Below are 112,897 nucleotides of genomic sequence, written 5' to 3' on the forward strand. Positions count from 1 at the left end.
AAGCACCAAGTGGCACCAAATGAAAATTGCATGCAGTTCAATCCTCGATGACATTTATATGCATGTCTACCAACGTGAGATTATTGAGATACAATTACAATGATATTGGCTATAGTGTCTTTGTGATAACAATCTATATATAGGCGTGACTGCGTGAGTGGTAGTTTATGTAATTGAACTAATCATAAGCACATCATCTTTCAAATGTATGTAATTTTTAATATGTGAGATATTGAAAGTAACTAAATATTCCTGAAACAAACAATTTTCAGTGTTTTTTTTTTTTGTTTGCTTTAATATCAAAAGAAATGTAGTTGCTAACTTGGTCTGACTAATTTGAAGTACAAGAGAGGTGAAGATTCAGTCGTCTTCAATCTTTAGGTATGTGTTATCGATCCAGTTACTTTTGAGACCGCATACAATGAGTTCAGTGGTAATTAAAAATGTTGATGTTAAGGAGGTCTTGGACAATTTAGTAAATAAGAAGATAGATTAAAGTTTTTTTTTTTTTGAGAAGAAAAGGAAACTACAACAAGAAACCCCTTGGACACCCAAGGCTAGCAGAATCCAGAAGCAACGTGGACGAGGTCACAGTCGGAATGGAATTGAACCAAATCTTGGGATTGGAAAGATCATGACCCATTGAGGTGATATATAACATCCGCAACGAAATTGGCCTCACGAAAAACATGAGAGAAGGAAACAGCCTCAAATTTCGCAGCAAGGCAGGTAATGTCGGCGATCAAGGATCTGATTCTCCAAGGAGTGGCACAAACTTTATTAATGCAGTTGATAATAAGAAGCGAGTCACGAAGATAGATTAAAGTTATACATAATCATTTTCATGAAAGTTATAATTTTTGTCTCTATTTTTAATAACTTTTTGTCTTTGTAGGTCTGACACCCCAAACAAGAGCGTCGACAAGACTTTTTGTCTCTCTTTTTCCTTCTGCAGAAAACTATAAACAAGTGGATCGATATAGTGGCATGCTAGCTTATTTGGATTTTGTATACGTCATTGCGTCTCTCGTCACAAGCTGAGCTGATTATTACGTGTAACGCGTACCCCTACCGATATCGGGCCGCCTCTTCTTTTTCAGTAGTTTCTGAACTATTTCTTAGTGATCGATGCGGCAGGCGTCCTGGTCTCCTGGAAGAATGTGTTAGATTGAGTTCACACGTTTGTCACACGGCAAACAGAGTTTATAAATTTTATCCCAATTCAGAAGCTCTATTATTCTCCCCTTTTCTTTCCCTTTTGAACATTGCTTCGATAATCAAAGTTTCTAACCGGAATATTAATTCAGTTATTTCTTAATTTTGAGCAAATCCCCACAGTATGTCTGATTCTGAAAGCATGCATGATCCCAGCAGTTGGCTTATTAGCAAAGAGAAAAGCAAATGGCGTTCTGCTTTTTTCACCATCTACTGCTCTAGAGCCTTCCTCTTTTTATTAAAACCTTCCTTGCTCAAAATCACAGAAACCAAATCCCTGTCTGGTTCTCTCTCTCCTGTCAATACCACTGCCAATTCAGATCCAAACCTAGATGACTTCGGTGTTGACCAAACAGCTCTTACTCAACTTGTGAAGAACAAAAATCTCTACCAGCTGCAAGAGTTGGGAGGAGTTGAGGGAGTAATATCACTCCTCAAATCTGATGCAGTGAGTGGAATTCCTAGTGTTGATGCTGAGGACATTCTCAAAAGAATCAAAACATTTGGTTCCAACGTTTATCAAAAAGCAACAACAAAAAGGTTTTTCCATTTTGTGTTGGAAGCCTTCAAAGACCTAACAATTCTCATTCTATTAGGCTGTGCAGCGCTCTCTCTTGGTTTTGGCATAAAAAAGCATGGATTCCGACAAGGTTGGATTGATGGTGGGAGCATTGAGGTGTTCGTCTTTTCTTCATATATTTTAATCAAGTACATATAAACATAACAATTTGATTGCCATGTTTCATATACGTCAACTTTTTTTTTTTTTTTTTTTTTTTTTTTTTTTTTTTTGTATTTCCAAATTCTGTCTCTTTCATTTTTCTTTCTCACTCGTAGCTAATTTTGTTAAGAATCAAAAGTATATATTGATTGTATGGTACTCACAATGCAAAGTTAATTGATATTGTAAATAGCCCAAAAAAAATAGCAGCAAACTATTTACATGCCTGACTTGGAACAGCCAAGCCTAAAATGGGTCAAGAGAACCACAAATGAAGGTGGAAACTCACAACCAAGTGGTATGAAAAAAGAAAGTGGTTTGTGAAAATTGATTTTGATTGCAAAAAATAAAATTGATAATTGAAAATTAAAATTACAACTAAAAATTGAGATACTAGAAACTAATCAAGAAATGAAAATTAGGATTACTAGAATATCCTCCTAATCAAATTTAATGCACTAATATGTTTTGACAATGGTCATTCAATACATAATAACATCAAGAACCTTACCCAAGATTTTTCAAGGCTCATGGGTCATTAAATTCCTTAAATGGTATTCATACTCCGGATCAAGGGCCGTAAAAACTCAATTGGGACAATCTAGAGCCTTGTTAGGGCTTCTAGTCGCACTAAAAGGTGAAAGAGTTCTAGAATTAAGGTTCCCAAGCTAACCAATACGGTAATCGAAATTGGTATTGTAACTAACCATGTTGTAAACTAGTGTCCTAGCCATAAATTAGAAAGGTGATTAGGCTCCCTAATTTATTCTAGATATGCTCAACCACACATTTAAGAGTTAACAAGCTTCTAATCATGCATCTAAGCAAAATATTATAAATTAGAACATATGTCATGTATGAAATTGAAAACCATTATTAAAACATAGTTATTACATCAAATCCATGCTAGGGCTCATACCCTGGATTCCTAAATAGACTACTCACTACCCATCAACAAATTAACAGCAATATACATCAAATTAAAGAGAAAAGTGTGAAAATAAGTGAGAAGTCACAAGAACACGTCACAATTGCTATGGAGCAAATGTGACAAGTCTGATTTATAGCTTCCCACTTTTACTCAAACTCAAATCTTGATGCTTCTTAAAATTCCTTGAGAAATTGATGTGAGGAAGTGAGTGAAAAGAAAAATAAAAAATAGAAATGGGAGTGGGAGTGGTGGCTGCTGCCGAGAGGAGAGAAGTACAAAGTTGATTAATATTGTGAATAGCTAAATATACCACACTACCTTTTCAAAAAAAAATATATATATACCACACTACTACTTGGAGAATTAGATAAATCTATAATCAAGAGATAAAATTAAGGGAGAGATTGATAACATTGAGTTCAATACGTAAGAAAAAGAAGGAAAAAACAGTAATTAATTGGAATCAACGTAGGAGGAAACGACCGAGTTTAAACAAGAGAAAAGTTCAATCACCGTCCCCAAACTATGCTGCCAATGCCAATTTGATACCCGAACTCTCAAAAGTATCAATGTGATACCCAAAGACATATTTTGATATCAACGTGATACTTCCGTCAAAAATTCCTAACGGCTCCGTTATTTGATGACGTGGCAAGCACGTGGAGACAAAAAAAGAAGTTAAATGACCAACTTACCCTTTTGTTTTTGTTAATTCATTTTTATTTTTATATTTCTTTTCATTTCTTCTTCTTCTTCTTCTTCTTCTTCTTCTTCTTCTTCTGTTCTAACTAAACTGCCGCAACCTCCGAAGCAAGCTCCGCCACCAGCCACCAACCACTCACCCCAAAATGAATTCCGATTTCGGTCTCGAACGTGAGCTCAGCCCCGACCACAGTTACCGCCCCCAACATCAAGAATCTCACATTACATACAAATGCAGCAATTTGACAACTTCTAATCCAATTCAAATTGAGAAAACAAGAACAAACAATTCAACTTCTAATCCAAAATTTCAATCTCCCATCTCCACTCCCAAAATTGGAATCCCACCTGAAAACTTTCACGGTCAATCTCCTCATCACCACTTCCATTACCTATCTGCTCTGCACCACTTATCTCACCTTCTTCAAGTTCACAAGCCTCCTCATTGCCCTCCTTCTCCGCCTCCGCCTTCACATTCCCTTCTCCATCCTTCTCCTCATCCATATCATCACTCTCTCTCTCATCCTCCTCCTCCTCATCACTAGAGCTACTACTCAAAGAAGATGATGCTGCTGATGAACTCTCACTCTCACTCTCACTCTCCGACTCCGAACTTTCGCTCTCAATCCCACTCTCCATTTTGCTCTTCACACCCTCCACACCTTCGATTTTGGTCTCCAAATCCTCACTCACTTCATTCCCACTATCAAGAACCAAACTTTCTTCATTCCCTCCAACCAAACTAACCTTCCCCAACTCTTCTTCAATAGAACTCCTCAAATTTTCTGAAACTTCAGACTTCACGTTCACCACACTACCAAGCCCACAATCAATTGGGTCGGACCCATTAACGATTTGGCCTCCACCACCTACCTCAGACTTCACCTCCACCACAGAACCACGCTCACAGTCAATTGGCTCGTCGTCGCCCTCAAATTCGTCGTCGCCCTCTCGGTTATCGCCAAATTAGAATCCTCCCCAATCAAACCAGACGAGAGCTTCGTCCTTATCTCATCAATCCTCCCCACATACACATTCACCAAGTCGCCTCCCTTTGTAATCGTCTGCAAATCCGACGTCGTACCGGCGCCAGAGCTTGAAGTCTGAGGTGAGCTGCGCGATGGGTTCGACTCCGGCGTTGAGGGCGAATTTGTCGGGGGTTTTGATGGTGACGTCGATGTTGCCGTAGAGGCCGTGGGCGGTGAAGATGGTGATCATGAGATGAGGACCAGATAAAGTAGTTGGTGGATTCGAGGCGGATGGGTATGAGATATGATGTGTGAGGACCAGATTTGGGGTTTTTGGGTAGGAGGAAGCGGCCATGGTGGAGAGAGAGAAAGGAGAGAGGATCAGATTGCGAAAGGGGGAGAGAGAGAGAGAGATCTGTTTTGTTTTTTTTTTTTGTTTTTTTGTTTTTTTAATTAATTAATTAGTAGAGAAAGACAATTTTACCCCTGATAAAAATATCACATTGGACCCACGTGCTTGCCACGTCAGCAAACAGACGACCCCGTTAGGAATTTTTGACGGAAGTATCACGTTGATATCAAAATATGTCTTTGGGTATCACATTGATACTTTTGAGAGTTCGGGTATCAAATTGGCCTTGGCAGCATAGTTTGGGGACGGTGACTGAATTTTTCTCTTTAAACAATACCAATTAATGGGACGACGTCGTTTTGGCAGAAAGAAGGGGGAAAAAGGGTCGGGACTTCATCTTCTACCTCTCGCTCCCGCCGCTTCGATGCTTTGCCTTCGACAAAAAAATCCACCCCGACGCCTGGGCTTCTGCTTTTCTAGCAGCATGTCTTTGTTTGGACCCGCAAGATCAGATTCATCTCAGATCACAAAAATCTCATGACCGGTGCTGTGTGTAAAAGTCATCAAACGTGTTTCCTTCGTTGTTCTGGATGTCAGTATTTAAGATTTTTTGTTCCTTATATCTAGGGTTTTATTAATTATGTTTGACTAGTTTAGGACTTACCTTACGCTTTTCATTCATAACTCATTTCTGTCGTAGCCCTGTATTCGAGTGCGTTATATTTGTAATGTTTCCCATTTTACTATTAATGGACGAGAAATTTTATATACACATCCCTAAACACTTAATACACACCCTTTTTTAAAAAAAACAAAATTGGGTCATGGCCGAGAAGATCCAACTGTGATGGATCTGGTGGTAGTCGTCTTCCCTTTGGCTAGAGAAGGATCTTGGGATCTTTCTTGAACTATTGCTGGCCAGGAGCACTTCTCTTTGTTCAATTGTTGGGACGTTGGTAGCTTCCAATCATAGAATAGCCAAGACTAAGACTTAATTAGGGTTTCAAAACAATCTTGATCTCGCTCCACGTTGTTACAATTTTTGGGGTCTCATGATAGGGAAGTGGTTTCTTCAGATTGTATTGCAACTTGCAACGTTCTTTACCATAATAAGTTAATAACCCCAGATCTCAACCACAATGAGTGACATCTTTCTTTGTTCTTGGGTGTGTGTTCAATGTCTCGGTAGTCGGTAGATATTTTTTTCTTTTTCTTTTTCTTTTTCTTTTTCTTTTTCTTTTTCTTCCTTTAATAAAACTACGGGGGCATTAATGGAAGTCTAAAGTAAAAATTGGATAGACTGACACCCAGTATTCAAAAAGAAAAATAAAGTGTTTTTTTCTTTTTTCTTTTCTGTATTTTCCCTTCTGCACGAAGCTATAAACAAGTGGATCGATATAGGTATCAGGTTACATGGAACATGACCAGAGCTAGCGATCTTGGTGTTTGGATTTTGTGAATGTCATTACGTTTCTTGTTACAAGCTGAGCTGATTAGTACGTACCGTACCAACACAAGCATGTCTGATTCTGCAGCAAGCATGCATGATCCCAGAATTGGGCTTCTTAGCAAAGAGAAAAGCAAATGGCATTCTTCTATTTTCACTATCTACTGCTATAGAGTCTTCCTCTCCTTGCTCAAAATCAAAGAAACTGTTGTAAAACGAACATAAAACTGTTTCAGAAAATGGAGAGAGCTTTGTCTCAAAGAACTTGAGAGAGAGAGAGAGTAATGTTGTAGAGAGAATGGAGATTCAAGTGTAGTCTCTCTATATTCATATTACATTGAAGTATAAATAGGATTACAAAGGTAGAGCATACAGCTCACTAAATCATTAGCCCTAGTTGTAGATTGGTTGTTAGTAGACATAATCATTCCGATCTAGATCTAGATCTGCATACAACTCATTACAACAACCTATTAACATGATATAGCCAACATAATAATTACAACACTCCCCCTTGGATATTTCATGTCAATAGTGTTGCCTAGGCTGTGCGCTTTTAAGTTGCCTCGTTAAAAACTTTGCCAAGTAATAAAAACCCTGTGGGAAAAACAGCCTTGGTCGAAGGAGAAAAAGAGCACAACGCGCATGAGTGTGGAGTAGCAATATTATAGCTTCGGAGATAAGTGGAGTCTTCTTATCAGCATCATAAGTAGGTAGCATGTCTAGGAGAGGGATGCATTTAGATTTGCTACACCAAAACCTTGCCCGGTAAACCCAGTGGGAAAAACCCGTGGTGGAAGGGAAAAGATGAGCAAATGCATATATGTTGAATCAAAACATCTTCAGGATGGAGCGACCATGCTAAAGATGTGGCTCGTTAAAACCTTGCCAGGTAATAAAACCCAGTGGGATAAAATAACCCTGGACGAAGGACAAAAGAGTACACGATGGTCGAGTGGGTATGCTTCTGGATACTCCCCCTGATTTCAACTCCCCCTGAAAATTACATGTTAGGTAATTCAGATAATTTACGTAGACCAATACCTTGTACATGCTTCTGGAATGTAGACTTTGGTAGTGACTTAGTGAAGAGGTCTGCACGATTGTCTTCAGATCGAATCTGCTTGACCTCAATCTTCTGATGCTCTTGTTGTTGCTGATTGAAGAAAAACTTTGGTGCAATATGTTTGGTGTTGTCTCCTTTGATGAAACCTGTCTTCATTTGCTCGATGCAAGCAGCATTATCCTCGTGGATAGTGGTTGGCTCATCAGTGGTGGAATGCAGGCCACATGTGCTTTGAACATGCTTTGTGATGGCTCTCAACCATATACATTCACATACTGCTTCGTGAAGAGCCAGAATCTCAGCATGATTCGAAGAGGTAGCAACAAGGGTCTGTTTTGTAGACCTCCAAGAAATTGCGGTATTCCCAATGGCAAAGACATAACCAGTTGAGGAACGCGCCTTGTGCGGGTCTGATAGATAGTCTGTATCAGCATATACAACAAGGCGAGCATCATTCTGAGGATCAAGTGGGTTTGATCCATTCCTTGATGCATAGGGATAGAATAAGCCCATGTCCGCCGTACCTCTACGGTAGCGAAAAATGTCTTTTATGCCATTCCAGTGGCTACGTGTTGGCGCAGAGCTATTTCTAGCTAACAAGTTCACATCGAAAGAGATGTCCTGTCTAGGGCATTGAGCCAAGTACAATAATGCGCCTATTGCACTTAGATATGGGACTTCTGGCACCAATATCTCTTTGTTATCACCAGCAGAACGATACGGTTCTCTATAGACTTCGAACGACCATGGGTGTGCTTGCTTTTATCCTTATTAAAGCATATTAACATCTTCTGGATGTAATTTGGTTGATGGACCAAAATTTCATCTGCACTTTGCTCGGGCTCCAGGTCGAGACAATAATTTGTTCTCCCAAGGCCTTTCATCTCAAATTCCCACTTCAGGTGCTTTGCAGTTTCCTTGGTCTCTTCAGGAATATCAATCAAATTCATGTCTTTGACATTGACCGTCATAATTGCAAACCCGGAATTTGTTTCCTTAATAAACACGCATGGGCGTAGTTTATTATTCACATATTCCATCCCGATCAAATATTCACTTAGACGGTTATACCACTTCCGTCTAGATTGTTTTAATCCATAAAGTGAACACCTCAAAACTAATGGAGAACACGTTCTGTGGTCTAGAACTATTTGCATTGGGTACCTTAAGTCCCTTCAGGAACTTTCAGGTATATCTCTGTATTATGATCCCCCTAGAGATAAGTTATGACCACATTTATAAGCTGCATATTCAGTTTTTCGGAAACTACCAAACTGATAAGGTAGTGGAACGTTATGACGTTCATTACGGGAGAATACGCCTCCTCGTAATCAATCACAGGGCGTTGAGAAAATTCTTGCGCCACTAGACGAGCTTTGTGTATCACAATCTCATTTTTCTCATTACGCTTCCTTATAAATACCCATTTAAATTCTACAGGTTTAACATGGGGAGGTGTAGGAACAACAGGTCCAAAACACCTTTCTCTTTGTCAAGGAATCTAATTTGACCTGGATTGCTTATTTCCTTTTTGGCCAGTCGTTTCTTCGTTGACATTCATCAACGGAGCAAGGTTCGATTTCATCTCTTGTTTTAGTTTCGGTGGCCACCGCAAATACAAACACATCATCGATGATAATCTCATTCCAATTCCAAATCTCACAAAATTTACCGAGATTTCTCTATTCTCGGGAGTGGGTTCAAATGTTGGAGCGTCCCCCAACGTCGTCTCTTCTAGGACGGACCCATAATCCGGATTTATCTCTTGAGATGAATCAGTTTGAGATTGCGATGTCAAGAAGATTCATTTGTGCCGAGTTTACCCTCTTCCGGGGATAAGAATCTTTCGAACCTAATGGTCTACCTCGCTTCTGGGCAGGGACATATGACTGGTTAGCCGCCATGGTCGTACCTCGTCCATCTGGGACGACATGTCATACAGGGACGTCTATCCTTACAGGCATATTTGCAGCAGGTATATGTGATCTGGTCACTTTAGCTAGATCAGAGAAAGCGTCTGGCACATTTTGGGCTATACTCTGTAGATCTAGAATTCTCCGCACTTCATTATCGCATTGTGCGGTTCGGGGATCGAGATGAGACATAGTGGGGACATTCCACGTCAATTCACGTCGTTCATCAGGAACGGTAACGTTCTTATCTCCCCTTAACGGCGGGAAGACTGTCTCATCAAAGTGACAATCTGCAAATCTAGCATAAAAGAGATCGCCTGTCAAGGGCTCTAAAGAGCACATAATGAATGGGATTCATGATCGACATACATACCCATCCTTTGTTGAGGACCCAATTTTGTACGTTGTGTCGGCACCATTGGCACGAGGACTGCATACCCAAATGCGCGTAAGTGCGAAACGTCAGGTTCGTGCCCAGTCACCAGCTGTAACGCGGAGTAAGTTTGGGTAGCAGTGGGCCTCAACAGGACCAACATGGCTGCACGCAAGATTGCATAGCCCCACGCAAAAACTAGAAGCTTGGTGTTCATTACCAAGATTCTATTTACGAGACCATCTTGGGTGTGAACATAGGAAACTGTATGTTCAACATCAATCCCAAGGGATATGCAATAATCATCGAAAGACTTCGATGTAAACTCTCCGGCATTATCAAGTCTTATGGACTTTATGGGATAATCCGAGTGGTGAGCCACAATTTCATGATCTGGGCGAGAGTTTAGCAAAAGCAGCATTTTCTTGTGGATAATAGTGTAACATGTGATCACTTTGTCGATACATCAACCAAAACCATGAAATATTTAAATGGTCCGCATGGTGGTTGGATAGGTCCACAAATTTTCCTTGCATTCTGTGCAGAAAAATGGTGTGTATATATACTAGTCTTTGCACATGATGGTCTAGAGTTTAACATTCCTAACGATCGAGCAAGTTTGGCATAATGTGTTACTAAACACAAGACCCTTATTCAGAAGGGGATGCCCGTGTGATAAGTTGAGGATACGGTGCATCATACTTTGATCTGGGTGTCCCAAATGGTCATGTCATAGCAAGTAGTTGCTCGAATAAGTTAGCTTCTAGCTAACAGATTTCAATTTCTCCAATATACGCTTCTGGCTGCATATTCAAAGGTTATGCAAAGATATTACACTCAATTTTCTCAGTGGTTTCAACATGATAACCGTTGGCTCGAATATCCTTAAAACTCATAACGTTCTTCTGGAACGTGGAGAATATAAGGCCTTATTAATGGTAAATTCAATACCATTGGACAACATAAAGTGGAATATGCCATAGCCCTCTATCAGGTTGGATCATCCTGATGCAGTTGTCACAGAGGTATGAATAAGCAATAAGTTTGAAAATATCTCCGATCTGGGAGTATGGTGTGCATAATAGCATTGTTAGCCAGACAACAAACTTCTCCATAGAATATGCCTATTCATTTATTTAACTCAATGGATCACATGTATAAATAAATTTATTGAATTAAATATATTCGAACATAACCACATTTCTATAATCCAAAATAATTGAAAACATAAATCACCAAAATCCGAAGATGTATCATTATCACAAAGTCCAAACAAGTATATATAGATATTTGTCACAATATACATGAATTGATAGCTAAATTAAAAGCTATTGATTTTCCTTTTTACTCATTCAATTATGCCAATTATAGTACAAGAGAAATAAGTGTCTCTCATAGAGGATTAAGTTAAACTAGATGCTTCAACAAAAGTCATAAATCGTGACTGCAGTTCCTACTGAACAACAGTCGAAAGACGAACTGAAACACTAAGCAAAACTGCCCAGAAAAATATGAAAATTTACAGAGATGCAGTAAACACACAGAGGCTCCAGCATACAAAATTTGGTGAGTTTTGGAGTTGATTTACTATTTCAAATAAATACTGGAACACAGAGAACAGAAGGTAAAATGAAACAGCAAAATCGGTTTTTGTTTGGAAAAACCTACTTGGTTGTAGAGCTGGTAAAGTGAAGTTGATTGAATGATGAACTGCCTCTTCTCTGCAACCCAAGAGTTATTCACCTCTCCTCTTGTCAATCTGCAATCCGAATCGTAGAGCTAGTCGTGCTGATAACGTGTTGTAAAACGAACATAAAACTGTTTCAGAAAATGGAGAGAGCTTTGTCTCAAAGAACTTGAGAGAGAGAGAGTAATGTTGTAGAGAGAATGGAGATTCAAGTGTAGTCTCTCTATATTCATATTACATTGAAGTATAAATAGGATTACAAAGGTAGAGCATACAGCTCACTAAATCATTAGCCCTAGTTGTAGATTGGTTGTTAGTAGACATAATCATTCCGATCTAGATCTAGATCTGCATACAACTCATTACAACAACCTATTAACATGATATAGCCAACATAATAATTACAACAGAAACCAAATTCCTGCCTGGCTCTCTCTCTTCTGTCAATACCATATCAGATTCAAACCTCGATGACTTCGCTGTTGACCAAACAGCTCTCACGCTTGTGAAGAACACAAATCTCTACCAGCTGCAAGAGTTGGGAAGAGTTGAAGGAGTAATATCACTCCTCAAATCTGATGCAGTGCGTGGAATTCCTAGCGATGATGCTGAGGACATTCCCAAAAGAATCAGAGCATTTGGTTCCAACGTTTATCAAAAGGCCCCAGCAAGAAGGTTTTTCCATTTTGTGTGGGAAGCCTTCAAAGACCTAACAATTCTCATTCTATTAGGCTGTGCAGCGCTCTCTCTTGGTTTTGGCATCAAAAAGCATGGATTCCGACAAGGTTGGATTGATGGTGGGAGCATATTGCTTGCAGTCATTTTGGCCATTTCTGTGTCAGCAACCAGCCCTTACTTGCAGAGCAGACAACTGGTCCACAAGAATATCCAAATTGAGGCTGTGAGAGGTGGCAAGAAGCAAAAGATTTCTCTTTCAGAAGCTGTTGTTGGTGATGTAATTTTCTTGAACTGCGGAGATCAGGTGCCGGCTGATGGGTTACTTGTAGAAGGCTATTCACTGCAAGTAGACCAATCAAGCATGTCAGGACAAAGTGATGATATTGTTGAAATTAGCGATGACCAGAATCCATTCCTGTTTTCTGGGACAAAGATAACACATGGGTCTGCTCGAATGATTGTCATATCCGTCGGAATGAACACAAAACGGGGTGAAATGACTAGCCAAATCAGCCAAGACACTAGTGAAAAGACACTACTGCAAGCACGTCTGGAGAAGCTAACTTCGCTGATAGGTAAAGTCGCAGCGGTGGTTGCTTTCCTTGTTCTTGCAGTGTTGTTAGTTCGATACTTCACAGGGCATACGGAAGATGAGAATGGAAACAAAGAGTTCAATTCCAGCAGCATTAAAGTTGATGACCTGATAAGTGCTGTAACTGGGATTATAGCGGCTGCCATTTCAATTGTCGTGGTGGCAATTCCAGAAGGTCTGCCAATAGCACTAACTCTTACTGTTTCCTATTCTATGAAGAAAATGATGGCTGACAAAGCAACGGTTCTGAGGCTCTCTGCTGCTGAGACTATGGCATTTACCACCACAATCTGTACTGACAAAACGGGTACTCTCACAATGAACCAGATGACTGTGACAAAGTTTTGGATAGGTGACAATAGTTTGGAACAAGAAGCTTATTCATCAAAAATTTCTCATTTTGTTCTTAATTTGATCCAAGAAGGGGTTGCTTTGAATACAAGTGGTAGTGTGTACAAGCCTAGCCTGGATTCAGAAATTGAGATCTCAGGCAGTCCAACTGAAAAGGCTATTCTATGGTGGGCAGTATATGGGTCACAGATGGATGCAGAGAAAGTAACGAGGAGTTGTAGCGTTCTCCAATTTGAGGCCTTCAACTCACAGAACAAGCGAAGTGGGGTTTTGCTAAAGAGGAAGGAAGACAGCACTATTCATGTACATTGGAAAGGAGCTGCAGAGATCATACTAGGAATGTGCTCTAGTTACTACAAACCCTCTGGAGTCGTCAAACATATGGATGATAATGAAAAAGGGAAATTTCAGCACATTATTCAAGGCATGGCAGCTAGCAGACTCCGATGCATTGCATTTGCACATAAAGAAATTCCAGCAGATCAATATCGACTGGACCTAAAACAAAAAATTATGCTGCAAGAAGATGGATTTACCCTGTTGGGACTCATAGGTCTTAAAGATCCGTGCCGTCCTGGAGTGTGGAAAGCAGTTAAAGATTGTCAAAACGCCGGGGTGAACATCAAAATGATCACAGGGGACAATGTTTTCACTGCACAAGCCATTGCCACAGAATGTGGGATACTCAAGCCTGGTCAGGACATCTTCAGTGGAGCAGTGATAGAAGGTGCGGTTTTTCAAAGTTACTCTGACGAGGATAAAATGTTGAATGTGGACAATATCTGTGTAATGGCAAGGTCCTCTGCTCTTGATAAGCTTACAATGGTGCAATGCTTGAAGAAGAAACGGCATGTAGTTGCAGTGACCGGTGATGGCGCTAGTGATGCACCTGCATTAAAAGAAGCTGATATAGGACTATCTTTGGGAATTCAAGGGACACAAGTTGCCAAAGAAAGCTCAGATATTATAATCATCGATGATAACTTTGCTTCGGTGGTGAATGTTTTGGCATGCGGAAGATGTGTTTATCACAATACTCAGAAGCTCATTCAATTCCAGCTCACAGCAAATGTTACTGGTCTTGTAATCAACTCTGCAGCAGCAGCTTCATCAAGAGCAGTCCCATTTACAGTTGTTCGTTCAATTTGGTTGAACTTGATTATGGACACACTGCTAGCTCTGGCTCTTTCCAAGGATAAACCCACAAAAGAGCTCATGGAGAAGCCGCCGGTGGGCAGAACTAATCCCCTCATCACCAACATCATGTGGAGGAACCTCTCAGCTCATGCCCTGTACCAGACGATAGTCCTTTTGGTATTACAATTCAAGGGCAAAGCAATCCTTGGTGTGGATGATAAGGTACTGGGCACCTTGGTATTTAACACCTATCTTCTTTGCCAGGTGTTCAATGAGTTTAATGCAAGGAAGCTTGAGAAGAAGGATATCTTTAGGGGTTTACACACAGACAAATTGTTCGTGGGGGTCATTACGGTGGCAATTGTTCTACAGGTGGTGACGCTGGAACTTTTGAGCAAATATTTGGATACAGGGAGGTTGAACTGCGGACAATGGGGACTATGTCTTGGAATTGCAGCCATGTCTTGGCCGATCGGATGGGTTGTTAAGTGTATACCCGTGCCACAGAAACCCATTCTCCGCTACCTGCTCGAGTTGAAGTTGGAAAGCAAACAAGAATGAGGCAATTGGATAAGATAGAATCAAGCAGAGGGATAAACTATAGATATTGACCCCTATTGACTAATGTATATTCTTTTGTTCATTTAAAATACTCAGCACTCAGCACTCAGCACTAGATATAACATCTACTATGGGTTTATTTATTTTTATTTTTGTCTCTCTCGAATTTTTATATTATATAGTCACACTCAGCACTAGATATAACATCTACTGTGGGTTTATTTATTTTTATTTTTGTCTCTCTCGAATTTTAATATTATATAGTCACAATTATAAGCGAAGAAACTTTAACTGAAATTGTTATCAGTTCACTTCATACTAACCAGCAGCAGAAGCTGTAGCAAATCCAGGACACGGCTAGGCTGCTGCTTGATGAAAGAGGCTGATCTGGGTGGTTCCTCTCATATTGAGAGATTCTGTCTAGTGGCATTCGATCACGTCTCGACAAAGAACTTCCTGAAAGGATTTTTCTTCGCTTTCTATTCGAAATCGACCTAATCTGTCATTTGGACAATTGGATCTCTCTATCAATGGAAAAGGGGGTGCTTCGGTCTCTGATGCAATGTGCTTTTCTAGTCGCGTGCAATACAATAGATATGCATTCACAAAAATCACATAGGAGTTTTTTTCCTAGAAACATCTGGTTTTGATGCCCATGAGTTTAGAATGCAGGATTTCCCTAGTGATTAGCTGGAAGGTGGAGAAACACGCCATTTATATATGCAAATGGATTGTAAAAAGTCTACAAGAAAGTACCAAAAATGACTCCCGGCCAGATAGATAAAAATGAAACATCTGCATGACAACAAATCTGGATATTGCGGCAGGTATCAGTACATATAAGATTCTCAAACGATTCTAGCTGTAAACAAAAGAAATAGAGGCTCATGGTCCATGAGAAGAAAAAAGGAAAAGTTCTAATCCCCATATCAAATAAGGATGTCACAGATTTAACATAAAGGAAACTCAGTTCTGATGCATGTCAACTACGTCTTATTAGCTTTTAAACCACACTAAGCGAGTAAGGAACATCGAAGACAAACACGTGAAGTCCAACTCTTTTTCCACCCATCAACTGATGATACTTCGTCATTGGAACAATAAATGAGAGTAAAAATGTCAAATCAAAGGCAGTGATTGGGCTTTATTCTCATGCAATATAAATTATGTGGAGTAGTACACTGCCATACCCAAGTTCGTAAACACAGGCTCAATCCCAGCACAATCTAAGAGGATATTGACAACTTCATCTCCGCTCATACACAACTGCAGACACCTTTCAATTAAATTCTGGACCTACAATGTTCATTATTGTACCAAAACAGAAAGATGCATGTAAGTATCATCCTTTCAATAAGCGAAACTCAAACATATATGCAATGAAAAGATCTGTCTTACAACTTGAATATCTTTGAAGTGTGGCTTTGCTGCTCTTGTTCTTTGCAATGACAATCTTTATTCTTGGCTTTCTTCAGAAGAAGAATGATAATGCTCCTTCTTCCATTTTGAAGGGCAACCTTTGTTTTGTTCTATTTCCTGTACACTTATGCTTCCAATTTAGAACATTCGTAAAATTAAATGTCAATCAAGATTCATGGGAAATACGATTGATACCTTTCTCTGGTTGTTGATTATTGTGGCTGGTTTTTTGAGCTCCTCAATGGACTTGACCAGAGGAGTTAGGTTAATGTTCTTATCTAAGATTTCAACTTCCAAATCCTTTATGTATTTCTGTCAATCAAGGATTCAATATCATAGATCTCTATTCAGGTTGACTGAATGTAACTAACGACATTTAATTATTTCAAAAGTGCATGCAGTGGTTAACTGAAGGATAGTGTTACCTTACCTGTAGCTCCAGCGCATAGGATGTATAATCAAAAGGCAAAAACTCTGCATTTGCTAGCCAAAGAGCTATCAAACCCCATAAGTTAGCCACTGTTATTCAACACAAACACAATCAGTTGGGACACTTGAATTTTCATCGTCATTGTAAGTGTGTAACTTTATAGTGTTTGGATGTTTTTATTTAGTGGAGTATAAGAATTTCATTGGAGGTTGAAGAAGGAGAAAAGAATAAAGCAGACCTGCAACATGCCTATGAAAGAAAGAATCACCAAATTTTCCAACCATACAAAGTCATCATACATGGAATGGCATGGTATACTGGATATCCTGTAATTCAAAAATGATTTGTAAGTAATTTAAATCACAATGCTATATAGCTAGGTTATGTATGCCATTCTTCCTATTTTTTCAGTTGCAATCATGGTTGAGACTTGAGAGCTTTAGGAACATCAAATATGTTGTTACCTTTACAGAAAGTCATGTCGGCTGACGGAATTCCATTATTTTGAACAAAAGCTGCAAAATCAGATTCTCCGCTTCCCAACCTGCTAAACTCTGTATGAAAAATACAGTTTAAAATATCCATTTCATGAAAAAAATCTTCCAACATTTATAATGTGTAGATAATGCAAGACTTGAATAGCTGATCGGTTGAACACAAATAACATGAATTGCAATTTTTCTAAAACGTAGCAACAAAGTTTTATATTATGGGGAGTTATGTGAAGTAGTTGCGTACTCTAGGCGAACTGCTGGAACCAACCCACGCTTGGTAGAGAGTTTGTGATGAGTTATTGAGATCTTTGACCTTCAAATTCAAATTTCAAATGACTGAGCTGGGGTGTCATATCAGTGTTAGAATATCTAACTATACTTTTTTGTAATACCTGTTGAGTAGCTTGCTTAAGAAGTTCATCAAGCTGTGGAGTGGCAGAGGCCCAGAATCCTGGCGCATATACTGCACTGTCGACATTCAAGCAAGCAATAGCCCTCGAAGCTAGCATGTCTCTGTTTTTTTCTACCCATCCAGTTGATCCTATCTCAATCAACAATTAGATGATTTATAGAGATAAGTACTAGGCAACTGAGTCAACTTTACAAACACATTGTAGTCTATTGTTATGTCCAACTTACTGTATTTGCTCATGCCCTTACATGAAATGTGTTATATATACTTCAAAGACTGAGAGGTAGACAGAGGAGAAACAGCAAATCCTCTCTCAAAGACAAGGATACAGTCTGTGTTTGCGATGATATTACCAATTTACCAATAAAAAGGCATCATATACATCGTTCATTATTATCCAGTTCTTTTCTCTTTATATACATTACGTCACAATTCCATTTTCATCAAATTACTCGAATTCACTACAAGGGAATTTGAACCGCTAAGAACATGATGACGGAACCTTTTCCATCATCATTAGACAGCACATCACAATCAGAACTCCCCTACATTTGAATCTACTACGTATACATGGCATAAGTATTACCAAGCAGCACATTGCATAGTTGTTGTCTACGAGAAAGCATTTTGATACTTACACACTCAAGAACACATACACTAAGTAGAAGAAGATCCATACCCATATAATGGTTTAATGCTCCATGGGAAGAAAGGTATCGAAAACACAAACTGGGAAGTCGAAGGCGACAACTTGAGCCTATCAACTGTAGTCCAAACAAAGGATCTAAAACCCTACAATACATCAAACACAAACAGTCATATGTCATTTACCATATAAATTCTTTTCACACCCCCTAATAAAATCACCCAAAAAAATCAAAAAATAAACACAACCCAGAATTCCACAACACAAAAAACCTCAACACACAGAAACCCAGAAGCTGAAAATCATAAAGTGGATTCATATAGTTTGACAGAGAGAGAGAATGAAAACCTGGGTGAAGTAAATGAGGCAAACGAGCCAGAGAAACGAGGCTCCAAATGCAGCTCTTAGGCTCCAAATGCAGCTCCAAATGAGGCAACCTCCACCCCTACCGAAGAGACGCCTCTTCTCTTCCTCGACTCTCTGTCTTCTCCGTCAACTCTCTCTCTCTCTCAGTGCTCTTAAGACGTCGTTCCTCCGTCTTCGCTCTCCCCGGTGGTCACATCGAGTTCGGTAACAGGTTTTGTTCGTGATTTTGATTTCATTTCTCTCTGTCCCGAAAACCTGAAATTTTGGGTGGATTGGATTCGATAAAATTTTGGGTTTTGTTTTGTGATGAGAATAGATGAACAAGTTTTTATATTTATTGGAGAATTGGAAATAGATGAACAAGTTTTGTTTTCAGAATTGAGAATTGGGTTAAATTTTGTTTTTTAAATTTAGAAGATCTATGCACTTGCACTTGAGTTTCTTTATCATAGAATCTCATTCTCAATTTATACAAGCATGCACAAATTTTTATGCCTTTCAAATTCTGTCTCAAGAGGAGAAATGATGAGAGATCAAAATGTCAAAGAAACTTGGAGATCATGCAATTACATACTGTAACTGTGGCCAAAGAACCAGTTGAAAAGCAATCACATCAGTGAAATCCTCCTCTGCTGCTGGTTTAACTGCAACTGTGGCCAAAGAACCAGAAACTGGGGAATTTTGTATTGAGGTATCATTTAAATACATTATGCATCTTAACCATGATAGATGGCTCCTACATTAGATTATTACTACTGAAAATTCTAGTTTTTCTTTCCTTATCTTGTTGCTATATGGAGTTGATATGTTGAGATCAAGAAAGAGGTCTTAGATATGACCTGAAGTGAATTATTAAGTTTATGCATAAACCTCCATAGTTTATTTCATTGTCATGTGATATGCTAATTTAGAAGTCAGGATATGCCTAAGAGGACTGACATTATAATTTAATGCATAAAAGTGGAAGCACAAGTTACAGATTTGCTTGTGTATACTAGTTTTGCTGATATATATATATCACATTTGATCTTATTTCAGGCTGGTGCATTAATGCTCGCCGACAATGGCATTTGTTGCATTGATGAATATACAGGGCTGTGTGTGCACCAAAGACATCAACAAAGCAATGTTGATTAGTGATGCAATGGAGACCCACCAAAGTAGGCTCTTCAGAATTACACCCACCAATATACAGAGCTATCTCTTCAGAATTACACCCACCAAAGTAGTCTAGTTTGCTTGCATTGCATCATATTAACACAGAGTTTTGTGATGAATGACAGGGTACATAAAGATAGTGGAATTGGGTTTAATTGGGGTTAATGGCATTCTTATAACCTATCATATAATAACTTGTTCAAGTTGATAGTTTTTCACTTTATCATGGGTTTAATTGGGGTCGTCTTATGTTGTGTGGTTCTGTGAACAATATTGCAGGGGTGACATCTCTTAGATATGATAGTCAGCTATGGTAGACATGATAATCATTACTGATGGCAATTGTATTCTTGGCCTAGGTGGCTAGGTGACCTTGGAGCTCTTCGAACTGGAATACCCATAGGAAAATGTGATATATATGTTGCTGCAGCTGAAATTGATTCACACTCTGTGCTGCAAGGTTAGGATTTGCTCTTAATGATATGGCATGGCATGCATGATTTATCGATGAACAAATTTATATCCTTAGTGTAAAATCTGAAAAGTAAATTTGTAGACTGTGCTAGGAATTTAGATACTTCCAGTCGCATGGACAAAACCTGCTTGTTGCCATCCCCTGCTTTTATTTTTCATCATTATCCTTCATTTTCCTGTGTTTTATACTGAATGTCTCTTGGTTTCTTTTCCTACTGGCCTAGGTGACCTTGGAGTTCTTGGAACTGGAATACCAATAGGAAAACTTGATATGTATGTTGTTGCAGCTGGTATTAATTCAGAGTCATTGGGAGATCAAGCAGAATACCAAGCAACGCACCAAGTTATATCATCTTTCATGATGTAAAACTTAGCTAGGAAACTTGAAAATTGAAATGTATGAATGCGATAACAATGTTACTTAAATTCAGTATTTGATAAATTGATGTATCACAAGGCTTTTGGTACAAATATTGATCATGGTTTGCATTCAATTTGATTTCCAATTGATTATTATTGTGCATTAGGTAAAATGAACTAAAAAACTAGAATTCGGTTATCTAATATTAATTCACCATGATTTATAAAAATTAAAAGTTAACAAAAATTTATCACGCCATAATAAAGATTAAAATGATAACAAAAGCATTTGAATAACATTGTATTATCAAACAATCAAGGCAAAATAATATCTTATGTCCAATTTGGTCATTCCACAAATAAAAAGCACAAGCCAGTTTGAGTTTACCAAACACTTTAACACTACTTTTGCCACTGACAGCACTTATAAAAAGCCAGTTTACCAAACACTCAGCTGCTTTGCTTTTCAGCCACTTATTCTCAGAAATAAGCAGAAGCCAGCTTTTTCTCAAAGAACAGCCATACCAAACATAGCCTTAGTCTCTTCAGCCATTCAATCATTTTTGTTTTGTTTTGGTGTCTTGGGCTTTTTTGAGCTCGCCCAACGGAGCTAGCTCTAGCTCTATGGATTTGCGTTCAACTCTCCTCTACTCTAAGGCCTCGTTTGGTTCACGGAAGGGAAATCAATTCCCTTGTCTTTTCAGTGGGGAAGGGAAACTAAAGTTCCTGTCAGGTTTCCTTTCCTGTGTTTGGTAAAGCAGGGAAAGCATCCAGGAAAGACCATTTGATTTCCCTTCCAGTGTTTGGTTGGTGAAGGAAAGGAAAGTAAAAATATAGCTATGTTTCAATAATATCCTTGTATTTTAATAAAAATACAAACTATGTGTTCAATGGGTATATTTGGCAATTGTATATTTGAGCAGGGTTATTATTGTCCAAAATTGCAGTCATAGCATTTAAAGAAGAGGGGAAAATCAATCCCATGGGTCTTGAGTGGAATGACCTTCCCCCCAATTTTCCCATTTGTCAGGAAAGTGCTTCCAGATTTTGTGGTTACCAAACAAAGGAAAGGAAAGACTTTCCTTTCCTGATGCCTCAAATCCATGAACCAAACATGGCCTAAACACTAGTTTTCTCTTTCGACGGTTTCTTGTTCGGGCGTTAAATCGTCGGACTGAAATTGAGACCCGTCTAGAAGAATAAGACGATTGTGACCCTGGTGAGTTTTTAATTTGTGGTAATACGGGGACTTTATTAAGTGGAGTGTTTTGACATTTTGATGGGGATGAATTGTATATTTGGAATGGCTGCTCGCCACGTTCTTGGTCCTCCCATTTGTTGCCACTTCAGCACAACGGGCCCACTCATAGGACCATGACCAAGTGGATAATGTTGGAACCGTAGATCTTGTTTTCCTTTGATTTTTCCTTTTTCCATTTTCTTTTCTTGACACAAATATTCATCAAATGGAAGATTTTTTTTTTTTCTCTCGTTAATGGTATCAGGGTATCATTTTTCTCTTCAAACAATGTGGAGTTTTGCATGTGGTGACCCGAGAGAGGGGGTCCCACAGCGCCGCGATCCCGAGCTAATGAGAAACCGACACGTCACGAATAACATCCCGATAATTCATCAACCCGAAATTGCAAGGCCTTTTGGGTTTAGATTGTTGGTTTACAAAAAATTTTCTTGGACAAATCATTCTAGCAACTGAACAACATATTTTCAAAAGCAGTATTTAAAGTGGGCTAAAGGATTTGGGCTTACAATAGGAGCCCAATTTGGAAAGTAACAAATCACTAAGTGTATACAAGTATGAGAGACGTTTGGACAAATCATTCTAGCAACCGAACAACATATTTTCAAAAGTGGAATTTAAAGTGGGCTAAAGGATTTAGGCTTACAATAGGAGCCCAATTTGGAAAGTAACAAATCACTAAGTGAATACAAGTATGAGAGACGCGCCCGTCTTCCGAAATTTTGTAAATAAGCGAGTAGTAAACAAATAAAAATAAATAAATAGGTGACTTCTAAATCCGATAAAGGACCAAAACCTACTTTTGGTAAAGTTAAAGAGAAATACGCCAAGCCGGGCTATGTGCCTCCTCTGTACGCTCCCCGACCACATGCTCGAAACTTGCACACTGTTGTAGGGGTGGGCTTTTGTCCTCGCATGCCCAGTAGGGGCCGACCCAACCATGCTAGGTCTGAAAAATAATATACTAAGAAAATATTTACCACATAATATTGTGCACGTTTATCGAAAATACTTTAAACTAAAACAAATCGGTGACTGACCCGGTTCGTCATCCTTCGAGAACCGGCCAACTACTCTTTAGTCCTTGTGACTACAAGTAGCGAAAGTGTCCATTTCCTGGCCCTGAGTCTCCTATGACTGGTTCACTGTCAGTACTCACCCTTCCTCGACAAACATAGGAGCACAACCCCCTCCGGAGGTTCACAGTTATCGACACCGTGGGATCCCTAGGAATCAACGCGTCTAGGTCCCATTCACTTTCAGGTCACGAGTACAAACATACAATGGGTACAGTATCTCAACATGCAAGTCTAACCTCGGTTTTCACAATCAACAATTATCAGTTATAAAAACACAGGTATCACGAGGCATCGACTAATGAACAACCAAAAACACACTTGCAGGCAACATACTATTTTACTATAGCATTCCATGTATATCTAAAAGCCTCTAACAAGGAAGGGATAGCTCACACCTACCTGGAATTGGAGTGCTCGTCCACATTCGGGTTCGTTCCCGACTTTCGATCATTTGTCCAAATCCAAGTGCACACGCTCGAGTCCTTTAACAAAAACTAAATCCAATAAGTACTCAATTCATAACTCACTTTAAAATTCACCAAATGACCCATGATCGACAATTGTTAGAAGCCATTCCCGAACAACTCACTTAGAATAGTAAGCTCATTTGGGATATGGTGATCATACTTCTTTCAATAATATAGTTCGGGTTAAATATTTGATGCCATTGTCTAAGCATCCCTTTCTTAAGTAACAAATACCCTTACCATTCCCAAATAATCCAAGTGAAATGGCATTTGAACCATTTGGGATATGGTGATTATATCTAGCACTTTGACCTTTATTTCTTTGACCTTTATTTCTTTACCCTTTTTACTTTAAGAAAACAAATGACAATTTCATTCACAAACATTCCACCAAATAAATTTCTCTCAATTTTCGGGACATAGAGAAATTAACAAAGCTATGATTTGAAATTAAATTTTAGGTCAACTCATTAAACCTTTTCTATTTTCTTGGTATACCATAGCTTCCTTAATTTTCCTATTTAATCGTCAAAGTATTTTCTAAACGGATTTCTTACCAAGTTCGGTCCAACTCAATTGATTTTCCTTTACTTTAGCATTCATTTACCATTCCCGTATGATTTGGTTTACTATGTTCATTCCGGGATATGGTAACTAAGAAAGCACTTCTAATTGTAACTATTTCATAACTTTAATCGAAAAGTTTATATAACCTACTCGATTAAGATCCACCGTTCCCATTATCAACTCCTTTCCACCATCGGTAATTACTCACTTTCTTTAACATCATACACAATTTTAGTCAACTTGTCAAAAACCACAAAAATTGGCCTCTCTTTGTCCATTCTTGCAAAACAACATTTTCCCAAATTTAATAACAGACAAACCAATTTAATTGACAGCCCATTTCTCTCCCTACGTTCAAGCAATTTCATCTCAAGTAATCCACAAAGCCACAACTTCACCATGTACAAACATTTCACAGCAGAACAGATTTCCAAGTACCAAGACCCTTACCCTTGTTCTTTTCCAAATTAGAAGCCGAATCGTGGAAGCTGCACTTCACCACCATCAACCCATTCAGACCTCTAGCATAAAACAATACAATCAATATTCAACACTCGACCAATTTCGCAACCAAGACAGAGTTCGGGAATCCTTACCAATCTCCAGTATTAGTTGGGCTGAACCAACAGTTTATCCGTCCTCCAAAATCTCCAAAACACCGATTCCATAATCCTCACAGATTTCAAATTAAGAAATCGAGTTAGGGGCTCCAATCTAGATCGAAGCAGAAGTCTTAACTAAAAAGAAGGGATAAAAATCAAGCTTACCAGACGAAGAGGAGTAAGCTGGTGGCCATCTCGGCAGCTCTCAATGGTTCACGCGCCAGCGGTGGCGCGTATGGTGGCGTCTGCCGGAGTTGGAGGTCGAAACTAGGGGCTTTGGTCGATCTTGAGGTCCTGACTCTATCCTTGGAGGTGACTTCGCTCCTTTCGAACCGGAGGTCGAAAAACGAAGACATGCTGAGTCTCGGATTCCGGCAATAAGCGTTTTCCGGCGTCGGAGTTTGAGGTTATGGTTCAGGTTTTGCTCTCTAGTACCTAGTGCTTCGATTCATGGTAGTGAGGGTTTGAATCGATGGCTGGAAATCAGGGGATTAAGGTGGCCGAAGCGTCGCTGCTTTGGTGGCCGCGTGTGGAGGCTGGAGACGATGCATGGCCGTGTTGGGCTCGGGTTTAGGTCAGATATAGGAGCTGTGTTTATTGGTGGTGGCGGTGTGGTGAGATGGTTGCCGGAGCTGGAGTGTCCCGTGGTTGCAGAGGGAAGAAGAAGAGAGAGGGAACGAGAGGTCGGGAGAGAGAGAGAAGGAAGCGGTTGAGAAGAGAGGGAGAGTGAGTTCTAGGGTTTTCCAATCCTAATTGTGCTATTTATACTCACGTGTGAGAAATGTCAAATTTGCCCCTTCGACGAATTACACAATTCTCCTAGCTGATTGCTTCTGGGTTTTGGGCTCATAACTTTCCTTTTTCTCGTCCTTAGTAATTTCTCGACTTCGCCTAGGGTCCAAACTCGATTTCGTTAAAACCAAAATTCAAATCTTCACTACAACTCAGTTTGCCTTCCTTTTAAATTTGCTTCGACGACATTTTGCTTCAATGCACTTTAGTAACCTTCTAGGCCCAAATGAAAGAATCTCGGCCCAAACTTAAATCATAAAGCCCAATACGTGGTCTCGACACCCAAAACAATTTCCAAAATCAATTCCTTCACTTAAATCACCTTGCGAAAATCTTATTGGCGAAAAATTACCTTCTAAAAATTAAACAAAATTTTCGGGGGCTCACATTGCAGGCTGTGTGGGATGCTGGAACACCCCTAATAAGGGTGGATGTATTGGTCTGTTGGAGATTGATGTGTTTCCGTTGCACCCAAACCCTTGTGAGGGTTTATGATGACTTAACCATTTTGGTGACGTCACCCTCAAGTGGTAGAGGTTTTGATCTTTTCTTGGGGTTAGGTGCATAGGCCAAGGCATTGCACATTTCTTCACTCCTTCGCCTAAGATTTTTGCTTCACCATCCCAACTATATACCTGCAAAGTTGCTTGCTACTCAGTTGGAGCAATTCCTCCAAGCCACTGTCAGTACCCCCGGCTCCACTGGCTCTGATCCTATTAAACCAACGTCTTCTTCTAGTGCCCCTGCTACGGGGTTAAGAGAATATTCTATATGGTTACCCACGTGAATACATCCCTTGTAGAACATGAATACATGATATTGATGATAGAACATCAAGTCATCAATTCACATTGTTCTCAATAAGTCTATAGGAAATACACAAGAACAGAGCCACAGAGGAGAAGAAAAGCAGTAAAAAAGAAACAAACAAATTAATCAACCTGAGTGCTGGCTTTGGTAGTTGAGTTTGATCAACAAAGAGATATTGATAACTGGGATTTGAGAAATGAAGTCATCGCAGCAACTAGGAAGCCACCAATATCAGTTTATTGACTTTGAGTGCAGAGTGCTGGCTTTGATAGTTGAGTTTGAATATATATGCTGAATGGGGTTGCACAAGAAGCTTCATGCTCCCCTTTTTCTTGTTTTTTCCGTTGGTTTATGGGAGTTGCGTGTTGTGGGCCTACTGATATGTTTAGCCGGTTTGGACAATCATATTTGTGGGCTTTGAATTATGCCATTGTGGGAACACCGAACACAATATATATACATATATCATATATGTTGTTTATATCTGGCCACTTGATGGGGGCAAATTGTATCCTTGTGAGCCATGTGTCATAATCTCAATGGGGGCAATGGCCCCCACTCGTCCTGAACTGCCTCTGCCCCTGCCTACAATATATGTATGAAGCAAGAGACCTATGTTACTTCACTTCCAGTTCAGCTTGATTTTGAGCCTGCTCTGGTGTTGCAACATAAGGAAAGTGTTCTATTTTGTGTCACTAACTTTCTAAGAAAAATAAGATTGGGCGCCCTCTCAAGAGGAAATATCAACCTCAAGTAGAGGGGTGAAATCTCGCAAACTCAAACTACAAACGAAGCTAAAGAAGCCGAGGAAAAAATGTGCTGCCAAGCTTAAAGTTGTGGTGGAATAGCAACTAAGTGTGGTGGACGGTATGGATGTGACTGTTAGTATGTCTAGGGATACCCCCTCTACGTAGGGTGGTTTTGGGCAAGCAGTGAAATGGATTCTATGGTATATTCTTGGTACTGAGGATGTTGAAATTGTGCTTCAGCAGGATAAGACGAGTCAATGTGTTGTTGGATATGTAGACTACAATTTCGCAAGTAATTTGGATAAGTGCCGATCTACTACAGTTTATGTGTGTACTCTTGCTAGTAGAGCGGTAAGTTGGAAGTTGAACCTGCAATCTACTATGCTTTGTCGACTACAGAAGCTGAATACATGACGGTAACAGAGGGTGCAAAAGAAGTAGTTTGGCTTCATGGATTGCTCGAGGACTTGGGGATAATTCAAGATTATGTGGATCTCTATTGTGATAGTCAAAGTGTTATTCATTTAGCAGAGAACCAGGTTACTCATGCTCGTACTAAACATATGAATGTCAAATTTCACAAGATTCATCAAATGGTGGAGGATGGTGATATACAACTCCTAAAAGTTGGAGCTGAAGACAAACTTGTTGATATATTGACTAAGCAAGTTATATTTCTCCTTACGGGGATGTCGGAGCAACAAATTGGTTTATGATATTTTACATATGAAACATGTCTAATTCCGTAGAGGTTTTGTATCAAGTGAAGTGAAGGTAGAGATTGTTGTTCGTTGGCTTCAACTTGACGAGTTTGGCGTTGATATGTCTTTGTTTTGTTGTAGGTCATGTGAGGTGCATGTGCCTAGGTTAAATTGACACACACACACACAGATATATATATATCTAATATACATATTTTATCTAGAGCGAAGTAAGCCAGTTCGATTTCTCCTTACAGTTTTTAGGTACTAATGTATAGATCATCTCTGCAAATTTTCAGCCAAATTGATGGTCGTTAAGGTATCTAGCTCGCTTAAACCAATGGACAAACTGAAACTGTCCAATCTGAACCGTACTAACTTTAAGATAGTTATCAATGCCTTAATGATCATCATTTTGGCTCAAAATTTGCAGGGATGATCTATATATACATTAGTACCTAAGAACTGAACGGTCGAGATGTGGATATGCAACCGAAAGTAACCCTAAACTCTAAATGGGCACTTTAATTTCAAAGCGAAGCTTCGCTCTAGATAAAATCTGTGTGTGTGTCTATATATATATATATATATATATATATATATATATATATATATATATATATATATATATATAAAGGTACTAGGATAGATATTTTTTTAAGCATAGGCCCCGTTTGGATGGCAGGAAATCATGGTATGGAATGAGAATTAATTTCATTTTCCATGTAGAGATACCGTTTGCTTGTAATTAGAGATTGGAAAGGAAATAAAAAATGAGATCTGACTGGAAATTGACATAAAACCTAAATTGAATTACCTAGTAAGCGGTGGTATTCTAATTCCATTTCCCATAGTCCAAAGGCAAAATTACATAAAGGGTGCGGCTATTTCCACCCTACCAACTACTTTGTTCACCCAAGAAGTTGTTGATTTATTGAAAGACTAAAACACCATAATATAAAATTACAATAAAGGACAATATTTTATTAAAAATCACAATTGTTTTTCTTATTACACCCTACATGAACAACATGTACTTAAAAAATGAAGTTTGTTCATTCATCGTTAAACCCTAACATTTTCTTTCTTAGCATTCATCATCTTCAACCCTAAAAGTATATCATATTAACGCTAATGGAGTCTGGAAACACCCACTTAGAGCATGAAGATGAGGTAATTTTGTTTTTGTTTTCATGTTTCTTTGTTGATGATTTAGGGTTTAGAAAAAATTACACAAAGGCGTGAAAACAATCAGCAACAAAGACGACCTAAAAAGCTTATTCTCACCCATCTTAGTCAAGGGGCTTGATCGTTTAGGGTTAAACCCTACTATGAAAAGTTGTGAGAGCTTTGTGTTTTGAGTTTTGTTTCGTCAATGGTATTGTGTTAGGTAAAGCTTGAATAGAATAAAAGGCATTGTGTAAAGCTTTGAGTTCTTTTTCGTCTTAATTCAGAATTACTAACTATCTTCTATATGTCAAGTTATTAGTAGTTATTAGAAGTGCAAGCAATCATTGCTTATTATAAAAGATATGCATGATTTCAATTCGGATATATATCTAATTGTTTTTAGTAGATGATGAGCGATCTTGATACCTCCAAGCTATATGTATATATGAAGAATAGTTGTTTATAAGATTGGTGGGAGTTTTAAAGTTACCAAATTTTTATAGGTGGGAAAAAGTCGTGATAAAATAGTTGTTTATTTACAGGTGTGAACTTCTTTTATATACAAAGCATTTTTTTGCTTTTGGCTGATGAAACTAAGTGCAAGTAGTGTGTTCTGGGACTATATTAAATTCTTTACATGACATATAAGGTAGATACGTATAATTGTCTAATTATGCCTAGCATAGTGCATACATTAATCAAATATTTACTTCTTGTTAACTGTGGTAAAGTGTTTCTTGTAGTGTTAAGAGTAGCAGAATTTCCTCAAACTGCCCATTAGACTTTACAAGCATATTCACAACTGATGAGGTAACCTAAAGTTTTAAATGTTGTTATATTGTAGTCTTCATAATAATCATGTGTCATATGCATAGGTATTTGAGAGTAGAGATGCATTAATTGAATGGATTCATGCACAAGCATTGCGAAACAATCTGGTAGTGGTTACTATGAGGTATGATTCTGGGGGTGTTGGAAAAAGACAGAAAACACCTCGAATAACAATTTGTTGTGAAAGAAGTGGGGTGTATAGGTCAAGGAAATCTAATCGTACAAATGATTCAAATTTTGGTACTCAAAGTCAAACGGAGAAGCATCCACGCCCAAGGAAAACTGGTGCAAAAAAATGTGGATGCCCATTCTTATTAAGGGGATTAAATGTTGGCGATGGAAATGAATGGAAGCTAGTAGTTGTATGTGGAGTACATAATCATTATGCTTCAAAATATCTCTAAGGACATAGTTATGCAGGGAGATTGACTTAAGAACAAAGTTTGCTCTTGGTGGAAATGTCTAAGAATTTCATGCGTCTTAAGTAAATTTTGACCACCATAAAGAAAAGAGATTGATGGGTTAAATGTGTCAACATTGAAGACAATATACAATGCTCGACAAAGGTACAAGACGAAAGAGTTGGCTGGAAGAACACAAATGCAGCAATTGTTAAGTAAATTGTCTCATCACAACTACATTGAGCATCATAGAAGTATTGGACATGATCAGGTTCTGTCAGACTTGTTTTGGACTCATCCCACGAATGTTGATATTTTATGTTCATTCCTACATGTAATTATAATGGATTGCACCTACAAGACTAACATGTACCGTTTTCCACTTTTAGAGATTGTGGGAGTGATGTCAACTAACATCACATTCACTGTTGCATTTGCATACCTTAATTCAGAGAAGGAAGATAATTTCACATGGGCTTTGTCTTGGTTAAAGGAGCTTTTTAATGATGATCTTCCTCATGTGTTAGTGACAGATAGAGACTTGGCGCTTATGAATGTCATACGTAAAATATTTCCTACTAGCCATCATATGTTATGTACATGGCATATTAGTAATGGGGTGCTTGCAAAATGCAGTAGCATGTTTGAAACCAAAGAAAGGTGGGAGATGTTTATTGATGCTTGGCAATTCGTGATCACTTCCAAAACTAAGGAGGAGTACCTAGAGAGGCCAAAGTCATTTGAATTTAGATATAAAACATATTTAGATGCTATTACTTATTTGAAGGACACTTGGTTAGTTCACAAGGAAAAGTTTGTATCAGCATGGACAAACAAGTTTCTACATTTTGGTACTACTACTTCGAATAGGTAATTTAAATGTTTTTCAGTATGTATTTGTAAGTATTATGTTATGTTAGTTTATTAAATTATTTGCTTCTTCTATAGAGCAGAAAGTGCCCATGCAAAACTAAAGCGACAACTTGGCTCTAGCCAACTTAACTTTGATTCGTCATGGGATAGTATACATTCTTTAATAGAGCTGCAACACACTGATATTAAAGCATCATTTGAGAAGAGTCGTTGCATTGTCGAACATTGTGCCAAGCAAGAGGAGTTGAGGGAGTTGAGAGGCTTTGTGTCTATCACAGCATTAAACAAAATAATTTGCGAGTTGAAAAAGTAATATTTTCTTCTTAATCAATCATTTCAATCATTTATTCAATATTATACTGATACTATTTAATAAATATGGTTGACAATTGTGAAGGAAATGTCGATTCATGTCGGTGTGCTCGTCGCCACATACATCAGCTGCCATGTGCCCATGAAATTGCCTCATACAAAAGTAGTAATAATCCCATTCCACTTGATTGCATTCATCCTCATTGGAGGAAGTTAGATTTCAGCATACTCCCACTAAGGAGCAGCAGCAGCAGGTCAAATGTTGTTTATGTGAAACCACATATGATAAGATTTGAGAAGTGGTTTGAGGAACAAAATTATGATAATAAGAAACAACTTTTATTGAAGTTAGAAGAGATCATGAATCCGAGTTCTACATCACTTAGAGAGCCACAAGTGAAAACCAATAATCGAGGGCGTCCACGTAAAGAAGATACTTCCACTACTCGTTTACCTTCTGCCTTTGAGTATATGAATGCATTTTCTGGCCATGCATGATAGTCATTCATCGAATCCTACAGTTGGGTCTAGACCTCAGAGAAAGAAATTAAAGAAGCTTTTGAAGAATCAACGAGAAGCAGAGACTAAAGAGTCGCAAGTATCCAAGAAAAGGTTAAATAAAGAGTTTAAAAATTCAAAACTCAAGGTATGCACTTACTAAGCTAATCCTATGTGTAGTTTATGTCACTTTACTAAACAAGTTATTTTAATCATTCAGGTGTCAAACAACACTCACTCCACGATACCACCTAGATTGATGTATGAATATACGACACTATTTCCTACTATGTATCAACAGTACATTGTAAACCAAACTGATGTTGATATGGATGGAAATTGTGGATATATAGTCATTGCTATCTCAATGAGGTTTGGTCATGATGGTTGGCGTACGGTACGTAAACATTTATTAGATGAGCTTAGAGGGAACCGCACTTTCTTTGAAGACCACATTTTTGGGGCTACACGATTTCGTGAACTAGAGAATTGCCTTGACTATTTTGTTGATGGGTTTGCACTTGAAAACTTTTGGATGACCATGCCTGATATGGGACATATCACTGCCACATGTTATGGTGTGATAGTAATCCATTTATCATCCACCATGTGCATTACATATCTTCCTCTGTATAATATGAATGAATGTCGAAATGAATATCGTGGTGATTGTGAGGGTGGTGAGTTTGCAATTGGATATGTTGGCCGTCATTTTGTTAATTAAGGTCAAATATGGAACAAGTACCAGATTAGATATGTCAATGGTCATTTTGTTAATTCATAACTAACATACATTATTGTTCATGTATGTAGGTAAATTTGATATCTCAATCTGTTCCAATTCCTCCAATTACTCCTCTATGGCACATGTACCAAATTAATAATGGACAGTTGTACCATATCTATGAACAACGCATAGATCAATTCAAGAAACTCAAAAATTTGGAAGACGTTGCCACCAGAGATACATTTGCAGACATTATGCATCTTGATATCGATTAAAAGCAGTGAAAATGTTTTTTAATTTAAAATTCGTTCATATTCTTTTAGTTGAGATTTGGACCTTAATGTGAACTTGTTCTTTTACTTGGGATTTTGACCTTACTATGAACTTATACTTTCAAAATGCCTTCCAATCTGCAAGCTTTGCTTGAACTTTCAGCATTAATTAGTTCCTTGGGGTCCTGTAACCTCCCATTGCTCTATCTCCGATAGCATGCAGTTGAAAATGGAGACAAGAAAGGCACGCTCTTTGGGAGAAAACGAGTTATACGTTAATGTTTTGGTTTTATTCTTATTTTTTTAGTTACTATGCACTTATTCTTCATCCCCCTGCAACTAGCATCTGTTTTTTTTTTTTTAGTTCATAAATCCTTAAGTATTTATTGTTTATACATTAGAAACCGAAAAAGGGCAAGCACAATGTTTTGGTATTGTTTTAGCAACTCAATGCTATTGGCCAACTCAATGTTTTGGTCTTCAATTTCTTCTTGCCCACTTGAAACCCACCCTTCTTCTTCTTCTTCTCAATACATGACTATCATCAATTTTCATGAGACTGGTTGACTAAAAGAGACGAAGAGGGTGCCAAAAACAATTGAGAGACGTTGAGGAAGATGCTGAGGAAGTTAAATGGGTGAACAAAGTAAACTTGAAATTAAAAAAGAATATATGTAGGGTGAGAAGAGAATGTAGGGTGAACAAACTAGTTAGTGGGTGACAATAGACGCAAGGGTATTTTGGGTACTGCAAATGGGTTAACAAAGTAAACTTGTAGTTAAAAATATATATATATAGGGTGAAAAGAGAATGTAGGGTGAGCAAAGTAGTTTGTAGGGTGGAAATAGCCGCACCCTTACATAAATTATCTCACCAAAAATTTATAAGTTGATGTCATATTTGTACTTTAATTAGTAAAAGGGTGTTATTGAAAATTATAATTTTATATTTCATTTTTATGACTTACCAAACATTACAATAGGAATGGAAAATAAATTTCATAATTTAATTTGCAGTAATGTTCCGAACACCCACATGGAAATACCAAAACCTATTCTATTCCATATCAGTTTGGAAAGAAAAATATATCATTTTCCTATTTTGACATTCCTGCCAACCAAATGGAGCCCTAAAGGGGAGTGAATAGGCTTCAATGAAAATAAGCTCAATTTTAGGTTAATTATAACCAAACTGCAGCATGGGGATTGCATATGCCTATCTATCCCTGCCACCCATATTTCGCGTTTTCAAATTTAATTGTGAAGAGAGCAACACATTAAACAAGCACAATGAAAATAAAGAACACAAACATAAGAAGTTTGTTGACGTACGCAGTCAAACCCTCGAATCTAGTTAAACAATTGCGGGCCTTAACTCCTGAAGGCCAAGTGTAAAGCCACTCACTAAGTGAATATGAACAAGCAAATATGAACTTACAACCAACGCAAATAGCTCTAACCTCGGCTATTTCTCACTAGACTCCTCTAGACAGTTGCACGAACACCACCTTGTTTTTCTCCACCTTCAAAACTGCTTCCACTCGTCTCTCTAACTTTGACACACAAACTATGCATGCCACTTCCTCTCAACTGACCTCGTGGGGTTCTCGGACATGCACATGGTAAGAATGATAGGAAGGTGTTTGATTGACTTATCAATTCACTTCAACATGGAACAAATGAATAAATAATTCTCAATAAAGCTCATGAGTTTTTCTATGAATGAAAAAAACTCTCTCAGCTAACAATGGACGCACAATATTGTCACGCCCCGAATTTTAAATACAATTAAAAATCCGAAACATGAATTAATACAACTCACATAAATACAACCTGAATTTTTTTCTCAAAACAACCACACCTCACATCGCTCGATATTACATAAACCAAATCTCAAATTTGTTTATTACAGCACACTCTCACCAAATTATATTGTAAGGCTCAAATGAGCATAACTCACCTCACAATTACAATTGCTGTAAAACTAAAACAAATTCTCTAACCCGCACGATCACCGTCCTGATTCTCCTGACCTGCAGGATTACCCGCTACACCGTTTGAATAGTGTACCGGGATTGCAACAATACAAACCCGGTAAGCTTTTTGCAAAGCTCGTATGAGTAAATGAAAGGATTGCACGATTTAAAGTAACACAATCAACTCAAGCACATTTTAATTTTGTTTTGCATAAGAATTGAAGTGTACAACATCACTTCAAGCATCAATCAACTCACATCTCATCATGACTACTCAATAATAAACAACTTCTTACTCAATATATACTCACAGGCTTATGATTTATTTATATAAATCATCCCATGCAGTATATTATACTTACAGGCTTATGATTAATTATATTAATCACCCCATTCAGTATATCATACTTACAGGCTTATGATTAATTATATTAATCACCCCATTCAGTATGTCATGTCATACCCAAGGGCATATGATAACTCGTTTATCCCCCAAGCAGTATGACGGCAGACAGACTAGAGCTCTAACTGTATCGTAAAGTGTCACCTGGGCCAAGGTTCACCTTACGAATGACTGCTTTTCTCAATTCACTCGACTCCTCATTTAATTCATCTCAACGACTCAACTATCGCACTTTACTCAATTACCCATTATCATAGACAACACAACATCTAAGATAAATCACATATTCCAAGGGTAATGCTCAAAATATAACTCAGTAAATCACACCATCCAATATATATTCCACGTAAATATATATATACGTAGTCACCCACACAAGAGTGACCACTAATACCAACTATAGTTCACATGCAATAAAATCTAGAAATTCATTTTTATAGTTTAAATACATTTTACTTACCTATGGACCGTAGTCGATCAAGTCCATATAATTTAAAACAAATATTTATTTTAGTAAAACAATTTCCACAATTTCTCAATTAAATAAAATCACCGAATTTCGGTTCGTGAATGAACCATGTGCGATTTACTCACCTCGATATTCCCGCTGCGTCTTCAATTCAACACAATACACACCGAAATCGTTCACCCAAGGGAGACCGTCAATCACCTAATCACACATGACCTTAACTTAGCCAATAGCTCAAAAACATACTCAAACGACAATCCAACGGTCGGATCGAAATTAAATGATGATCCAACGGTCGGATCCTCACGGATCGCCTTTAGGATCACCCCCCAAAAATCATCACGAAGATCCAACGGTCAGATCTTCCTGAATCGTCCTTACTAACATCTTCACAAATTTATACAAAAATCCGACGGACGGATTCTCACGAATCGCCTCCCTAATCACCGTTTTGCATTTATACGAAGATCCAACGGTCGGATCTTCGCCCATGACCACACAAAGCCACTGGGACAGTCATAAGATCATCGTATCAAAACTACAAGTCCATCTGACGGTCCTAACTTCACATATCACAAATCTAACGATCGAAATCGATCGAAACTTAAAAATTCATAACTTCATCATACGATATCCAAAAATTATGAATTATATATGCAAACGATCGTATCGACACGTAGAACACAAAAATGGACAGAAACTGTCCTTGGGGTGTCCGGAGGTCGCCGGAAACCACCATCACAGTGGCGGCACCGCCACCCATCCAAAGTCAAAATTAGACAAAACTCCCAACATCAAAGTCCTTCAACTCAACTCCAATTTCACTTTTCATAACTACACCAAAGTCAGATTATAAGCCAAAAAGTAGAATTTTACCTCGCAAGTTTTGAAACCCGAAGAACCCTAGTTTCCCAATCTTCAAAATTCGATCACCCCGGATCAAATCGCTGCAAGCCTTCTTGGGGATAGCTTCTACTTCCTCTGGGCTAGAAAAGCCCTCAAAGAACTCGAGCTATAGTGGCCGGAGCTGGGAGAACCAAGGTGGCGAAGGAAGACGATTTCCAGCTCGGCTGTGCGGCTTCTCGGTCTTCTAGCGGCCACCACGATGGTTATCTCAAGTCGATGTCTTCTGGAAAGTTGTAGAAAACTTCACGGTGAGAAAAATTGCTTTTGGAATCAGGTCGATCGGAGGCCTGTAGAGGAAGATATGGCCAGACAAAGTAGAGCCCAGAAAAAGTGGGGAAGAGCGATTTCGTCTCCGACGAGGCTCTCTTCTCGACCTTGTAGAGCCTCATACAGCTCGTATTTCACTTCGATTTCTTCTACAAACTCGTAAAGGGGGTCGAGACCAGAAAAACCCACTTTGTTTCACATCAATCGGTGGCCGGATGAGGAAGAACGAAGGTGACGAAGGGAGGGGGTCGCGGCTGGGCTCGGGAGAGAAATGGGGAGAAATTTCTGGAGTTCCAGAAATTCTGTCCTCATTTGCAATATTCGGATTTTTTTTCATATTTATAGAAAATCCCAATTTTCAAATATTCGTAACTTATTCATACGAACTCCGAATATTACGTTCCATATGTCCACGAACTCGTATCGACGCGCTCTACAACTTTCATGAAGGAAGTTTTCCCAATTTCCCAATGTATAAAAAGTCAACTCCTTTGACCCCCCTAAAACGTTCAGTTTTCAAAATAAAATCGTTCGAACTAATTCCACACTCTACTATTAATTTAATAAATGGAACCGGGCGTGGGGCTGAGCCTCCCAGCTAGGCTGGGTTCCAAACCCTTTTCAAAAAAAAAAAAAAAAAAAGCTTCGTACTCGTGTCCACGACCACGAAATCATTTCCAAAACGTCATCGGAAATTAACTTGAATTTTTCGGGTATTACAAATATATCCTCAAAAAGCGTAAGAGAAAGAAAATACTTTTATTCTATATGTATGCATAGCAACATCCCAAGACATCAAGGGAATTTAAAACTCTAGACCTAATTGATTTCTATTAGGAAAGAAATATTCCTAAAGAATATATAGGTAACAAAACTAATTTTTATCCCTAAATAAAATGCTATACATAACTAACCAAATCCTATATATTAGACATATGATTGATTTCAATTGAAACTCGTCCATAATGGCAAACTAACATTAATCACGCACAAATACCTTTCAGGCTACTTCGGGATTGAAACACAGTCTTCAATCCCTTTATGCAATCACACAAGAAACAAACATGCTATGAGATGCAATGAATGAATTACGTACCTTTTTAGAGAATCATCTAGGATTAGTTGGGGTCTTGATCTTCATCTTGTGATTCAATCACATTAATCTTTACTTCAAATACTCACACAGTTCTAACCTAGTCCTAAGACTCATTGTTTTGTATAGGGAATGCCAATACACAAAATTCTTATACTAACAATGCACAGACACACACCATGGGATGATGAGAAGAGGAGAGAAACAATTGAAAGCCTTCCTTATATTATTTTATACACCTTGAGCCTTCCTCTCTTTGATGGTGACTTAACTACTCCATAGTTGAAGCTTCTTGAGTTTAGGATTGGGTGTATTGGGTATTACTTATTTGAACCAAGAGAGGTTTAATAGGATTGGGAGTATTAGGGTTTTGGGTAGAGAGACTTGTTCATAAATTGTAGTTGTATGTTTCTCTAAATTGATCATATGTGAAGAAAGTTACTGTAAGCAGAGATGTGACATTTGATGAGGCTGTTTTGGTAAATCAGAGTGAGCTGACTAATTCTTAAAAACGGGAGAAGACCATAGAGAGTTTGAAGCAGGTGGAGTTTAAAGAAAAAGTTGATGAAACTCCTATTGATCTAGGAAGTCCTACTATTGATTCAGATGATTCAACTAATGAGGATACAAGTATTGAATTAGAGGCTTAAACTCAAGAGTTTGCATACCAACGTGGACCTATTGCACTTACAAAAGAAAAAAGGAATGATGCAAAGCCAGATTGGCTAAATGATATAGTGATTTATACACTTCCAATTACTAAAAAAGAAATTTCTTTTACCTATGAAGAAGTTGTGATACATGCAGATAGTGAAGAGTGGGAAAAAGCTATGAATGAAGAGATGAAGTCTCTTTGCAAAAACAAGACTTGGGAGTTGGTTTAGTTACCATATGGAAAGAGAGCAATCAGCTGCAAATGGGTATTTGCTAAAATGGAAGGATTTCGGTACAAGGCTAGATTGGTAGCTAAAGGCTATGCACAGAAAGAAGAAATATACTACAATGAGGTATTTTCTCCAGTTGTGCAGCACTCCTTCTATTCGTATTCTATTAGCCTTCGTTGTTATACCCCATACCCAAATTTACAAGTTTACTGGTCATTTGGACGGTAAACGAATAAAAGTTTCACTTTTTACCTTAATTTTGACCTTTCAGTGGGTTAAAAAGTTGACTTTTTCTTCGAGAAAACTTTATTCTGAAAATTTAAAGAGGACGTTAAACCGAGTTCGTGGACAGCACGCTAAAATCGGAGTTGTAATGAAGAAGTTATAAGGGTTTCAAGACAGTGGCCGTTTTGTAATTTTCCAAAAAATGTCTGATACTATAAATAGCAGCTTCCATTTTCAAAAGCAGACATTTTGGGAACATTCCCGAAATGGAAACTATGGTGTTGTAGATTGAGCCAAAATGCCACATTCTTCTAAATGCAAAGGGACCTTTGTGTTGGCCTTTCTCAGAATATTTCCCAAAGTATTCACCACCTCGATATGATCCTTATCACTTTGATAAGCTTCTCAGTTTGTCTCTCAACTTCAGTTTTGAACACTTTGAAAACATTTAGAACTTGTGATTTTTCTGGAATCAAATAAACAAAACAAAATCTAGAAAAATCATCTATGAATGTAACAAAATAACAATTTCCACATATAGTATTGACTAGAAATGGACCACAAACATCTGTGTGAATTAGTTCTAGCAAAGTTTGAGCTCTTTTTAAACCAAATTTTCTGGAATTGGTCATTTTCCCTTTTAAACAACTCACACAAGTTTGAAAATCTTTAAAATCCAACTGAGGTAAAATGTTTTGTTTCACAAGTTCTTGCAGTCTATGCTTGGAAATATGTCCTAATCTTTTATGCCACAAAAAAGATGAAGAACTTTGAAAGTTCTTTCTTTTAATTCCAGATTGTTTGTCAATTGACAAACCTCAATTGGCTTGGGATTTGCAGTGTTAACACAGTTCACATACCAGTAACCATCTACTAATTGAGGATCACCAAAACAGACAGAATTTTTATAAAAACACATAGCTTTATTATTACTTGAAAAACTATAGGCATCATCTAATACAAATTGAGAACCAGAGATAAGCTTTCTCTTTATTGAAGGAATATAATAGACATTACTTAATTCTAAGACAAACTTATTCCTAAAACACAACTTGAAAACTCCTACTGCTTGAACTGCCACCCTTTGACCATTTGCTGTGCAAACCCTTGTCTCATTCCTTTGTGGGATTGTTATCATTGATAATCCCTGCAATGAATTGACAATGTGAATTGGTGAGCCAGTATCAAACCACCATGAGTTGTCAAAATTGAAATTTTTTTACTCTAAACAAAAAACAGTTTTTGATAGGAATGTACATTTTTTGTTCAACCAGTTCTTAAATCCCTCACAATCCTTCTTGAAATGGCCAATTTTCTTACCAAAGAAACATTTCTTAGGACCTGAGAGCTTGAGAGACTTGCCCTTATTTAGATCAATTTTCATAGGGTCTTTAGAAGTGCTTCCCTTGAACCTTTTATTTCCAAACTTTTCTTAAACTTTAGCTTTGACATAAGATTGATGCTCACTGCTTTGCCTCTTTTATTCACTTCATCCTCCTCCTGCACACAAATAGAGATGAGTTCATTTAAACTCCATTTTTCCTTCTATGTGTTGTAGAGACTTTTGAGGTGACTGTATTGTTCTGGTAGTGAGTTCAACAACAAGTGCACCAGAAAAGAGTTTGCAATGGTCACATTCAGCCCCTTCAGTTTTCCAGCAATGTCAATGCTCTGCATTATATACTCTCTTATGTTTCATTGACCATTGAATTTCATTTTGATCAACTTGTTCATCAGATTCCCAGTTTCAGCCTTATCTGACACTTTGTATTTCTCTAGAATTGAGTTGAAGTACACTCTTGCATATTCTGAGTCTGGCATTCCCCTTTCACAGCATTTGTCATGCTTTTCTTCATGCAGATCATGGTCATCCTGTTGTGCCTTTGCCATTGTTGAAACTTGTCCCTTGTTTCCTTGCCTGCATTCACAGGTAAATCTGCAGGTGGTAATTCCTCCCTTAGAACATGATCAAAGTCTAGGATTCTCAAGTTCAGCTCTATGTCACTCTTCCACTTCTTAAAGTTCAAGCCATTGAGGAGTTCAATTTGACTGATACTCATGGAAAAATGCATGGCCATGATACAATGAATTTAAATAAGTCATAATGTTCCAGTGAAAGATTAATACACCAGAAATATAGGTCCTAGATGTTAATCCAAATAGCATCTTGATGAAAAACATACATACTGATCAATAGACTATAACATTTTCAAGAATTGGTATCATTTGTGATACATTGATCTCTAATGTCACATGAATGTTATTGAAGTATATATGTAAACTAAAATAACCAAATGTCGTTTGAAAACTAATTTCTTTGGAAACTAGAATCAAATTAATTTTAAGTATAAGTGAGTCTGTGTTTTCTGTTGATAAATGAGTCAGTTTATGCATCTATATAACAACCACTTTGATGGTAGGATGTATATATGAATAATATGATCCACAAAACACTTCAATTTGCATATAATCTTGAATACATGGCTACTTTGGCAGCATAATGTGATGTAATCATATATGCAGCAATTTCTGAAAATATACTCTGTTATGCAAATATTCAAGAATATTGTAATGCATCATCTTGTAGATATGTATCATAAATAAAGCATGATGATCCTATTAATTTTGCAGTGTGATTAAAAATCATAATTTGAATATATATAAGCACCACTCATGTACAAAATAAACAAATGTGAATTACAGTAAGGGTTCTAGATCGTGAAACTGTTGTGCAGCAATGTGTAAGATATGATCATGAGAATTGGACTAAAATTAATACTTTAAAAATCTTAATTTGAACATAGTAGGCTCTGATACCAATTATTAGATGTGATTTAGTGCAAAGCATGTAAATACTTGATCATATAGCAACTCAGATAATTAAAGCATCAAGAACATTAATGACAAAATCTGTATTTGCAAGTTCTCCAGAAATGATACTATTGACTCAAGATGAATTCTGAGTCTGTCAATATAAATAGGTTCACACATGTAGAATAATGACTAGGTCAAATACAAGATTGTTATTAAATAGTAACATGAATCATAAATGATATATATATAATTTGTAGCAGAACAAGTATTGATTACAAAGCAAAATGAGACAATTATTTGGGTGTGTATATTGATACTTCTCCAAGATCCACTCTTTATCTCAATTTATAAAATGAGACAATTATTTGGGTGTGTATAGTGTTCTTGCAAGGATCAATGTAGGCTGCACAATCCTCTTGTATAGACAAGGTAAATGAGACAGTTCCTTCCATAATGTAACTGCCATATTTTGTCTGATTAGATTGATCCAAATAACCATACAATTTGAATTTAAAATTCAAAACAGATCATTATCATAAAGCCAATTATCGACTACATGTTTTATGTATTTATATGTGTTACTCTTTGAACTCAAAGCATCTCACATATATCAGCTTAAGAAATAATGCTGATATCTAGTTCTAATGAGTTTAACACTATGCTACTTCACTTCCAGTTCAACTTGATTTTGAGACTGCTCTGGTGTTGCAACATAAGAAGAGTGTTCTACTTGTGTCACTTGCTAAGAAGATTGGGTGCGGTTAATTGTGGCAGGAAAAAGCAACTTAAAGTAGAGGGGGTGAAATCTTCGCAAACTCAAACTGTGCACTAGCGAAGCTAAAGAAGCTGAGGAAGAAATTCGCCACCAAGCCTAAAGTTGTGGTGGAAGAGCGACTAGGGGGTGGCGGAGGGTATGGATGTGACTGTCGATCAGTATCTCCAAGGATACCCCCTCTTTGTACGTAGGGTGGCCAGTCTTTGGGAACCTGAATAAATTAGGGTTAGTACGTTCTTGATTTGTTTTGGAGCTAGCTCTCCTCAGTAGCGTCATGTACTAGTTACTTTGAGCTTATTCTGATGGTGATGTTATGTTAGGTTACTTTAGTGTTTTATACGCATGACGTACTCAATCTTGTTTTAGCCCAAATTTGAGGGAGTTATTGTATAACGATATCTATTTTTACTCTTTAATAGATTGACACCTAATTTCCTTTAAAGGAAAATTTAAAGGAAATTAGGTGTCAATGTTTTTGTATGGGGCCTCTTTTAGTTTTTAAGGAAAAAAAAATTTTCTGTGTTTTTTTTTTTTCCTATCAAAAGAAATGGAGGATTTTTTCTCTTCACTTTACTCGGGTTACACTTATGTAGATCAATGGGGTTTGAAAAACAACGTCTATTTTTAGAGGTTACGAAAACGTTGAAGCGAAACGAAATGAAAGGAGTGATCTGTAGTATGTAGACAACTAAAGGGGATAAAACTAATTATAAGGTGATTTGCCAACATTCTATGATATCTTTTGATGAACTACTGCTTGAATTGCATCTTTTGAAAGGTACAATTTTAGTATCGTGCCACGAACTGCATGTCTATATGGTATTGTGTGTTCAAGCAATGGTTTTAATACTAAAAGGAAAGAGCAGTGTTCTAAAAAATGGTCTGGGAGGCCGCTTAGGCGCTAGGCGACCACTGACTGCCCCGATTAAGGGCTAGGCAATGGGAAAATCGTTTTGTAATTGGACGGGCGCCCAGGCGGCTTGGGCGGGCAACTAGCCAGTTTGGGCATGCTGGGCGGACTAATGCAGATCTTCCACCGCCTCTTTCTCTCTCTGCGAAGGCTTTACGGCTGCGCATAGTTCATCTCTCTCTCCTCGACTCGCCGACGAATTGGACGAGAGACAGCTTTGAGCTTTCTATTTCGCGAGTACATCACTGATAGCGGGGTCTTCCAGCTTCCACTTTGCATTGTCGTCGGTGACTTCCGGCTGTCGATCTTTTTCCTTCATCGTCTCTGGCTGGATGAGCTACGAATCGCCGGAAAAATTGGAGGAGAGAGAAAGCACTGAGCGAGAGAGAGAAGAAAACGGAGGAGAGGAAATGACTTGGAAGATTACTGATTACGTAAGGCTCTGATTAGATTGAATCTAGAAACGGCACCGTTTGGTTCTCTTCACAGTTGTGGAATTTGACTACGTAAATCATCTTATCAGTGCACCATTCCACCCTAAACGCAATGTCTAGAATGATTGTTTTTTTTTTGGCTAATAATAAGTATGATTGTCACATTCTAAAACATTTTTTCTCTATTTTAATTGTTTTAACTATTTTTAATTAATTTTTGGACTTTTAATACTTTTATTTATATAATTGTCATAAAAATAATTTAAATTTAAAAAAAAAAAAAACTACCTAGTCTCTGTGTAGGCCCCTGGGCGCTAGTCCCCAAATCACCGTCCGATTAGCGCCTAACGTTCTTAGAACCTTGGGAAAGAGACTTGCAAAATCTACATCATACCCAACCCCTTAACAACACTCGCTCTATGATGACAACATAATCTTTCTTTGTCACGCCCCGAATTTTAAATACAATTAAAATCCGAAACATGAATTATACAACTTAATAGAATAAACGTCCTGAATTTTTTTCTCACAACAACCACACTTCACACCTCTTAATAATACATCTCACAATTTACAAAGCTGTAAACTGAAACAAAAACTCTAACCCGCACGATCTCCGCCTTGATCTTCCTGACCTGTAGGATTTCCCGCTACACCATTTGAATTTAATAGTGCACCGGGAATTGGCAACAACACAAAACCCGGTAAGCTTTAAAGAAATCTTTAAAGCTCGTATGAGTAAACAAGAAAGAACTGTTGATTTTAAATTACAATTCTTATAACTCAACAACACAACCAACAATCTCAACATCCACGACGCAAACGTCAAACCAATTCAATATCACCACTTTGGTCCTATCTCACAACACTATCACCACTTTGGTCCCATCCCATAACACGTTAGAGCTCTAACTGCCTCGTTACCTCTGACACCTTGGCCTAGGGTCAAGCAACGGCAAAAATACTTCGGTTAACACTATAACCGTCGCGCTTTGGACATCCCCGTCCTCAGCACCATATACTTCGGTTAATAATAAACCGTCGCGCTTTGGACATCCCCGTCCTCAGCACACAACTTCGGTTAATAATAAACCGTCGCACCTTGGACATCCCCGTCCTCAGTACACAACTTCGGTTAATAATAAACCGTCGCACCTTGGACATCCCCGTCCTCAGTACACAAACACTCCGGTTATCCTTAACCGTCGAACTTCGGACACCTCGTCCTCAGAATCCTACTTTCTCCAACTCTATACATCCTCCAATGTAAATCTTGAATATTAACAAGAACTCATCAATCATGTTCATCACATAAAAATATGGTAAGTCACATGTCAATTCATAATAATTTAATCATCCCAATTCCACACTCTTCAATGTCACACCATTCACATATAATCACGTAAATATATATATACGTAATTATCCGCTCAGGGATAATCACTAATACCAACTATAGTTCACATGCAATAAAACTGAGAAATTCATTTGTATAGTAAAAATCATTTTACTTACCCATGGACCGTAGTTGATCAAGTCCATATGATTTTAAAACAAATATTTATTCCATAAATATTTTCACGCAATTACGACAAAATAAGGTAATTAAATTTATTCGGTTCGTAATATGAACCACGTGAGGTTTACTCACCTCTAATCCAGCTGCGTCTTCTAAAAAGCCAAATACATCAATCCGAATCGTCCACCAAATCAATCCGTCGATAACCTAATCCAATAATGATCTTAACTTAGCCAACAACTCATAAATGTAATTAAACGACGATCCAACGGTCAGATCTGAATATAATGATGATCCAACGGTCGGATTCAAATTAAACGATGATCCAACGGTCGGATCTGAATTAAATGATGATCCAACGGTCGGATCCTCACGGATCGCCCTTAGGATCATCCTCCAAAATTATCACGAAGATCCAACGGTCAGATCTTCCTGAATCGCCCTTACTAACATCTCCACAAAATTATATGAAAATCCGACGGTCGGATTCTCACGAATCGCCTTCCGAATAACTATTTCTCAATTATACGAAGATCCAACGGTCGGATCTTCGCCCGTGACCTCACAAAGTCATCGGGACAGTCATACGATCAACATACTAAAATTTGAAGTAAAACCGATGGTCTGATCTTCACAGATCGTAAACCGAAGATAAAACGTAAAAAAAACCGTAAATAGTAACGTAAAAACGTAAATCCACTATTTATCAACTTTTTCTAACATGACCATGTTATATATCAAAACGCTCGTAAGGATGCGTAGATCATCACCTAGATAATAAAAACTCAAAATATGGTCGAATACGCCGCCACAAGCGGCGGTCAGTGGGCGGTCAACGGCGGTCAACGCGGCGGTCAACCACCTCCGATGCAAAAGTCGTCAACTACAAACTTGTTCAAAATGACGAGTTGATCCACTTTCATAACTAGCATGAAGTCTGAAAACGAAAGGAAGTGGTCGGAAATTACCTAGAACAGTCGAGGTGGCCGGAAAATTTCCAGAATCCGGCGAAATTTGCAGAATCCGGCAAGGCTTGATTTCGACGTCAAAACTTCAATTTCAGGCTTCGATTCCTTCTAGAGAGTTGTTAAGAAACTCAAGACGAACGCATTGGTTCAAGAATCACAGAAAAATATGGTCTGTAGCTCGAGATATACCGATCGAAAGCTTCGGTGGTCGGAAAATTTGCAGAATTTTGCAGAATCCGGCGAGGGCTCCGATCGACGTAAAAACTTCAATTTCAGGCCTCGATGCCTTCTAGAGAGTTGTTATCAACATCAAGGGGAACCCACTGGAAAAAGAATCAATCAAAACGATGCACTACAGCTCGAGATATACCGATCGAAGCTTCGGTTTTCGATTTGATCGGGTCTGGCTTCCAGCCGCCACCACGAGTAGCGCCGCCGTGCAAGGCCACTTCTGGGAGCTTCAGGACGTTGAGGCGAGCTCGTGGGTGAAGTTTGGTGAGGATTGTTGGCCGGTAGCTTGAGATATCAAGCTTGGAACCAAAACGAGCTCAAACCGGGCGGAGCTTCCCGCCGCCGCTGGTGGCCGTGTCGTGGTTCAAGGCTGCCACCTGCAGCTGCGCAAGGTCGAGGCGAAGCTATAGGAAGTGTTCTGGTCTTGATTGGTGGCCGGTGGAGTGAGAGAGAGTTTGGAGAAGTTTTGCTCTGTTTTGGGTGGTTTCGGACGTGAGAGAGAGAGAATTCGTTTCTTAGCTTAATTGATTCGTTCTTCCACTCATGCATAATCATGTTAAAGCACCGGCCTTCAAATTATGCAATTGTCCACTAACCTTAAATCACGGAACCGGTGTTTGCCACCAAATTGTTTGATTAAAAAAAACTAGGTTATTACAATCTACCCTCCTTAAAGAAATTTCGTCCCGAAATTTAAGCGCAAGTTAATTGCTCTCGATTACAGTTAACCTAACCATCGAATCTCCATCTTTCCCAAAACTGTAGTAATCTACAAAACCACAGCCCTTTGTATAAAAATACATTCCTATGGCCACTAAATCCTTTCATCACAAACGTAAACTCACACAACGAGAATTCACAAATGAAATCCTCATCCCCACTTAAGTCATCAACATGACATTCCTTCACCGCATCATTTCTCAAAATTACAACACAACAATTGCCTCAAGCAACCCACACTCAAATCACCACGTGGCATTGCACATATAGCTGTTTTCACACAGATCGTCATCCTGTACTGGCATACAAGCACAGTAAACACTCCCACAAAGCGTTTCGCTTCTCAATTAGCATCACTCAAAACAAATCATTCTCAAAAGCACGCCAATAAAACATGTCACCCAGTGATGATGACTTGGGCTTGCTCAATCCTTGGGCTAAGCATTAGGGCTGGCCAATTGGGCCGAAGAAACCGAACCATCCACATTTAGAACCGGCTCGAACCAATTTGGGTTTAACATTTGGGCCTACCATTTGGGCCGAACAATTGGGCCTACCAATCGGGCCGAACAATTGGGCTTACTATTTGGGCCTACCAACTTCCAGCTCGGCTACGGTATGAAATTGTACATACCGTATATACGTATGCATACCGTACAGACCGTATATACGTATGCATACCGTACAGACCGTATATACGTATGCATACCGTACAGACCGTATATACGTATGCATACTGTACAACTGTATATAAGTATACATACCGTACAGACCGTATATACGTATGTATACCGTACATACCGTATATACGTCCGTATATCAAGCATATACGAGATCCAAAAATATTTGTAAGAGGTAAGGTTCGAACTCCCGACCTCGAACACGAAGGTTTTGCTCCCAACCACTGAAGCAAGAGCTGCCTTCATTAATATATGCTCACGTGTTATATTTATTATGTCATAAGCGACATAAATAAAATAACGGGGAAGGCAAGGCTCGAAACCTCAACCTGCTGCACGAAACCTTTGTCCCCAACCACTGGAGCACAAGCTGTGCTTAATATAATGTGTACAAATGTTATACTTATTATGTCATAAGCGAACATAATAAAAATAAACGAGAGGCAAGGTTCGAACCTCTGACCTCTTGTACAAGAGCCTTGCTCTTCAACCACTAGAGCACCAGCTGCTCTCGTTACTATCCATGCAACTTCTTTTATTTATTCTATCATAAGCGATAGAATAACAACAAACTGTCGGTACACTCCACGTGCCACGACACGTCTCTTCCGTGATTTACGGAAAGCAAATCACTTTCGGCTAAAGCTGTCTGCCACAGCGTCTCGAGGTTCGGCCTGTCCCCTTACACGCTCTCCACGCGCCAACAACTTTTCCGGGTTTTCGGATGACTTTAATCCAACGCGTAGATTGAATCTCAGAGATCGTCCATCCAACGGTGGAGATCTGCTCACCTCGTTCTATAAATAGGTGCATCCTGGAGAAAAACTGTTCACACCAAAGAAAAGAAATTTTTCCCAGCCAATCTCTCTCAAACTCTTCAGCCTTCCTCTCGAAACTCAAATCCTTTCTTCATCAATTTCAATCCTTCTCTTCTGATCTTCTCTCCCATCTAGTTGATTCAATCCCATCTTTCCTCTGAACTTTCAGATCTTCAATCTTTTCCTCCAAATCTTCAATCCTTCTTTCTCAGATCTTTTCTTCCATTTGAAGATTCGATCTCATCTTTCCTCTGAGAATCTCAGATCTCCAATCACCAGTTCAACAACTCCAATCCTTCTAACAAAATCTCCCTCAAACACTCAACAACTTCGTTCTTCAATTTACACTTCCTCTCAACTCATCACCATGGAACCACGAACTCTGCAACTAATGGAACTTCAAACCCAGCAACAAATGGAACTACAAGCCCAGCAACAAATGGAACTACAAGCCCAGCAACCCACCGAGGAGGAAGGAAGCAACCAAGCAGCCGGGAGTAGTGCCAACACGCCTATCAGGCCAGCCAATAACCGGTGGACTCCCACACCAGCTCAACTAAGAATCCTTCAGGGGCTCTACTATGACAAGGGAGTTAAGTACCTAACTATAGAGCAGATTCAGGAGATTTGTCTCCATCTGAAACAGTATGGGCAGATTGAGGACAAGAACGTCTTTTTTTGGTTTTAGAACCTCAAGGCTCGAGAGAAGCAGAAGAAGAGGTTAAATCAGGGCGTTCAGGTGCCCAAGGTAACTAGTTCTTCTGGTGTTGGTGGATCCATCGATCTCAATTTTGGGCCCACTAGTTCTACTGATGCTGGTGGATCCATCGACATCAATTTTGGGTCCACTAGTTCTACCGATGATGGTAGATCCATTAATCTCAACTTTAGTTCCACCGATTCTACTGGTAATGAAGGATTTCTTGATATAAATTTTGTTTCGTATTCTTCCTCACACTTCAACACTAATACCAGTACAACTCTTTTGGCACAACAGGAGGACAAACATCCCTGCAACAACGAGGAGGAGATCACCAGGAGGTTGAAACTCTTCCTCTGTTCCCCGTGCACGGCGAGGACGTCTTTGGTAACCCGAAGACTACTTCCGAGGAAGGTAGCGCATTTGGTCACTATTCTGGTGGCTCAGGCGGTTACCACAGTGGCTCAAACGTTTCTCTTGAGCTCAGCCTCAATCCAACCGGAGCTGCTGACTAGGCTTAGTATAGCATAGTCCTCGTTTCCCTTTTTGTAATATAAAATCAATAAGATTGCATGTATGTCGTTTCTTCTTTTTGTTAAACCAACAACAACACCAAGGATCAACCTTGGTCACCCAATACTATTTTCAAAACCATTGACAACTCTGCTGCACACATCAATCATAATGATTTATCACAAACAATCAATTAAGTTGCACAGAGGTCAAGCTAGTATCCTCTGAGTCAAACCAAACACAATAATTTCGTCGCTAGAATTAGGGATTAATAAAGCTAAACACTTCCTGAGTTAACTAGGAAAACTCACATCCTTAGAGTTACTCGTGCTAGTCTTATAAAATCTCAACCATTCCCTCTAAAACATGCTCCATCAAACTTACCATAATTCAACCCTAAGATTTCACGATTCATACATCGAATCAACTCCATACCGCATAGTAATTCACTTGAACCACTATGGATACCCAATCATGTCACTATCATCAATACCCAAAATTGTATTTAACCATTTCACCTAAAATCCATAACCATAGAAACACACTCTCGTCCAAGATCATTAACAAAGAGTTGATTCTAATTCTCCCCATTATCTATCAACTAAAAATCAAACTCTATTTCAAAACTTTAAGTGTCCCGTCTACATAAACTTAAAACACAAAACAACCTCAAATATATAGTCGTTCGTCTCAATCACTCAAACACGAGATCAAACTCCTTTCTCACAACTTAAACCCTGCTCATCAACTTACAAACACATGGAAGAATTAACCACAATAATTCATTCCCAAACCGCAATACTACCCACCACTCCACATGAGTCAAGAATCAAATCAAAAACATCTGTATATCCAACCTAATAAGGCAAAAATTCCATCAATTCATACTCGTATCCACACTAGGTACGTGCATAGGCCAACATCATGCCTTCAACCAAACACCTCAACATCCAAAAGAACCTCACTTCCATAAAACAATCACCCTAACTCAATAGAGTTAAATCCGAAGGTTTCCATCCCTTAAAGATTATAACTCGCGGTAACTGAACTTATTCAAATACGAACCTACAAGACAACTCTGTAGTTCTAAGTACTACTCCTTCGAATATTCAACACCTAAGAAATATAGTATGCTTGGCTAATACACGTATAACACTTAAAACACAGTATAAGTCAAATACAAGTCCATATTAACCAAGTCAATACTACAGGGAAGGTGTTAACGTTCCTAAAACGACTTAGCGGCCTAAACAACTTCCAACACTCACACATACCCAATGACTTAGCCAATACCGAAGAGCGCACGATGGGGATCCGCTGCAGACGGGCCATCACTCGGAAGGTATTGACACGTCACCAAATATGTACCTTACGCTCTGATACCAAACTGTCACGCCCCGAATTTTAAATACAATTAAAATCCGAAACATGAATTATACAACTTAATAGAATAAACGTCCTGAATTTTTTTCTCACAACAACCACACTTCACACCTCTTAATAATACATCTCACAATTTACAAAGCTGTAAACTGAAACAAAAACTCTAACCCGCACGATCTCCGCCTTGATCTTCCTGACCTGTAGGATTTCCCGCTACACCATTTGAATTTAATAGTGCACCGGGAATTGGCAACAACACAAAACCCGGTAAGCTTTAAAGAAATCTTTAAAGCTCGTATGAGTAAACAAGAAAGAACTGTTGATTTTAAATTACAATTCTTATAACTCAACAACACAACCAACAATCTCAACATCCACGACGCAAACGTCAAACCAATTCAATATCACCACTTTGGTCCTATCTCACAACACTATCACCACTTTGGTCCCATCCCATAACACGTTAGAGCTCTAACTGCCTCGTTACCTCTGACACCTTGGCCTAGGGTCAAGCAACAGCAAAAATACTTCGGTTAACACTATAACCGTCGCGCTTTGGACATCCCCGTCCTCAGCACCATATACTTCGGTTAATAATAAACCGTCGCGCTTTGGACATCCCCGTCCTCAGCACACAACTTCGGTTAATAATAAACCGTCGCACCTTGGACATCCCCGTCCTCAGTACACAACTTCGGTTAATAATAAACCGTCGCACCTTGGACATCCCCGTCCTCAGTACACAAACACTCCGGTTATCCTTAACCGTCGAACTTCGGACACCTCGTCCTCAGAATCCTACTTTCTCCAACTCTATACATCCTCCAATGTAAATCTTGAATATTAACAAGAACTCATCAATCATGTTCATCACATAAAAATATGGTAAGTCACATGTCAATTCATAATAATTTAATCATCCCAATTCCACACTCTTCAATGTCACACCATTCACATATAATCACGTAAATATATATATACGTAATTATCCGCTCAGGGATAATCACTAATACCAACTATAGTTCACATGCAATAAAACTGAGAAATTCATTTGTATAGTAAAAATCATTTTACTTACCCATGGACCGTAGTTGATCAAGTCCATATGATTTTAAAACAAATATTTATTCCATAAATATTTTCACGCAATTACGACAAAATAAGGTAATTAAATTTATTCGGTTCGTAATATGAACCACGTGAGGTTTACTCACCTCTAATCCAGCTGCGTCTTCTAAAAAGCCAAATACATCAATCCGAATCGTCCACCAAATCAATCCGTCGATAACCTAATCCAATAATGATCTTAACTTAGCCAACAACTCATAAATGTAATTAAACGACGATCCAACGGTCAGATCTGAATATAATGATGATCCAACGGTCGGATTCAAATTAAACGATGATCCAACGGTCGGATCTGAATTAAATGATGATCCAACGGTCGGATCCTCACGGATCGCCCTTAGGATCATCCTCCAAAATTATCACGAAGATCCAACGGTCAGATCTTCCTGAATCGCCCTTACTAACATCTCCACAAAATTATATGAAAATCCGACGGTCGGATTCTCACGAATCGCCTTCCGAATAACTATTTCTCAATTATACGAAGATCCAACGGTCGGATCTTCGCCCGTGACCTCACAAAGTCATCGGGACAGTCATACGATCAACATACTAAAATTTGAAGTAAAACCGATGGTCTGATCTTCACAGATCGTAAACCGAAGATAAAACGTAAAAAAAACCGTAAATAGTAACGTAAAAACGTAAATCCACTATTTATCAACTTTTTCTAACATGACCATGTTATATATCAAAACGCTCGTAAGGATGCGTAGATCATCACCTAGATAATAAAAACTCAAAATATGGTCGAATACGCCGCCACAAGCGGCGGTCAGTGGGCGGTCAACGGCGGTCAACGCGGCGGTCAACCACCTCCGATGCAAAAGTCGTCAACTACAAACTTGTTCAAAATGACGAGTTGATCCACTTTCATAACTAGCATGAAGTCTGAAAACGAAAGGAAGTGGTCGGAAATTACCTAGAACAGTCGAGGTGGCCGGAAAATTTCCAGAATCCGGCGAAATTTGCAGAATCCGGCAAGGCTTGATTTCGACGTCAAAACTTCAATTTCAGGCTTCGATTCCTTCTAGAGAGTTGTTAAGAAACTCAAGACGAACGCATTGGTTCAAGAATCACAGAAAAATATGGTCTGTAGCTCGAGATATACCGATCGAAAGCTTCGGTGGTCGGAAAATTTGCAGAATTTTGCAGAATCCGGCGAGGGCTCCGATCGATGTAAAAACTTCAATTTCAGGCCTCGATGCCTTCTAGAGAGTTGTTATCAACATCAAGGGGAACCCACTGGAAAAAGAATCAATCAAAACGATGCACTACAGCTCGAGATATACCGATCGAAGCTTCGGTTTTCGATTTGATCGGGTCTGGCTTCCAGCCGCCACCACGAGTAGCGCCGCCGTGCAAGGCCACTTCTGGGAGCTTCAGGACGTTGAGGCGAGCTCGTGGGTGAAGTTTGGTGAGGATTGTTGGCCGGTAGCTTGAGATATCAAGCTTGGAACCAAAACGAGCTCAAACCGGGCGGAGCTTCCCGCCGCCGCTGGTGGCCGTGTCGTGGTTCAAGGCTGCCACCTGCAGCTGCGCAAGGTCGAGGCGAAGCTATAGGAAGTGTTCTGGTCTTGATTGGTGGCCGGTGGAGTGAGAGAGAGTTTGGAGAAGTTTTGCTCTGTTTTGGGTGGTTTCGGACGTGAGAGAGAGAGAATTCGTTTCTTAGCTTAATTGATTCGTTCTTCCACTCATGCATAATCATGTTAAAGCACCGGCCTTCAAATTATGCAATTGTCCACTAACCTTAAATCACGGAACCGGTGTTTGCCACCAAATTGTTTGATTAAAAAAAACTAGGTTATTACATTCTTCTAGTTCCTCTCAGTAAAAACACGCACAGATTGTATCTAAAGCCTAGAATGTTCAAATGCAATATGCTTAGGGCCAGTGGTCGGCCTGAAATTTCAAAGGCTTAGTGTAAACATTTGAATGAGGCTTATTAATTAATGATGGTCGTTCTAAGAAAGAATAATTGGTATAAATAAAAGAAGAAAACGAGTGGATAAATAAAAAACAAAAAAAAGACAAGCACACATGGGAGGCTGGGACCCAAACCCAAGACGAATCACATACGGCAACTTGAAAAGTACGTTAAACAGCAGTATGCTGCTACACGAGAAGATCGATGCATGGGCGAGGGTAACTGAACTTTACTCCTGAGCTGCATGCATGCCATACCTCGCCGACACGAGTGCTGCGGATAGGTCGTGCACTCGTGCCAGGCACGCCCAGCGGTCACTCCCTCGATCACTCGATGCCACTAAATATCTCTCGTTGGCATTTGTTAACTGCTAGTATATTTACAAATTGTTATGCATAAATAGAACAGCTACCTGGCTACCTCAGCACCTGCATCATAACAAACGAGAAGTCAGAACCTCATTTCGTCCTTTTCCATATGAAACCAAGCTAGAATGTCAAAGTAATTCCACTACTACACTTGGCTAACATTGTCATTGTGCCTAGCTGCATCATTGCATGGCGCGCAGTTAAGAGCTTAACTAAGCGTTCACCGTATCTTTTTAACTTCACTACTTCCCACTTCAAATTTAAATGACCAGAACGTACGTGAACTTGTTTTCAATACACACACACACACATATGAAATAAAAGCGTACGAATATATTAGCCTTCCTGGCTCACCAAAAAGTTCAAATGAACTAAAAATTTGTTAAGAGTGCTTTACAAATAACTTGTTAAAAATTTAATTAATCTTAGTCAGAAGAGCAAATACATTGATTCATATACTTTGCTAGGGATCGAGGATATCCTCATGTTCTCAGAGGCTCAATTTTTACTCTGCATCATCGTTAGAGTCGCACAATCACTTCTTTCATTGATTCCATTACACTCATATCCAGAATCTTACATAAGCTTAATGAAACCACAATTGCAAATACCATGATAATAGATACGACCTTACTGGCTTGTAACGTCGCAATATACTAATCTCCAGTTGCTAATGTCTACATGACGTTAGCTTCTATTGTATGGGAAAGACACATTTTTCTTTCAGATAATTCCAAAACTTAATAATAATTAACTTTTTTTTTTGGACATGAAACAATAATGAACTTACACACTAATTTACCAAACAAGTTCGTTAAAATTGAACAATAAATGGTGGACTAAGTAATTCTCACACCTTCCTCGTTGCTCACTGGTTTCTGCAATGATGAAGAGAATGACGTACGTACTGTGTAGTTTCAGAGAAATCATCTTTTGCAACAACACGACACCCAACACGACTCAATTAATTTAACTTCTAGCTAGGTAATTGCATCAGAGAAACGTGCCTTTTTCTTCCAGATTACCAGGAAAAAACAAATAAACAAACAAACAAATTCGTAAGAAGTAAACAATAAAAAGTGGACTCATCGAAAAAAAAAAACAATAAAAAGTGGACTTAATGTCTGAAGTCTCAAACTCCGGTCATTTTCGGCTTCAGAAAAATCTAGACACAAGTCCAACCTATTTTGACACGGTAAGACACACCAACCTTCCTCACGGTTCTTTCTCACTAGTTTCTGCAATGAAGAGAAAGGGCTACGCGTTTCGGAGTATCGATACCCGAAACGCGTTGATGTAGTCGCGCTACTGTATATCCATCCCAAAATTTCTTTCCCTTTGTTAGGTACTCGATCATCAGTTTGTTTCGACAATCAGAGTTGGCCAACCAGAATATTCAGTTATTGCTTTTGGTGAAACAGTTGAAGTGAAGCATGTCTGATTCTCCAACCATGCATATGCATGCAGAGAGCACGCTTGATGATCCCAGCATTAGGCTCATTAATGATAAACCCAAAAACAAATGGCGTTTTGCTGTTTCCACCATCTTCTGCATTCGAGCCATCCTCTCTTTATTCAACCAAATCACAAAAACCAAATTCATAACATCTAGCTCTCCGGCCTCTCCCAATAGTACTGTCAATGTGGACCAAATAGCTCTTACTCGGCTTGTGAAGAACAAAGATCTTGCCCAACTGCAAGAGTTGGGAGGGGTTGAAGGAGTAGCATTACATCTCAAATCTGATCAAGAGCATGGAATTCCTTGCGATGATGCTGAGGACATTCCCAACAGATCGAATCAAAAAATTCGGTTCAAACGTTTACAGAAAAGCCCCCAAAGGAGGTTTTTTCCATTTTGTGTGGGAAGCCTTCAGAGACCCAACAATACTAATCCTCTTAGGCTGTGCGGCACTTTCTCTTGGTTTTGACATCAATGAACATGGATTCAAAGAAGGTTGTACTAATGGTGGAACCATATTGCTCGCAGTCATTCAAATCATTTCCGTGTCTGCAGTAAGCGATTACAAGCAGAGCAGACCTTTGGTCCGTAACAATATCCAAATTGAGGCGTGGAGAGGTGGCAGGAGGCAAAAGATTTCTGTTTTTGAAATTGTGGTTGGGGATGTAATTCTCTTGAATATTGGAGATCGGGTGCCGGCTGATGGATTACTTGTACAAGGGCATTCCTTGCAAGTAGACGAATCAAGCATGACAGGAACTGATAGCCCTGTTGAAATTAGCCACCATCAGAATCCCTTCCTTTTTTCTGGGACAAAAATCACACATGGATATGGTCGAATGCTTGTCACATCCGTTGGGATGAACACAACGTGGGGTGAGAGGATGAGCCAAATGAGGCAAGACTCCACTGAAAAACCATAGTTACATGCTCACAACATATGCACAACAATCATAAAAGGATTAAGGCTTACCTTCAGCAATAACAGGCATGGATTCCATCTTATGCAACTGCTTAACTCGATCACTGAATGTGGTCTTCTGTTACTTACCAACTTGCTTCTCAATGGACAGAACTTATGCAATAGTCGTGGTAGTAATCAGGGACCAATTCATCTGTATATATATGAGACTTAAACCTCAAGAAGCTTCCCATTAAAGCATTCCTTGTCGGTGTAGGTTTCACTCTTAGATTCCTAATGTATCACAACTTGTAGTCTTTCTTGTAGACTAAGCAATGGATTACTATCCTTAATGAATTGATACACTACTTCATTAAGTCACTAGTATTGATTTACTGTTTGTATCCATGTTAAACTAGGATTGATATTAAGCTAATCATCAATTACTTTATGATGATATGTGTTATGTCCATATTTGATCTTACAATCTCCCCCTTGGACTCACACATATCATGCTCGATGATTTGCACCAGAGAACATCAAAACCTACTTAACTTACTGAAGTGCGCGCCAGATAACAAACTCAAATCGAAAATCCATTCCAACATGGTCAGATCACAGTTATTTATGTAGAGCAAGAAACAGTATACATTTTAACAAAAATGCAGAGTTTCAAAACCACTAACACAAGCTTCTGAAATCCACATATGTTCAACCAGAAGTGATACAATATATGTTAATGTGTATCAACAAGTAAACATATATTAGGTCCTACTTTATGTTTCTAAAACTAGAAACTCAATCAAATTTACTGAACACTGATGGCTTAACAATATTGCTTGAACCTTATCATCATGCTTCACATGATTTAAGCCATCTGATAGCAAGTATAACTTTAAACACAAAATCGATAATTTTCAGAACATTCAACAAAAAACTGCAGCAATAACCAAAATCTGAAAATATACCTCAAAATTTATTAATAATAAAATCTGTCATTACAAACAAGTTGTGATAAATAAAGTCAAAAGATCACAACTAAAATTACAAGAACTCAAAAACCTTAGAAATTTAAATTGCTCCAACTGGATTAACTCTCTACTGAACCTAAGCATCTAGATTAGCTAAAACTCCAATGTTGGCTGTATGCTTCTGGAATGCTGCTACTGACAATGCCTTGGTGAAGGGGTCTGCTAGCTGTGAATTCGTGTCAATGCTCAAAACAGCTATCTCACCATGCTTAACCCTTTCTCTAACACTGTAATACTTTAAATCAATATGCTTAGAATTATTTGATCTTTTACTGTTCTTGCTAAAGAAAACCGCAGCTTCATTATCGCAATAAATCACAAGTGTGTCTGCCACAATGTGACTTAACACTTTGGTCTGCATCAAGAAATTCCTGATCCAAAGTCCTTCACACACAGTTTCATATACTGCAATAAATTCAGCTTGCATGGTGGAGGTTGAAACTAGAGTTTGCTTCATGGTTTTCCAAGCAACTGCACCTCCTGCTAGCATGTACACGTATCCACAAGTTGACTTCTTGGAGTCTGGATAATTCCCTGCGAAATCAGAATTTGAAAATCCAACGAGGTTCAGATCCTCCACTTGTCTATAAACTAGCATGTGACTTTTAGTTTTCTGCAGGTATCTCAACACTTTCTTCCCAGCTACCCAATGTTCATGGCCTGGATTAGACTGAAATCTTGATAAAATCCCTACTGCAAAAGACAAGTCTGGCCTAGTGCAGACTTGTGCATACATGAGACTTCCTACAAGTCTAGCATAAGGCTTTGACTCCATATTTTCTTTCACAACATCACTTTTGGAACTTTGCTTCTTGGTTAGTTTATCTCCTTTGGACATGGGGACTTCTCCAGCTGCACACTTCTCCATACCAAATCTCTTCAAAACTTTGGTAATATAATTCTGTTGAGACAAACCAAGTAGTCTCTGTGCTCTATCTCTTTTAATCTCAATGCCTAGTACATAGGATGCTTCTCCTAAGTCTTTCATGTCAAAATTCTTTGACAGAAAGCTCTTGGTGTCTTTGAGCAGTTTGATGTTACTGCTAGCCAAAAGTATATCATCCACATAGAGTACCAGAAAAATAAAATTGTTCCCAACTGTCTTCAAATAAACACACTCATCAACAAGATTCTCTGTAAATCCAAAAGTAGAAATCACAGAATCAAATTTCTTGTACCACTGTCTAGAAGCTTGTTTAAGGCCATAAATTGATTTTCTTAACCTGCATACTAAGTTTTCACTTCCAGCTTGCACAAAACCTTCTGGCTGCTTCATATAAATCACTTCATCTAGTTCACCATTCAAGAAGGCTGTCTTAACATCCATCTGGTGCAGCTCCATATCAAAATGAGCAACTAAAGCCATGATTATCCTAAACGAGTCTTTTGTAGAAACTGGAGAAAAAGTCTCAGTAAAATCAATGCCCTCCTTCTGTGTAAAACCCTTGGCAACTAATCTTGCTTTATGTCTCTCTACATTGCCATTTGCATCTCTTTTGGTTTTGAAAACCCATTTACAACCTATAGGTTTCTGATTAGGGTCAGGTTCAACTAATTCCCAAACCGCATTTTGACTCATGGAATTAATTTCTGCTTCCATTGCTAGCTGCCATTGATGAGATTCATTACTTTCAATGGCCTGGTTAAAAGTAGTTGGATCATTGTCCTCTGCACAGTCCATTTCAATTTCTGCTTCTTGCAGATAAACAATGTAGTCACTCTCTTCCCCCCCCATAAGTTGGTTTTCTTGCTCTCTGTGATCTTCTAGGCTGAGGATTGTCAGTTACGTGGTCAGTTACTTGACCAGTGACAGTTACTTGGTCAGTTACATGACCAGTGACAGGTACTTGACCAGTTATTTGGTCAGTGACATGACTAGTTACAGGTACTTGACTAGTTACATGGTCTACACGTACTCGATCAGTGACTTGGTCAGATACTTGACCAGTTACATGGTCAGTGACTTGTCTAGTTACTTGATCAGGGACAGTTACGTGGTCAGTTACTCGACCAGTGACTCGATCAGTTACATCTTGTTCTAAAGGCAATACAACACTTATATTCTCATCCGACACAATTTCCTCAAAATCTGAGGTTAAATCCTCAAGGTTTGTATTGTGAACTTTTTCACTTAGAAACTTTACTTGATGTGTTTCAAAAATTCTAGGTGAATGATGAGCAGAATATAATTTATAGCCTTTAGATTTATCTGGATAACCTATAAAATAGCAACTAACTGTCTTAGGATCAAGTTTATTCAAGCTTGGATTATAAATCCTAGCTTCTGAATGACATCCCCAAACATGGCAGTGGTGAAGACTAGGTTTCCTGCCACACCAAAGCTCAAAAGCAGTCTTTTCTATAGCTTTGCTAGGTGTTCTGTTGCAAATATAATTTGCAGTTTTTAAAGCCTCACCCCACAAAAATTTTGGCAAACCAGTTGTACACATCATGCATCTAACCATATTCAAAAGAGTCCTATTCTTTCTCTCTGCAACACCATTCTGTTGTGGGTTATAGGGTGTTGTATATTGAGCTTTAATTCCATTGTCTTGCAAAAACAAGGCAAATTGACCCTTTTGTTGGCCGGATTCAGTGTACTTGCCATAGAACTCACCCCCTCTATCTGATCTTACTGTTTTGATTTTCCTTTCTAGTTGATTTTCTACCTCAGACTTAAAGATTTGAAAGGCTTTCAATGCTTGTGCCTTTTCTGAAAGTAGATAAATATAACTGTATCTAGAAAAGTCATCAATGAATGTGATAAAATACACATTCCCACAGATAGTTTGATGCCTAAATGGCCCACATATATCAGTGTGTATGAGTTCTAATAAATTTTGGCTTCTATATGCAGTCTTCTTTCTAGTATTAGTTATTTTTCCCTTAAAGCATTCAACACAGTCTGTTAGATCAGAAAAATCAAGTTCATTTAGGATGTTGTTTTTTACCAAAATTTTCAGTCTCTCTTTTGAAACATGGCCGAGTCTTCTATGCCATAAAAATGCAGACTTTTCATTTAGTTTGGTTCTTTTAACACCTGTTAAAGTGCTAGTACTGTTGGTGTTATTTTCAACAAGTAAAATTTCTTGTTGAGCCATGGAACTGTTAATGTCTAAAAGTTCGGCGGTAGCTGAACCTTTGTTAACGCTGATCCGGAGGGCGGATCGATACTTGTGACGTTCTCAAAGCCTCCGCTACCTGTCAAGTAAAATACAAAGGGCGTCAGAGGGAGACCGCGTTGGGCGGTCTTCAACTCTCCGATGCCTAAGTTAGTCAATGTATTTATGTTGACAAAGTAACAGTAGGTAAGTATTGAATGCGTAATTAATGAGGAGAGAGGAGAGAACCTTTTATAGGTGAGGAAGAGGTTGATCTTCTCTTTGTTTTCGATGTGGGACTGATGTGCTTCAGTCCCCAGCTCTGGGAGCTTCTGATGCTATCTTGGCGCGGCGCGTGGCGGCGCGTTAGCGGTGATCTGGGGGTGATCCGCCGCCGAGGTTGTAGCCTGCCTGGCGGTGTGTTTGCATGTCATTCCTTTGGTTGGAATTAGTACCTTTGGCGGTCGAATGAGCGTGGCCCATTATAGCTAATTATGCTTGCAAATGTACATGTATGTACAAGTCCCCCAATTCCCCAGTCAAGGAGGGCAATCTTGGTTGGGGAGTTGTTCGGCGGTTCGAAGCGTTTTCTTCCGCTAGGCTTGCAAGAGCATAATTAGCGTCAGTGCGTTGTCAACCATGGATTTTACTGAGCAAATGCTTTATACCCTTTCGGGTGGGCCTCTGCTAGGCCCCCCAGGGAGTCCCCCACTCCCCGGCTAAGATAGACCTCCGGATGGTCTATAAATTGTTTGTTGAGGGGGAGCTGCGCGGAGCAGAGGGTGTTGGGTAGCGAGCCCAATCTTTAGCACCCAAGTGACGGGGGTCAACGTGCCTGATCAGGGCCGTCGTAGACTGTTGACACAAGTCCCCGTGTCCCGTAGGGACCGTCTGACGGTAACGCCGCGTGGCGGTCGTTGTCAGAGTGAGGCCTGGCCTCGGGATCCGCCGCTGGCGGAAGTCCCCCCGCTGATTGGAGCAGGAAGCAGCGTCCAATAGACGTGCCTGGCGGTATTTTATTGAGCGATACTGCGCTGAACAAAGTACGCGGCCTGCAAGATGATAAGGGGCTCCGCTAGAGGTGTGTAGCGGAAGATGCCCCGCTTGCAAGATGCCAAGGGAGAAGTTCCGCTGGCGGGGTTTCGCTCAGCGGAGACTTCGTCACTTGGAAAATGACAAGGGAGAAGTTCCGCTGGCGGGGTTTCGCTCAGCGGAGAATTCGTCACCTGAAAAATGACAAGGGAGAAGTTCCGCTGGCGGGGTTTCGCTCAGTGGAGACTTCGCCACTTGGAAGATGACAAGGGAGAAGTTCCGCTGGCGGGGTTCCGCTCAGCGGAGACTTCGCCCCTTGGAATGTGACAAGGGAGAAGTTCCGCTGGCGGGGTTCCGCTCAGCGGAGACTTCGGAATCGGAAGTGGTTACTTCCACCAGACGCTTCGTCTGGTGGTGGTTAACACGTGTCCAGCCCGTAGAGGGTTAGCGTGCGGAGGTCTATTTCCTAAGCCTAGCCGTCTTCTCGCCATTAATGATGGTAATCATGGATTCCGTAACCGAGGCGACGCCTCGGTTAATCCGGAGAGTAAGTGGAAGATCGCGACACGTGTACGGCCGGTGCGTGATGTCGTTTTTAGCAGACGGCTGAGAACGCGCTGATGTTGACATAAAAGGGGGGGAAACTCAGCGAGATTTGACACTTTGGCAAAAGCTTCAAACGTAGTCGTCGTCTTCCTGCCTTGCTCGTGTGATACCGAAGGGAGAGGCTGCCAGAGTTTGGAGGTATCGTTTCCGGAAAAACGAAGATTTTCCCCCCTGAAGGCTCTCGCTCACCACTACTTCGGAGCTTTCGTCACTAAGGTTGGTTTCTTGATTTCTGTCCCTGTTTTATTGAATCTGCTATTTTCTGGGTTTTGGTGTTGTGGATTTTGGGAGTTTTTCTGTGCTTTTCCGTGTTCTGAGGTGTGAGGTGAGATTTGGGGGGGGTGGTTTATTGTGGTTGGCAGAGAGTTGGTGTCTAGGGATGTGCTAGATGGTCGAATCTGGGTGGAGTGTGCTTGTTCTTGTTTTGGCATTTTCTGGGTAAATTGCCCTTGATGTTCTTGGCTGTGACTGATGTAAGAATAGGCTAGATCTGTGTTTGTGCTAACTGGTGTGGGTTTTAGGGTTTGGGATGGCTAACGTCATAGAGATTTCGAGCAGTGAGGATTCCGGGTCTGACGTGTCATTCAGCGCGGCGGATAGGGCTTTTATTGACTCGTTGCGTCCGTCTGCCCATGCAGGAACCTCACTGCCAGAACCGCTAGAGGTTGAGCCGCTACAGACCATATTCTGGGAAGTAGCCATGGGTCGTGGTCCACGTCCAGAGAGCTCTAGGGCGGGCGAGGCCGCTGCTGCAAAAGCTAGGTGCGACGAGCGTTTGGAGAGCAATAGCGCCGCCAGCGGCTCCGCTGAGGTAGAAGAAACGGCGGGGGAGCACGTTGAGTCAGCGTGGTTCTTCCCGGATGGCACTGCTGTTGATGAGGCAGGAGGGCGGATGAATGCCGCCGCCGTTACCCGAATGAAGAAGGCCTTTCGGCTGCCGGGATCGGTGAAGCTGCGCCCGCCGACGGTAGATGATAAGGCGTCGATTCTCCCAGAGGGCGCGGCGGCTGTACACGAGGCGATATTCCGCCAAGGAGTGACACTCCCGCTGGTGCCGAATCTTCAAATCCTGGTGTGCGAGTTTGGCCTTGCTTTTGGTCAGATTTGCCCCAACATGTGGCGGTTGATGTTGGCGATGAACTCGCTGTGGCGGTTATCCGGGTGCGAGGGGCCTACTGTGGCGGAGGTGCTGCACTTCTACGAGCTAACCTACGTGAGGCGCCAGGGCTGTAGAGGGCAAGTGAATCTGAGCCGCCGCCAGGGAGCGCCCAAGTTGATTGAGAATCTAAGGGATTCCATGTCCTATTGGCGGGGAAGCTTCTGCGTCGCCACAGAAGGGTGGGAGTACCAGGCTGTGGGGAACGAGGGAGGGCCGGCGTTTAGGATTAAGTCGGAGTTCCAACCTATTCGAGGTCGGTAACGAAGTTCCGCTGACTGCACCTGGCGGGTACCCGTATTGTATGTATTTTGACTAATTGGTTTGTGCTTGTGCAGCGGGATTGCGGTACAACTTAACGCGCGAGGAGGAGTGTCGCGTGGCGCGGATTAGAGGTTGTTGGCGGAACCGCAACTTGCTGGACTTCCGACTTCTGACTGGCTGGGAGTTGCTAGTTGCTCAGAAATTAACTCGGGCCGTTGGTAAGAAATTGCCGTCAGGTTGCCCTAGTTTTTTTTTTTTTTTTTTTTTTTTTTTTTTTTTTGCAAAGTAGCCAACTGACTGATTGAGTTTTTTTTTTTAGAAACGCCGCCAGGTAACAAATCGAGCCGGGACGCTTTCGAAAAAGCCATGGACCGCGCGGAGATTGATAATTTCCTGGAGACGATGTACGCCGAGGGGATGGTGGCCCAGCAGACCGTAGTGGACCCCGAGACACTGGCGCTAAGCCAGTCAGAGGTTCCCGTCTTGTTGCATATGCCGCTTCACTCGCACCTTGGCGATGATGGGCTGCCAGCTGTCCAAGGGGCCGCCACAGCGGCTGCGACGAGGGAGAGGGTACCCGCCAACCGGCGTGGTGCTCAGAAAGAAAAGCCGGTGCAGCCGGCAGGGAATGTGACCGCCCCAAGGGAGGACCCGCCGCCGAGGGTGACGAGGGCTGCTGGCGGAAATACCAGGGTGCTCGAGAGGAAGCGCCGGCAGATAAACTCCCCCAACGAGGAAGAGGATGAAGATGTGGAGACGATTGGGGCTCGGCATCAGAAGAAGGCCCGCCAAGCTCCGCTGAAAGCTGCGGTAGTGGAGGGAGAGGTGCCCACCGCCAGCGACCTGGACTCATTTGCCGCCTACTCGGAGTTTATGACAGGTGGCGAGCGGGAATTCCTCTTCCACCTGTGTGAAAGGCTAGGGTTTGGCGGCCTAGCTGGGATCTCACGCCCGACAGCGATTGACCAATCGCCCTACAGCTCGGCGTTCGGTCAGGTATCAGCCGGGCTGTACGACATGTTTGAGGCGGCGAAGAAGCAGCCTCTGGTCGAAGGGGAGCTGAGGGAGGAGATTCAAAGTCTCCAGAAGGAACTGGGGGAGTCGAGGGAGAAGCTGGCGGAGACAGAGGGGCGGCTTGTCAAGGCTGAAAGTGACTTCGCCGACGTCCGCGGTAAGCTCAACGTGGCGATCGAGCGGGACTTGGAGAGAAATGACCGCGTGATTAAGCTGGAGGAGAAGAACTCCCTGCTGGAGGAGCGGATAGCTGCCAAGGATAAGAAACTTATTATCGTGCAGCGGGAGTCGGTCGCCAGGGCGACGGAGCTGAAGCGGCTGGAAGGCCAGGTTGCCCGTCTGACGGCTGAAGGGGATGCTGCCGCGGCCGCCGCTGTGGAATCGTTCAAGCGGTCTGCGGAATATGCGAAGGCAATGACCGAGTCTGCGAAGGCCGGGGCTTTAGCAAACATAGAAATGCTGAAGCGGAAGGGCGCCATCGACTTCGCCAAAGCGTCAAAGCCTGATGCGCCGCCGGCCAAGAGTGCCCCGCCGGACAAAGAGGTCGTGCCTGGCCCAGCGGGAGGTGCCCGCTCAGGCAGTGGGGAAAGCAGTGCACATCCGATGGAAGGGTCCCAGCAGACCCCCACTCCTACACCGTCGGAGGTGTCGCGTGCCGGATTTCTGGCGGCGCACACCCGGGCGGATGGCACAATAGAGACCCCTAGCCCGACAGCTCGAGGGTCCGATCAAACGAGTCGAGCGATCGTGCCGCCGCCTGCTGCGACAGAAGGTGCCGAGGGCCACCCCTGAAGCCAACCGGGACCGCCAGAGATTCCCCCCTGAACTTTGTTTTTTGTTTTTTTTTTTTTTATATATATATGGCCGTTGAGGTACAATAGCTTGTAACAGAAATTTTGAAATGGAATGAAGTTTCGACGTTTGTTATGATGTGTTTGTACCGCTAGTACCTTGACTTGTATATTTTTTGTGTCAATGAAACATTAAAGGAATTAAGATTGGTCCAAGTGCACCACGTAGCGGACGAAGTCCGCTGACGATTGCTGGCGTTGCCAGTTGCCCTCAGTGCTAGACTTGGTAACAATGGTTTGAATAATTCCTCGTTTCATTGATAGCTGACTGATCAGCGTGTACAAAAGTGGGGTAGTACCCGTTGGGTAGCTTCCCTTAGCTAAATATTGAGCAAGAATTTAGCTAAGTCAAGATGCTCTTGGGTAGCGGTATGACTATTTGTAGTAATACCGAAGGTGTTCGGTATTCCAAGGGTGGGTCGTCGTGACGCCATCCTTGTCCATTAAGTAGAAGGTGCCTGGGCTAACGACTTCCACAATTTTGTATGGACCTTCCCAAGTTGGGCGGAGTTTTGTTGGCGGTGGAATTACTTCCTTCATTACCCAGTCCCCTAGTTGGAGGTTCCGGGCCTTGACTCTGGCATTGTAGAAACGCGATACCCGTTGTTTGTTTTGCAAGTTGTGCAAATGGGCTTTGTATCTTTTTTCTTCTAGGAGGTCTCTGTCCAGGTTGATGCCGTCGCTGTTGGTCTCCGGGCAGTAGCCTTCGACCCTAGCGGTGGGCTGAGTTACTTCAACAGGCAGGACAGCCTCTGTTCCAAACATCATACAAAAGGGTGTCTCGCCGGTGGCGGAAGTTGAAGTAGTCCGGATGGCCCATAGAACCTCTGGTAACTTCTCCGCCCACAAACCCTTAGCGTCGTCGAGTTTCTTTTTGAGCAGCTTCTTGATTATCTTGTTGGCCGCTTCGACCTGGCCGTTGGTTTGGGGATGAGCGACTGACGCAAAATTCATCTTGGTGCCAAGGTTGGCGGTGAAAGATATGAGTTCCTTATTGTTGAACTGGGTGCCGTTGTCTGTAATGATTGTATGTGGGACACCATAGCGGCAATAGATGTTCTTCCAGAGGAAGCGAATTACCTTGGCGGTAGTTATTGCCGTGAGTGGTTCCGCCTCTATCCACTTGCTGTTGTAGTCGATGGCGACGATGATGTACTTGAACTGTCCCTTGGCGGTTTGGAACTTTCCCATCAAATCGAGGCCCCACGTGGAGTGAATCCATGGGCCGACGATAATTGACAGCGGCTCTGCCGGTGCATGTGGGAGATCTGCAAATTGTTGGCATTTGTGGCAAGATCGCGAAATCCGCCTGGCGTCATCGCCAAGTGTGGGCCAAAAGTAGCCCTGCCGCATTGTGCGGTTGGCCAAGGATCTGGCGCCTGAGTGGTTTCCGCATTCTCCGCCATGGATTTCCGCTAGGACGGCCTTTCCCTCCTCTGGGGTTAGGCAGCGGAGGTTGGGATGAGTGAATCCTTGGCGGTAAAGTTTACCATTCTGGATATTGTAGCGGGTTGCTCTCCGCTTGAGCTGCCGCGCCTGAACCTTGTCCTCCGGCACCGTGCCGTTGCGCTTGTATGCAATGATCTCATCCATCCAGCTGGGGTTGATCTCAATGCTGAAGATCTCCGCCAGGGTCTTTGTGATACTTGGTTTGTCAAGGCATTCCACCCTTGTGTCCGCTGGACGTTGATGTGGTTGGGCGGTTGCCAGTCTCGCCAGTGAATCAGTCTTGGCGTTCTTTTCCCCGGGGATTTGTGTGATGGTGTGAAATTTGAACTTTTTTAGCAACGTTTTGACGTACCCCAAATATGCCGATAACTGCTGGTCCTTGGCCTGGAAGCTGTCGTTGACCTGGTTAACGACTAACTGAGAGTCGCTGAATATGTTGACGCTGTCAGCCCCTGAGTCAATGGCGAGGAGCAAGCCGGCAATGAGGGCCTCGTACTCCGCCATATTGTTTGAAGCTTTGAAGTTGAATTTCAACGCATACTCCGCGTTCAGTCCCCCAGGTCCTGTTAAGATGACTCCGGCGCCGCTGGCCTTGGCGCTTGCGGAGCCGTCCACATGCAGGTTCCAGTCTGAGTGTAGCGGAGCTACCTCCTCCGCGGTAACCATTTCTGTTCCAGGCTCCGCCCCGGTGCCGGGTTCTGGCTGACGCTCGGTGAGCTCGGCGATAAAGTCCGCCACCGCCTGACCTTTCATGGCGGTCCTTGGCTTGTATTCTATGTCAAACTCGCTGAGCTCAATGGCCCACTTGCTGAGGCGCCCTGAGTGTTCAGGGTTCTGCATAACCTGCCTCAGCGGTTGATTGGTTAACACGTGGATCGTGTGAGCCTGAAAGTATTGGCGGAGGCGTCTGGCGGCAACTATGAGTGCGAGGGCGAGCTGCTCCAAGGGAGGATACCGTGTCTCTGCCCCGTTCATGCCCCTACCGGCGTAGAACACTGGGAGCTCGTCCTGAGCCTCCCGCCTGACAATGGCGCAGCTGATTGCCGATGTTGAGACCGCTAGGTATATGAATAGCGTCTCCCCTTGCACAGGGACAGAAAGGAGAGGGACTGCCGCCAAGTATTCCTTCAGGCCTTGGAACGCCGCCTGACATTCTGGGTTCCAGTTGATGACCTTCTTGTGAGTTGTTTTGAGGAGCTTGAAGAATGGGGCACACTTGTCGGTGAGTCTGGAGATGAATCGAGAAAGGGCGGTTAACTTGCCCTGGAGGCACTGGACGTGTACCTTATATTCAGGGTCTGCCAGGTCAAGGATGGCCTGGACCTTGTCTGGGTTAGCCTCGATGCCTCGCTCGCTGACGATGTAGCCCAGGAATTTGCTTGCGGTGACCGCAAAGAAACACTTCTCTGGGTTGAGGCGCATGCCGTAGGCCAAGAGAATGGTTACTATGACCTTGAGGTTTGCCACATGTCTGCTGGCCCTTATGCTCTTGACTAGCATGTCGTCCACGTAGACCTCGATGATTTTTCCCAGATGCTCAGCGAACATGGCGTTCATCAACCGCTGGTAAGTTGCACCGGCGTTCTTCAGACCGAAAGGCATGACATTGTAGCAGTAGAGGCCTTTGTCGGTGGTGAAGGTGGTGCATTCCTGGTCGCTGGGGTGCATCTTGATCTGATTGTATCCGGAGAAAGCGTCCATCATGCTGAGGAGCTCATGTACGGCAGTTGCATCGACTAGCTGATCGATACGAGGTAGCGGGAAACTATCCTTTGGGCATGCCTTGTTGAGATTTTTGAAGTCGATACACATCCGCCACTTGCCGCTGGCCTTTTTGACCATTACCAGGTTTGAGATCCACTGGGGATAGATGACTTGGCGGATGAACCCAATGTCCTGAAGTTTGGCAACCTCCTTTCTGATTGCCCGGTATTTTTCCTTATCAAAGGCCCTTCGCTTCTGCTTGATGGGATAAAAGGAGGGTTTGATGGTCAGTTTATGAGTGATAATTTCAGGAGAGATACCTGGCATGTCCGCGTATGACCATGCAAAGACGGCGGCATTATCGCGTAGGAACTGAGTGAGTTCTGCCTCCACCTCTGGGTTTAGATGGGCGCCTATGCGGACTGTCCGCTCAGGGTGCTCGTCCGAGAGGCAGACAACCTTTAGCGACGTGTCAGGGTCGACCGGCTCCTTCCGCACATACTTCTCCTCCTCATCCCTAGGATCCTCAAAGATGTTTGGTGGCGGTGCCTCACTACCCACTGTCAGAATTTCATGGCGGCGTGTCGACCGCGCTATAGTCGTTGAGTAACATTCTCGTGCCAGCTGTTGGCTTCCCCTGACACAGCCCGTGCCGTTAGGTGTGGGGAACTTCATGAGAAGCATGTACCCGGCAATGATGCACTTGAGCTTGTTAAGCGCTGGTCGACCAATGATGGCGTTGTACGAACTGAAGCAGTCGACAATAATGAATTCCGTATGCACCTCCGCCATACATGGACTAGTGCCAATAACCAGTCTCATCTAATCAGACCCCAGCGGTTGTGTGACGTCGCCGGAGAAGCTGAGCAGTGGTTCGTGATCCTGGAGTAATTTCCTGTTCCGTTTGAGGTTGTTGTAGCAGCCGTTGAAAATGACATTGACAGCGGAGCCGCTGTCCACCAAGATTCTCCCCACTGAGAATTTTCCAAGAATGGCGTCGACCAAGAATGGGTCGTCATGGGGTAAATTGACTCCGCGCTCCTCCTCCTCCGAAAAGGTAATAGGTTCCCAACCTGATTTTGGGAGCTTGGCGGATCTTTCGTAGCGGATGTTGCAGACTTCCTTTGGGTGATTAGCGCGTGCATAGCGCTTCCTTGCCCTGTGAGACATGCTGGTGATTGGAGCACCGCCATCGATGGTGTTGATGCGGCCCAAGGTCTCAACGTTGGCAATTACCGGTGGTGGTTGACGCACCTTGAACTGCTCCAACTTGCCGTCACGGTACAAGGTCTCGATGGCCGTTTTGAGAGCATTGCAGCTATTGGTATTGTGGCCGCTGTCCTCGTGGTATTTGCACCACTTGCCGGTGTTCCTGGGTTTGCCTGTTTTTGGGTATTTTGGAGGGGGTGGCGGTGGGATCTGATCCTTGCACTGATTGTAGATGTCTTCATATGAGGCAGTCAGGACCGTGAAAACTGCATACCGCTGCGGGGACTCCGCCTGCTTGTTGCGGTTATCCCCATGGGTTGGGCGGTTGCCCTTATGGTAATGCTGGTCCTTCTGCCGCTTGCTCTGGTGGTGGCCCAGTTGGCACTCCCTTTTCTTGTCAGTTGATGGTGCTGAGGGGGTCTTGCTGGCGGTTTCCTGATGACTGGAAGATGGCTGTGTTGATTTTGGTGTTAGTGGTGGCGGTGGGGTCTCTCCGTATGTGACGAATTCCGCCTGGGCGTGAATGACCGCCTCACTCATGACGTGGTCATACGTCGCACTGGGATGATTGTAGTTGAGGTGATAGAGGAACGGTCCCTTGAGCAGTCCCTTCCTGAAGGCCGCTGACGCCATTGTTTTGTCTAGGTCACGGCACTGAGATGCTGCCGCCCGCCACCTTGTGACAAAGGCCTTCAGTGATTCGTCCTCCCCCTGCTTGACGCTGAACAGTTGACTTGTGTTGTGGTGTCCGGCGGACAATAGGATGAACCGGGAGAGGAAGGCATGTGATAGTGCATGGAATGAGTTGACAGACCCCGGCGGACACTCAAAGAACCAGTTCATTGCCTCACCGTCTAACGTCTCACTGAACAAGTGACACAAGGTGGCGTCATCGAATCCTTTGTTGTTGGTGACCTTCTTGAAGGTGTCCATGTGGACAAAGGGATCAGACAATCCGCCGTAATGCGCCATCTTTGGGGTTTTTGCTGACGCTGGTCTGATAGCTTGCAGAATCTTAGCGGTGAATGGCCCAGGTCTGGAAGCGAAGAGTGGATTCTGGGTTGGCGCTGGTGCGCCCGACTCCGCCCGGATCAGCCTTTGCTCCAGTTGGTGTATCCTTTCCAATATCTGGGCGGTTGCATCGCTGGCGGTGTCAGCCCGGGTACTCCGCTAGACCTGCCTGCGCCTTGGCGCAGGCGGATGGCCCTCAGTTCTTGCCCTAGCCTCCGAACGGTTGGTACACGGCACCGATTCCGCTTCCTGCTCAATCATTAGTTGGGGGATGGGCGGTGGTCCCATTCCCGACAACTCAGGCGGGTTCAGCGGTACCTGCATCTGTATGACTGGTCCTGGTGCCAATGTGCCAGTGCCGGGTCGACTACGCTTGGTGCTGCGTGACTGCTCGCTCAGTGCTGGGCGGGGGGTAGGCTCCAGGGTCCTCTTTAGCTCTTCAAAACGTGCCAAGAGCGTAGCCACCTGTCCCTGGGCCTCGGCCTTCTCCTTACGCTCCTCCTCCCGCTCTCTGTTTGCCCTATGAAGATCCGCCAGTGCTATCTCGTACATAGCGACGAGATCCTGGCCCGGCGGGCGGCTGCTGCTTGAGTTTGCCTCGCCGCCGGGGTTGACCGGTGTTGTAAATAGTGCTCGGTTAACGCCTATCGTTGGATCTGAGGGTTGGGGAATGGTGGACTGGTCCGCCCGCTCCTCAGCGTTCCCTCCGCTACCGTTAGTCATGGTGGATGTAGTGGGATGACCTTTTGTTCAAGGATTCCCACAGACGGCGCCAATGTTAATGTCTAAAAGTTCGGCGGTAGCTGAACCTTTGTTAACGCTGATCCGGAGGGCGGATCGATACTTGTGACGTTCTCAAAGCCTCCGCTACCTGTCAAGTAAAATACAAAGGGCGTCAGAGGGAGACCGCGTTGGGCGGTCTTCAACTCTCCGATGCCTAAGTTAGTCAATGTATTTATGTTGACAAAGTAACAGTAGGTAAGTATTGAATGCGTAATTAATGAGGAGAGAGGAGAGAACCTTTTATAGGTGAGGAAGAGGTTGATCTTCTCTTTGTTTTCGATGTGGGACTGATGTGCTTCAGTCCCCAGCTCTGGGAGCTTCTGATGCTATCTTGGCGCGGCCCGTGGCGGCGCGTTAGCGGTGATCTGGGGGTGATCCGCCGCCGAGGTTGTAGCCCGCCTGGCGGTGTGTTTACATGTCATTCCTTTGGTTGGAATTAGTACATTTGGCGGTCGAATGAGCGTGGCCCATTATAGCTAATTATGCTTGCAAATGTACATGTATGTACAGGAACAATTTAACTGTAAATAATCATTCATAATAACACCAGAACCAATTTGAACAGAATTTTTAGAAATAAGAATTCCATTACTATCCATAACAAGTCTACAACCAGATTTTACTAAAAGAGAAACTGAAACCAAATTCCTTCTCATGGAAGGTACATAAAAAACATTGTCCAGAACTAACAATTTTCCTAATCCTAAATCGAGCTTTAAGGTTCCAATAGCCTTGACTGCCACTCTCATGCCATTGCCTACACACAGGTTCACTTCATCACTTTTTGGGATTCTCCTCCTTATGAATCCCTGCAAAGAATTAGTAATATGAATAGGTGAGCCTGAATCTATCCACCAAGACTGTGGTTCAACATTTATAAGATTAATTTCTAAGGAAAAAACTGTATTAGAAAAAATCTTACCCTTTTTGGCTAACCAGTTCTTATAGCCAGTGCAGTCCTTTTTCATGTGTCCTACTCTTTTGCAAAAGTAGCACTTGAACCTGAATGGCCTGTTTTCCTTGGCCACTGCAGCTGTTGAACTCTTAGTTATGGCTTTGGTAGGCTTGAGCTTATTCTGGGGCTTTTTCCTTTTAGGCTTCTCAATGAGGTTAATGGTTGTAGCAGGTTCCTTTTCTTCCTTGATCCTAGATTCCTCATCCACACAGATGGATATAAGTTCATCTAGAGTCCAGTTTCCCTTTTGAGAGTTGTAACTGGTCCTAAGATGACTAAAACTGTTAGGCAAGGAATGTAGTGCATAATGCACTACATGCTCATCCCTAACTCCCATCAAGAGCTCTCTGAGTCTGCCATTTATATTGATCATCTTCATAATATGCTCTCTAACTCCCCCTGAACCCATGTACTTTAGATCATGAAACTCCTTGGTTAGCCTAGCTGCTTCTGCTTTTTCACTTTCTTTAAACTTAGCACCTATGAGTTCCAGAAAATCTGATGCTAGCTCAGGCTCTTCTATACTTCCCCTGACAGTCTTAGACATAGATGTTCTAATGAGGTTCTTAGCCATTCTATTGGATCTATGCCACTTCTTGTAAAGGTCAGTATCTTTCTTGGTGCTCTTTTCATTTAACTCTTCAGGCTTATCCTCAGTAAAGCAGTAGTCTATGTTCTCATGCATTCCCATATAATTTTCCACAGAGTCTAGCCAAGCTCTATAGTTGGTTCCAGTTAACATCAAGACACTGTTCAAGTTCATGTAAGAGTTACCTAAGGAGCAAAACAAAAATTCGAGTGAGTTCTCAGTTTGTAAAGAAAATATGCTTAAGTTTCCTGTGTTTTATTTAGCTTTATATAAGTAACCAAAACAAGAACATACAGAAAACCTAAACAACCATACTTGCATTCATGTCAGTCCATAACAAAAACAATATTAAGCATCACTTTTGAGCAGAAACTTAATATCCTGGAGTTCTTTATCAATATGCCATGTTTAATGAAAACAAGTTATCCAAAGAAATTTATCCACATCTTTAGACAGAAGAAAAAATTTCTAAGTATCCGAATTTATTTTCATCAAGCATGCATACTGCTGTTTTGTATTCTAAAACCACACTTGACCACTTCTTTGGAAGATAAAATTGAAGCATAGTTTTAAAACACAAAACACAATTTCAGTTTTGTTACTCGATCAGGTACAGTTACTTGGTCAGTTACTTGACCAGTTACACGTACCTGATCAATGTTTTCTGCCAACATCAATGAAGGATGCTTTATGCATCATAATCACTTATGCCAACAGAAAACCACAAAACATATGAGCTCTTTTACTTTACATTCTATACAGATTCATCCTTGTAAGAAAGTTAAGCTCTTGTATCTGTCAATTTTAACAACGTGTAAACAAAATCTGGGAGATTTTTGTTCTACATACAAGTTCACACAATCACAGATACAATACCATATCATCAATCAATTCAACATGCATATTCAAGCATAACCAAGATTGGTTCGATTCCAAGAACCCACAGAACAATCAAGAAATTGTAAATTTCATCCGGTCACCATCTACTCTGGCCTAACGCAAGCCGGGAATGCATCTAGGGTCCTTGAGCACAATCAAAACTTAATTATCATGCTATGAATCGAAAACAATTTTCACAGAAAAACCTGTTTTTGCTTTTTCCCTAATTTGCTGCTAAAAAATCATAGCGGAAGCGTGAATTTTATAATTAACCAGATGCAGCAGTCGTCTTAAGTAATTTACCTTGATCAGGTACCTGACCAGTTACTTGGTCAGTTACCTGGTCAGTTACTTACTTGGTCAGGTACCTGATCAGTTACATGACCAGTGACTTGGTCAGTAACCTGATCAGTTACTTGACCCGTAAAGCAAAAACCCTTAAAAAAATTTATGTTTGTTTTGCAAAACCCTAAAACGATTTTTCATATTTGTGAGCCTATGCTCTGATACCAATTGTAAAACCATAGTTACATGCTCACAACATATGCACAACAATCATAAAAGGATTAAGGCTTACCTTCAGCAATAACAGGCATGGATTTCATCTTATGCAACTGCTTAACTCGATCACTGAATGTGGTCTTCTGTTACTTACCAACTTGCTTCTCAATGGACAGAACTTATGCAATAGTCGTGGTAGTAATCAGGGACCAATTCATCTGTATATATATGAGACTTAAACCTCAAGAAGCTTCCCATTAAAGCATTCCTTGTCGGTGTAGGTTTCACTCTTAGATTCCTAATGTATCACAACTTGTAGTCTTTCTTGTAGACTAAGCAATGGATTACTATCCTTAATGAATTGATACACTACTTCATTAAGTCACTAGTATTGATTTACTGTTTGTATCCATGTTAAACTAGGATTGATATTAAGCTAATCATCAATTACTTTATGATGATATGTGTTATGTCCATATTTGATCTTACAACCTCTGCAAGAACGTCTAGAGAAGCTAAATTCGTTAATAGGTAAAGTAGCTTTGCTAGTTGCTTTCCTTGTTCTTGTAGTCTTGTTAGTTCGATACTTCACGGGGAATACCAAGGATGAGAATGGAAACAAGGAGTTCAATGGCAGCAACACAGAAGTAGATCACATAATAAGCGCTGTCATTGGGATTGTAGCGGCTGCGGTTTCCATTGTTGTGGTAGCAATTCCAGAAGGTCTCTCATTAGCACTAATTCTTGGTGCCTATTCCAAGAAGATAATGATGGCTGACAAAGCAATGGATCTGAAGCTCTCTGCTTGTGAGACCATGGGATCGGTTACTACAATTTGCACTGACAAAACAGGTACTCTTACTACGAATCAGATGGAGGTGACCCAGTTTTGGTTAGGTAAATATTCTTTGGAAGAAGAAGCTTATTCGTCAAAGATTTCTCCTTCTGTTCTTCATTTGATCCAAGAAGGAGTTGCTCTGAATACAACTGGTAGTGTGCACAAGCAAAGTTTGGATTCAAAAGTAGAAATCTCAGGCAGTCCAACTGAAAAGGCTATTATTTCATGGGGGGTATATAAGTTGCAGATGGATATGGAGGAAGTAATGAAGAGTTGTAGCATTCTCCATGTTGAGGCCTTTGATTCGCAGAATATGCGAAGTGGGGTTTCAATGAAGAGGAACGCAGACAGCACAGTTCATTTACATTGGAAAGGAGCTCCAGAGATGATACTGGAAATGTGTTCAAGTTACTACACTCCCTCTGGACTCGTTAAAGGTATGGATGACAGTGAAAAAATGAATTTTGAGGAGATTATTCAAGGTATGGCAGCTAGCAGACTCCGGTGTATTGCGTTTGCACATAAAGAAGTTCCAGCAGATCAAGACCACACAACTAAGCTAAAAGAAGATGGATTGACCTTGCTGGGACTCGTAGGTCTTAAAGATCCATGCCGTCCAGAAGCGAAGAAAGCAGTTGAAGATTGTCAATATGCAGGGGTGAACGTCAAAATGATTACAGGCGACAATATTTTCACTGCTAAAGCCATAGCCACAGAATGTGGGATACTCAAGCCCGGTCATGACATCTTCAGTGGAGCAGTGATAAATGGTGTGGAATTTCGAAGCTACACCCACAAGGAGAGAATGTTGAAGCTAGACAATATCTGTGTAATGGCACGGTCTTCTGCTGCTGATAAGCTTCTAATGGTGCGATGCTTGAAGCAGAAAGGTCATGTAGTTGCAGTGACTGGTCATGGCGCTACTGATGCACCAGCACTGGAAGAAGCTGATATAGGACTATCTATGGGAATTCAAGGAACAGAAGTTGCCAAAGAAAGCTCAGATATTATAATCACAGATGATAACTTTGCATCAGTGGTCAGTGTTTTGGCGTGTGGAAGATGTGTTTATCACAATACGCAGAAGCTCATCCAGTTCCAGCTCACAGCAAATGTTGCTGGTCTTTTGATCAACTCTGCAGCAGCAGCTTCATCAAGGCAAGTCCCATTTTCGATAGTTCGTTCAATTTGGTTGAACGTGATTATGGACACACTACTAGCTCTGGCTCTTACCAAGGAGAAACCCACAAAAGAACTTATGGAAAAGCAACCGGTGGGCAGAACTGAGCCCTTCATCACCAATGTCATGTGCAGGAACCTCACGGCTCAAGCTCTGTACCAGACAACTGTCCTCTTGATATTACAGTTCAGGGGAAAAGCAATGTTTGGTGTTAATGATAAGGTAAATGGCACCTTGATCTTTAATACTTATGTGTTTTGCCAGATGTTCAATGAGTTCAATGCAAGGAAGCTTGAGAAGAAGGATATATTTAGGAATATCCACACCGACAAATTGTTCATGGGGATAATTGCAGTGGCAGTTATTCTACAGATTGCGACAGTGGAATTTCTAAGCAAATTTGAAGATATAGAGAGGTTGAACTACAGACTATGGGGAGTAAGTCTTGGAACTGCAGCCATTTCTTGGCCCATCGGTTGGGTTGTTAAGTGTATACCTGTGCCACAGAAACCCATTTTCCACTACCTGAAGATGAAGATGAACTGAAGAACAGAGCTCCAGTAAAAGTTTGAAAGGAAAGAACAGGCTCTAGAAGCATCATGCATCGTTCAGATTGATAACTTTGTAAATATATCAGGCAACCCATATGTTTGGATCAGATAGGATCTGATTAGTGCATATTCTATTTTGTTCAATTAGTGTATTTTAGTAGTATTTACTACTTTGGAATTGTCGAACTGAGATTGAAAGCAAATTATCTCTACATGTGCCGACCAGCAATCAGTTCAGTGGTAAGGAGTTCCACGCCAACATTTTTCATCAAAGGGGATGGGACAATTTGGACTAAAAAACTTCTACTAAAATTTTGTTGGAGAGAAATCCCTCGCTATATGGCAAAAAAATAAAAATAATCGACACACACACCACCACCACCACCACCAACAACAACAAAAGACATAAAATACAATTGAAAATACAAGTAAAAAATGGCCTCACATTCATATGCTATAAGTATATTTAGGATAACAGTATGTCAAATTATTATTGCAAAAGTTTGTCAAATTATTATTGCAATATATTTTAAATTGAGGAACAGCTGCCTACCAAATGAATACAGAAGAAAGGTGTGTCCTATATCTTACCACTATCATGTTCATCAGAGCTCTGCATTTGTGTATTCTTTGATGACTCATCGGATACTAAACTTGGATCTATCAAAGCTATTGTCTAATTAAAACGTATATATTCAGCAAAATACACTTACCATTTTAATTTTACAACAGTTCCTGTATGGCTATGTGTTATTTCAATCAAGGACTGGTCTTAATTAACAAGAAAGATGCTTAACAAAAACTACACTGCAGCATCAACCTCCCACAGCACTATAATAACATTCATTGTGTAATGACTACATAATCTCTTTTCCAATTCCATTCAATATAGGCAAAGCAAGATTGCAACTACAGAACAGTAATATACATCAAGCCTACAACGTTCAAATGCAGTATACTGGTACACTAGATGGTCGATAGACAAAAGTTCTGACGGTGTGAGAATAACCTGATGGATGATTATAACTGAACTTTACTCCTGAGCTGGCACCCCTGAGATGAGTGCAGTGCTCATGGAAGCTGCTGATAGGTCGTGCCAGGCACGCATCCCAGCGGTCACTTTCAGGCATCGTCTCTGCCACTGTATATCTCCCCTTAGCATTCGTGAATGCCTGGTAATTTAGAACTTCCCCAGATTTTGTGATGCATAGAACAGCTACCTCAGCACCTGCAAAAAGTCAAACCCATTCATTTCTTCCATATCCCCATATAAAAACACGTGAAAATGTCAACGTTCCAGTAACATACTTAGCAATTGGTGAACACCAGCTTAAGATCATTTTGTCCTACCTATTTAGCGAAATATAAATGAAAATTTTGTTCGTAAGCCATTAGTTATGCCTACTATGTACTGCTTGAAGTACATGTAAAATCAACTCATCAGGTCTTGATTCACAAAGACGTTTTTTAGAAAATGCAACACCATAGACATTGATGCATATGAGAAGGACAATGATTTAGCAACAAATTCAAATGGCAATACCGGAAGGTCTTGTACAGAACAATGAAATATATCATTGTTCCAGCTGTATGACCTTTAAAGTAAGACTAATACTCTTCAAGTAAGAACAGGGTTTCAGGCCTGATGATAGGCCAAGCTAGCTAGTTTCATTAGTCTGTTTCTTTTTTCTGGGTCTTTTTGACCCCATGCTTACCAGGGAGGAAAAAAAAAAACAGGAAGTAAGAACAGGGTTTCAGCAAGAAATTTATACAACAGTACGAAACTGTTGGTCAGAACGTAGAACAAATCTTAATCAATTACTACACTTTCAAGAACTAAGCAAAAAAAAAAGATATTCTGTACATCTTAATATCTATGAAGAGTATCTATGAAGAGGAAAGTATACCACCTCTTTACTCATAGTTCTGAGATTAAAAGATTATAGTTACAAAATTTAGATTGGCAGAACAATCAAACCAGAGCAATTTTCAACTTTTTAATATCTCCGATAAATTCATGTGACTTTGAACTAATTTTTCTGACCAATCAATTGGGAAAATATCAACAATTTTATGCAAAACACATGATGATCATAACCAAATTCCAACCCAGATAACCAGGTTGTTAATGTCATCATCAAAATTCAATTATAGAATCAAAAGTCTATTATAGAGAAGGAAAGAACGGACCTTCTAGAATATGATCTTCAGGTCCGAGGGCGGAGTCGCCGCAAACATCACAGATAACTCTGCCGTTGATTTCACCGGTCCAAGCTCCGATACGGGAAATGAAGACCGTAAGGATGACAAGGCCCACCGCCAGCTTCTTCTTGTTCATCTCTGCTTCCATGGTTGCGTCACTCTTTCTTTCTTCTTTTTTTTTTGGTCGAAACTCTTTCTTTCTTCGACTTCGACTTATTTATACGCCAAGGTGTTGAGACTATGTCCCACTGGGTCTGACTCCGCTAAGGTTACCGGGCCCTACAGTGTCGTAGGCTTTGTTTGCCTCATTAGTGTCGGTAGCCCGTGAACAATAGGTGAACCATACCTGAAGTTTATTTCCACCCAAACGAGACCTTACTCTAGATTTTTGGTTACCAAAATCTTTTTCTTTTTTGGGTTCTTGACCAAAAGCACCAAAATTGGCCAAAGTTATCCCACTTATCCAGGAACAAATTTTTATTCCCACCTACCATGTTTAAAGTAAAATGACAGTTTTTCCCTTGATGTAATTAATTAATTACAACCTGCCACTCTCCCCCCTCTCTTTCTCCGCCCTGCAAATCCCCGATGTGCACTCTCTCTCTCTCTCTCCCTCCTCTACAACCAAATTTCAACAGCAACCATAGTCACATGGAATATTGTCTCTCCCACCACAAGCTCCTCGCTCTTCCGTCCCCAATCTCGACCTTGAAGCCTCGATTAGCACTCAATTTCGCTCCCAAATCCCAGGTATTTGACTATGGTAGCCGGCGCCGGGGTATCGATCCACTGCGAGTTCAGCAACCTCAACTCGCCGCTCAACCCGAGGACCCGATTTTCCAAGGACCTCGACTCGCCGCTCGACCGGAGGATCCGATTCCGGCTCCTCCAAAATCCGATTCCAGTTCCGGCTCTCTCTCTTTCTCTCTGTTAGGATTGTCGCTGTTTTTGATGGGCATAATGGCGTTGAAGCAAGTGATATGGCTTCAAAGCTTTTATTGGAGTATTTCGTTTTGCATACCTATCTTCTTCTTGATTCTTCTGATGCATCGAATAAGTATAATCAATGATGATGTGGTGGCCTGGTAATTTGGTTCAGGTTTCATTGTTCAGGTCAACTTGTCTAAGCTTTTTAGTATCAGCCAATTGTTTATGTTATTATTCTTCACTTAATAGTAAAGAATCCCTTAATTTAGAAATGAAAGGATTTGAGTAGTTAAATTGATTGATGTGACTGCTTTGTATCTGTTGCATATAGTTTGTGCTGCATTATTAGCAATTTTATGGTTCCCTTTGGATAAGAGTAGAATATGAAAAATATTTTTTTTAGGAGGCAATAGAGGTCTATTGGGGGGCAATAGACGTTTTTAAATTTGACGCGGGCGGAAGTAACCCTAGGTTTACAAGCAATAAACCTAAAACAAAGATTCTGGAGTCCACCAGAGATAAAAGAGAAAACTCTCAATTTTAATTGATAATATGATAAAAGATAGTTCTGCAGCCGTTTAAGGTTGCTTATATATGAGAAAAGAAACCCTAGGGCGACTAACAATGAATCCCTAAAGCCCACGGGTTAAAACAAAACAAATCCAAAATATACTAGAAAACCTAAAATAAAAAGAATGCAAAACTAGCCTAAAAATATTAAATCTCGAATCGGATAATTAAAACGACATATTTTGGCCTAAATCCGTTAGGGCTCACTAAAGTGAGTCTTGAAGATCTCGTCGTTCCCATTCTGGAAAGATATCATGCGTCTCAAACGGACGTTCTGGCCAAAAGTTGATCAAATCTGATTCACAATCAAAACCTGACTTTTTGTACGAGTAACCCGAAAGGTCCAAAACCAAATCTTCTTGAATATTCCAGCGGCTAATAATCTCATTACGCGTGAGTTACCTATTTTCCAATCACTCTTCTTGATTCTACACCGCTTCTTTACTTTTATGATTTTTCGGCTAAACTGGGTCCATTCTCGTCCTACATCATTCTCCTCCACTATGAAAGAACTCGCCCTCGAGTTCCTCTTGAATAAAGGACAGGAATAGGTAGACAAAAGACCTGAGAAAAAATTAGACAATTGGACATGTGGATTATTGGCTGGATCTTCTGCATATTCTGATGACACAATCATGAACCCAACACCATAGATGAGTCTGTTATAGGCAACCTTAGTAGATTCTTCACAGCTCTCAAGGTTGTACTCTTGAATAACATCTGGCTCTGAATTATTTATTTTAGGCTCCAAGACTTCATCAGTACAAATAACCATGTCTTCATGAGCAATTTCATCTTTAACCTCTTCTTGGTTTTCACCCATGAATTCTTGTGGAGCTTCTTCCATTAGAAATTCTTCTGACTTTTCTTCAATTAAACTATTAATCTCAACAGGCAAAGAAAACTTAGACTCTAACTTCTTCTCGAAAACCTTAGGAGGATAATTCTTGATGTTCTTCATTCCAGGCTTAATTTTAATTTTGTGCGACTCCCACCTAAATAAATATGTGTCATCTTTGCAATAACCACCTTTGACGCTTTCATGCCATGGCCTTCCAAAAAGCACATTAGTGTCATCCATATCAATCACATGACAAGTAATCTCTTCTTTATAAAATTTTCCCATAGAGACAGGAACTTTACAAACCTCTGTTACTTGTGCATATTCATCCTCTCCAAATGGAATCCAGTATGGATCACTCAGCTTCACTGTCGGCAATTGAAATAATCCACAATTTTGTTTGCTACAAAATTCTCTCGTAGACCACTGTCAATTATTACAGAGCATACCTTATCTTTGATGACACATGTAGTTCGGAAGTCGTCGTAATCTGGCGTTGTGAATATCCAATGTTCCATGTTTCTTCTTTCTTCTTTTTTTTTTTTCCTTTTTTTTTTTGATTGATGAGGTTGTCCTAGGGCAAATCCCTTGGTATGTTCCTCTTCAACGAAACTTTCTTTGATAGATACTCTACGACCAGCGTCGTTGAGGTTGGTGGTAGTGAACTTCTCCCTTGGATCGTCGTCTGCTAAGAAGCGGGCGATACCCGCTCTGATACCAACTGACGCGGGCGGAAGTAACCCTAGGTTTACAAGCAATAAACCTAAAACAAAGATTCTGGAGTCCACCAGAGATAAAAGAGAAAACTCTCAATTTTAATTGATAATATGATAAAAGATAGTTCTGCAGCCGTTTAAGGTTGCTTATATATGAGAAAAGAAACCCTAGGGCGACTAACAATGAATCCCTAAAGCCCACGGGTTAAAACAAAACAAATCCAAAATATACTAGAAAACCTAAAATAAAAAGAATGCAAAACTAGCCTAAAAATATTAAATCTCGAATCGGATAATTAAAACGACATATTTTGGCCTAAATCCGTTAGGGCTCACTAAAGTGAGTCTTGAAGATCTCATCGTTCCTATTCTGGAAAGATATCATGCGTCTCAAACGGACGTTCTGGCCAAAAGTTGATCAAATCTGATTCACAATCAAAACCTGACTTTTTGTACGAGTAACCCGAAAGGTCCAAAACCAAATCTTCTTGAATATTCCAGCGGCTAATAATCTCATTACGCGTGAGTTACCTATTTTCCAATCACTCTTCTTGATTCTACACCGCTTCTTTACTTTTATGGTTTTTCGGCTAAACTGGGTCCATTCTCGTCCTACATCAAATTGATGTAATCTCCTCGTTTTTTCTTTAATCAAAGTTATATTTGTGTAATTTTAGAAAAATTAGTTCTCATTTCGGTAATCGAAACGTCTATTGGGGGGCAATAGACGTCTATTGGAAGGCAATAGACGTTTTAAAATTAATATAATTTCTTCGTTTTTTTCTTTAATCAAAGTTTTATCTGTCTAATTTTAGGAAGATTAGTTCCTATTCCGGCTACCGAAAGTTCTATTGAGGGCAATAGATGTCTATTGGGGGGCAATACATGGCTGATAGTCGTCTATTGGGGGCAATAGATGTCTATTGGGTGCAAAAAAACTTTCCGGTTAGATTTTCAGCAAATTCCGGTGGGCGGTAGCCGGTGACCGGATTCCGGCGAACGTTGACCAGATTCCGGTGGCCGGTGACCGGACTTTGGCGAAGTCTCCCATGGTTTCTCTCTCTCTCTAAGTAACAAAGGGGTAAGGGTAAAATGGTATTAAAAAAAATTAAAAAACAAAAAAAAAATCTTAATGGGGTATTAGGGAAGACCTCCTTAGAGTGTTTTGGGTAAGAGAGAATTAAAAGAACTTAATGGTGTAAGTGGGAAAACAATCTCTAAAAATGGGGTAAATAGACAAAAACCCTTCTTTCTTTTTTTTGAAAGGAACAAAATCTTTATAATCTTATAATTTTAATATTTAGTAACATGATAAATAATTATATAAATAATATATATATATAACAGAAATTTTAAATACACCCCCTCAATTACTTAATGCACATTCATGATATTTTTTTGCCTCATTTTTTCATCAAACTTCCATCTATGCCCCTCCTCATTAAATAAATAAATGAGAAAAACTTAAGAAAAAAAATAGGCCGACTATGTATCATAAAATTTTATTTAATACATTCTTTTTTGTTTAATTGTGGAATTAATTTTGGCACATATCAATATGGTAATTACAAATTACCTTTCTTTCTCACATAAATGAGGTTGATATATCGCTAGAAGATTGAATAACTTAACTTTCTTACCTTTGTTGTTTTTCAAGTTGAAAAACTTGATGCCTCTAAGATTTTAAAATATTCAACATATGTTAATATCTTCGTGATCGATATAGTCATGGTCAATATTAAAATCGCTAAAGAATGAGCAATGGTGGTTGTTTTGCAAACAATGTATTCATGTATCTAAGGTATATTTGATGATTTTATAACTTCTTTCAATATGGTTCTACCAATTTGGTTTTTTTTTTTTTTTTTTGATACGTCCAACCAATTTGGTTGCTTGCTAATTCTTCATGTTGACTACAATTATTATATCTGCCATTGACGTTCACGTATGATCTTGAAGAGACGTCGATATATTGTATTATGAAGACGAGGAGAACATTTAACCTATAATTAATATTTTGATATATAAAGCATTTAATTCTTATTTTATTTTTGTGGACTCTTCTTTATTTGTTTTTATTTATTTATTTATTAATGAGAAGGGGTATAAATGAAAGTTTGATGACAAAAAAATATAGAAGGTGTGCATTAAGTAATTGAGGATGTGTATATAAAACTTCTCTTTAACTAAATGTATAAATGTAATGTAATACATAAAGGAAAAAAATAAACGGGTCCCACTATTTGGATAAGAGAGGCCAGATTTTGCCTTCAAATTTTTGTTACGCCAAAAATTTTCTTGGGTTCCGTGTAGTAGCTTACTGTGGGCTGGAGGAGGTTCTAGTCTAAAATTGGTCCCTATAGCTCATGGTGAGAGATGCTCTAATTAGCTTCACGTCTTCATCAACTATCTTCTTATGGTGAGGGATGCTCTAATTAGCTTCGCGTCTTCATCAACTTTCTTCTTTTAAGTGTGTGTACATAGCTTATGGTGAGAGATGCTCTAATTAGCTTCACATCTTCTGAACTTTCTTCTTTAAATACCTTGGTATGTTCCTCGTCAAGTAATCATTAAGTCCCAAGACCCATTCTTTAGTCTCATTCTTCTTTGCCTTCTTCCTTTTCTGCCAACAATGTGGAAGTTCATAGTTCAAATTGCTACCCAGTTGAGCTGGTTGTTCAACTACTTACTTTTCTGTTCTTTTGCCACACACTACTATGACTTTGAATGGCCTGCAGAAGTTACAGAGACTCTTAGTAGCACAATCCACTACGAAAGCTCCAACCCTGCTGTGATGTACTCTGAAGAAAAATTTGTTGTGTGTCTATGCCAAATTGAGGAAGGAGAAGAGATGAGAGAACTGAGATGTGCTCATCTCTTCCATAAAGCTTGCTTGGACCGCTGGACAGGTCTTAATCATGTCACGTGTCCCTTTTGCCGGAGTTCCTTAGCTCCCCTATTAAGTTTAGAATCCCAGTTTCAAATTGAAGTGCTTCGTTTCAAGTTTTGCTCTTTCCAGTCGGATAGAGATCGCGATACATGGTGGTTGCGCTAAACCAGAATCGAGCGACAGAAATGGAGAGGCCATTTTAAATATTTGTTACCAAGTATATATATGCCACTTTACACTATGTTTTGGAGTTGGTTCGTTTTACCTACAACTTCATATTACATATAATAGTCATGAAGCCCACACGATGCTGTGGGTTTCTTTTCTTCCTGAATATTATACACAATAAAGTATTAACTGAATTATAATAAATGGATCTGGCTCCTCTAAAGTGAGGAGTCTGTGAATTTACTTCAATTTCATTAAATCTGGACTCTCTATCTAATCCAAGGGTTCTGAAAATTGACACATCACTATTTCATAATTTTTTGTGGTTTTTAGTCTAAACCCAAGGTCCCCCAGTTAACTTGCCGTTATGTAGAAGAAGAAAAAAGGTTTGGAGTCGATGTTTCTCCTCAGGACGTGCAACGACGAAGCAGAAGTATAAAAATAGGAATTTCAGCATGGTGACTGAAAATTGAATCTAGGTGGTTCAAATAGTTTAGATGAAGGAGTAGAGAGTCGATCTGATGCACATGAAAAAGAATCAAATGAGTGTCGTCCTCATAAGCCTCATGATGACCAAAGTGCGTCTGACAACAGTATGTGGAGAAAGAACCAGATGAAGGTGAAGAAAAATCATATGAATCAGAAAAAAAAATCGTTGCAGACGAAAAATCCTTCTGGTCGTCCTATGGGAAAACAGAAGCCTTCCAAATTTGGGTAAGCTTCAAATGTCGCAAGTAATGGGGATCTAGATGGAGCTGTAAAATCTTAAGAGGATGATCATGGCAAAGCAGAAGTACAAGAATCAGAATCTCATGACAATGACAAAGACTTGAATTCGAGCGGTTTAAATAACGAAGGTAAAGAAGTAGAGCCCCAATCTGATGCAAATGAAGAAATATCAGATAAGCATCACTGCAAGCCTCTTAATAACCTCTTGGGACTAAGCATGTGAAGGGTTTAACTCCTTTTGTTTTTTTGCTAGAGATAACGATAGTTAACTGGGGTTTAAAATAAAAAATAAAAAATTGATAAAAGAGTGATGTGTCAATTAGAATTACCTTTAGATTAGATAGAGAGTCTAGATTTTATGAAATTGAAGTAAATTTACAGACTCCTCACTTTAGAGGAGCCGGATCCATAATAAATATTGGCTTACTTCCATGCTAGATATGCAATATAACTGTGATATAAAAAAAGACTCTGATATGTAATATAACTCCGATATAGAAAAGAAATTAACTCATCTGCAAGGCCAGACTTGTTTACAAACTTAAAAAGTTTAATCTCATCTAAACTCTGATGAGAAGTGCATAAAGCCTCTTTTCGCTTCCTTCTTGCTTGCTTTGTTCAATCAGCAAGACACTTTGTTCATACCAACTACCTAATAAGCAGACCAGACAGTAACACTAATACTCTTCAAGTAAGAACAGGGTCTCAGGCCTGATGAATTGATGATATGCCAAGCTAGCAAGTTTCATTCATCTGTTTCTTTTTTTCTGGGTTTTTTTACCCCATGCTTCCCAAAAAAGAAAGAAAGTAAGAACTGGGTTTCAGCAAGACAAACAAAAGGGCCAAATTCTCTAACATTTATATAATAGTACGAAACAGTTGGTCAGAAGGTAGAAGTAATATAAACCAGACAGACTCACGTGCTTTTATATCCATTACTAGTTCAAGAACTTCTAAAGATCTTAATGAATTACTACTCGTTCAAGAACTAAGCGAAAACCAGATATTCTGTACATCTTAAGATCTATGAAGGGGAAAGTATACCAACTCTTTAATCATAGTTCTGCGAGCAAAAGATTGTAATTACAAATTCAGATTGGCAGAACAATCAAAATATAAAACCACAGCAATCTTCAACTTTTTAATATCTCCGATAAATTCATGTAACTTTGAACTAATTTCTCTGAACAATCAATTGGGAAAACATCACCAATTTTGCGCAAAATGCATGATGATTATAACCAAATTCCAACCCAGAAACCCAGAAAACACCTAAGTTTCATCATTAACATTCAATTATAGAATCAGAAGTCTATTACAGAGAAGGAAAGAACGGACCTTCTAGAACATGATCTTCAGGTCCGAGGGCGGAGTCGCTACAAACATCACAGATAACTCTGCCGTGGATTTCACCGGTCCAAGCTCCAATACCGGAAATGAAGACGGTAAAGATGACAAGGCCCACCGCCGGCTTCTTCTTGTTCATCTCTGCTTCCATGGTTGTGTCACTGTTTCTTTCTTCGACTTCAACTTATTTATACGCGAAGGTGTTGAGAGTGAGACTATGGCCCCGTTTGGGATTGCTTCGCTTTTAAAAAAATCAGCTTTTGTTCAAAATTTTAGATTTTATTGTGTTTGGTAAATAAATAAAAAGCAGCTTTAATTAAAAGTTATAGGTCACTGGCAGCAGATTTTAGAAGCAACCTCTAGGTTGCTTTTAGAAGCTGCTGTGGATTAAAACACACTCTGCAGTTGTTTTATGTACTGACAGCACTTTTAAAAATATTATTTACCAAACACGAAACTGTTTTAATTCACAGCTGATTATTCTCACAACACAGCAGCAGCAGTTTTTTAAAAAAGTCGCAGCAATCCCAAACTAGCCCTATGGCCCCGTTTGGGATTGCTTCGCTTTTAAAAAAATCAGCTTTTGTTCAAAATTTTAGATTTTATTGTGTTTGGTAAATAAATAAAAAGCAGCTTTAATTAAAAGTTATAGGTCACTGGCAGCAGATTTTAGAAGCAGCCTAGAGGTTGCTTTTAGAAGCTGTTGTGGATTAAAACACACTCTGCAGTTGTTTTATGTACTGACAACACTTTTAAAAATATTATTTACCAAACACGAAACTGTTTTAATTCACAGCTGATTATTCTCACAACACAGCAGCAGCAGTTTTTTAAAAAAGTCGCAGCAATCCCAAACTAGCCCTATGTCCCACTGGGTCTGACTCCTCTGCTGTTACCGGGCCCCACAGTTTCATAGGCTTTTGTTCAGCCAAACAGTGTCGGTAGCCTGTGAAGAGAACCAAAAGTTTATTACCACCGAAACGAGGGGAGAGATCCTCTCTTAAGCTTCTTATTTGCCTAAGCTTCCTAACATTTTCACGAAAAAGTGACACGTGTACAGAATGAATCTAACGGATGATATGAGTTTTTCCCACTACTTTATTATTTTATCTTGTCAATCCTTCGTCTTCTTCAAGTTCTACTCCTTCGTCTTCTTCAAGTTCAAACTCAAGACTTTTCAACATTTCATCATCTTTCTCTCAAATCATGGTCATAGACTCATAGCAGAGCTTATTTTTATTTGTTCCCTTCCTTATTTATCTCAGTCTTGCCATTATTTTTCTTTGCTCTTCTTAATTGATGTTCATAATTTTTGTCTAATATTCTGGGGTTGTAAATAATTCATAACATACCCATCTCGAAAAACAGAGGATGATGGAATTGAAGCATAATAAAGTTTATTCCGTGAAAATTTTGAACAGAAAACAATAAAGTAGCGGCGGCGTCTATGACCGTCAGAGCTTCAACAGGGTGCGAGGTCGGTGATGGTGGCATTGCAGCCAGTGGTGGGATGTCATGGGAAGCGCAGATATGGTGGCGGCGGTGTGGCTCCTGCAACCTAACGCTTGGGCTTGGGCCGGCTGGTATTTGGTTCCGGGCTTTGGCTTTGGCCCTTAATTATATTGCTATTTTAATTTATTGTTTTTTAGTCTTAATTAGATGTGGCTTTATGCCAGAAATAAGTCCCTACCGCATTTTGCTAGGGCGACGTGGGCATTGTCCCGGTATGCACACTCAGTGTGCCTTGTCTGGCCTAGCGAGACTGCGAGCTATTTGCTTGATCAAATGGATGCAACCTCCTAGTGGCAGAATGAAATTGAGTGTCGTCGGATTTATTTCCTTTCTGCAACATAGTGGGAAAGCTATGCTATTTGTAATGATGCTTCTTCGTTATAGAGTTATCTTTCCGGTATGTCACCGCTCTGTTAAAGCAAATGGAGTAGACATTCGTGCACTCTTTGCTAATTGGTGCTTGTTAGAATACATGAATTTTGTAGACAGTCCTGGTATTATTTCGGGATGTTCTTTTTATGCTTATTGTAATATGGGGTTCAGGCTCTATGTCCCCCCCCTTGTATTCTGCAATTTCATTAATCAAGGCTTGAGGGCAGCCGCACCAGCCCCCTTTCAAAAAAAAAAAAACAATGATTTTTTACTGGTGGATCATTTTGTTTTAGCTCTCATTTAGATTGAAATCTATTTGTCTTCATGTTTTTTAATTTTATTATTATTATTAGATCTTGGTTCGACTCCTTGCGTCTCCATCAAAATTATTTTTATTTTTATTATTCAACAAGTGATGACAACAAAATTTAAATACAAATGTGAGTATATTGAAATATTAACTTGGAGATGTAGCTTAATTGGTAGAGCAAATTTATTTTTATTTTAATTTAACAAGTGATGACAATAAAATTTAAATACAAATAGTGCACTGAAATATCAACTTGGTGTAATCGCTCTACCAATTGAGCTACATCCGCAGTTGATATTTCAATATACTCCCATTTGTATTTAAATTTTATTGTCATCACTTGTTAAATAAAATTTAGAGGGAAAATAATTCTATCTCCAAGCGCATATGATTTATGAGCTGGCTTTTTTGGTCTTACAACTATAATAATAGTGATTTCGAACAAAAACCCAAGAAAAATAGAGGAGGAAAAAAAAAAAAAAACTACTAGTATCCAAGAAAAGAGCTGGGTAAACGGGTTGTGTGTGTGTGTTTGTGTAACTGAAGGATTTTTCCTTCGGCATTGAAGACTGCATCAAGCCCATAGTATCAAGAGATGGAAAAATGCATCTTCCTCATAAAGAATGCACATATAGTCTTTTTTTTGGTCCAATGCATGCACTTATAGTCAAACCCAAGATATCCCGTTGGATTCAAGAGTTACTCAACATTTATAGATCTAAGATGTCAAACCAATTTGCAAGCTGATAGAATTGTTCTGAATTTTCAATATCAATTAAGATAAGAGTCCCGTTTTCATCGCTACAAATGAATGTGCATCATCTAAACACAGTGCCTGCAATTGTTTGGTGGAGACTAGAGAATTGGAAAACACAAAAGCAGGTTTTCGGGTCTGTGGCATACCACATTCTTCGCATGTTTATAGTGAGATTGCAAGTACAAGACCCAAGAGAACTTAAGGTACTAGTTACCAAGAGATTCTGGCCGCATTGTAAGCGATCCATAGAGTATCTACAAAAGACAAAGTTCCTAACACTGGCAGAGGTCGGCTCTTGGTCTCCTCTTCCTTGCATCAAAGAAAGAAAGGGCTTAAAACTTGAGTGCATCTGTTCATCAAAAGGTGGATACCATGTTGAATGGCAGGAATAAGACATAATTTGAATCTGAAAGGAAATAGGATCAAGTTCAAACCAGGTATATATGTTGTTCTGTATATATAGTAACAAATACTGATAGGAGTAACCAAGTAAAATAAGTGGTAAATCTGATTTTAAACACTGGGATAGCAAATTTTCTTTTTAACCAACACTTGGGAGTCTCATCACCAACAACCAAATCAACATGCCAAGAATTCTGTTTCAATTTTCCTTGGATGAGCTGAGAAATTGGTATACTTTAATCTATAAATGAAGAACAAGATTATATTAGGTTGAGATAACATGTAATCATGCATGATTCAATCAATCATGATTTTTTGATGAATCAATGTGATTGATCGAAATTTTAAAGTTCAACGTACAAAGAATCAAATAGGACTCTCCTCCATCAATGAAGACCAAGATTAAAGACGAGTGCAAGAGTCAAGACAGGAGCTTTTTTGGGGTTCACTCCTTGCTGCGAATCTAGAGAGAGAAATCTTTGAGCTTTTGGAGTTTAGGAGGGAGGCTGAACTGAGTCAAAGTTGTGTTCAAAGAAGCTGAGATCATGGTGAACATAGTCAAATCTGTAATGGCAATAAAGGTTGTAGTGAAGAAGAGTTCCCTGTTTTAGGAAAGCAGAGTTTCAGGTTGAAGACCCAATGTGTATTTTACCACAATTGGTAACCAAGATGCTTAGGATGAGAGTCGTCTACTGTTCATCTTCTCTCTACTCAGGCTCTCTTCTTCTATGCAGCTTTTTTCTTCTTTGTTTTTCCTCACCCATGTGGTGATGCCTCACCCTCTGTGGTGATTCCTCATCCTCTGTGATGATTCCTCACCCAAGTGGTGTTTTGTTTTCCTTGTTTTTCTCTTCTTTTGCCTCTGATTATTGTCCTCAATGTTCAAATCGGTTTTTAGATCTTAGATCTGAATCTCTAAGATCTAGTCTCAGATTTGTTCTCATGGTCATTTTCAGTTTTTGTTCTGCCTTTGCTCCTCAAGATGTCCAAACCGTGAACAAATCTCTTTCTTCTTGTCTACCTTGCCCTGCCATGGAAGAGTTCACACTCCTCTTCAACCACCTCTTCAGATCTCAGGTTTGTTTGCTAAGATCTATTTTGGTTTGGTTGTTGTTATCCTTTTATGCGAGATCTTCTCGTAATCGGTCAATTGGAGAATGCATTGCACCTTTGCCGACCACCCCTGGTTACCAACCGTCGCTCATGATTTCCGTCAGAGCTCCGGTGTCGAATCTGTTATAGCGGCTACAAGGTGGAGATGAAGAAGAAGCTTTGAATACGATTTGGGTTTTTTTGGACTGCTTAGGCCTTTTTGTTTTCGGCTGTTTCTTTTTTGTATTTAGATTTCTCTAGTCTTGCTTGTTCTGGCAGTTGACTATGTGAATCATGCTTTACAGACTTGTCTGTATTGGGCTGTGTCCCTTGTACTGTTGTTTGGCTTTGAGCCTTGTTATTTGATGCTACCTTTCGACCAAAAAAAGATGCTTAAGTACTCGTCTGTTGTGCCATCTTTCTCTCTACACATAAATGTAGGGCTGGGCTCGGGTCGGGCCGGGCCCGAAAATTAGTGAGACCGAGACCGAACCCGAAAATGTCGGTTCGGGCCGGTTCGGTCTTTTTGTAAACTGAAAACCGACAGAAACCGAACCCATTCGGGCCGGTTCGGTTTTCGGGCTTTTTCGGTCTTTTTTGGGCCCAAACATTTATTTTCAGTTTTCCACCGAAAAACAAAAACGAAACAATTTTTTTTCCTTTTCTAATGCCCAACACCACATCATTGTATATGTTACATGTGATCAAGATAAAGATTTCATTTAGCTACAAAATCAAAGGTCACCAGCAGCCACGGGGCCCCTGGATGGGTCTCTTTTTGGCAACCTAATATAAGGTGTGTCACTGTGTTGTAATATATAAATTGTAAAGTATCACAAGAATATAACTATCCTAATGGAAACTATAAAGGAACCTTTCTAGGTTGTACATTGGAACGTTTTACAAGTCATCCTGCAAAGAAAAGAGAAAGGAAAACTTATGTAAGGAAAACTTTCGGGTCGGTTCGGGCTTTCGGGCCCTGAAAATATGGAACCCGAGACCGAACCGATTACATGAATATGGAACCCGAGACCGAACCGAACCGAAAATTTCTATTCTAAAACCGAACCGAATCGGGCTTTTTTCCTCGGTTCGGGTCGAGTCCTCGGTCTTTCGGGTCCGGACGCCCAGCCCTACATAAATGCAAAGTTGTTAGTTTGTGACCCATATAGAGATTTTTCACACTCCCTTTTTTGTTTTTATTTTTATTTTTTATATTTTCACATTTCCACTGTCATAGATTATTATGTAAACATTATTTTCCTCATTTTCAGGTGTTTTAGTGTGTCAAAAAGGTGTAAGTTTTAAAAACAATAAAAAGGAAGTCGCTACTCGAATAAGGGTCCCCTCTACCCCTTATGTTTTTAATTTTGATTCGTTTGATTCTGATTGTATATGAGGTTTTAACTCTAGTTTTTGTTACAGTGGATTTCCTCATCTCAAATATATATAAAAAATTAATAAATAAAAAACATAAAGCGGAGAAACAGGAAAGTGATCATCCTTATGAAAGTCTGGGCAATGAGGTGCATTTGCAGAGGGTGAGTAGGGGTGTTTAGGTCTTTCATCATGAAAAAGAAGTTCGTCATTGGCCAACCCCTACACTGGGTAGCCTTGACTTTATGCTTATAAGCATAGTTTAGCAACACTGATATTCTTTTTGCTCATTTATTGACCAAGAAAATAATAGAGACTCACCGTTGGATTTAAACTTAATATAGAATAATAACGAAAAACAAAAATTATGAATGCAAAAAGTGCTTCAACTCATTTCTATGTTACAGTTTAGATTTAACATTGAGCGATGAGGACAACCAAATGATAAATTGATTTTCAATTTGCAAGAAGGATGAAGAACCTAAAATATGAACGGTGATTACTGAACTTCATATGAGCCAGAGAATGATCACCATATCAGCAGGAGGCAGAAGGAGAGGGAATGCTGGAGGAGTGTTATGGAATGGATGTGGTATTTGGCTTGGGGACTTGGCAAAGATACATGGATCAATATGACCTGCTCCCATTACTAAAGGGAAAGCAACCTGAAAATTCCTATCCAGAATTGGGTCTAAAGTATTATCTAAAGGATTTGCTGTTGATATAATGGCAGCAGGGCTCAATTTGGGTGTGGTCTTGAAAAATTATGCCTGTCTACAGGAAAAACTAATTTGAAAGCTTTGGAAGCAATATCAAACAGCAAAAAAATATAAAAATTAAACCTAAATAAGATGAACAGAATCACAACTATACTAATAGTAATCTCAACTACAGCAACAAAAAACACATGAGCACCAAAAAGCAAAAATCTCAAACCCTCTGACATTGAGACTGCAGCAAACTATAATATGAAGAGATAGAAAAGTGCATTTTCCTCTTAATGAATTCAAAAAATTTAATCAAACCCAAGGTGTTCCATTGGATTCAAGAGTGGACATGTATTAATCTAAGATGTCATAACACTTTGCAGGCTGATAGCACTGTGCTGAATTTTAATATCAATTACCTTGAAGAGTTATCTTTTCATGGCCGGAAACGAACCTGCAGGAATGTTAAACATAATGGATCTGATTGTTCGGAGGCGACTATAGAATTGAACTTTCTGCTGATAACAAACCCACATCCTCTGCAAATTTATCGTAAAGATTACACGTACAAGATCCACCTGAGGTGCAGAGAAAAGATTCTGGCTGCCTTGTTAGATAGAGTATCTAGAACAGAGAAAAGATCCCATATTTCCAGAGTTCGATTCCTGGTCTCCCCTTCCCTGCATCAAAGGAAAAAAGAGTATAAAAGATGAGATCGATCAACTTTCAAGAAAAGGTAGAATTATAATCTGAAAGGAAGGATGGTGTCCAAACCATGCAAGTTAAACTAGCAAATAGTGATGGGAATAGCCTAACTAGTAAGTAATTAATCTGATTCTATACTCTGACCATTTGAATTTATCATGAGAAAAGGACCGCAAGTATAACTCCATCACTTCATAACTTCCTGACTCAACTAAGTTTCATCATTAGTTGCAGGAGTGAGTTATCTATCAAACTTCATATAATTTTCACTTTAGCAGACAGAAATGACCGTGAACCATCACATGGTACATGAATTGTTTGGAGGCTCCACTAGAGACATTTAAAAAAAAAAAAAAATTAAAGGTCAAATTCTTCGGTTAATAACAAAACCACATTGTTTGCAAGTACCTTAAGGTGAGATTCCAAATACAAGAACCACCAAGGTTTAAGAGAATTTAAGGGTAGTTACCAAGAGATTCTGGCCGCCTTACAATAATTAGACTAGACAAAAAGCATAATACAAGGAAACATACAAGAAGCCTGCATAAGAAAAAGGAGACAGTTTGAGCAACAGAACAAGATGCTCAACTAACACTAAAACAAACTAGGTAGAGAACCCTAGACTACAACAGCTTGCCAATCTTGAATATATATGAATAGAGTGTAATCTTTAAAGACTTCTCTTCTTTATTATTTTTCGAGAAGCCAAAAGCTCAAGCTTTGCATGATGTCAGGAATTGTTTTAATGACGAACCTTCATCTTTAAGTTTGTAAATTCATGAGGTCCACATCATGCACTTGGAGGCTCAGAATAGTATGCAGGTTCTCAACTTACAACATGAATGGACATGAATACTTTATCATAAGAGATGTATGTGCAGCAAGTAAAAAATGGACAAAAGGGACCACTGAAAAAAATGGAAATGTTTTTATTTGCACATGTAGGTTCAATGATCTGATCAACAAGTTCAGTAGTTACCTATAACTGTATTCTAAGCAATCCATAAAATATCTGCAAGAACCAAGTTTCTGATTGACAGAGTTTGATTGTCATCCTCCATTTTCCCTGCCTAAAAAATAATAAAGCTTTCAAGAGAGGGTCAATACCATGTTGAATACCAGAAATAAACTGGAACTGCAAATCAGCAATAATTTAGGTTGAGTTCAAACAATTTCAATCATATGTCTGGTTGTCTACTAACAAATAGATAGGAAGAACAGAAGTTGTAAAGAAATATGACATGTGATTTTAACACTGATTTTATACATGGACATGAGTTATAATGACCAGAGGACCAACAAGTATGAAGTTAATAACTTCAGATGTCTTAAAATACTCCCAAGGTGGCATCATTAGTTACAATACCGAGTTTATGTATCAGAATTCCACACTACATTGTATGTATAGTATAAAAAGTTTTCTGACAAGATGAAGCATACTATCGACACTAGTATCAAGTCTCAGTTTTCTTTCGTTTTAGAGTGTAATCATAGAACTGCCTAGAAAAAAAATATATCTTTTAACTAGATTTGAAAATAAACCTAAAACTCGGAAGCAAATGTAATAAAACTACCAAGTTTTTAGAAATACCAAATCAGAGTGGGGCTTGTTTCATAAGCTTTTCCTCTAACTTGTTCCCAGAATAATTTGCTTTTAACACACTAATTATAACTTCAAGCCTGCTGACCCTATCTTTAAGCACTGACACCCGTTTCTCATTTAGAGAGCTGTTGCTAGCACATTCTTTGTCAACGATGCTTGCCACGTCTGAACTTCTTGCAGTACTCCCAATAACATTTTTCAAGTTTCTGTCGGCCTTGGACCCTTCAATCAAAACATCATTCAACACATCCTCTGTTCCCGATCTCTTTGACTTCATAATATCAGCGGAACTTGCTGCAATTGAAAATGACAGATTTTGAACACGACTTGATAACTTCTCACTGTCACAACATGTTCTAGTTTCGACATTTTTTTGTTTTGAATGACATTTAATAATTTGTGCTTCATCCATTGGACCTCCAGCTTCAAACCTTTCTGACTTCATAGTATGAACAGAACTTGAAGATGCCAGATTTTGAACTTGACATGGCAATTTTTCACTGTCACCACATGTTCTCATATTAACCCTTCCGAATTTATTATATTTCATAAGTTCTGATAAAGTTAGTCCATCTTCATCCATTGAACCTTCGGCTTCCATTCTACTACATTTGCGAGGAAATCCTGGAGGAAAAAGGGAATCATTACCTTCATTACCTTTTGAAAGCAGCTCCAAATTTTCAGAATCCTTTAGATTAGAAACAGGAGGAAGGATGAAATCATGATTCTTCTTCCATTTCTTAGATCCTTCTACAGCTTTCTTGGGGGCAGAACCAGGATGTACAGGGGATGGTTTAGCCCTCATTTGTGATCCTCCAATACACTTTGATTTCTTTACTTTTGGCGTGATAGTCTTTTTGAGACCCAACATTGATTCCTTCCACCACTTCAAGTATCTTGTGCTTATATCTGCCTTCAAAAACCTGGATGGAACATATAAACTTGCATTCCCAAATTTCTTGATGTAATGACTCCAAGCTATATCAGAACTCGGATTGGATCGAGCGACAACACATGGAATGTCTTGATCAAATCCAAACTGCATTGCTACTCTATGTGGAAGGTACTGCTCAATAGTACCAAATCCAGACAGCTCACTGGCCCTCAAGCATCTGAAAAATGAATGCAACTCATCATCCAAACCTGAACAATCTGATACATGCATTTCCTCTTCAGGATAGTATTTAGGCAACTGCCAGTTTTCAGTGGTCAAGGCATAAGGACGCCACTTGAAACCATCTCCGGCGGAGTCTAAAACCCTCCTCAAGTTTTCAACTTCCACACCATTTACTTTGTCCCATCGAGCCAATCTTGGCTGCCCAAGATTGATCACTCCGGGGCTAGGACTTAGCTCTACAAATCTTTCCCACGCCCAAAGCTGAACAAATTGAAATGGTGACTTGATGCTGACTTTCATAACACCATCACAACCTGTCTCTAACTTGCTTGAATCCACAATTGCTGAATTCAATAAACTCAAATCTTTATAAATGCTAGCAAGAATAGCGGGTGCAAGTGCAACTCGGGTGCCCCTAGCTAAATGAATTGCAATGGAAAAGACACCCTTTTGTATTGTATTATAAGTACCCGGAAAAACATACCTGCACAACCACATCACAAGAAATGCTTCATGCTCCAATTCGCTGCCATTGTTTTTGAACTTCTTCAACCATAAGCTAGCGGAAGGTCTGCGCGACGCACCCCTGTTTATTTCTGTTCTCACTTCATTAAGTTTCTCTTCTAATTCCTTGAGCTCTCTGTTTTCAAGAGGGTTGAAAATCGACTCTCCAAGAACGGAATAGCCTCCCATCACCATCAAATCCTCTAATGTGATTGTTGCTTCACCCCATGCAAAAATGAAACTATTAGTTTCAGAACACCATTTCTCTGCCAACCCATATATCAACTCGGTGTTTCTTCTAATTTGGTACGTCGAGTTGAAGATTGCTTCATATATACCAGCTTTCTTCCATGTGGATTGGTGAAGTGAAGCCAATCGGCCAACCCAAGCAGTCCAATCTTCTTGCAGCTGAATTCTCCACCCAGGGAATTCTACCTCTAAAGGGCATTCTCTTGGCCCAAAATGTGGAGGGAGGGAGGAGAAAGATTCATTAGGGAACTTAAAGACGGTGGAAGGCACTATCGGTTTCAGAAAATGGGCTATTTTGTGAAATGGGTCTCCACCAGTAGGTGAAACCATGAGCTCTTCTTTCTCTTCAACCATGGTGTCCGGTGGACGGTCCATCAACCAAGGCAGCGAAGATTAGTCACAAGAAAACGGAGAACTGATTTCTTTCTTGACAAACGAGAGAGGAGTTTACTGTGGCCTTGAAGTGGGAATACTCAAAAAGACGGGTTAATTACTTTTATTATTTTACGTTCTCTTTTCCAAAAAAAAAAGAGAAAGAAAAAGAAACATTTAAAGCAATTGTCTTTTCATTTGCTCACAAAGCGTTAATCTTAGCCATGTGGAGATTGAGTCATCAATACATTTGTTTGGTAAAAGGTCATGAAATTATACTATAATCTAAAGCCGAAACACTATTCCTAGCACTGTTCAGTACTGTTCCTAGACACTGTTCATTTCGAATTGGCGGTTTTGCCCTCATTCGAGATTTTTTTTGCGGTTCTGCCACTGAGCCATACTAGATGCTTCCATCAGTTTCTTCTTTCTTCTACGGCCATCGGTTTCTTCTCTCCTGTTGATTTCTCTCTTCATCACTCAGTACGACATCGAAGAAGTACAGCAACACTGCAACCACACATGTAACAACCCAACAATTTCACCGTTCCTTGATTTCATCAGTGAATCACGACCCTTAGGATTCCCATTTGACTTTGATCTGTGCGTGACCTACCTAACATAACAATCCAGAGAGATCGATCAATTATCAAGAACGATTGAGAGAGAGAGAGAGAGAAATATGGTGTGTTTCTGTGATGGAGATCTTGAAATTCACTGCTCCAAGGAGGGCTGATGAGAGAGAAAATGAAGGGTGGTGATGTTGCTGAGCCCTTAAGCTCTTTAAATCACTGAGTAATTGAGGTTCGTCGAAGACAGACAAAGCACAACATTTTTGGACATTAGTACTGTAGGTTTCAAATCTTATTTCCAGAATGGTTTTAACTTGCCAACCATAACTAGCCTGCTAACCTTAGCTTTAAGCTCAGAAACCCGTTTCGAGCTCAGATAAAAGACTGCTGCATCAGGTTGATGGTTACCAAATCATCATTTATGGCATGGGCTTCTTGAAGGTGCCAAATTTTCAACTTGGCCAGACAATTTCTCCCTTTCACCAATCTGATCAAGATTTTTCTTCTCCTTATTATTTCATTTCAACATTTCTGTTATAGTTAGTGTAAAACTAAAATAAGATTGTACTCAATCTAAGAACACAAAATATAATTAAGATTAACATAAGCTTAATATTAAGATGAACAAAATATAAATCATGTATATCAACTTGAATTAGTCATGATAGATCTTCTCCTCTATCCAATCCTGTATGCAACCTTTTATGGGGCAAAGCTTATGAATAGCGTGGTGATTGATAGAGCAGGGATCTAAGACTTTTATAGGCATCACGGACTAGGTACCTCCCATAAAGGATTCTTAGTCCTAATTGATGTAGGCCTTTGTCAAACTATTTCATGTACATTTAGGATTACTCTATAATTAAGTAATCAACAATATATACCGTATTCAGTACTGATTATAGATAAAGAGGTCATGGACTCAAATAATTCAAGCACTGTCTAATTACTTATTCTGCAAATAAGGTAGCTAATTTGTTGTGGTCCTTATTGAACATTGATAAGTCCACATTAATTCTTACAGTCTCCCACTTGGACTATCAATGCTCAAACAACAAGAATACTACTGCCTCAGATATAGTAATTATGAAGTGTGCACATAGACAAGCCAAAATCATCAAGCCATCCTTAAACTCAGTCATTCTATGACTAATCACATTAAACTGCAGGAAATCAAACACTTAACTAAGCATCAGCACCCTGCAATTATAATGCAACAATTCACAGAACACAGGAGCTATTCTCTGTACATGAAAACCCAGTTTACTCGGAATAAAATCTGCCATGCAAGTAAACAAATGTATGATCCAATCTTAAGGATTCTTAAATATATAGAATCTGTAACTTAAGGCTTCTAAAGAAGCTTCACACAAATTTCATCAGTCATGTTGTAACTTATCTGCAAAGATCGCTATAATACTGAAATAGCTCATTACTCGAGTAAAATAAATGCAGATAAATTCAACAATGCTAATTAAGTCAGAAATTTGCCAAATACTAAATAGGAACTTCAAAAGGTTAATGTTATTACATCATAAAATTTAATTAAAGTAAATCCTTACAGCAACAAGTTCTAAGAATTATCAAAGTAGTTTAAGTATATCAGAGTACTCCCGCTGTCCAAAAGCATGTCAAACTTTTAGGTACTCTAATAGTCTGCGCATGATTTTATAATTATGCAAGTGCAGAATTCTTGGTAAATGAAGGTAACCAAAAGAGGTACCAATCTTACAACCTCACCTTCATTATCTTCCAGTCCTTTTTATAGCATTCCCTGAAAAAGATTCTACTCCCACTGATCTCTTAAGGTATATGTATTCAGTAAAAGAGCAAAATAAGGCAGATGCAATAAAATCCAACTCTTAAAACTTCGTTTCTTCAACACATATGAAAGACTACGCTGCATGTCCTTTGATAGATTAATGTGAATGAAAATGCAGCTGGATTAAACAGAAAATATTAAACCATATAACTCAGAGTGTCACTCAGAGGTCAGAACAATTCATGAGAAACAAATGAATTTACATTACCCCTGTCAAATATAGATTAGCTGTAGACAACCTATAAAGGTCCTTACTAATTAGTATATGCAATTTCAATTTCAAGATACTGCAATTATCAACTAGATAGAAACGCAGATGAAATGCAAAAATACACAAGGATAGATTTCGCTACAAGCCTGGTATCTATATCTTGTAATGCAAATGAACTTGTAAATCAAGCACAAAAGTATATTGATTATTTCCACAATTATGACTGATCTTTAAACAATTTTTTTTGTTTTTCATATTTGATCAAATGAAAATAATCACTGTCCATGTTAATTTTATAGCTAACCTTCCACCTGGGAGTAGGGCACAGATTAAATTCTTTAACCAAACCGAATCGAGATTGGAAAACAGAGACAAAAATAGAATTACATATACCTATAGTCCAGTCATGTAGATGATTCTTAGTAATCAATGACTACAACACCTATCATGTAATGTCACTGTTTTTCATATAGCATGATATAAGAATGTTTAAGTTATTACTAGAACAAATTGATATGCTATAACTAGTATAAGCAAATAGGTTAATGTAGTAAGTCTGGTATTTGGACCATGTTAACATATTCTCAATAGAAGTCACATATTATGCATGAATTCTACTACAGGGAATGAGCTTTATTTCCCAAGGCATTAATAAAGGAGAATAATATAAAGTGGTATTCAGTTGGCCAAAAAGACACAAGACCACATGTGATATAATGAAAAATAATCATAAGAGAACATCCCTGTAATTAAATCTGGGACCTAGCTGTTCCAATATGCCTCTAAATTTAGTTCCTTTAATATTTTCTAAACAGAAAGAGAAATACCAAAGACAGACTATATGTAACAAAAATAACAGCACATGTCAGATTTTCAGGGCATTAGAGCAACACACAACTTGTGTCCATCCTTAAACAAGTAAATTTAATAAACTTGCCAATAGCAAAACATTGTTTTTATTTCGTTTAAGTATTTACCAAGGGCTTCTCTTAAATCACATTAATATACAGAGAATGATTCATATGACTCCTAATAATGAGGAAAACTATGACTCATTGTTACAATGTGAATAGATACCAAAATATATTTTCTTTCATAAGTAGTATAATAATGTTTATCGAAAGATTATTATTTGTGGCAGGAAAGGCAATATGATAGAAATTTAAAACAAGTCAATGTTTAAAGATGACTGCACTTATGGCAGTGGCAACTTTGAAGTAGATTTTCATGCAGAGAATGGAAAAGTAAATTTAATCTTGAAAAAACCTTTTCTAAAAAATACCACGAAATAATGAATGCTTTATATGAAGATCCGGGAATTTAAAGTAGTCAAAATAATAAATAAAAGACGCCCAAGATATGTATATATAAGCAACTTAAGTTTAACATCAAGAATCAGATATGCGAGAAATATTTTATCATGAACAAGCTTCAAAGCAAAGCAACACTCTGACATTCAACATACAAACAGTATACCATATACATAACTCAATGAATATATAATTATGTAAACCACCACATCTTGGTTATGTAAGGTATTGTCTGATGTATTATAGATTTTATAACATTAACAACCAAGCAAGCAAAAATGAATGGTTCTTTTTAATTAATGCTCCATGAATAAACCAAAATAAAATAATGTCAACCACGATCAAGCAAAAACCAAACATTTAAAGTCAGCACCATAACTATCCAAGACATTCAAAATGATTGATAAACATAGCTACTATTTTAACTAAGACATATGTAGTATATGCAGCAACTTCAGGAGATAATTACATTTATTTTTCCCTTCAAAGAACCATGAAACCAGTAGCTATTGATGCATGACAAATCTCTTCCCCCAAGGTAAAAAAAAAAAAAAAACAGTTATTTTTGAAATCGATGGAATATTCAAACACTGAACTCTTAGTTTCTGCCCCAATTTTACCTCTTGAAAAGAAGATGGAAAAACTTTATGGAATACTTATTGCTGTAACAGATCATTAACAGTTCCTTAAAATTTACCCTAGTTTGAAAATTAAGAACTAGGCATTAAATGGAGAGCCCCAAAGTGCTTCATCGTGTCAGCCTTACCTAGAGTGGCAAAAGGACAATTGACACTACTGAATCACATAACCAAAGACCAAAACTCAACTATAGGTCGGTTAGATGATGTCAACACCTAGGGTGGCAAGAAGAACATCTCTAATGACCTCTGAATGTGAATTTTAATTTTTGTTATGTGCTAATATTGAATTTAAAAGTTGTGAATGTTTAAACCTCCTATGGGGAGCAAAGACACTGGCTTCCAAACTCAATATTACAAGGTATTGGTCCAATACTTATGTTTAATTATAGTCTTCTACATGGGATTGCTATTGACAATACATTATGTAAAAGACTTTAATCAAACCGAACCAAAATTTATGCAGAGTTGTATGTATTTAATTCGAGTTTTATGAAATTGTTCACAAATGATTATTACTGAATTGGGAGAACAAGTAATCAGCTGTTATTAAGCATACAGTGAATCAAACAATGCAAACAGAAGCATCCAGGATCATAAACTCGACAAAATACAAGGATTCAATCAACACAGTTTGTCAAAACCATACATGCCTCACCAAGGTCCTGAAAATTACTTAAAACCAAGACAATTGATCATGTAAAGCATGTAGGAAATCATGATTGAATTACTGCAACTATATAGTTTTGCTTAATTTTGAGATAGGTACGGAAGCGTACCTGGAAGCAAGATTCTCTTGTAACTTGGAAATAGCAACAAAATTAAAGCATACCCACAGCAATAGGCTTCCTCAACCACATTTTCAGCAATAGTTATAGACAAATATAGGCGGAAAAAAAAAATGTAAATCGAAATAATTTGTCAGAATAACCATTGTGAAATCGGGTACGTTGGTCTTAGTAAACTCTGTTCTTTTCAGAAAATTCTTTCTTTCTGAACATAAAAGGATCAATCTTTCGTGCAAACTCATGCATGAAATCAAATCATTAGTTGTACATAAGAGATTTGAATTAAAAAATACTGAGACGTGAGAACTGAGAAGTAACAAATCAATTCAGCATGCACAAAACATTGTAATCCTTTAATCTTGGTTATTTCGGAAAACAACCATTAACAAAATAGACAAAGACAGACTTAAAATCTATTTGGCTACACTTTGCTTCAATTATAAATATCAATTTAGTGGTCCTTTAATTCATACAATTTAGAAAAGGACTCATACTAACACCTTGATGATAAGAAATTTTATACTAATATGAATGGTTGATGATTATGCATTTATGCATACTAGTGAAAAAGACCATGAGGAACAAAACATAAACAATAGAAGGTTAAAGGATGAGATTTTTAAAATTCAGGTCAATCAATCAATTTTCCAATATACTGCAGTATCCTCCATGATTAACATTCAGCATAAAATTGCTCTAAGAGATGAGTTTACTAAAATTGAATATAATGTTTGCATGAAAAACATGTAATTTGATCAATTTAAAGGTCTAAAACGATATGCATAAGTGTCAGTAGTAAAACCATTAAGCCAATTTCAAAAGAAAAGAAAAGAAAATAAAAACTCAGGCATTCAATTATGAAACCACGAAGAAAATAAAACTTTCGAATTTCTCGGAAAAAGGAAAAAGGAGAAACTAGGGATTGGTGGTTAATTAGATGCTGGGAGAACGCATCTTAAGTCAAACCCAATTGACAGGATACATCCATCAAGCTTCAATGAAGAAATATACTGAAGAACTCCAACTTTTCAAGGTTTTGAAAATTTGCCACAAAGATCTCAGACTAAGATTCACAAAACATACCTCAATCGAGTTGCAAAAGTATCTGGAACAAAACCCATAAAACGATTTTGACAAAACAAATCGCAAAACCCTCTGTTCTCTTTTGTACTTCGCGCGCCAGAGAAAGAAAGAACTTTTTTTTTTTTTTTTTTTTTTTTAAGACCAAAGGTTTTTGGGTTTTGATTAAAAAACCTGGTTTGACCCATTAAAGACGGGTCGACCCTCTACACTTTTGTTTTCAAATAATCTGCAGCAATTTTTTTTTTTTTTTTTAAACACATGCTCTTCCCCCTCTTTCAAAAAAAAAAAAAAAAAGTTCAATCGGTCCAAAACATTTTGATTCTTAATTGAGCACAAAAGGCTCTGATACCAAATGTAAAACTAAAATAAGATTGTACTCAATCTAAGAACACAAAATATAATTAAGATTAACATAAGCTTAATATTAAGATGAACAAAATATAAATCATGTATACCAACTTGAATTAGTCATGATAGATCTTCTCCTCTATCCAATCCTGTATGCAACCTTTTATGGGGCAAAGCTTATGAATAGCGTGGTGATTGATAGAGCAGGGATCTAAGACTTTTATAGGCATCACGGACTAGGTACCTCCCATAAAGGATTCTTAGTCCTAATTGATGTAGGCCTTTGTCAAACTATTTCATGTACATTTAGGATTACTCTATAATTAAGTAATCAACAATATATACCGTATTCAGTACTGATTATAGATAAAGAGGTCATGGACTCAAATAATTCAAGCACTGTCTAATTACTTATTCTGCAAATAAGGTAGCTAATTTGTTGTGGTCCTTATTGAACATTGATAAGTCCACATTAATTCTTACAGTTAGGTGATCTTCGCCGATAGGAACTCCAGCTTCAATCCTATTACATTTGGGAGAAAATCCTGGAGTTAAAGGGGAATCAGTACTTATGTTTCTTCCTTCCGAATCAACTACCAAATTCATTGGATCCTTTTGAGTCGCAGTGCTTATATCAGTCATACTTCCCTTGATGGTTCCAGTTTCTGCAACTTTGGCAATTCCAAGGCCAAGTCCAATTGTGGAGTAAGTGAAGGACATAACCGCCGCAACAATAGAGAACCACAATTAATTGGACTAGGTCTTGGAATCCAATAAAGTTGGAGAAACTGGAACCATCGATCATGGAAAGCATGATTGGAATAAGCCTGCTTGCACACAACCGAAAAGATGTGGAGGAGATTCCAGAAAAACACAAAATATTGTTCGGAACTTCGGATAGCAACTTAGAAAAATATTTATGACCAGAGACAATTACCCACCTGTGCACAGCAGAAAAATTCGGCAAATTAGGCCATCCGGGGGCCTAGCTAAGCTATATATGGAAATTAGGTTTTTGTCAAAAGTCCATGGAGAGTTATAGGCAGATGGGAGATGTCTTCGGGATGCAAACGATACATATTAATAATCGATACTGCATAAACACATGTAGCGGATGAGGTTATGATATTTATATATATATATACGCATGTGGTCAAAGGAGTTAAGGAGCAGAGCAACTGTAATCGTTCACGTTATAATTCGCCAAGCATGGCCGGTTTCAAAACAAGCCAAAGCAACCATCCCTCCATAGGAAGTTTCTTAATTTCTTGCACAAATTAATTGACAAACCCATGAGAAGCCTAGCTTGTACTACTCAAACCAAATTAAGACAGACATGCATGACAGGTAATTTGTATGCATGTGAGTGGTAATTTTGTAATTCAATACACCTATTAAAGACATGACAAAAAATCACAAATTGTCACTGAGTTAAAATTGAAGGTATATTTGTCTATAATTCCAAATATATTTTTTAAAGAAAAAATGACATTTTTTCTGTTTTTTAAATTAAAATTCATATTTTCTTATAAAAATTTGTATTAGAAGTTATTAGAAAACTATAACAAATTTGAAAAAAAAAAATCTAACAACTTTTTTCAAAAAAATTATTTTTTAATTTTTAAATTTATTATTCAAATATTTATATGTAATTTGACGAAAATGACCCTCTCCATACTAATTTTTAACAACACAATAGATGTCGTTAGACGGAAATGAGTTATGTGAAAGACAGATATTAAACTATGTGAGTTAAGTGATATTTTTGAAAAGTCAGTGTACATACATGTACATTTGCAAGCATAATTAGCTATAATGGGCCACGCTCATTGTACCGCCAAATGTACTAATTCCAACCAAAGGAATGGCATGCAGACACACCGCCAGGCGGGCTACAACCCCAGCGGCAGAGCACCTCCAGATCGCCTCCAACGCGCCGCCACGCGCCGCGCCAAGATAGCATCAGAAGCTTCTGAAACTGGGAACTGAAGCACATCAGTCCCACATCGAAAACAAGGAGGAGGTCAGCCTCCTCCTCACCTATAAAATGTTCTCTCCTCTCTCCTCATTAATTACGCATTCAATACTTACCTACTGTTACTTTGTCAACATAAATACATTGACTAACTTAGGCATCGGAGAGTTGAAGACCGCCCAACGCGGTCTCCCTCTGACGCCCTTTGTATTTTACTTGACAGGTAGCGGAGGCTTTGAGAACATCACAAGTATCGATCCGCCCATCGGATCAGCGTTAACAAAGGTTCAGCTACCGCCGGACTTTTAGACATTAACATTGGCGCCGTCTGTGGGAAACTTTGAACAAAAGGTCATCCCACCACATCCACCATGACTAACGGTAGCGGAGGAAACGCTGAGGAGCAGGCGGACCAGTCCACCATTCCCCAGCCCTCTGACCCAGCGGTAGGCGTTAACCGCGCACTATTCACAACACCGACCAACCCCGGCGGTGAGGCAAATCCAAGCAGCAGCCGCCCGCCGGGCCAGGATCTCGTCACTATGTACGAGATGGCACTGGCGGATCTTCATAAGGCAAACAGAGAACGTGAGGAGGAGCGCAAGGAAAAGGCTGAGGCCCAAAGACAGGTGGCTACGCTCATGGCACGTTTTGAGGAACTAAAGAGGACGCTGGAGGCCACCGCCCGCCCAGCACAGAGCGAGCAGTCACGTAGCACCAGACGTAGCAGACCAGTCACTGGCACATTGTTGCCAGGGCCAGTCATACAGATGCAGGTACCGCTGGACCCACCTGAATTGTTGGGAATGGGACCACCGCCCATCCCCCAGCTAATGATAGAGCAGGAGGTGGAATCACTGCCGCATACCAACTGCTCGGAGGCTAGGGCGAGGACTGAAGGCAATCCGCCTGCGCCAAGGCGCAGGCAGGTCCAGCGGAGTACTCAGGCTGATTCCGCCGGCGATGCAACCGCCCAGATATTGGAAAGGATGCACCAGCTGGAGCAAAGATTGATCCGGGCGGAGTCAGGCGCCCCAGCGCCAACTCAGAATCCACTTTTCGCTTCCAGACCTGGGCCCTTCACCGCTGCGATTCTGCAAGCTGTCAGACCAGCGTCTGCAAAAACCCCAAAGATGTCGCATTACGGCGGAATGTCTGATCCCTTTGTCCACATGGACACCTTCAAGAAGGTCACCAACAATAAGGGATTCGACGACGCCACCTTGTGCCACTTGTTCAGTGAAACGTTGGATGGCGAGGCAATGAACTGGTTCTTTGAGTGTCCACCGGGGTCTGTCAGCTCATTCCATGCACTATCACACTCTTTCCTCTCCCGGTTCATCTTATTGTCCGCCGGGCATCACAACACAAGTCAGTTGTTCAACGTCAAGCAGGGGGAGGACGAATCACTGAAGGCCTTCGTCACAAGGTGGCGAGCGGCAGTGTCTCAGTGCTGTGACCTAGACAAAACAATGGCATCGGCGGCCTTCAAGCAGGGACTTCTCAAGGGACCATTCCTCTATCACCTCAACTACAGTCACCCAAATGCGGCGTACGACCACATCATGAGTGAGGCGGTCATCCACGCCCAGGCGGAATTCATTACATATGGAGAAACCCCACCGCCACCAGCAACTCCAACAAAGTCGTCACAGCCATTCCCCAGTCATCAGGAAACCGCTAACAAGACCCCTTCAACACCGCCAACTGACAAAAAGAGGGAGTGGCAGCAGGGCCACCATCAGAACAAGCGGCAGAAGGACCAGAATTACAACAAGGGCAACCGCCCAACCCATGGGGATAACCGCAACAAGCAGGAAGAGTCCTCGCAGCGGTACGCAGTGTTCACGGTCCTCACGGCCTCGTATGAAGACATCTACAATCAGTGCAAGGATCAGATCCCACCGCCACCCCCTCCAAAGTACCCAAAGACTGGCAAACCCAGGAACACCGGCAAGTGGTGCAAATACCACGAGGACAGCGGCCACAATACCAACAGCTACAATGCTCTCAAAACGGCCATTGAGACCCTGTACCGTGACGGCAAGCTGGAGCAGTTCAAGGTACGCCAACCACCACCAGTAATTGCCAACGTTGAGACCTTGGGCCGCATCAACACCATCGATTGCAGCGCTCCAATCACCAGCATGTCTCACAGGGCCAGAAAGCGCTATACACGCACCAATCACCCAAAGGAGGTCTGCAACATCCGCTACGAGAGGTCCGCCAAGCTCCACAGATCAGGATGGGAACCTATTACCTTGTCGGAGGAGGAGGAGAGTGGAGTGCATCTACCGCATGACGACCAATTCTTGGTCGACGCCATCCTTGGCAAATTCTCAGTAGGGAGAATCCTGGTGGACAGCGGGTCTGCTGTCAATGTCATCTTCAACGGCTGCTACAACCACCTCAAGCGGAATAAGAAACTACTCCAGGATCACGAGCCACTGCTCAGCTTCTCCGGCGACGTCACACAACCGCTGGGGTCGGATTACATGCGACTGGTTATTGGTACTAGTCCATGCATGGCGGAGGTACATACGGAGTTCATTATTGTCGATTGTTTCAGTTCGTACAACGCCATCATTGGACGACCAGCGCTAAACAAGCTCAAGTGCATCATCACCGGATACATGCTTCTCATGAAATTCCCCACACCCAACGGCACAGGCTGTGTGAGAGGAAGTCAGCAGTTGGCTCGAGAGTGCTATTCAACGACTGTGGCGCGGTCGGCCCGCCGCCATGAAATTCTGACGGTGGGTAATCAGGCACCGCCACCAAACATCTTTGAGGATCCTAGGGATGAGGAGAAGAAGTACGTAAAGAAGGAACCGGTCAACCCGGAGACATCGTTGAAGGTTGTCTGCATCTCGGACGAACACCCTGAGCGGACGGTCCGCATAGGCGCCCAGCTAGACCTAGAGGTAGCGGCGGAGCTCACTCAGTTCCTGCGTGATAACGCCACCGTCTTTGCCTGGTCATATGCTGACATGCCAGGTATCTCCCCTGAAATTATAACTCACAAGCTGACCATCAAACCTTCCTTTTATCCCATCAAGCAGAAGCGGAGGGCCTTTGATGAGGAAAAATACCAGGCAATAGGGGAAGAAGTTGCCAAGCTCCAGGGCATTAGATTTATCCGCCAAGTCATTTATCCCCAGTGGATCTCCAATTTGGTAATGGTCAAGAAGCCCAGCGGCAAGTGGCGGATGTGCGTCGACTTCAAAAATCTCAACAAGGCATGCCCCAAGGATAGTTTCCCGCTACCTCGTATCGATCAGCTAGTGGATGCAACCGCCGGACATGAGCTCCTCAGCATGATGGACGCTTTCTCCGGATATAATCAGATCAAGATGCATCCCGGCGACCAGGAGTGCACCACCTTCACCACCGACAAAGGCCTCTACTGCTACAATGTCATGCCTTTCGGTCTGAAGAACGCCGGTGCAACTTATCAGCGGTTGATGAACGCCATGTTCGCTGAGCATCTGGGGAAAATCATTGAGGTCTACGTGGACGACATGCTGGTAAAGAGCATAAAGGCCAGCGGACATGTGGCAAACCTCAAGATCATAGTAACCATTCTCCTGGCCTATGGTATGCGCCTCAACCCAGAAAAATGTTTCTTTGGGGTCACCGCCAGCAAATTTTTGGGTTACATCGTCAGCGAGCGGGGCATCGAGGCTAACCCAGACAAGGTGCAGGCCATCCTTGACCTGGCGGACCCTGAGTATAAAGTGCACGTCCAGTGCCTCCAGGGCAAGTTAACCGCCCTCTCTCGATTCATCTCCAGACTCACTGATAAGTGTGCCCCATTTTTCAAGCTCCTCAAAACGACTCACAAGAAAGTCATCAACTGGAACCCAGAGTGTCAGGCGGCGTTCCAGGGCCTGAAGGAATACCTATCAGCAGTCCCTCTCCTTTCTGTCCCTGTGCAAGGAGAGATACTGTTCATCTACCTAGCGGTCTCGGTGTCGGCGGTGAGCTGCGCCATTGTCCGGCGGGAAGGCCAAGACGAGCTCCCAGTGTTCTACGCCGGCAGAGGCATGAACGGAGCAGAAACAAGGTATCCTCCCTTGGAGCAACTAGCCCTCGCACTCATCGTTGCCGCCAGACGCCTCCGCCAATACTTCCAGGCTCACACCATCCATGTGCTAACCAATCAACCACTGAGGCAAGTAATGCAGAACCCTGAACACTCAGGGCGCCTCAGCAAGTGGGCCATTGAGCTTAGCGAGTTTGACATAGAATACAAGCCAAGAACCGCCATGAGGGGCCAGGCAGTGGCGGACTTCATCGCTGAACTCACCGAGCGTCAGCCTGAACCCGGTACCGAGTCAGAGCCCGGAGCAGAAATGGTAACCACTGAGGAAGCAACTCCCCCACAGTCAGATTGGAACCTGCATGTGGACGGCTCCGCCAGCGCCAAAGCCAGCGGCGCCGGAGTCATCTTAACAGGACCCGGGGGACTGAACGCGGAGTACGCGTTGAAATTCAACTTCAAAGCTTCAAACAATATGGCGGAGTACGAGGCCCTCATTGCCGGCTTGCTCCTCGCCATTGACTCAGGGGCTGACAGCGTCAACATATTCAGCGACTCTCAATTAGTCGTTAACTAGGTCAACGACAGCTTCCAAGCCAAGGACCAGCAGTTAGCGGCATATTTGGGGTACGTCAAAACGTTGCTCAAAAAGTTCAAATTTCACACCATCACACAAATCCCCAGGGAAAAGAACGCTAAGGCTGATTCACTGGCGAGACTGGCAACCGCCCAACCACATCAAAGTCCAGCGGACACAAGAGTGGAGTGCCTTGACAGGCCGAGTATCACAAAGACCCTGGCGGAGATCTTCAGCATTGAGGTCAGCCCCAGCTGGATGGACGAGATCATTGCATACAAACGCAACGGCACATTGCCGGAGGACAAAGTTCAGGCGCGACAGCT

At 40.3% G+C, this 112,897-nt stretch overlaps 3 protein-coding genes, 3 long non-coding RNA genes and 1 pseudogene across 12 annotated transcripts; 3 read left to right on the forward strand and 4 right to left on the reverse strand.

Moving 5' to 3' along the window:
• Positions 1–9,304: 9,304 nt before the first annotated feature.
• Positions 9,305–14,984, forward strand: LOC133730833 (putative calcium-transporting ATPase 13, plasma membrane-type). Its single transcript, XM_062158347.1, has 2 exons — positions 9,305–9,377; positions 11,765–14,984. Exons 1-2 carry the CDS (start codon positions 9,305–9,307, stop codon positions 14,692–14,694), a joined length of 3,003 nt encoding a protein of 1,000 aa, XP_062014331.1. The 3' UTR covers positions 14,695–14,984.
• A 3,338-nt stretch (positions 14,985–18,322) lies between these two features.
• Positions 18,323–20,606, forward strand: LOC133734455 (uncharacterized). Of its 2 annotated transcripts, XR_009858309.1 has the most exons (5): positions 18,326–18,672; positions 18,977–19,152; positions 19,500–19,621; positions 19,979–20,079; positions 20,318–20,606. It is a non-coding gene; the product is annotated as an uncharacterized LOC133734455 (long non-coding RNA). The 2 variants fall into 2 exon arrangements; XR_009858308.1 differs by having other exon boundaries at positions 18,323–19,152.
• A 14,643-nt stretch (positions 20,607–35,249) lies between these two features.
• Positions 35,250–37,124, reverse strand: LOC133734630 (uncharacterized). Its single transcript, XR_009858436.1, has 2 exons — positions 36,286–37,124; positions 35,250–35,610 (listed from the first exon to the last, which is right to left on the reverse strand). It is a non-coding gene; the product is annotated as an uncharacterized LOC133734630 (long non-coding RNA).
• A 7,035-nt stretch (positions 37,125–44,159) lies between these two features.
• On the reverse strand, positions 44,160–54,042 carry LOC133728731 (uncharacterized). 3 transcript variants are annotated; one of them, XR_009855975.1, is made up of 4 exons: positions 53,300–54,042; positions 52,464–52,538; positions 45,369–45,443; positions 44,160–44,367 (listed from the first exon to the last, which is right to left on the reverse strand). It is a non-coding gene; the product is annotated as an uncharacterized LOC133728731 (long non-coding RNA). The 3 variants fall into 3 exon arrangements; XR_009855974.1 differs by lacking the exons at positions 52,464–52,538; positions 53,300–54,042 and adding an exon at positions 46,205–49,209; XR_009855976.1 differs by lacking the exons at positions 44,160–44,367; positions 45,369–45,443 and adding an exon at positions 49,485–51,462.
• A 2,010-nt stretch (positions 54,043–56,052) lies between these two features.
• LOC133734454 (putative calcium-transporting ATPase 13, plasma membrane-type) lies at positions 56,053–77,865 on the forward strand (annotated as a pseudogene).
• Positions 77,866–78,528: 663 nt separating this feature from the next.
• LOC133734458 (uncharacterized) lies at positions 78,529–80,135 on the reverse strand. The gene is made up of 2 exons (XM_062162108.1): positions 79,927–80,135; positions 78,529–78,964 (listed from the first exon to the last, which is right to left on the reverse strand). Exons 1-2 carry the CDS (start codon positions 80,084–80,086, stop codon positions 78,681–78,683), a joined length of 444 nt encoding a protein of 147 aa, XP_062018092.1. The 5' UTR covers positions 80,087–80,135; the 3' UTR covers positions 78,529–78,680.
• A 10,979-nt stretch (positions 80,136–91,114) lies between these two features.
• On the reverse strand, positions 91,115–100,349 carry LOC133734739 (uncharacterized). Of its 4 annotated transcripts, none has more exons than XM_062162359.1 (4): positions 96,952–100,349; positions 96,340–96,430; positions 95,075–95,335; positions 91,115–91,483 (listed from the first exon to the last, which is right to left on the reverse strand). In XM_062162359.1, exon 1 carries the CDS (start codon positions 99,206–99,208, stop codon positions 96,956–96,958), a length of 2,253 nt encoding a protein of 750 aa, XP_062018343.1. In that variant the 5' UTR covers positions 99,209–100,349; the 3' UTR covers positions 91,115–91,483; positions 95,075–95,335; positions 96,340–96,430; positions 96,952–96,955. The 4 variants fall into 4 exon arrangements, with proteins under 4 accessions (XP_062018343.1, XP_062018344.1, XP_062018345.1 ...); XM_062162360.1 differs by lacking the exon at positions 91,115–91,483 and adding an exon at positions 92,970–92,996; XM_062162361.1 differs by lacking the exon at positions 91,115–91,483 and adding an exon at positions 95,830–95,900 and having other exon boundaries at positions 94,037–95,335.
• Positions 100,350–112,897: the final 12,548 nt, after the last annotated feature.

Source organism: Rosa rugosa, chromosome 2 (genome assembly GCF_958449725.1).
Source record: "Rosa rugosa chromosome 2, drRosRugo1.1, whole genome shotgun sequence".
NCBI lineage: Eukaryota > Viridiplantae > Streptophyta > Magnoliopsida > Rosales > Rosaceae > Rosa > Rosa rugosa.

What these genes read in the sequence shown, in the direction of transcription:
- LOC133734739 (XM_062162359.1), bottom strand. Translation starts at nt 99,208, where the DNA reads ATGGACCGTCCACCGGACACCATGGTTGAAGAGAAAGAAGAGCTCATG.
- LOC133730833 (XM_062158347.1), top strand. Translation starts at nt 9,305, where the DNA reads ATGGTCGTACCTCGTCCATCTGGGACGACATGTCATACAGGGACGTCT. An exon ending in TACAGGCATATTTGCAGCAG is followed by an intron (nt 9,378 to 11,764) that starts GTATATGTGATC and finishes AACATGATATAG; the next exon opens with CCAACATAATAATTACAACA.
- LOC133734458 (XM_062162108.1), bottom strand. Translation starts at nt 80,086, where the DNA reads ATGGAAGCAGAGATGAACAAGAAGAAGCTGGCGGTGGGCCTTGTCATC. An exon ending in TGAAGATCATATTCTAGAAG is followed by an intron (nt 78,965 to 79,926) that starts GTCCGTTCTTTC and finishes GACTTTTTGCAG; the next exon opens with GTGCTGAGGTAGCTGTTCTA.